Source organism: Tubulanus polymorphus, chromosome 9, assembly GCF_964204645.1.
Source record: "Tubulanus polymorphus chromosome 9, tnTubPoly1.2, whole genome shotgun sequence".
Lineage (NCBI taxonomy): Eukaryota > Metazoa > Nemertea > Palaeonemertea > Tubulaniformes > Tubulanidae > Tubulanus > Tubulanus polymorphus.
The window spans coordinates 16358368-16481795 of record NC_134033.1 but is presented as its reverse complement, the minus strand read 5'-3'; the positions used below and the strand labels follow the sequence as shown (position 1 = coordinate 16481795).

General features: G+C 39.6%; 12 protein-coding genes and 1 long non-coding RNA gene across 22 annotated transcripts in view; 6 read left to right on the top strand and 7 right to left on the bottom strand.

Annotated features, from left to right (window-relative positions):
* Nucleotides 1–4897: 4897 nt before the first annotated feature.
* LOC141911100 (uncharacterized) lies at nucleotides 4898–15278 on the bottom strand. The gene is made up of 4 exons (XR_012619972.1): nucleotides 14842–15278; nucleotides 12714–12811; nucleotides 6830–6930; nucleotides 4898–4999 (listed from the first exon to the last, which is right to left on the bottom strand). It is a non-coding gene; the product is annotated as an uncharacterized LOC141911100 (long non-coding RNA).
* An 8480-nt stretch (nucleotides 15279–23758) lies between these two features.
* LOC141911125 (monocarboxylate transporter 12-like) lies at nucleotides 23759–32801 on the bottom strand. Of its 3 annotated transcripts, none has more exons than XM_074802086.1 (6): nucleotides 32560–32801; nucleotides 29365–29496; nucleotides 28370–28513; nucleotides 27872–28015; nucleotides 26211–27392; nucleotides 23759–25557 (listed from the first exon to the last, which is right to left on the bottom strand). In XM_074802086.1, exons 2-6 carry the CDS (start codon nucleotides 29471–29473, stop codon nucleotides 25406–25408), a joined length of 1731 nt encoding a protein of 576 aa, XP_074658187.1. In that variant the 5' UTR covers nucleotides 29474–29496; nucleotides 32560–32801; the 3' UTR covers nucleotides 23759–25405. The 3 variants fall into 3 exon arrangements, with proteins under 3 accessions (XP_074658187.1, XP_074658189.1, XP_074658188.1); XM_074802088.1 differs by lacking the exon at nucleotides 32560–32801 and adding an exon at nucleotides 30595–30742; XM_074802087.1 differs by lacking the exon at nucleotides 32560–32801 and adding an exon at nucleotides 30128–30200.
* Nucleotides 32802–33845: 1044 nt separating this feature from the next.
* On the bottom strand, nucleotides 33846–39220 carry LOC141911026 (uncharacterized). Its single transcript, XM_074801972.1, has 2 exons — nucleotides 39145–39220; nucleotides 33846–36085 (listed from the first exon to the last, which is right to left on the bottom strand). Exons 1-2 carry the CDS (start codon nucleotides 39190–39192, stop codon nucleotides 35069–35071), a joined length of 1065 nt encoding a protein of 354 aa, XP_074658073.1. The 5' UTR covers nucleotides 39193–39220; the 3' UTR covers nucleotides 33846–35068.
* A 708-nt stretch (nucleotides 39221–39928) lies between these two features.
* On the bottom strand, nucleotides 39929–50598 carry LOC141911025 (deoxyribodipyrimidine photo-lyase-like). Its single transcript, XM_074801971.1, has 10 exons — nucleotides 50288–50598; nucleotides 48390–48670; nucleotides 47782–47919; nucleotides 46794–47122; nucleotides 46427–46585; nucleotides 45734–45932; nucleotides 44754–44906; nucleotides 43973–44094; nucleotides 43242–43401; nucleotides 39929–40706 (listed from the first exon to the last, which is right to left on the bottom strand). The coding sequence occupies exons 2-10, from the start codon at nucleotides 48511–48513 to the stop codon at nucleotides 40462–40464; spliced, it is 1629 nt and encodes a 542-aa protein (XP_074658072.1). The 5' UTR covers nucleotides 48514–48670; nucleotides 50288–50598; the 3' UTR covers nucleotides 39929–40461.
* A 4485-nt stretch (nucleotides 50599–55083) lies between these two features.
* Nucleotides 55084–56581, top strand: LOC141911043 (uncharacterized). The gene is made up of 3 exons (XM_074801991.1): nucleotides 55084–55268; nucleotides 55459–55664; nucleotides 55965–56581. The coding sequence occupies exons 1-3, from the start codon at nucleotides 55214–55216 to the stop codon at nucleotides 56271–56273; spliced, it is 570 nt and encodes a 189-aa protein (XP_074658092.1). The 5' UTR covers nucleotides 55084–55213; the 3' UTR covers nucleotides 56274–56581.
* A 698-nt stretch (nucleotides 56582–57279) lies between these two features.
* LOC141910681 (sphingomyelin phosphodiesterase-like) lies at nucleotides 57280–67359 on the bottom strand. Its single transcript, XM_074801392.1, has 14 exons — nucleotides 66928–67359; nucleotides 66037–66239; nucleotides 64775–65001; nucleotides 64477–64641; nucleotides 64025–64148; nucleotides 63403–63506; nucleotides 62627–62796; nucleotides 62101–62211; nucleotides 61829–61997; nucleotides 61502–61584; nucleotides 58335–58533; nucleotides 57763–57852; nucleotides 57575–57669; nucleotides 57280–57498 (listed from the first exon to the last, which is right to left on the bottom strand). Exons 1-14 carry the CDS (start codon nucleotides 66939–66941, stop codon nucleotides 57384–57386), a joined length of 1869 nt encoding a protein of 622 aa, XP_074657493.1. The 5' UTR covers nucleotides 66942–67359; the 3' UTR covers nucleotides 57280–57383.
* On the top strand, nucleotides 62177–79862 carry LOC141910682 (thioredoxin-like protein 1). 6 transcript variants are annotated; one of them, XM_074801399.1, is made up of 11 exons: nucleotides 67765–67924; nucleotides 68598–68694; nucleotides 68785–68932; nucleotides 70165–70243; nucleotides 70567–70671; nucleotides 71188–71203; nucleotides 74229–74820; nucleotides 75610–75768; nucleotides 75853–76004; nucleotides 76090–76247; nucleotides 76333–79862. In XM_074801399.1, exons 3-7 carry the CDS (start codon nucleotides 68814–68816, stop codon nucleotides 74243–74245), a joined length of 336 nt encoding a protein of 111 aa, XP_074657500.1. In that variant the 5' UTR covers nucleotides 67765–67924; nucleotides 68598–68694; nucleotides 68785–68813; the 3' UTR covers nucleotides 74246–74820; nucleotides 75610–75768; nucleotides 75853–76004; nucleotides 76090–76247; nucleotides 76333–79862. The 6 variants fall into 6 exon arrangements, with proteins under 6 accessions (XP_074657497.1, XP_074657499.1, XP_074657496.1 ...); XM_074801396.1 differs by lacking the exons at nucleotides 67765–67924; nucleotides 74229–74820; nucleotides 75610–75768; ... (1 more) ...; nucleotides 76090–76247; nucleotides 76333–79862 and adding exons at nucleotides 62177–62281; nucleotides 62483–62540; nucleotides 71711–72244; XM_074801398.1 differs by lacking the exons at nucleotides 74229–74820; nucleotides 75610–75768; nucleotides 75853–76004; nucleotides 76090–76247; nucleotides 76333–79862 and adding an exon at nucleotides 71711–72244 and having other exon boundaries at nucleotides 67755–67824; nucleotides 68812–68932.
* A 1358-nt stretch (nucleotides 79863–81220) lies between these two features.
* LOC141910785 (ankyrin repeat and MYND domain-containing protein 1-like) lies at nucleotides 81221–98959 on the top strand. Of its 3 annotated transcripts, XM_074801580.1 has the most exons (17): nucleotides 81221–81840; nucleotides 82709–82803; nucleotides 84044–84190; nucleotides 84897–85685; nucleotides 86346–86592; nucleotides 86990–87410; nucleotides 87911–88082; nucleotides 88571–88711; nucleotides 89403–89504; nucleotides 90760–90999; nucleotides 91291–91398; nucleotides 91969–92134; nucleotides 92211–92376; nucleotides 93946–94100; nucleotides 94505–94576; nucleotides 95466–95596; nucleotides 97400–98959. In XM_074801580.1, exons 1-17 carry the CDS (start codon nucleotides 81615–81617, stop codon nucleotides 97547–97549), a joined length of 3528 nt encoding a protein of 1175 aa, XP_074657681.1. In that variant the 5' UTR covers nucleotides 81221–81614; the 3' UTR covers nucleotides 97550–98959. The 3 variants fall into 3 exon arrangements, with proteins under 3 accessions (XP_074657681.1, XP_074657682.1, XP_074657684.1); XM_074801581.1 differs by lacking the exon at nucleotides 94505–94576; XM_074801583.1 differs by lacking the exon at nucleotides 95466–95596 and having other exon boundaries at nucleotides 97400–97539.
* A 1714-nt stretch (nucleotides 98960–100673) lies between these two features.
* On the top strand, nucleotides 100674–101772 carry LOC141910633 (uncharacterized). Its single transcript, XM_074801327.1, has 2 exons — nucleotides 100674–100898; nucleotides 100984–101772. Exons 1-2 carry the CDS (start codon nucleotides 100674–100676, stop codon nucleotides 101770–101772), a joined length of 1014 nt encoding a protein of 337 aa, XP_074657428.1.
* A 1059-nt stretch (nucleotides 101773–102831) lies between these two features.
* On the top strand, nucleotides 102832–106892 carry LOC141910632 (low choriolytic enzyme-like). The gene is made up of 8 exons (XM_074801326.1): nucleotides 102832–102930; nucleotides 103493–103520; nucleotides 103604–103668; nucleotides 104210–104279; nucleotides 104738–104864; nucleotides 105235–105413; nucleotides 106583–106676; nucleotides 106760–106892. The coding sequence occupies exons 1-8, from the start codon at nucleotides 102832–102834 to the stop codon at nucleotides 106881–106883; spliced, it is 786 nt and encodes a 261-aa protein (XP_074657427.1). The 3' UTR covers nucleotides 106884–106892.
* A 7720-nt stretch (nucleotides 106893–114612) lies between these two features.
* Nucleotides 114613–116197, bottom strand: LOC141911409 (uncharacterized). The gene is made up of 4 exons (XM_074802417.1): nucleotides 116064–116197; nucleotides 115883–115959; nucleotides 115353–115370; nucleotides 114613–115036 (listed from the first exon to the last, which is right to left on the bottom strand). Exons 2-4 carry the CDS (start codon nucleotides 115956–115958, stop codon nucleotides 114723–114725), a joined length of 408 nt encoding a protein of 135 aa, XP_074658518.1. The 5' UTR covers nucleotide 115959; nucleotides 116064–116197; the 3' UTR covers nucleotides 114613–114722.
* Nucleotides 116198–118384: 2187 nt separating this feature from the next.
* Nucleotides 118385–119914, top strand: LOC141911406 (uncharacterized). Its single transcript, XM_074802413.1, has 4 exons — nucleotides 118385–118482; nucleotides 118588–118664; nucleotides 119154–119171; nucleotides 119497–119914. The coding sequence occupies exons 1-4, from the start codon at nucleotides 118385–118387 to the stop codon at nucleotides 119802–119804; spliced, it is 501 nt and encodes a 166-aa protein (XP_074658514.1). The 3' UTR covers nucleotides 119805–119914.
* A 2127-nt stretch (nucleotides 119915–122041) lies between these two features.
* LOC141911407 (uncharacterized) overlaps nucleotides 122042–123428 on the bottom strand; it is a 1427-nt gene continuing 40 nt past the window's right edge. Inside the window, exons 1-4 of the mRNA XM_074802414.1 lie at nucleotides 123356–123428; nucleotides 123192–123265; nucleotides 122993–123010; nucleotides 122042–122510 (exon numbers count right to left, since the gene is read on the bottom strand). The exon at nucleotides 123356–123428 is cut by the window's right edge and continues 40 nt beyond it. Coding sequence (XP_074658515.1) covers nucleotides 122200–122510; nucleotides 122993–123010; nucleotides 123192–123265; nucleotides 123356–123428 — 476 coding nt within the window. The 3' untranslated portion in view covers nucleotides 122042–122199. The remainder of the gene's footprint in view (nucleotides 122511–122992; nucleotides 123011–123191; nucleotides 123266–123355) is intronic.

The window sequence follows — 123428 nt, the reverse complement described above, 5'->3', positions numbered from 1 at the left end:
TAATTAATACTTATACACTATAAAGCGCTTTATCTATAGTAGGAGTTGTTTCTATACATATCTCAAATAAACTGACTGCTGGTTTTGATAACTAATATTTATACACTATAAAAAAGCTTAATCTATAGTAGGAGTCGTTTCTATACTCATCTCAAATAAACTGACTTTAGTTTTTGATGACTAATAGACACAATGAAAAAGCTTACTCTATAGTAAGAGTTGTTTCTATACTCATCTTAAATAAACTGAGTATGGCTTTTTATAATTAATACTTATACACTATAAAAGGCTTTATCTATAGTAGGAGTTGTTTCTATACATATCTCAAATAAACTGACTGCTGGTTTTGATAACTAACATTTATGCACCATAAAAAGACTTAATCTATAGTAAGAGTCGTTTCTATACTCATCTAAAATAGACTGATTTTTGGTTTTTGATGACTAATTGACACAATAATGAGGCTTAATCTATAGTTGTAGTTGTTTCTATACTCATCTCAAATAAACTGACTTTAGTTTTTGATGACTAATAGACACAATAAAAAGCTTACTCTATAGTAGGAGTCGTTTCTATACTAATCTCAAATAAACTGACTTTAGTTTTTGATGACTAATAGACACAATAAAGAGGCTTAATCTATAGGAGTAGTTGTTTCTATACTCATCTCAAATAAACTGACTATGGCTTTTTATAATTAATACTTATACACTATAAAAAGGCTTTATCTATAGTATGAGTTGTTTCTATACATATCTCAAATAAACTGACTACTGGTTTTGATAACTAATATTTATACACTTTAAAAAAGCTTAATCTATTGTAAGAGTCGTTCCTATACTCATCTCAAATTGACTGATTTAGGTTTTTGATAATCAATACTTATACACCATAAAAAGGCTTAATCTATAGAAGAAATTGTTTCTATACTCATCACAAATAAACTGACTTTAGTTTTTGATGACTAATAGACACAATGAAAAAGCTTACATCTCAAATAAACTGACTGTTTTCGAAAAATTAATATTTATACACTATAAAAAAAGCTTAATCTATAGAAAGAGTCATTCCTATACTCATGTAAAATACACGGATTTGGTTTTTGATGACAAACTGTTATACACTATAAAAAGGCTTAATCTATAGTAGAAGTTGTTTCTATGCATATCTCAAATAAACTGACTGCTGGTTTTGATAACTAATATTTATACACTATAAAAAAGCTTAATCTATAGTAGGAGTCATTTCTATTCTCATCTCAAATAGACTGATTTTGGTTTTTGATAATTAATACTTATACACCATAAAAATACTTAATCCATAGTAGGAGTTGTTTCTATACTCATCTTAAATATACTGACTATGGCTTTTTATAATTAATACTTATACACTATTAAAAAGGCTTTATCTATAGTAGGAGTTGTTTCTATACATATCTCAAATAAACTGACTAGTGGTTATGATAACTAATATTTATACCCTTAAAAAAAAGCTTAATCTAAAGTAGGAGTCGTTTCTATACTCATCTAGAATAGACTTATTTTGGTTTTTGATAATTAATACTTATACACCATAAAAAGACTTAATCTATAGTAGGAGTTGTTTCTATACTCATCTTAAATAAACTGGCTGTTGGTTTTTGATAACTAATATTTATTCACTATAAAGATGCTTAATCTATAGTAGGAGTCATTTCTATACTCATCTCAAATAGACTGATTTTGGTTTTTGATAATTAATACTTATACACTAAAAGACTTAATCTATAGTAGGAGTTGTTTCTATACTCATCTCAAATAAACTGACTATGGCTTTTTATAATTAATACTTATACACTATAAAAGGCTTTATCTATAGTAGGAGTTGTTTCTATACATATCTCAAATAAACTGACTGCTGGTTTTGATAACTAATATTTATACACTATAAAAAAGCTTAATCTATAGTAGGAGTTGTTTCTATACTCATCTCAAATAGACTGATTTTGGTTTTTGATAATGAATACTTATACACCATAAAAAGACTTAATCTATAGTAGGAGTTGTTTCTATACTCATCTCAAATAGACTGATTTTGGTTTTTGATAATGAATACTTATACACCATAAAAAGACTTAATCTATAGTAGGAGTTGTTTCTATACTCATCTCAAATAGACTGATTTTGGTTTTTGATAATGAATACTTATACACCATAAAAAGACTCAATCTATAGTAGGAGTTGTTTCTATACTCATCTCAAATAAACTGAGTATGGCTTTTTATAATTAATACTTATACACTATAAAGCGCTTTATCTATAGTAGGAGTTGTTTCTATACATATCTCAAATAAACTGACTGCTGGTTTTGATAACTAATATTTATACACTATAAAAAAGCTTAATCTATAGTAGGAGTCGTTTCTATACTCATCTCAAATAAACTGACTTTAGTTTTTGATGACTAATAGACACAATGAAAAAGCTTACTCTATAGTAAGAGTTGTTTCTATACTCATCTTAAATAAACTGAGTATGGCTTTTTATAATTAATACTTATACACTATAAAAGGCTTTATCTATAGTAGGAGTTGTTTCTATACATATCTCAAATAAACTGACTGCTGGTTTTGATAACTAACATTTATGCACCATAAAAAGACTTAATCTATAGTAAGAGTCGTTTCTATACTCATCTAAAATAGACTGATTTTTGGTTTTTGATGACTAATTGACACAATAATGAGGCTTAATCTATAGTTGTAGTTGTTTCTATACTCATCTCAAATAAACTGACTTTAGTTTTTGATGACTAATAGACACAATAAAAAGCTTACTCTATAGTAGGAGTCGTTTCTATACTAATCTCAAATAAACTGACTTTAGTTTTTGATGACTAATAGACACAATAAAAAGCTTACTCTATAGTAGGAGTCGTTTCTATACTAATCTCAAATAAACTGACTTTAGTTTTTGATGACTAATAGACACAATAAAGAGGCTTAATCTATAGGAGTAGTTGTTTCTATACTCATCTCAAATAAACTGACTATGGCTTTTTATAATTAATACTTATACACTATAAAAAGGCTTTATCTAGAGTATGAGTTGTTTCTATACATATCTCAAATAAACTGACTACTGGTTATGATAACTAATATTTATACACTAAAAAAAAGCTTAATCTAAAGTAGGAGTCGTTTCTATACTCATCTAGAATAGACTTATTTTGGTTTTTGATAATTAATACTTATACACCATAAAAAGACTTAATCTATAGTAGGAGTTGTTTCTATACTCATCTTAAATAAAATGGCTGTTGGTTTTTGATAACTAATATTTATTCACTATAAAAATGCTTAATCTATAGTAGGAGTCATTTCTATACTCATCTCAAATAGACTGATTTTGGTTTTTGATAATTAATACTTATACACTAAAAGACTTAATCTATAGTAGGAGTTGTTTCTATACTCATCTCAAATAAACTGACTATGGCTTTTTATAATTAATACTTATACACTATAAAAGGCTTTATCTATAGTAGGAGTTGTTTCTATACATATCTCAAATAAACTGACTGCTGGTTTTGATAACTAATATTTATACACTATAAAAAAGCTTAATCTATAGTAGGAGTCATTTCTATACTCATCTCAAATAGACTGATTTTGGTTTTTGATAATGAATACTTATACACCATAAAAAGACTTAATCTATAGTAGGAGTTGTTTCTATACTCATCTCAAATAAACTGAGTATGGCTTTTTATAATTAATACTTATACACTATAAAGCGCTTTATCTATAGTAGGAGTTGTTTCTATACATATCTCAAATAAACTGACTGCTGGTTTTGATAACTAATATTTATACACTATAAAAAAGCTTAATCTATAGTAGGAGTCGTTTCTATACTCATCTCAAATAAACTGACTTTAGTTTTTGATGACTAATAGACACAATGAAAAAGCTTACTCTATAGTAAGAGTTGTTTCTATACTCATCTTAAATAAACTGAGTATGGCTTTTTATAATTAATACTTATACACTATAAAAGGCTTTATTTATAGTAGGAGTTGTTTCTATACATATCTCAAATAAACTGACTGCTGGTTTTGATAACTAACATTTATACACCATAAAAAGACTTAATCTATAGTAGGAGTCGTTTCTATACTCATCTCAAATAGACTGATTTTTGGTTTTTGATGACTAATAGACACAATAAAGAGGCTTAATCTATAGTAGGAGTTGTTTCTATACTCATCTCAAATAAACTGACTTTAGTTTTTGATGACTAATAGACACAATGAAAAAGCTTACTCTATAGTAGGAGTCGTTTCTATACGTATCTCAACTTGACTGACTTTGGTGTTTCATGGTTAATAATTATGCCCTATGAGAAAATTTCATTTTTATATACTCATCTCAAATGGTCTGAATTTGGTTTTTGGGGAGTAAAACATGAAACACTATACTGTGAAGTAGGGGTCAGTTGATTAATGATCATCTCAAAAGGACTGACTTTGTTTTAAATAGTAATATTCATGTTGAAATACTACACTTGGAATTATTTTATAGTAGGGGTCATTTTTATATACAATGTATACTCATACCAACTTTGGTTTTTGAAGAGTAATATTTCTATAGGAATACTTTACTGCCAGTCGTTCTAGATTAAGATACATAATTTATATAGAAATATTGAGAATCGTTATACGGAAGGGTTTAAATGTAGAAACAAAAGCCATGTATTTGACCGTTTTATGACTTAAAATCACCTGCTTAGCCCAGGCTCATGATAGCTGGTGAATCAGTGACAATCTTCTGGTCAAAAATGGGAAGTAGTACGTAAATGGTCGATATCCAATTGGTCAAAAAAACCGAGGGCTCAATAAGGATACTGTAATGACTTACCAATTTCTTTACTGACAACTTTTACTTCAAATTTACATCTTGAAAATAAAGACAAATCCTTTGCGCAAACTGTTCGTTTCGATCTCCACCTTGTTGTTCACTCTGAAAATAACCAAATTACTGATTAGGCACAGGCCTAAATGATAAGAATTTACAAAGATAACAAAGAAAATAACAAAATTGCATAGACTGGGGCATCAATATCCTAAATATAAAATGGACTGAATTTGCTGCTTGAAGATGCCTATTTATATAGAAAAACTATATTTACATTTATTCTATAAAAGGTGTCACCTTTATGTACTCATCACAAACAGACTGACTTAGGTATTTGAAGATACCATGACACGCTTTATTGTGAATTATTCTAGACGGAGGTTGTTTTTCTACAATCATCTCCTTTGAGATGACTGGTTCTCGAAGATTTATGTTTAACACTATTCTCTGAATCATATTATTCTAAGGGTCATTTTTATATAATCATCTCGATTAAACTGACTGTGGTTATTGGAAATAACATATATTGAGAATGACTATTCTGCGAGTCATTCTAGACAATGTGTCGTTGCATATTCTTCTCAAATAAAGTGACTCCGGTTATGGTAATTAATATTTGCACACCTTTACTGAGATTCAATCTATAGTAGGAGCCATTTTTATACTCATCTGAAATAGACTGACTTTGATTTTGAAGATAAATATTTATACACTATTCTGAAATTAATTCTATGGTAGAACACATCCTTATACTTATCTCAAATAGACTGACTTTGGTTTTTGGTGATTAATATTCGCACACTTTACTGAGATTCAATCTACAGGAGGAGTAGTTTTTATATTCATCTCAAATAGACTGTTTTCTTTAAAGATTGTAACTTATACACTATAATTGAATTCATTCTATGGAAGGACACATTCTTATACAACTTATCTTCTTATACTTATCTCAAATAGGTCTAGATTGACTTTGGTTTTTGATGATCAATATTTATACACTACAGCTACAGTTTAACTCAAATAGACTGGTTTTTTATGATTAATATTTATACAGAAGGAAAAAAGACAATCTATAGTAGGAGTCGTTTTTACACTTATTTCAAATAGACTGACTTTGGTTTTATAGATAAATATTTATACGCTATACTGAAATTAATTAATTCTATGGTTGGACACATTCTTATACTAATCTCAAATAGACTGTTTTTTTTTTAAGATTATAACTAATACACTATAATTGAATCCATTCCATGGTAGGACACATTCTTATACTTATATTAAAAAGGCCTAGATTGACTTTGGTTTTTGATGATCCATATTTATACACTATCAAAAGACTAAATCTATAGTAGGAGTCGTTTCTATACATATCTCAACTAGACTGAGTTTGGTATTTTATAGTTAATATTTATACACTATGAAAAAGGTCATTTTATATACTCATCTCAAATGGTCTGAATTTGGTTTCTGGAGAGTAAAACATGACACACTATACTGTGAAGTAGGGGTCAGTTGATTAATAATCATCTCAAAAGGACTGACTTGGTTTTAAATAGTAATATACATGTAGAAATACTACACTTGGAATTATTTTATAGTAGGGGTCATTTTTATATACAATGTATACTCATACCAACTTTGGTTTTTGAAGAGTAATATTTCTATAGGAATACTTTACTGCCAGTCGTTCTACATTAAGATACATAATTTATATAGAAATATTGTGAATCGTTATACGGAAGGGTTTATGTGTAGAAACAAAAGCCAGGGAATATGACCGTTTTATGACTTAAAATCACCTGCTTAGCCCAGGCTCATGATAGCTGGTGAATCGGTGACAATCTTCTGGTCAAAAATGAGAAGTAGTACGTAAATGGTCGATATCCAATTGGTCAAAAAAACCGAGGGCTCAATAAGGATACTGTAATGACTTACCAAATTTTTACTGACACCTTTTACTTCAAATTTACATCTTGAAAATAAAGACAAATCCTTTGCGCAAACTATTCGTTTCGATCTCCTCCTTGTTGTTCACTCTGAAAATAACCAAATTACTGATTAGGCACAGGCCTAAATGATAAGAATTTACAAAGATAACAAAGAAATTAACAAAATTGCATAGACTGGGGCATCAATGTCCTAAATATAAAATAGACTGAATTTGCTGCTTGAAGATACCTATTTATATAGAAATACTATATTTACATTTATTCTATACAAGGTGTCACCTTTATGTGCTCATCACAAACAGACTGACTTAGGTATTTGAAGATACCATGACACGCTTTATTGTGAATTATTCTACACGGAGGTTGTTTTTCTGCAATCATCTCCTTTGAGATGACTCTGGTTCTTGAAGATTTATGTTTAACACTATTCTCTGGATCATATTATTCTAAGGGTCATTTTTTATAATCATCTCAATTGAACTGTGGTTTTTGGTAATTAATATTCGCACACTTTACTGAGATTCAATCTAAGGAGTAGTTTTTATAGTACACTATAATTGAATTCATTCCATGCTAGGACACATTCTTATACTTATCCCAAATAGGTCTGGATTGACTTTGGTTTTTGATGATTGATACTTATACAGCATGAAAAAGACTTAATCTATAGTAGGAGTCGTTTTTACAATTATCTCAAATAGACTGACTTTGGTTTTAAAGATAAATATTTATACACAATACTGAAATTAATTAATTCTATGATTGGACACATTCTTATACTAATCTCAAATAAACTGTTTTTTAAAGATTATAACTTATACACTATAATTGAATCCATTCCATGGTAGGACACATTCTTATACTTATCTTATATAGGCCTAGATTGACTTTGGCTTTAGATAATTAACATTTATACAATATTAAAAAGACTAAGTCCATAGTAGGAGTCGTTTCTATACTCAACTCAAATAAACTGACTTTGGTTTTTGATGATTAATATTTATACACAATAAAAAGGCTTAATCGATAGTAGTAGTCGTTTCTATACTCATCTCAAATAAACTGATTTCGGTTTTTGATAACTAATATTTATACACTTTTTAAAAAAGCTTATTCTATAGTAGGAGTCGTTTCTATAATACCTAACTCAAATAAACCGATTTTGGTTTTTGATAACTAATATTTATTTATTCAGTTTAAACACTTCTCTAAAAGAAGGATTCGTTTCCATACTCATCTGAAATAAACTGTCTTTGGTTTTTGATAATTAGTATTCATACACTATACAAAAGACTTAATCTATGGAAGCAGTCGTTTCTATACTCATCTCAAATAAACTGACTGTTGGTTTTTGATAACTAATATTTATACACTATAAAAAACTTAATCTATAATAGGAGTCATTTCTATACTCATCTTACATAGACTGATTTTCGTTTTTGATGACTTAGGCCTATAGTTATACACTATAAAAAGGGTTAATCTATAGTAGGAGTTGTTTCTATACTCATCTCAAATAAACTGACTTTAGTTTTTGATAACTAATAGACACAATGAAAAAGCTTGCTCTATAGTAGGAGTCGTTTCTATACTAATCTCAAATAAACTGACTTTTGGTTTTTGATGACTAATAGACACAATAAAGAGGCTTAATCTATAGGAGTAGTTGTTTCTATTCTCATCTCAAATAAACTGACTGTTGGTTTTTGATAACTAATATTTATACCCTATAAAAAAGCTTAATCTATAATAGGAGTCGTATCTATAATCATCTCGCATAGACTGATTTTCGTTTTTGATGACTTAGGCCTATAGTTATACACTATAAAAAGCTTAATCTATAGTATGAGTTGTTTCTATACTCATGTCAAATACACTTATTTGGTTTTTTATGACAAATATTTATACACTATAAAAAGGCTTAATCTATAGTAGGAGTTGTTTCTATACTCATCTCAAATAAACTGACTTTAGTTTTTGATGACTAATAGACACAATAAAGAGGTTTAATCTATAGAAAGAATCGTTCCTATACTCATGTCAAATACACTGATTTGGTTCTTGATGACAAATAGTTAAACACTATAAAAAGGCTTAATCTATAGTAGTTGTTGTTTCTATACATATCTCAAATAAACTGACTGCTGGATTTGAAAACTAATATCTATTCACTATAAAAAAGCTTAATCTACAGTAGGAGTCATTTCTATACTCATCTCAAATAGACTGATATTGGTTTTTGATAATTCACGCTTATACACTATTAAAAGACTTAATCTATAGTAGGAGTTGTTTCTATACTCATCTAAAATAAACTGACTTTGGATTTCGATATCGAATACTTATATACTATAAAAATACCTAATCTATAGTAGGAGTTGTTTCTATACTCATCTCAAAAAAACTGACTATGGCTTTTTATTATTAATATTCAACACTATAATCAAGCTTAATCTATAGAAGGAGACGCTTCTATACTCATCTCAAATAAACTGACTTTTAGTTTTTGATGACTAATAGACACAATTAAGAGGCTTAATCTATAGTTGTAGTTGTTTCTATACTCATCTCAAATAAACTGACTTTAGTTTTTGATGACTAATAGACACAATGAAAAAGCTTACTCCATAGTAGGAGTCGTTTCTATACTAATCTCAAATAAACTGACTTATGGTTTTTTGATAGACACAATAAAGAGGCTTAATCTATAGGAGTAGTTGTTTCTATTATCATCTCAAATAAAATGACTGTTGGTTTTCGATAATTAATATTTATACACTATAAAAAAGCTTAATCTATAGAAAGAATCGTTCCTTTACTCATGTCAAATACACTGATTTGGTTTTTGATGACAAATAGTTATACACTATAAAAAGGCTTAATCTATAGCAGGAGTTGTTTCTATACATATCTCAAATACCGGTACGGTAAACTGACTGCTGGTTTTGATAACTAATATTTATTCACTATAAAAAAGCTTAATCTATAGTAGGAGTCATTTCTACACTCATCTCAAATAGACTGATTTTGGTTTTTGATAATTAATACTTATACACTATTAAAAGACTAACTCTATAGTAGGAGTCGCTTCTATACTCATCTCAAATAGACTGATTTTGGTTTTTGATAATTAATACTTATACACTATTAAAAGACTTACTCTATAGTAGGAGTCGTTTCTATACTAATCTCAAATAAACTGACCGTTGGTTTTCGATAATCAATATTTATACACTATAAAAAAGCTTAATCTATAGAAAGAGTCGTTTCTATACTCATGTAAAATACACTGAATTGGTTTTCGATGACAAATAGTTATACACTATAAAAAGGCTTAATCTATAGTAGGAGTTGTTTCTTTACATATCTCAAATAAACTGACTGCTGGTTTTGATAACTAATATTTATACACTATAAAAAAGCTTAATCTATAGTAGGAGTCGTTTCTATACTCATCTCAAATAGACTGATTTTGGTTTTTGATAATTAATACTTATACACTATTAAAAGACTTACTCTATAGTAGGAGTCGTTTCTATACTCATCTCAAATAGACTGATTTTGGTTTTTAATAATTAATACTTATACACTATTAAAAGACTTACTCTATAGTAGGAGTCGTTTCTATACTAATCTCAAATAAACTGACTGTTGGTTTTCGATAATCAATATTTATATGCTATAAAAAAGCTTAATCTATAGAAAGAGTCGTTTCTATACTCATGTAAAATACACTGATTAGGTTTTCGATGACAAATAGTTATACACTATAAAAAGGCTTAATCTATAGTAGGAGTTGTTTCTTTACATATCTCAAATAAACTGACTGCTGGTTTTGATAACTAATATTTATACACTATAAAAAAGCTTAATCTATAGTAGGAGTCGTTTCTATACTCATCTCAAATAGACTGATTTTGGTTTTCGATAATGAATACCTATACACTATTAAAAGACTTAATCTATAGTAGGAGTTGTTTCTATACTCATCTCAAATAAACTGACTGCTGGTTTTGATAACTAATATTTATACACTATAAAAAAGCTTAATCTATAGTAGGAGTCGTTTCTATACTCATCTCAAATAAACTGAGTATGGCTTTTTATAATTAATACTTATACACTATAAAGCGCTTTATCTATAGTAGGAGTTGTTTATATACATATCTCAAATAGACTGACTGTTGGTTTTTGATAACTAATATTTATACACTATAAAAAAGCTTAATCTATAGTAGGAGTCGTTTCTATACTCATCTCAAATAGACTGATTTTGGTTTTTGATAATTAATACTTATACACTATTAAAAGACTTACTCTATAGTAGGAGTCGTTTCTATACTAATCTCAAATAAACTGACTGTTGGTTTTCGATAATCAATATTTATATGCTATAAAAAAGCTTAATCTATAGAAAGAGTCGTTTCTATACTCATGTAAAATACACTGATTAGGTTTTCGATGACAAATAGTTATACACTATAAAAAGGCTTAATCTATAGTAGGAGTTGTTTCTTTACATATCTCAAATAAACTGACTGCTGGTTTTGATAACTAATATTTATACACTATAAAAAAGCTTAATCTATAGTAGGAGTCGTTTCTATACTCATCTCAAATAGACTGATTTTGGTTTTCGATAATGAATACTTATACACTATTAAAAGACTTAATCTATAGTAGGAGTTGTTTCTATACTCATCTCAAATAAACTGACTGCTGGTTTTGATAACTAATATTTATACACTATAAAAAAGCTTAATCTATAGTAGGAGTTGTTTCTATACTCATCTCAAATAAACTGAGTATGGCTTTTTATAATTAATACTTATACACTATAAAGCGCTTTATCTATAGTAGGAGTTGTTTATATACATATCTCAAATAGACTGACTGTTGGTTTTTGATAACTAATATTTATACACTACAAAAAAGCTTAATCTATAGTAGGAGTTCTTTCTAATCTCATTTCAAATAAACTGACTTTGGTTTTTTATAATTAATACTTATACACTCACAGGGGTTTGGCGATGGGCTTGAATTTTATTTCCGGGTTGTTGATAATCTCGCGAGAATGGCGCTAAATATGAACTGCGAATAAATTCAAAATATCACGGAAATACCTTGTGTTTATCTTGTTTATTTATACGCTATAAAGTTTCGATAAACAATTGGTTGTTAAGAATCATTATCAGACGGTCGTCACGCTTTACTATATAAAATCACAAGGGATGAAACACATGGCTAATTAGCATACCCAGGTCATTCATCCGATTTGAGAAAAAGCTATTTTTCCTTGACTTTGCACAATTGTCAATTATATTTCTGTAGTGCAAATAAAAATTCCTTCACAGGGGTTGGAGAATGGATAATGCTCTAATGAATGATTTGTATGAATATATGCTCAGTTGCACAAAGAGCCTTTCATCTGGAAACCATGTCATTTAAATTCGCTCCATTTGTTTAGTAATAGACTCAGCCTATGGCTGGCCTAAAAAAGACTTAATCTCGAAGGAGTCGCTTCTACACTCATCTCAAATAAACTGACTAATGGTTTTTGATAATTAATATTCAAACACTATAACTAGGGGTCCAGGGACACCATGTCCACTTAGAAAGTGGTTTCAATTGCTCAACTATCTAACAATTTCAATATTCAACACCCCCTGGTGACCATATTCAAAAACCAATTACCTCAAAACTCACCAATCATAGAACATGTCAGCAGCTACGATTTTGTAATCGATTGTGATAACAAAATAAGCCTCATTACCAATCTACTAGGCCTATGGAAATACTAGGAGTCATTTCTATACTAGTATAAAATGCGTATAACTAAAAAAAAACTTAAAGACTCAGTAACGACTTACCTATTTCATGGCTGACAACTTTCACGTCGAAATTGTGTTTTGGGAGAGGTGACAAGACCTTTTCCCTTCCGATCTTTTTGATCTCTTCATTGTTCATTCTGAAAATGTAAAAAAAATTGATTTAGCATAGGCGCCTTAATGATAACGATGGAAATTACAAAATTGCATAGAGCTTGATGATGGTCAATCATCATATAGGCCTACATGTAGGCCTACCAATATAGGCCGAAGTGCACAACATTGTTCATACAGAAGGAAATCAAATGAGACTTCCTCATAGTTACTTATCAAACTGCCAGAGCCATGAGAGCAGATACTGTGCTTAATTGAAACCATAATCTTAGAACATGTCACAAGCTTACAATTTAACAATTGATTGTGGAAACAAAATTGTGATCGAAATTCAACAGATGTCATTTTCAAGACTGATGACACTTAAGATGGTGGCCAATTGCACGATAATTGACTGATTGCAAAAGCGCTCTAGGCCTAATATGATCTCTTCTCAAAGAATATCCATTACGGTGCAGATTCTAATAAAAAATGCAAAACCACTAGGAAGCTGCTGTCTCAGCATTCAGAGCAAAATTGACCTTTTTGGGCAAATGACCACCACCACACATCCACTCGACTCAATTTGCCTTATGCTGATGGGCCTTGGGGGGATACAATTATCGCTGAAAGATTAAGACAAACGATGAATCGATTTCAACATTTGCCTTGAAAACATCAAAAATGTTTAAAAAGTGCTGATTTCAGTGAACAAAATGGCCACCAGTTGGCCATCTTGTTTCTGACCGTGCCAATTTTTTCGACTGAAGATGTATCTACGGTAGGCCTAGATGCATGTTGAATTTCAATTCCTAAACGATCAATTGAAACTTCTTCCAATTCTTAAATAGCTGGAGTCCAACTATTGACCCGCATAGGCCTAAGCACAAACGAAAACTTTAAGTGAACGCAATAAACTCAAGTCCAAGTGGTCTAAAAACTACTGAAAAGTGCGGATTTCGGCAAACAACAATGGCTGCCAGTCGCCCATCTTGAATATGATCGGGCCAGTTTTTAGGCTGCAGATGGTGTCGGTTCAACTCCGGATTAGGTCAATATAGTTATGTCATGGTGGGTTTTCTTTTATGAAGTGAGTGGTTCGGTTCCTGATTTTCGAACGATTCTGCTCCTCGACAATGTCTACAATCTAATTGTCGACCGATTCTACCTGTCGACCAATTCTACTGTCGACAATGTCTACAATCTGATTGTCGACCAATTCTAGCCTATCCGTCGACAATGTCTACAATCTGACTGTCGTCCGATTCTACTCATCGACAATGTCAACAATCCTGATTGACTGTTAATCAAATGATTGCAGACAGTGTTGACGAGTAGAATTGGTCGACAAATTTTGGCTGATTCTACTCATCGACATTGTCTACAATCCTGATTCTTACCAATTCTTCTCGTCGACACTCTCTGCAATCCTGACTGTAAATCAATTTCTGTGTGTAAGGCTGTGTGTGTGTGTGTGTGGATTAACCTTATAGGGTCTATAAAGTGGCTGGGATCGAGGGTCACCTACCTCCATCAGTTGATTTTCACAATCAGGGTTGTAAACATTGTCGACGAGTAGAATTGGTCGTCAATCAGGATTGTAGACATTTTCGTCGAGTACAATCAGTCACCAATCAGATTAATGAATAGACAAGAACGAACAGCCGACAAACAGGATTTTAGAACTAGGCCTAGGGCTAGGCCTATTTAAGATAGACTTGACTTCGACTGTATTTCGATGATTATGCCTACCCAGAAAATTAAGTGATAGGCCTATAGGTATCCCAAAAAGATCACTACCAATCGAAAACAAATAGACTTTAGGTTACAATAATGGGATCTGATACGGCAAGCAACATTGCGGCTTACTTGATAGCCGGTACCCACTCTCTCACTCTCTTCTCTACTTTACTAGATAGAATTAGATTGAGGATAATCTCTTCTTCTAACCAAAAAAGGCCTCGGCGAATTCGGCCCTAAATGGGGAATAATTGCTTTCTCAAGGTACCACGGACCACCGGTTCGGATGAAAGACGTTTTTACATTACATGAATAAGAAGAGACACTTCTAACCTACCTGCGATTAGGCCTACCAACGAAATTTAGCAAAATTCAAGGAGAACAGCTGCCGCCATTATCAACGGTTTGGTGATCAATTCAATTCAATTCACCGGCTCTGATTCGAGTTATCCGACTTCGTTCTTAGGTGCTACATTTTCTTCACACCGCTTTGTTGGAAAACGTAGATCGCTGTAGGGTAATTTAGCCGCTGAAAACTTTTTAGAACTGCGTGAGTGACAGCTTAATTTTAGAACTATTTTCATAGCGCATGACGACCTACTAGAGTAGTGCGCCGCCAAGTTCGAGATTCGGCCGCTAGAGGCACCACCGTACGATGCGATGTATATATTTTCGGTATGAAACTCGATTACGCGAACTACCCTAAAACGAATCTGCCATCTATCTTAAGATGATTTAAGTCAAAATCTGGTGCGCGTTCTTTTGGCTGACGCGCTATAAAAATCTGGCGCACAACAAAGGTTTTAAATTGAAAAATAGCGCGTATCTCGGAAATATGAAAGTATATATATATATATATATATATATATATATATATATATATATATATATATATATATATATATATATATATATATATATATATATATATATATATATATATATATATATATCATTATTATTATTTACAATTTCACGCAAGGCACCTATAGACGTATATATATATTATTTGAATTGGAAATTATAGAACAATTTAATTTACGAAATGGCCCGTTGTATATGCACGACCCGGTTTGTCTTATAGCTGTAAAAGCTGAACCAAGGTCGAGTGTTTCTCTATTGACCACATCTTAGCGATCGATATCTATCTAGATATCTATCTATATGTACTTATTCGATCATTATTCATAGATTTGAATCTAACGGAAAACAAGACAGAACTTCACGCGTCACTAATAAACCGACGCCTGTCCGGACTAATAGAGTTAAAGGATAGAATAAAATACCCGCTGTCTTCATCTCACACTAAATCATCGATTTCCCGAAGGCCAAGATTCTTACAGATGAATAAATTATAGAGTAGACTCCGCGCAAGTCAAATTCCGATCAACTCGGATAGTACCGTTCAGCTCGGATAGTACCGTTCAGCTCGGATAGTACCGTTCAGCTCGGATAGTACCGTTCAGCTCGGGTGTTTTATCAAATGATTTTTTTGACATTGTAAATATAGAAACTACAGCTACAGAACTATAACTGATAGGATTCAAACTAACGGAGGTTGGAGATCTTAGAGAAGAACTACAGAAAGAAACTCTGCCGCTTTTAGGATTCAAACTATCAATTGTCGGGATGGAGAGCTCGGAGAACTGCAGAAAGAAACTCTGTCACTGTCAGGATTCAAACTATCAATTGTCGGGATGGAGATCGGCTCGGAGAACTGCAGAAAGAAACTCCATCACTGTCAGGAGCCGAATCGATTAAAGTAGAAACTTTTACCGGTGCTCTCGGTCGAGTCAAAACAATCATACGATATATCTCCCATCTGATAGGTCATTCGTCTTTCATACCAAACACTCGTTAATTTAAACCAACTATTCATAAATAAAGTTTCGTTTAATCTGCTACAATTGAATTCTCGGGAGTCGCCGGCTTACAGTTTAATGATAACAACACTGAATACGGCTGGGATTCCGATAGGATCGTTATTTAATTACGGCAAGATTTTTTCACGATCGATTAGGGGATTGATACAGGCGACTAACGACCCATTTTACACACGGGTGGAATACCTTCGCCTAAACGTCATTTAGGATCGAAGCGGTTATGACTCAATGGTCTTACCGTCGTGACTCGTTGCCTAGAATATATCTGGGTTCGAATCCCACGTTTCTTTCTGATCATCAAACTGCATACATCCCACTATCCTATTTTTCTGGAGTAGAATATAGTAAAACGTGATTGAGATATTATGCGCTCCTTTATTTTTCTCGAGTCAAACGTAGTAAATTAATCTGTGCTATAGATCTCCATTCACCCATGGCGAAAGATAACGGATATGACTGACCTAGTAGTAACGGAATAGTAGGCCTTGTGTTGATTTATGCTTTCATGCGCGAATCGCTCATTAATATTTCACTATCATAAGTAGTAGCTGTAACTCGCGGAGAAGTTGCAATTCGTTTCCCAGATGGTTCTCTCTTGTGCAACATTCCACAACAACAACTCCTATACGATATATCAAGACAATTATCTCATACCGAGTTTACAATGATGTCTGATATATCTAACGCGATAGTGTCTCTAACACATTTTCCTATATAGCCCGCCGCCGCACGCGACATAACAGAACACATCGAAAACGGTACAGTAACCACACTCAAACGTAGTTAATGGATAATAAGATAGAAACCAACTATGTGAAAATTACAAGAATTTCAAAATCGAGAATTTATTTATTCAAAAAATTAGACACAACGTTTTGATCTCACACCTGACGATGATCTCTATAGGGCGAGATCGAAACGTCGTGTATTTTAGATTTTAGATTATTTGCATGAATTAATTCTCGATTTTAAAATTCGTTTAATTTGTACATTGTATTTGTAGATTGTCTATTGAACAAAAATAAGCTTAAGCTATTAGATTGGGGAAACTAAATCTAGTTTTTAAATCTAGACTGTGCACCGACGTGTGGCCCCAAAGAATCAACTTTAACTCGGAAATGGTTTGGACACGAAGGACATTTTTTTTCTGTAAGAACCGAATCACCGGGCTGGTGATGACGGGTCGATCGTAGTTTTAGTGTCGCGGAAAAACTCGAACGACCTCTCATTGGTATGTATGTTATGCAGGCATTACGCATTGTGTTCAGTCACCGTAAAATGAATAAAGCAAAAACAGATCTCCTCTGATATTCATTCATCACCGGGGATCACGAGTGTCCACTGTTTAAGAGGAGGAGAGAGAGAGAGAGCAGAGGCAGAGGCAGAGGCAGAGGCAGAGGCAGGGGCAGGGGCAGGGGCAGGGGCAGGGGCAGGGGCAGGGGCAGGGGCAGGGGCAGGGGCAGGGGCAGGGGCAGGGGCAGGGGCAGGGGCAGGGGCAGGGGCAGGGGCAGGGGCAGGGGCAGGGGCAGGGGCAGGGGCAGGGGCAGGGGCAGGGGCAGGGGCAGGGGCAGGGGCAGGGGCAGGGGCAGGGGCAGGGGCAGGGGCAGGGGCAGGGGCAGGGGCAGGGGCAGGGGCAGGGGCAGGGGCAGGGGCAGGGGCAGAGGCAGAGGCAGAGGCAGAGGCAGAGGCAGAGGCAGAGGCAGAGGCAGAGGCAGAGGCAGAGGCAGAGGCAGAGGCAGAGGCAGAGGCAGAGGAAGAGTGAAAGAGAGAGTCTGGGAATTAAGAAAAAGAAGAAAATGAGAGCAGAGAAAGAGGAGAGAGCAGAGCAAAAAGAGGGGTAGAGAGGGAGAGAGAAAGAAAGAAGAGGAGAGAGAGAGAGAGAAGAGGACGGTATAGAGGAGAGAAGAAGAGAGAGATGAGGGCAAGAGGTTGCCAGATCTCACGAGCAAACGAGAAAACAATCGTGGGGTTAGGGATGGGGGAGCATCGATCTCTCGCAAATGCAACTACAAGTCGATCGATCGGCAATTAGAAGAGCGTACCGCGGCAAGCGAGGTTCCAATAAAACATGGCCAACTTAACGTTATCTGATCGGGATCTGATCGATAACCGATTATCGATTGATTACCCGTATGAGTGTCTCTATCACGACTGGCGGCGGCGCGCGCGACTACCGTCTGGCAACCGGCCGCAAATTTCTAACAAATTCAGCAGACGAAACAAATCAAATAGATTTAGATCATCAACCACTTACCGGCGAATAGACGTGTGGACGTGTTGAGGTTACTAATTATAGAGATTACTAATTGACTAGTCTCTAATTTCTGTCAATCGTGTTCTTCACGTCCTGTGAATTACGGAAGTATCGAACTATCGCTGTAAAACGAGCAACACCGGCTGCGGCAGGTGAGCTGAAAATTTGTATAAATCCACTATATATCCTACTTAGAACAATGCGATTTGTGAACGCGGTTATTCCGGCAAACCGATGATGATACGAGCGTCGGGAATCCGAGGCGCAGTTTGCAATGGCGTCAGATTAAATCTAGAAACGATCGACGGCGGTCCCTCAACTCAACAACGCACACCACGCAACCAGAATGACGACGTGAACAAAAAAAATATCATCTGATTTAACTTACACTGGCACGCGAGGATGTTCCGTAAAAAAATAACTGAATTAGATTACGGCTTGGCGCGCGCGCGGCTCGTAAAAAATAATTGACGTGAATATTGTTCAGCTCCTTGTCGAGAAGTATTAGACCGCGCCTGATACTCGGTAGCGTTCGGATTTGCGATATTTCACACAGAGTTGAGAATCATTAAAAAGAAAGGGTTTTCCGACTATGTATTTTAGTGAAATTGTCCGATTTGAGAGCGGTTTTCCGAGTTGACGAGATAGGCTTAGAAAGAGTTAACCGTACAGTTTTGACCGGTACTCTGAGGAGTCGACTGTTTATTATTGAGCGGACCAGCGGCTGGATCTAGACCAATATCGTTGAATATACGATAATTTTCAGAGCTTTGCGCGAATCGTTGAGATCTTCAGGGGATTCAGAGGCCAATTGTGAAGGACTTTTCATATTTGATGTCCAAAACGGTGTCTGCGGGGCTTAATTTTTAAGAACTTGCGAAGTCCAAAAAAGGACACTGTGATGTCCAGAAAGGCAATATTAGGTGTACTCCTTCACTGAAATGCACCAATTATCTTTGTTGACATAATGAAAACGGGCACTAAAAGGATTTGATGGACTTGTACAAGTCTCATAAGTCCCCCTGAACTCGTTCCTGATCTGTTAACCTTGTGGGGCGGTTTGTACGCCGTTGAATGCGTTCAGAAAACTGCGCTACTGCTGCTGCTGCTGCTGCTGCTGTTGTTGTACTGCACGTGAAGAAAATAAAAAAATAAAACACCATTTCACAAAGTGTAATGTGTACATTGAATGTATTCACAAGTGGCGGTTAAGAAAGATTACAAGATGTTTGCGGAAAGATGGATGAATATTTGGTTAAGCGAGCGATCATCCGGAGAGTTAGTGCCGCTGCTCTGGAGGCGGTATTAGAAATCACGTTTCGTCTAATCTTGACGTATAGCCGTAACGGGCAAATAACGATAAATCTCGCGAGATTAAACGGGATTTTAGTGAAGAGTTTTATCGGCGACCTTGTCAATGTCGGAAGAGCTCGTCGGCGCGGGCGAGTTATTATCAATCACGCGACTTCCGGAGTTTATTGCTAGAACATGAAATTAATTACAACAAACGAGACCAAAGAAACCATAATAGCGATTACATTCAGGATAACTGTAGTTCCTCACTTGCCAGCGACTGCTCTCATTGCATGTGACCGAAACCGCCATATTGACAGTCATTCACATGACAGGTCTCCAAAATGTGTAAATGACCATTATCTTTTGTTGTAATGTCAAAGCTTGTAGTGTGAATGTATATAGCTTGCGCGTTTGCTGGTTAATGCACGCTATGTTATCACATCTTTATTTCGATTTTGATTTCTAAATCTTTATTCTCGCATTGTACTGTCTATTTTATCGTCAACAATCCGATGGTGCACTTTTATATATTACTAGGGAACAATAAAGATTGAGTGTATTTCTATCTATGCATGGCCAGTCCGTTCTTAACGGGCAAAAATGACGTCATGTGTAATTATGGGTCTATCATATTGTCGGCTGCTTCCTCCCTACTCCCAGTCCGGTGCTTCAGAGACAGTGGAACTTCGTTACAACAAAGGAAGGCTCCGATATTTGATAAGTTATTCGTGATAACAAACTGTGTCATTCCTCATTAGAAAATTGGGGTTTTATTTATTGTTATCGCATCTTAGAAACCTGGTGATTATCTGATAGATCTGCACGATTTGTTTTAGGATTTGTTTACATATAGTTTAAAAAATGGTGAAATCGAAGAAGGAACTCTTGTTAACTGAGTTAAAAGAAAGAGCAGTTAAGTCGAGTTCACCTGGCGCACTGTACCGTCTGTGTCTAATTACATACAAAACATTATCAACTTTCATTAAGTCTTTAAAAACTCGTCTCGGTAGTTTCTGCTGCTGCGAAAATAATTGGGCATCTTTCAGATAGAAAAAACCGTTTTATTTACTCCGCCGAATCACGCGTATCGCTCGTAAATATCACCCTTAACCGTAACCGGTTGTGAGAGGGCGCGCGTGACGAGAATCCGTTGAGTTTGAAATGAAGTTGCCTCGTGAATTTCGGCTCTTATAATTGGAGGCGTTTACCCTGGAGTTTTACCAAGACGACGTTTCATCGCGTCAATTACTTTTAAAGTGAAATTATGCCAAACAGAACTCGATAAATCTTTGTTTAAAAAACGGAATCGCAGTTTAAGACTTTAATCACAGCTTAAATTAGACAGTAACAAATTACGCGTAGTTACGCACACGTGATCATTTCAGTTGCAAAACGGTTTATGATAATGAGTGTTGTTCGAAATTTGAATTAAGAACCGTGTACATAATTATACGTTTACTAAATTGGACAAAATTGAAGCAGAACAACGCAAACAACTAAACGCTAAAAACTTTGAAGATCATTTTTACCCAGACTGACTGTCTAAAAAAACCCAGCAAATACAAAGCAAGACTTAACGACGTTTCTACTCAAAATGCTTAGAGCCAATAATTGCAAAATTGAAATGGTTTTTGCAAATGTCTCTAGCATTAGTCAGACGTCACTGTAACTCTCCTAGTTTTTTCTTCTAATAAATATGGTTTTTTTCCTCGCTCTCAGTTCTTTGTGAAGCTGAAAAAGAAACCGATTATGGCAACACAGGTTCGTATTGCGAAAGTAATATCATGAGTCCTGCCTTCCCATTAATGCTGTCTCCTTTTCGTCAAGACAGAGCTTGTACTAAAACCTGCTGCAAATTTGACACTGATCCTTGCGGAAATGAGCACCTTTTCGCCATATTCTTGAAAAAATATCTAAAACCGACGGACAGAACCACGCTGAACCGCAATACGGGATATCGACAAATCCTATATTCGTCTAGATCCTGAGCTTCTTATTTCCTTAGTCCAACCCTGCGGCAGTCCTAGTCAATAGTTTATATAGATACTGATAAAACTTGAGATGTCACGTAAATGACTAAGGATGAATATTGCGGGTCACAGTTTATTCACGATAAATGTAACAGGCTCTCCTCGTCAGCAAGCAGAAGCCCTGGTAAGCGAGGTTGGAATACGCACTTCTTGGCGATTATTATCTTATCACGATACTCCACGGGAGGGGGGTTAAGGGGTTCAGGGCTGCCTCGCAGATAGTTTTAGAGTTTATTTACAACCACTCGATAAAGAAGCACTTTCCACTCAAGTGTAAATTACGCGAATTACCCGACAATAAATCACTGTTATGGCAATGAATATTGTACTGCTTGACTGAGATCTCAGCCTGAGGCAGGTGCTAGCGTCAGAGGTCTCAGCCCGAGGCAGGTGCTAGCGTCAGAGGTCTCAGCCCGAGGCAGGTGCTAGCGTCAGAGGTCTCAGCCCGAGGCAGGTGCTAGCGTCAGAGGTCTCAGTCATACGTTCAATTCCTCAAAATGAAGATTTAATGCTTACGTATAAACTCAAATCTCATGGATTTACCAATTCTGTAGCCTGGACCCACTCTACTCTGCATCCCCTTAGCCTAGACCCGATGGGTACCCCTCAGCCTGGATTCTGAACTCTTCCAGGGGCGGATCCAGGGGGTTCTGGAATACCGTCGAGCATTGTCTGTGCCCCTTGGAGATACCCCTAAATCCATGGATTAGACGTAAATGTGCCCTCGTTTGGCATTTTTGGCGTTTAGTGCCCCCTGAAAACCGCAAGTTTGATGTGAATTGCCCTTTTTTTCCGTGAGTGCCCTTACACAATTCGGAAACCCCTCGAGATAGGGCCCTGGATCCGCCCCTTATTTTCATAGGGGCGGCTTATCTAGAAAATTTGAAAGTGGGGACCGAGAAGATAATAAAAGGTATTTCTCCGATTAAGCAGCCATGTCAAAATGTCCCTGGCTGGGCCCCACCCTCGAATTAAGATGTATACTTTGAAAACCACATCCGAAAGTCTACTTTCAAGGGTTGTCAGATTTGCAGGATTTTCAATGAAATGTGTCTCGATGAAAAGGGCCCCCAGGAGTCCTGATGCACCTTCACCAAGAACGTTAGTGTCTGATGTCCCACAGATGGGTACAAAGGGTCATAGAGCGATGGAAATCATTTGAGGATACTTCCACTTCCAGGACGGATGAACCACCCCTTGCTCGTCACCGCTATCCGTCAGCATTATGCAGCTGTTCCAAATAAACATTTTCTGCATCACAAAACCAAAAGCTTCGGCGGACATTCATTTCATTTCACTTGAACACAAAGATCTTTCGAGGTTTGAAGAGTGAAAAGTGTTTTACAACATGTTAAAAACGAATTTCATCCATCAGGAATTAAAATCAAATGTATGACGTTTCGAACTGTCACTAGAGATCATCGTCAGGATGAAATTCATTTTGATCTTTTAGTGCATATAGTGGGTTTTGAATTTATTATCTGGACCCTGGGTGAGAGCGTACAGGGCTATTCTATCATTCTGTGAAATCGAAATTTAGTTTCGTTAGAATGTTACGTCATTGGACGATATTGCAAATATAAGAAAATCGAAAGTGAAGTTTTTAAAGTTGATGTCGCACAGTCGTTTCGCTAGTGATATCGCCTCTGCACAGCGGGTATCGCGGGTATCGCGGGTATCGCGGGATCGATAGATTCTTCCATCGAGAAGAAATATAAAATGAGACAAAATAAAACAAACCTGATTCATTTTCAGTGAAAAAAATATAGTAGATTTTATGACTAAGGTTTTTTACCCGTTGCACAATTTCATCAAAGGATCAATAATTCTGGTCTGATACGCATATGAAATTCTGGTTAACAATGTAAGTATAGGTTTGATAACAATACTCATAATAATGTTATTCATTATTATTAAAATCAAGCAAATTAATCAATATTTAAAAGAACTATCAATATTGTCACAGAAGTCAACAATCAAAACAATTAAGATATTTAAGATATTTATCACCTGAGATGGTACAACATAGCTTTGTTAATGCAAGAATACATCACCGGTACAACATTATCACGTTTAAATGTTGGTCCCAAAAAGTTTGCGAACAACTGACGTACAATTTCTTATAGAACAGGTTCCACTGAAGTCAGACCCGCTCAACTAAAGATGTTCGTTGTATCTGATCCCAACCAACTCAGATAATATTCATTCAGTCAGACAGACAGAGATTTTCAACGGAAAAGCTCCGAGTTGAGTGACTAGAGTCTGTTCTAGCCTAGGTTCAACGTTTACAAGGACTAAACATGTTTACATTACCTGGCGTCATGGTACAAAATTCATTTGAGCGTACAATAATTTAACCCCTTCCCCGCCATAAACTGAACTCATATTTAGAACGTTATTTCATCCCACATTATGCTCGAATAAAAACTGATGCCATCAAAGCTTCTAGTTCAAAATACAGGACCCGGTTCTACAGTTCTATCGGTTAAGTTTTCCTCAAGGGTAAAACGTTGGTGATAAACCGATCGCAGAATCAAATTTAACCAACGACTATCCAGGGTTCTTACGGGTTTACCGATTTCATTTTCCATAAATTTTCCAAACCCGAATTATACATTTCATATACCCCGAGTGTTACACGAGGCCAACCTAGAACAGGCAATTATAGGCTCATTCAAATAATTAAATAAAAGCCGATTATCAATACCAAGCGACAAAGTGTTTTCATGAAGTTTGTTATCAAATGTGTAGTAAGAAATTTAGGCATACGGCCTAAAATTGAAAAGAGGAGAATCTTATGACGAGAGAAATCGCACGATAGATTCAGCCAAAAAATTAAACGCTCTATTGTGAAATGGTATATATTTCGAGCAGCATTTCAGCTAAATTTTATTAGCCATCATCAGACGAACTGTTGGGGTATTATTTGCTGTTATTTCGGCAGAATCTATAGTGGAATTTCTTTTGTTATTCATCTTACACGGATATTGTGTATATTCTCGACTCGGTAGAATTTTACTTCCCGACCATTTTCTGATTAACCATAACCGGCCGTACAGAAAAAAACAAAATTTCCAGAGCTTTTTCGGGGCCTGGGGAAATGAATTCCCATCTTCCAAAACTTTCAAATACCCGTAAGACCCTGGGGCTTGTTTCATAAAAATGATTAAGGCCTAAATCGATTTAAGATAAACTGAATTAATGTAGAAATTAAATCGATTTATGAGTTAAGCCTTTTTGTGAAACTGGGCCCTGGAGCCGGTTCCATAGTCGAGACTTAAATCAAAAGTGGTCTTAAATATTAAGACTGGTCTCAAGTTGATAGATTGGTTATAGATCTAAGACGGTCTTTGACTGGTCTTAAGTCTAAGCCATGACTATGGACCCGGCTCATGGACTATTGAACCAAGTCCAGGAGTCCATTTTTTCACCGTTGAATTAACAGCAAAAACGATTCTTGTTTTTGTTGAGTTGGCTTCGACGTTTCAGAGCGAAATGTTCACAGAATATCAGCAAACTGCCGGCGATCACGCTGAAACCACAAGTTCGAAACGTCCAATCGTAATTCCCCGTCGAATCGCGCAGAGCACCTGCAAATATTTAACAATTACAAAAATAAATGTCATTTTCCCGATTTTGGAACGTGTCATGAAGTACAGTCAACCCCCGATATACCGCTCATCGGTGCAGAACAATTTTGGCGATATAGAAAGTATGGCCGTTTATCGGGGGTGTTTTACTATGTATTTGTATAGAGATGTACATTGAGAACACCTGGCGGTAGGCGAGGGTGGTGGTAAATGGGAGGACAGTATATCGGGGGTTGACTGTATATAGAATAAAGGACCAAGCTACAGATTTGAGTCAAAATTACAGAAAAAGACCTTTATAACGAATTTGTCAGAGTTATATAGAATGATATTTTCGCCGAATTTGAGTTAGATTGAGCAAATTTGGCTGACTGATAGCCATATTGAATTTTAGAATATTCTGTATTGAATACGTCATCAGCTTTGTCAGGTAAATAGACAACTGACTGACTGATAGCCATATTGAATTTTAAAATATTCCACATTGAATATGTCTTTAGTCAGGTAAGCAGACAACTAGCTGACTGATAGCCATATTGAATTTCAAAATGTCCAATATTGAATATGTGATCAGCTTCGTCAGATAAATAGACAATTGGCTGACTGATATTTATAATGATTTTGGAAATATTAAATATCGATTTCAAACTGACCTAAAATGATTGGTTCACCGATATTTGTCATTCCATACAGTAGCAGTAATAAACCCCAGGCCTTGCAAACCATTTCCCGTCCGAGCAGATCCATCACAGACACGCCCATCATCGCTTGATTGACACCTCCGCAAACACCCAAAGATACCGCGTAGATTATATTAGTCTGAAAAGTCACCGCTAGGGGGCACAATACACCGCATAATCCGAGTAAAAATATGGCCGACGCCAGAATTCGATAGCGTTTTATTCTCATTCTGACGAACGGAAAATCGGCTAGAACGCCGATTATCAGACGCGAAAATATATCCATAGCACCCATAATCGATAACAGTAGCGCCCTCTGCATCTGAGGAATACCAAGGTCTTTCATTCGCGCCGGAAAAAATCGGAACTGGCCGACGTAACCGAAATTCTGCAACGTGCAACCGAGCGCCAACAATACGAACACGGGCGATTTAAACAACGAGAAATCGAATAAATTCGAGAGGAAGCTTTTAGTTTTCACGCGGCACGGGAGACACGAGAATTTAGCATCAACCGCCGCCGGGGCGCGGGCTGAGTCAGAGTCATTTAGGGTACCCACAGCTGGGACATTCGTGACCCGGCTGTCCGCAGTTGGGCCATCCGTAGCCCGTATATTCACAGTTGAAATCACTAAATCTTTATAACTCGAATAAATAAAAGTCTCGTGCTGTTTCCGATGCTGCTGCTGCTGCTGCTGCTGTTGCTGCTGCTGCTGATATAAATCATTATGACTCAGACTGACTCGTCTGCCGCGCAGCTGCCGTTTACTGCATCTGTATAAAATCTCGTCGTAAGACGTGTGGTACGATTCCTCTCTCGTAGCCTGCGAATCGCCGCGATTCTTTTCGCGACCGTTTACTCCGTCCGTCGACAATAAAGGCGCTGTGGTCGTCGTCATCGTCGTGGCGTGTCGATAATACGACGTCGGACGAAACAACGCGCCCGCGATACACATGTGCAGCATCAACGCGCCGATGACGATCAGCGCCCCCTTCAGGCTGTACGCGTCGATCAGAGCGGTGACCAGCGGCGGAAGTACGAACGCGCCGATTCCGCTTCCACTGACCGACACGGCGTTCGCGAGCGCCATTCGATCGTGGAAGTAATACGCGACCATGACGATACTCGGACCGTACGAGAAACTACAACCAATCCCTGAAAATCATAATCGAAATTTTACTGCCAGAAAGTTTTACTTTGTTACTACAAGCTTTTCAGGGATCTAAAGGCGTAATCTTCTTAGTGGTTGGTGTCGAAAGAAAGGCCGATCTAGTAAAATTGGAAGGCAGGGGTCGTGCAGAAGAAATGACAAAGGGGCATTTTTCAGATAAAGCAAGGCATCCTAGGCTTTTAGCGGGATTCCTACCCTCGGTGTTAGACATATTTGGAGAAATACATCCGTAAATTTGCGCTTTCCGAGAGGATGAGTGTCAAATTTACAGAGTTTAAAGATCTCCGCGTCGACGGGAAGGCAGGAGTCCTGACCCAAAAGAACAACCCCTGAATACATGCCGAGGTGAAGCCATGAGGTCGTACATAACGTAGGTCGTTCTAGCTTTGTGTACTTACTTCATGAACTTAACATATAGGAAACTGAAATAAATTCCGGACAACTTTCTAATCATGGAACTTACCAAAAACCAGGCCGATGGTAACGTATATATACTCGATACGGCTGGCGAACGAACTTAACACGAGAGCTAAACCCATTAGAACGCCCCCTATTATCACAATCCGGCGACTAGTAAAATGATCGCTTAAAGTCGTCCCGACGAGAGCTGAAAAAATAATGGAGAATCATTTAACAACGAGAATGCGTCTATGTCCACGTGATTACGCAAAATTCCCCGAGTGAATCTAGGTGAACTGATAAAGAAACACGTGGTCAATAGCATTATCTGAATTCTCCGAGTTTTCGAGGTTTTCGGTAAAATTTGTCAAATTCCCCAAGTTTTTTCCGATTTTTTTTCTGATTCCCCAAGTTTTCCAGTTTTCGATGTTTTTGGAAAATCTTGTCAAATTCCGCAGGTTTCCCAGGAATTTTTCCTAGATTTTTCTGATTCCCTGATTTTTCAGGTGGCGGTCACTCCGTTAACACGGGGCCCGATCTAGAGAATGGTGTATTAACTTACAGCCGAGGTTTAAACTGGTCATCATTATAGCAGCGATCCACGACGTTGTGGCAGACGTCAATTCAAATATCGATTGAAACTCGACGAATAAAATTCCAAACGATTTGTTGAAACCGACGACTAAAGCATGCATCGTAAAACTACCTACAACAATACAACATCAAAATCACCTTCAAATCATCTTATTAAAGTTATGGAACCTGGAACCTGTAACCCCTTAGGCTTGGAACCTGTAACCCCTCCAGCTTGGAACCTGTAACCCCTCCAGCTTGGAACCTGTAACCCCTCCAGCTTGGAACCTGTAACCCCCTCCAGCTTGGAACATGTAACCCCTCCAGCTTGGAACATGTAACCCCTCCAGCTTGGAACCTGTAACCCCCTCCAGCTTGGAACATGTAACCCCCTCCAGCTTGGAACATGTAACCCTCCAGCTTGGAACCAGTAACCCCTCCAGCTTGGAACCTGTAACCCCCTCCAGCTTGGAACATGTAACCCCCTCCAGCTTGGAACATGTAACCCCTCCAGCTTGGAACCAGTAACCCCTCCAGCTTGGAACCTGTAACCCCCTCCAGCTTGGAACATGTAACCCCTCCAGCTTGGAACCTGTAACCCCTCCAGCTTGGAACCTGTAACCCCTCCAGCTTGGAACCTGTAACCCCCTCCAGCTTGGAACCTGTAACCCCCTCCAGCTTGGAACCTGTAACCCCTCTTCAGCTTGGAACCTGTAACCCCTCCAACTTGGAACCTGTAACACTCTCTAGCTTTGAACCTGTAACCACTCCAGCTTGGAACCTGTAACCCCTCCAGCTTGGAACCTGTAACCCCCTTCAGCTTGGAACCCTTTTAGATATTAAACGCTGAAGTGTTTTTAAAATGAAGTGTTTTTGAAATGTCTCATGTTTCTCAGGTGAAGCACTGAACATATGTGAAGTGTGCAATGAGTGCAGATCAATACCAGATATCATCCGGAATTTGATATCTGTCTCTATACTCACCAACAACAATCAACCAAGCCCATCCTTTGTCATAAGGTATGCCATCTTTAGGCAAAGGAGGAAACTCCTTCGAATCGAGCTCCTCGCTTTCCTCCTCATTCGTAGACATCCTCACGACAGCTCAAGATGTTTCTATATAAATGAGAAGTTTTAAAAAGTTTATTCCGAAGAGAATCAAAATTCGACTAGAATAAAAAGTACAAATCAGTTTATTTCCAATGTTTTTACTTTTTAGTGAAAGTTTACTCTGAAGAATTGGATCCTGTATTTCACTGTCAGAGTTAACTCTAACTCAATACCGGGGCACTGGATCCTGAGTTCAGAGTTAACTCTAACTCAATACCGGGGCACTGGATCCGGAGTTTAGAGTTAACTCTAACTCAATACCGGGGCACTGGATCCTGAGTTTAGAGTTAACTCAAAATTCACAATCATGGAACTGGATCCTGAGTTCAGAGTTAACTATAACAGCACAATTGAGTACAGAAATAACTCTTAACTCATAACTATAAAATTGGATACAGAGTTCAGAGCTAACTCTAATTTACATCTGTGCAACTGGAACCTATACTTGACTTCACTGACAACAGAAACTTTGGGTAAATTCCATCCTCGTGTGTGTACATAAACTATGCCACCGTTTGGACTTTGATTTCGGTGACGAATTAGAATTGAATGAAATAGAATCAGTTTGATATTACATACAAACCAGCTTTACTGAAACATATCAGATTGCAACCCCCTACCCCCCCCCCCTACGTACTACGTCCTCAAACCAGCTAGAAAATCTGCGCATTATAATCCGGAGTGAATTCAATTTTCTTGCAAAATCTGGCCACCTGATTGAAATCATTATTATATCATACTCGATAACATTAACTAGGTTGTAATGATTTATGTCGCCGCGCGGCCTCCAGACTTTAAACATAGTCGTGTTTACATAAACTTTACATAGACTTATAAGAAATCAGCAGACCGATTCGAAAACCGTAATACGGCGCAGGTCGTAAAGTACGGGTTCAAATAATGCGAGTAGCAGCACGAGCTGACAAGTGAAATCTATACGACTTGTTTGTACAAGCTGTTCATTTCGTAAATGACATAAATGTAAAGGGTATTTATCCATAGTAATCGCTTGCTCTTTGTAAATATTCATTCCCTCTCTCCCCCTCCCTCTAAATCCGATCAAAGATCCGAATAATAGATGTTTTTTTTCTGAACGCCAGTCACCTTCGCGCGAGCAAAATAATGACGAATTGAATTATTCATTTCGATTAAATTTCCACTAGCGACACGATCGTAATTCCACTATTCCATGGGGTCTAATCCCGATACTTGACACAGCTTGCGACAAATCAAAGCTATACGCACTGATTCACCGAGGTCCCAGACACTAATTGTCACCTGCTTTAATACAACTCTACATTAAACAAGCACGCAGTAATATAAACGGTCGTATCCGCTGTGCTGCTGCGGTTTCGCTGCACCACTCTCTCTCTCTCTCTCTCTCTCTCTCTCTCTCTCTCTCTTCTCTCTCTCTCTCTCTCTCTCTCTCTCTCTCTCTCTCTCTCTCTCTCTCTCTCTCTCTCTCTCTCTCTCTCTCTCTCTCTCTCTCTCTCTCTCTCTCTCTCTCTCTCTCTCTCTCTCTCTCTCTCTCTCTCTCTCTCTCTCTCTCTCTCTCTCTCTCTCTCTCTCTCTCTCTCTCTCTCTCTCTCTCTCTCTCTCTCTCTCTCTCTCTCTCTCTCCTCTCTCTCTCTCTCTCTCTCTCTCTCTCTCTCTCTCTCTCTCTCTCTCTCTCTCTCTCTCTCTCTCTCTCTCTCTCTCTCTCTCTCTCTCTCTCTCTCTCTCTCTCTCTCTCTCTCTCTCTCTCTCTCTCTCTCTCCTCTCTCTCTCTCTCTCTCTCTCTCTCTCTCTCTCTCTCTCTCTCTCTCTCTCTCTCTCTCCTCTCTCTCTCTCTCTCTCTCTCTCTCTCTCTCTCTCTCTCTCTCTCTCTCTCTCTCTCTCTCTCTCTCTCTCTCTCTCTCTCTCTCTCTCTCTCTCTCTCTCTCTCTCTCTCCTCTCTCTCTCTCTCTCTCTCTCTCTCTCTCTCTCTCTCTCTCTCTTTTACTAAACCCTCTTCAATTTTCCACCGGAATTAGCCTATACCACTGGGCAATACGTAAAGCGTTGAATACTTCCACTTTTAAAATCACGTTTCATTCTTTCGTGCATTCCTTTATCCTTTTGAAGAATGTGCTTTTTGACATTGCGATGTACTGACTGAAGAAGGGGCCTTTCAACGCGCGTTTTTAGAGTTAATTCTTTTCGAAATATTCCTGAATGACACTGAATTCAAACATATATATTTCATTGAAAACAATGAACAGGTCTAAGGGTGGTGTAGTCAACATTTAGAATCAGACACTGTATCGATTTTCAAGCATTGAATATCATTACACTAAACAATGTAAAAACAATGCACAATTTCATAATGCACAATTGCATTCTGATATCTGGATTTTAAATTTCAGATTTTTTATTTAGAGAGAGCATAAAAATGTGAATACTCAATAATTCCAAATTAATGAGTTTGTATCATTTACCAGAACTGTAATAATAGTTTAATGATCAATGGCGGATCAAGAGTGGGACCCGAGAGGCCCGGGCCTCCTCCCCCCATTTCAAGATTTTCTCTGGGAGGAAATTTTCACAAACCTCAGGAACAGAAAGCAGATGTGTTGGAAGCAATTTATGATTGCCGCGACCGATTTTTGACAGGTTCTAATACGTTGCCGTGAATTTACTTCAATTTCATTTAAAACGTGGTATTAAAAGAATGTCATTCAGTAAATTGATGCTGTGGCTTCCCCCTGCGCGGGTCACAGTCAATCTCACTTAGAAAAAGTGTCAATTCAGAAAACAGCGTTCACTGACGTTGAGCATGCCATAAAAAGTGCAAAATTCACAGGGGCCTGACCCGGACAGTTTTTGACCCCAGTATCATATAGTATACAAAAATAAAGTTGTTTTTTTTTTGTACCAGGATACTGGGCCGGGGTCAAAGACGTCGTGTCCCGTCACTGACTGCGTCAGGCCCGGGCCCGCTGTTGCTGTGGCTGGTTGTGGGTCAGGTGTGTACTGTGTCTGTAGCCTGTACGTAGCCTGTGCCGTGGGCGTGGAAAAATTACACACACGAAAACGACGGTCATTACTTACCACCAGTTTGACGATACAGCAGCAGCTCTTTACAGAGAGCTTCACCAAGAATCTTAGTGTCTGATGTACCACAGTTGGTTACACTAGGATCGTAGAGCGACGGAGATCACTGGTGGAGACAACCACTGCCAGTGCTGGGTGAAACAGAGAGCGAGCTCATCCTGCAACTCCTGAAGATATCCAGTCCTGTTTGATCTGAATGTTCCCGTCGTCGCGATTTTATTCCTATTCGACCGACCCAAAACAATAACGAGGAAACCCGGAACTGAATATCAGCTGCTGTCGTACTCAGTTGTGGTTGTTTCGTAAACCTCAGAATCACGGAATCCTCGTTATGACGACACAGATGCGACCTACGGGTTATATCGTAGACTCGAGAATAGCAAAATTCCGTCAAGATGAAGCAGCCAACAACTAGGGGTTCGAATCCTGACATTTTGAGCCTAACGGCAGGATTCCGTTGGGCTCACTTACTGACAACGCAGAATTAAACACTCAGATCTAAAGGGTGGAGTTAGGATTTTCTGGAAGGTGGAGACCAGGGTAATGAAGGGCACAAAGGTAATCGCAAAGGGCATCCAGTCAGTAGTGAGCGCTAAGGTGTGAAACGAGCGAAGGGTGTGACTGGCGGCTTCCCGTGCCTGGAAAATTAAGCCGAAATGTTGGTGTTCTCCAAGGCTTTTTACGGCTGTCATGAGGGATGAAAATTCATATTTCTTTATCAAATGAAAAAGATTTCCTGAAAGTTGCGAGGGTACCTAAACATTTAGGAGCCGGGGACTAATTTCCCTGGACCCCAGATTAGCCCTTTGATCTGCGTTCGTTTTAACCACGCTGAGTAAAGATGCAAGTCAGTCGCCGTTCCTCCTGAATCATAAGGTGGATTCAAAGCAATCGCCGTGAACATCTTAAGAAAACTAACTAGGAAGTTTATTGACGCCTTGAAATCACATAAATATCGTTTAACATTGTCGATATTAAGTCATGATATGAAATACATAATATTTATGATCAAAAAGTTATTTTTGGACCGGCAACCGGTTTAGTGCATTCTATCGATGATGCCAGTGAACATCCTCTCACATCAAAATTAATCGAAAATGAAATTAGAAATATATGTTAATATACTAATTATATACAAACTTGTAATCATTGTTTTGAGAGGGCAAAATTGATGACGTACAGTGCACACAGAACCAATGCATATGGTAACGGTTTATACGGCATCCAAAAGATTCAGTCGGGTTCGAATCCTGGAATTACCGAGGCTACTGTGGCCCTGCAGGTCTATCCCCTACGTAACTGTGGTTTAGTTTCAGGATCTGATGTATTCACGGAGCTGAGCATCGATTCGTCCCTCCGATTTTAAGCTTAACAACAACGACAAGTAAAGCCCGATATATACGACTCAAGGAAACTCGGATACGGGCCATCCTTGCTTGCTCACAACAACACAAACCCTGGCCACAAAATCCTTCATTGGTCTATTACCACCCACCGCCCACGAAATCGTGGGCGGGCACCAGTCCATGCCGAACAGATCCGTTCGTCAGGAGACAAACAAACCCTGGCAAGTGAGGATACCAGTACGTCGTGTGCGTTGGACAAGGCGAGAAACACGGCGTTTCTGTGCGTTTCCCTGCGCACTGTGTGCGTTGAGCTTAAGGTAATTAAATAATCAAGGCACTGAGATCGATGGAAATTAAAACAAGTCATCCACAAATTAATCATTTGAAAATTTATTACACATTCCAAAACAAATCAATACTGTATCAACCAATAGACGCTGATTGTTGGACGCTACAAACGGTGGAGTTCTTACAATTGATGGGTAGGTAATTTGGTATCGACCCACACTAAGGAAGGTCGTCCGGTCTGGTGGTCAGCAGAGTCTGGAAGAAATGACTTTATCGAGAACGTCCTTTGGGGTCGGTTTGTGCCAACCATTTATCACGAGAAACAATGGGGCCGATGATTCCGGGCACTTAATACAGTACTAGGTACCTTAAAGCATTCCTCACTACTCGCCTTTGAGCGCTCGTGTTTAAAGCGTCCACTTGAACAAGGCGCATCAGTATATAGGCGCTAGGCTTTCGAATGAGGGAACGGTGGTAACCCTACATCAAAATACGCGCTTTTAGTTACTTACACTATAACGCTCTTAAAATACGTACGCTCTATTTTAAAAAATATAACACTGACTAGGTGGCACAAGCAAACCTACCAAGAACTAGGAAAAAGAAGCCATAAGGGCCTGGAAAACCTATACCAATCCGGCGATAGGTACATAAACTAGGTCCCCGCAAACCTATCGATTACATCGCTAGGTACAGAAACTAGGTCCCCGCAAACCTATCGATTACATCGCTAGGTACACAAACAAGGACCCCTACAAACCTATCGATTACATCGCTAGGTACACAAACAAGGACCCCGCAAACTACATCGCTAGGTTCACAAACAAGGACCCCGCAAACTACATCACTAGTTACATGAGCTATTTCTTTGATTATCCTGGTAACAATGCATCGACTCGCGTCGGAATCGATACATTTTTCGGAATTCCCATTAAATCCGGCGACCCGTAATACACTTGACGAAATATGCGCCCCAATGTGCTGTCCAACGTTTTGATATCCTCGGCGTTGTGGTCGTAATTATACCAGCGGTAGTACAAATGAACGGCGTAGTTTTGTGAATAGTTGAAAAACAGGCCCTGTTCGTACAGGTAGCGTCTGTTCTCCGGTCGCCAGTTGGGTCGGTGTAAACTGGTCTCTTCGACGTGCACGAGCGCCGGGTATTTTTCGGCTAAGATCGCCGGCAGCTGCACCGAATGATAGCCCCATACTTTATCGTCGAACGTCTGGTAATGTTTGTACCAGATCTTCAAGAATTTCGCCTGCCTGGTGCCGATGATGACGCCGTTGCAAAGCTTATCATCTTCCTCTTTGCCCAGAGTGGTGTTGAACTTGCGCAACGGCGCCATCGATTTCAGCACGATTATGTCCAAATCCGTGTAAATCCCGCCGTAGCGCAAAACGGTCTCTAAACGCACCAGATCCGACTGGTGTTCGGGCGTGCGGATTTGATTGCCGAAAATCTCGGCGGGCCCTTTGCGATAAATGGGATGCAGCACCGGAATTCGTTCCAACGCCTCGCGCCAGATCGGACCTCGCGGCATTATCTCGTACCACAGGTAAATCGCTTGCGGCTTGTTGTATTTGTACGCGCTGAGCATGCTGATCAGGTGGTGAAAACGAAACCGAAGTCTTTCAGGCCGCGTGTCGTACCAGGTGTAGTGCATGATGTTCGGCACGACGTAACCCGGCTCGACCTTGTGTTTCTTCACGTCGTAATCCACGTCATCCAGCAGCACGTCCTCGACGACGTCGTCCATCTCGACCGTCACGAAAATGCGCTGCAAACTTTGGCGGGTATTTCCGGTCAACAGGTGGTAAACGGTAACCAGCAATAGAATAACGGTTCCGATCTTCAGGCCTCGAATCACCAGCAATTTCCAAGCCATCTGAAAGTAAATGAAAGAGATAATGACGACCCTATTAATGATACACTTCTCCGTCCGATGGTAAAGATCATATAAAATCCTGCGTACTAATAATAAAGGGTTAGTTTCGTCCAGCCACAGGGACGGATCCAGGGGACAAACTTTGACAGAAGCACGAAGAAATGAAAAGGGCATATATACTGGAAAAAGGGCAAGTATCCGTGCAGCCATTGACTTTAACCACGGGCGTATAAACTAGATCTAGTTTATGCGTCCATGCTTTAACTAACTTTTGAGCAACCGACTCCAGAATTGATGATTATGATGTATAGATGTAGAGCTGTTACACGGTAGAACAATCCATCTGACCTGTGCATGTTTATTGCATTTGCAAAATAAATTGGCTTAACCCTCAATTTGACGAGTATTTAGAAGCTCCTCGTTTTTGCCCGCGGCGACTCGAAACTGTCAAGAGGTAAACTGTAAAGTGCCTTTCAAAAAAAGGCATTCGTCATTGACCACATGTGACAAGGCCACGATGCACGATATATAACCTTGTGTCAATGCGGTGACATATGTTCTCCCGAGATCGCCGAATGCCCATTTTAGTATTATACACACAGACCCCTGGTACTTACACCGTGATACGAACGCACATGATAATAAATTTTAGACCGCAGTTTGTATAGAATGCGCTTAAGAGGAATCTTAGACGGAATCATGTTGACATTGAGCGGTTCAATATGCAGTAATCAGGAGATCAACTGTAGTCCATTGCGCTGCTTCTACTGCTCCCGCTGCTGCTGCTGCTGCTGCTGCTGATGATGATGTTGTTGTTACAACTGCCATTCATTCCTGAATCGTCCACATGTAATCTCTCGCGCTGTTTTCCCATCGATGAAGCGGTCGCTGGGTGATGGATCATTCACGCAGGTATCCGCGCTATCCGGTTTTCAATGATTTCACGACGCGCACACCAGTCCACCGTACACCGAACGTATCACTCACTAACAGCCGCGCGCCACGGTGGTGCAGATGTTTTGTGTTGTGTTGAAGTAGCGAGATTTCGCATGTCTCTGTCGTCTGCTACACATACGGCGTTGTTGTTGTACTGCGGTTGTACTGCGTTACTGTGATGCGGCGTAATAGCCGGCTCGTAGTGTCAGCAGTTTTACCAACAACTCGGATGTACATGTATTGTAAATAGTTAATGTATACATATTTGTTACGATTTTATTGGCGCCCTCTTTAGACGTTACCGTACATAAATGATAACCTGGCTTAGTCACCACGAATCATCCTCCCCGGCAGGGATTCGAACCTGATGGCATCGAGATTGCCACCCTTTCGTGCCGAGGCTGATGCCATCAGGTTCGAATCCCTGCCGTGGGAGGATGCTACGAATCAGAGATGTTAAACAGTCACACAAAACGTCATCAAAACATGTGCATTGTAGTTTACAACCTGCAGTTAGAAGCAATTAACCCACTTTAATACTGTAACCTACGGATACGGTATCGATCCGCGATAGACTTAGCTGCGTGCTGCGTGTACTAGACACTCGGACCTGACGAGACTGTGATAATCAGTTCAGTCCCTTTTCACTCCAACGAGAATCTCCTCATAAACTCCGGGAGCGAAGGCTGAAAAATTGATACCTCGCTTCTCATTTCTGTTGAGTTTAGAAAAGATTTCCAGCGGAGAAATGAATTTTATAGCGGTTGCAAAATTGACCAGCGATCGATTATAGGAGAAACGGTACGGTTTTTTTCAGCCTAAACAGCCCACAAGTCGCGATATCATTACAGTTCATTCGCAAAAAGAAAACTAGTCGATTTCCTTCAAGAAACGAGTGAAAATTTGACTGGGAGAATTCATTGAAAATGAACTCATGCCCGTTATCAGGTGTTCAGTAACTACCGAAGTAATCGACATATCCCGGCGATGCAGCAATACATTAGGCGCGTTCACACGACGAAATTTAGACCGGTCTAAATTTGGTCCGGTCCCATTTAGAGCGGACCAAGCGTTCACACGGGCAAAAATACCGTTCCAAATTAGACCGGTCTAGTTTAGACCGGTCTAATTTGGAACGGTCTAATCCGAAAATCAAAAATTATCAGACAATATTTCTAATCGATTCAATACTTTGATACTCTGGATAATGTTTGAGCACTTACTTGTAAGCTTTCGCATACTACTTCATGCCTAATCATACTGATGACATCAATATTTCTAATAATCGTAATGATAAATAATGAATATGAACTTCGTCTATACGACTGATATGTAGTAGCATCGGCTGATGGGTAGTTTCGATTTTACACACGATTTGATATAATCTCGCAATACGGGTTTTTTAGTCAATTAAGAATTATGGGATGAGAGTTGACGACGATTTACGAAACAACGGATCTTTTATCATAAACGATAAAAGATGCCTATACTGAGAGAAAATGTTTAAAGCGGGGGTGGTGGGGGACGTGTGCTAGAAAAATAAAGGGCCTAACAAGATAACTATATAAATTGGTTCAAGGCGTTTTGGGGGACACATCGAGGACGGTTGGTTATGGGTGGGGTGTAATTCGTAACAAAATGAAATACATAACATCATCATCAGCCATATTGCTACTGATGTCTCCTCAGGACATTCGTGAACTATGTTTTCTATATTATCAGGGGCGGATCCAGTGGGTGAATTTGACTATTTACCTAGAAATTATTGTTCAATAATCTGGCAACTTGTCGACAGTGCAAAAAGAAGGGTTTGAAGAATAATTCTGAAAAAATGACTTTTTTGGTTGTATCCAAGGCATTTCGGACCTGTCGGGTAATACTAGTGATCGATCGCCTCTATAGATGAAACTTCTCAAAAAACAAAATCAACAAACTAGGGCGATCTCATAGGATCTCTAGTCACATTGACATGTAACGCTGTTTATATCTCCACATCAATCCCCCAACCCCTCCCCCTCCCCCACCCCCAACCCCTCCCCGTCCCCACCCCTCCCCGTCCCCAACCCCCACCCCAACCCCTCCCCGTCCAAGACGGTGCTAGTAGTATATACAAGTCTACATACCTTGTTGAATGTTGAAGGCAATACATGCGCACCAAGTCTCTCGTACATATCTATACGTGGTGGTTTTATGCATAATGTGTATTTCAAGCAAACATTAGATTTATAATGTGATTGATAACATATTTATCAACACGGATATGGTGCCGAGTATCACATGGCCGTGTGTGTAACGCGTGAGTTTCTTTCAAATTACAACAATTCTATGCGGGTGTCAACCGCGGCCACCATCGAATAGTCTTATATACAGTTCTTTGGGTAGTTTCGAGAAAAGTCGAAATGACGACGGAGCAACTAAACCGGGTGGAGGAGACAGTAAGTCTTCACACAACCGCTTTCGCTTGCACCTATAGGGGCATCTTCACCCGTCAAGGGATTCGAACCCACTACGCTAAAGCTGTGTACTTCGATTTAAAAAAGAAAATTCTGTAAATTAGACCGCCGAGCAAACAACTATATCTGTACTTCGATTTCCGATTTCCAAATCAAACCCCCTGTTTCGCTCCCGGCAGGTGTGGTGGGTCTGTAAGGGACACTCAATCAAAAAATCTAACGAAATTTACAAACCAAATAAACAACAGGGACTATCCCTATTTTAAGATAAAAAAAAGAAGCTGTTTGCTGGTGGAAGCGAGTTCGGGAGTGATACCGGACCCCTGGCAGGCGAGGATGATATAGGGGAAATTCACATAACAGCCGATTACACTGATAGTTGAATTGCCACAGACCGCCGAGTTCACACGGAAGAGAAAAAAATTGTAAAAAGTTAACTGTTTGATTTGTCTGCATTTATTTTCACAAATAAAAATCCACCAGCCCGTATACAAGATACAGAGTGCAACACTACTTACGTTGTTCCTATCATTAATCTATGAAAATAGACACCGATCTGGTCACAATGACGGTACCCGTTTATTAGTCACACCATAATCGCTATCATTAAATCCATTGCAAAAAAATTATTTCATACAATTTCACGATACAAAATAACGAATATCAATACAGTGTACAACGCCATATGAATGTGTATATCAATATCAAAAGTTAAATGCGTTCACAATTTAAAAGAAAAAAAAATTACAAAAATTTCTTTCCTGAGAAAACTGTCCTGAGTCGAATTACATCAGTAAATTCATACCTTATTTCTCATTTCTGCTGAGCTTTATAAAACTTAACCCGACTTTAAACTATCTACCCTGTGTACATTACTTAAAATAGAATCAGTGATCAGGCTAATGATAACAGACCCAGTGTCTATAGATATGAACTGACAAATAATACGAGTATTTCATTTTTAACGAGATTCCGACGATCTTCAGCTTATTTTGAGCGCTTCTTTTTGGTGACGAATTTATCCAGCGATCCCGGCGACGCGTCTGGCGCATCCGCCGAGGTTTTGCCCTTTTTTTTCTTGTACGGATAGGAAACGGCTTTGTATTTCCTGACGAATTCGGCCACGTCGAATTTACGTTTGCAACCGGCGTAGTTCATGTAGCGAATCTTACCGAACACGCTGCGTTCGGCCCAACCCTGATCGTGTATGCCGCATATAGACCAGGCACATCCTGAAATATAGATTAAGAGAAAATACACGACTCTGTTTGAGTCAATTCTGAATAAACATATCCTTAACATTTACAATTACCGTAGTTAACTCTGAGTCAAATCTTTACATAGAACTATGGACTGGGTCCAGTAGACTAACTACACATTATCAATGAGCAAAACCCACAGTTGACGATTACACCATTTAATTTACTGACAGATTCTAAATTTTGACTGAACTTCATCATCAGAGAAACCAAAATTTAGGTTAAATCATCAACTGTGGGATTTGTTCATTAACTCTGAATATTGAAGTTAATAACTAGTCATACGCCTTATTCTGTACCCGCCATCTTGGCGCCAAGTCGGGTGAATTTTAATAAACATCTTATGTTCCTTTTTGTATTTTTACGACAGTCACAACACGCTACCCCGATTGAGGACATATAACATATTTACAGCAGTCTTAAAGCTACAGAGTTCCCTGATTCTCAACTCAGTGAAATATTTACAGCAGTCTCAACGCGCTACCGAGTTCCCTGATTCTCAACTCGGTGAAATATTTACAGCAGTCTTAAAGCTACAGAGTTCCCTGATTCTCAACTCGGTGAAATATTTACAGCAGTCTTAAAGCTACAGAGTTCCCTGATTCTCAACTCGGTGAAATATTTACAGCAGTCTTAAAGCTACAGAGTTCCCTGATTCTCAACTCGGTGAAATATTTACAGCAGTCTCAACACGCTACCGAGTTCCCTGATTCTCAGCTCAGTGAAATATTTACAGCAGTCTCAACACGCTACCGAGTTCCCTGATTCTCAACTCAGTGAAATATTTACAGCAGTCTCAACACGCTACCGAGTTCCCTGATTCTCAACTCGGTGAAATATTTACAGCAGTCTTAAAGCTACAGAGTTCCCTGATTCTCAACTCAGTGAAATATTTACAGCAGTCTCAACGCTACCGAGTTCCCTAATTCTCAACTCGGTGAAATATTTACAGCAGTCTCAACATGCTACCGAGTTCCCTGATTCTCAACTCAGTGAAATATTTACAGCAGTCTGAACACGCTACCAAGTTCCCTGATTCTCAACTCGGTGAAATATTTACAGCAGTCTCAACGCTACCGAGTTCCCTGATTCTCAACTCAGTGAAATATTTACAGCAGTCTCAACACGCTACCGAGTTCCCTGATTCTCAACTCAGTGAAATATTTACAGCAGTCCCGACGCTACCGAGTTTCCTGATTCTCAACTCAGTGAAATATTTACAGCAGTCTCAACGCGCTACCGAGTTCCCTGATTCTCAACTCAGTGAAATATTTACAGCAGTCTCAACACGCTACCGAGTTCCCTGATTCTCAACTCGGTGAAATATTTACAGCAGTCCCGACGCTACCGAGTTCCCTGATTCTCAACTCAGTGAAATATTTACAGCAGTCCCGACGCTACCGAGTTCCCTGATTCTCAACTCAGTGAAATATTTACAGCAGTCTCAACGCGCTACCGAGTTCCCTGATTCTCAACTCGGTGAAATATTTACAGCAGTCTTAAAGCTACAGAGTTCCCTGATTCTCAACTCGGTGAAATATTTACAGCAGTCTTAAAGCTACAGAGTTCCCTGATTCTCAACTCGGTGAAATATTTACAGCAGTCTCAACACGCTACCGAGTTCCCTGATTCTCAGCTCAGTGAAATATTTACAGCAGTCTCAACACGCTACCGAGTTCCCTGATTCTCAACTCAGTGAAATATTTACAGCAGTCTCAACACGCTACCGAGTTCCCTGATTCTCAACTCGGTGAAATATTTACAGCAGTCTTAAAGCTACAGAGTTCCCTGATTCTCAACTCAGTGAAATATTTACAGCAGTCTCAACGCTACCGAGTTCCCTAATTCTCAACTCGGTGAAATATTTACAGCAGTCTCAACATGCTACCGAGTTCCCTGATTCTCAACTCAGTGAAATATTTACAGCAGTCTGAACACGCTACCAAGTTCCCTGATTCTCAACTCGGTGAAATATTTACAGCAGTCTCAACGCTACCGAGTTCCCTGATTCTCAACTCAGTGAAATATTTACAGCAGTCTCAACACGCTACCGAGTTCCCTGATTCTCAACTCAGTGAAATATTTACAGCAGTCCCGACGCTACCGAGTTTCCTGATTCTCAACTCAGTGAAATATTTACAGCAGTCTCAACGCGCTACCGAGTTCCCTGATTCTCAACTCAGTGAAATATTTACAGCAGTCTCAACACGCTACCGAGTTCCCTGATTCTCAACTCGGTGAAATATTTACAGCAGTCCCGACGCTACCGAGTTCCCTGATTCTCAACTCAGTGAAATATTTACAGCAGTCCCGACGCTACCGAGTTCCCTGATTCTCAACTCAGTGAAATATTTACAGCAGTCTCAACGCTACCGGGTTCCCTGATTCTCAATTCCGTTAGATATTTACAACTATCTCGACACTTAATGAGCAAGGCATAGTTCACTCTACCACATTTAGACCCCCCCTCCCCGAATGAAATAAACCGCGTTCAATTTTCATTCTTACCGACAAATCCATTTGGATCTCGGCCGTCCAGTTCATATCGATCGTTCAAATAAATGGCGGTCTCTAACGCTATCTTCGGGCTTTCGGTCCACTCTAAAATCTTCTTTGCCCAATACATCCTCAGAAACCCGTGCATTTTACCTTCTTTCACCATTTGCAACTAGAAAATGAAAATAACAAAAATTTTTTTTAGGCTTAACAAAAATGATACCTTGCTTCTCCGCAGCGGCCGGGTCATTTTTGTAAAATATGATAAAATTTATAAACAGTTCATTTCTATAGCGGCCGGGTCTGTTATGGTAAAATTGATCACGATTTTAAAAAAAGTAATGTATAGGGTAGATAGGCGGCCGGCCGGGTCAACATTTAAGCTCAGCAGAGCGGAGAAACAAGGTATCAATTTTTTTTGGCCTTAAGAGCAGCAGCAACTAAAATATGAGTTGAAGGCAAATTGAGTGGATCTAAAAGCTTCGACTTAAGATACACCATACACCACTGCAATATATCAGTATGGGGGTCATTCATTTATTACGCACACATTAGGGGAGGGGGAGAGGAGGGGAGGGGTCAGTGCAATTGCGCACTGTAATGCTTAATGTATATGAAGAAATGGCCGATTTTGCGTACAGAGGGGGGGGGGGGGTTTAAAAATTCAAATTTTATGTACATCGCACGGGGGTGTAAAGATTGATCGCCGAAAGGAGAGTGATTGGTTTTCTCGTCGTTTTTACCTGAGCTGCATTCCACAGGTCGTCGTGCGTTTTAGCCGTTTCTAATTCTTGTCTCGTGTATAAATACGGTCGTTCGTCTTTTTCATGCAGTTTCAACGATGTTTTCGCCCAATCGTACGCACCTATAAACATACAGCCATCACAGCAATAAGAAAATATGACAGCGGAATGACACTGTGGTTTAATCAAATCATAGTCGTACAGCCATCGCTTAGGTTTAAGACCAGTTTTAAAACATCTTAGTTCAACGGCCAATCAAACAACTTAAGACTATTGTGGAGATTTAAGACCTCTATGAGTTTAAGTCATGACTGTGCAACTGGGCTCTTCGGCCTGCGTCAAAAAATGGTAAAACCTAAGCGGTACTCCTGGGGCCAGTTGCTCAAAAGTTGGTTAGAGTTAACCAGTGGATAGTTGACATAGTGACAATTAAAAGTTCATTGTTACTATGGTATTTATCTGCCGGTTATCTTTAACCAACTTTTGAGCAACTGGCCCCTGGGTGTTTATCGTAATAGCACGCGCTAAAAATCCCTGATATGTATAAAATGAAACATACTCAGGACATTCTTCTACAGGTCGGGATCAAGTTTCCCAAGCTGTCAGTTCAGTTTCAGTTAAAACTAGTTCACTTCCACAGATTCATGACTTAAGGCCAAATTTCAATGAATAACTGTGGAACCAGGGGAGGATCTTGCCTTTTGGGAAGTGACAAATTGGCCTCTGGATCCGCCCCCGGGACCTGGATAGTTTGGATATTGCGGATACTGTGGAATCTTACCTTCGATGGAATCGTATTTCGGATTGTAATAACAGAAATTATCCGCCAACTCACGACGAATCACCGATTCCTCCACGTAAGCATCGACTGATTCTTTGAATCGACCGCGATACTGATTCACTTCCAGCACGCAACGTTGTACCGATATCTGACCTAAAACGGGTTCGAAACAAACACAGATTAAAAATACAGTCATTCCTGGATATAAGGAGTTCTGAAGGAGAAAATTTCAAGGAAGTGTCTGCATCACTTTCATTTGCCAGTTACAGTTGACTCCTCTTAAATCAGTACTGTTTACCTCAGTAAACCATCATTAATTTGGTGCTTTTGTTAGCAAATTCCTAACTTTTTTAATTCGGCAATCGCCTAATTGGGTAAAAATAAATCCTGATTCCAGCTGCACTGATTCAGGCATACAACTTCAACTACCTAGACAAAAATTTCCTCTTAAATCGGTACTGTTTATCTCGGTTAACCATCACCTTGGTGCTTTTGTTAGCAAATTCCTAACTTTTTTAATTCGGCAATCGCCTAATTGGGTAAAAATAAATCCTGATTCCAGCTGCACTGATTCAGGCATACAACTTCAACTACCTAGACAAAAATTTCCTCTTAAATCGGTACTGTTTATCTCGGTTAACCATCACCTTGGTGCTTTTGTTAGCAAATTCCTATCTTTAGGCTTTTAATCGCCTAATTGGGTAAAATAAATCCTGATTCCAACTGTACTGATTCAGGCATACAACTTCAACTACCTCTAGACAAAAATTTCTAATTGCCTATTTCTCAAAATTGAAAGAGTTTTAAGGAGTTTCAGGCATTCTATGCTCAAATCAAAGGAATTTCAATTGAAGCACCTTTAAAAGCATCTTCCGTTCAGGAGGAGCTTTTAAGGATCAAGGAGTCTTAGGGACCCCGTAAATGCAGGTCTTATCTCAACTAGTCCGGGTGGTGAAACTGAGACGATTGTTGCGACTTACCGAAGTGTATCCATGGCGATAGATTCGACAGCGCCTTTTTATTCGGATTATTTCGATCGGAGCCGAAATGTTTCAGTCTGATTTTACAGAACTCGTCGAGCGTACGCAACCCGTCGGTCGATCCGGGCACGGCCCAGTCAACCTCACCGACCGTACGGTCGACTTGTAAACCTGACTTCACCGAGTCCCAGTCAATCGGCTGAAATACAGAACGCGATTGAATGTTTATCGGGTACCAGTTGCACAGTCGTAGTTTAGATATAAGACTAGTCTAAGCTCATCTTAGTTCGATAGCCAATCCAACAATTTAAGACCAGTCTAAGGCAATTTGGGTTCTATAACCAATCCAACAATTCAAGACCAGTCTATGACTATTTTGGGTTCTATAGCCAATCTAACAACTTACCAAGACCAGTCTTAAGATTTTAGACCAGCTAAGAACTCAACTACTTGGCTTTAAGATACCGGGTAATTGAGTTTGAAGATAAATAGAAGGTCAGTTCAGAGTGATCAGCATTTTGAACGGTCAGGATGAGCGCCATCGCTCTCAATAACTGGTCCAGGACTCGGCACTAAGTAAGAATTAGCTGGTTTTGCAATTTTGAGCACTACACTAAGGAGGGAGAAGTGGACAATTCGTGATCCCCTTCTCTCTCCTTCCTTCCCCCCATAAGCAATGCCGAATTCACGCACCTCTGGTTTTGTATCGGCTGAATGAGGATGTTCGGCAACGGACGGGAACTGGGTCAGATATTCGCCGAGTTGGTCCTGTATTTTACGCCTGATAGTCCGCGCTCCGTATTCTAGTTTCGGAGACGCCTCCCAACACGGGACAACGTTATGAGCATCGACCTAACAAAGAATAAAACAACTAAAATCACAGAGTAAAACGTAATTGAACCATTGTGGAATTACGGTGCTCGCTACAACTAGGAAACTTTTGTGATCAGTTCAGAATTTAGTTCAGAAACCACTGGTGAAACGCTGAGCTTGTGTTATAAATATATTTGTGTTATATACATTCTGTATTTCAGTCGACAAGAGAATATCGATAACTCACCTGACAAAACGCGATATTTTTCGGTAACAATTTCGTGACGTCTTTCACCCACTGTTGCGGTTCTCGAAGCGGACTGAAATCGGTGATCACCGCTCCGATTTGGTTGTCGCGCACGAAATCGGGCAAAACGTCCTTCGCGTAGCCGTCCAACAGGTGAAACGAGATGTTCAATCGCCGACAGTCGCGTTCGATTTCGCGTAACCCGGACAACATGAACCCGTAATGACGAATCGTCGCTTCGAGGAACTTCGGCACCAAACAGAAACAAACGTGAAGCGGTAACTTCAGCTTCAACGCCAAACGCTGAGCGTACAATACCGCCCAATTATCTACAATACAATACCATACTAATCAGCCCAATTATCTACAATACAATACACCATTGATAAAACACTATATCTGTGTTGTGATGATAAAATAACTAATCCTACATTGATAATGAAAGACAAAATCCGAGAAATAATTTCTAGAGCCAGTAGTCTATTCGATGTCTCGACTATATTCTAATAGTCATCTTCGTTCATTATTCCTGAAGATTACTATTAGAATATAGTTGAAACGTCGAATAAACTACTGGCCCTAGAAATTCCTTTTCAGATTTTGTCTTTCATTATAATATTGTGGGAGTCTCGTTATTTCATCTAATACAAATCAGCCCAATCATCTACAACGCAAATCAGCCTAATCATCTACAACGCAATACAGCAAAATTATCTACAATACAATATGATACAATACAAATCAGCCCAATTATCTACAATACAATGACAATACCCACCCAACCTTCTCTAAAGCCTGTTGTAATTGACATCATAACATATCAATACGAAGTTCTAGTTCAGGACTGGGTGGGGTTCCACAGCGTTAGATCGAAATCAGACCCTAGCACGCTATTATACATTTGAAATTAACTTTTTTTCTTGAGTCGAACTCAACCAGCAACTGTGGAACTGTCGTCATTTGAAAAAAAGTTCAGCTGAAAACGTACCGTGAAGCCTTTGATCTCGAGCCATCCAATAGACGACGCCTCGACTCGCGTCCGGTATATCCTGAGCTTTAGACAGGACTCGAACTCTTTTTTTGTTGAACTTGAAATCGGCGATCGATTTTGCGAACTGACTTCGACCTGAGAGTAAAACACAAACATATCAGCGTACCGGAAAAGAATTCTAAGAGAACCACAATCGCGATTCTGAACCCAGTTCTGAAGTTGCGGGTTTACATTTGACTCTCAGAAATAAACAATGGAAATAAGTGTATTTCAGAAAGTCAAACTCAACCCAGAGCCTGCTGTTGCTCAACAGTTGGTTAAAGATAACCAGAGGCCAGTTGCACAGTCGTGACTTAAGTCCAAAAGTGGGCTTAAATCTTAAGACTGGTCTTAAGTTGTTCGATTGGCTGTAGATCTAAGTTGGCCTTAGACTGGTCTTAAGTCTAATCCATGACCATGCAACCGGCCCCAGCGGATAGATACCATCCATAGTAACGATGAACTTTTAATATTCACTATGTCAACTATCTACAGGTTAACTCTCAATCAGCTTTTGAGCAACTGCAGAGCCAGAATGGTGAAACCTATGATCGGATGATACTTACTCAATTCGAGTCTTTCGATTATATCTGTACCACCAGCAGCAGCAGCAGCAGCAGCAGCACCCGCAGCACCCGCAGTATTCGAAGAACCATCGTCAGTTTTCGCTTTCTTTTTAGGCGGGGGCATTATTGGTAGTCTAATTTGGACGCTGCCTAATCAAACGATGTTAGCTAAATCAGCTTTCTCGATTTGAGGCCGTTGATTCCGGACGGTCGGTGCTAGTTTAAACAGAAGGAACTCGAGTTTCACGGATCCACAGTTCTCTATTGGTTCAGATTCGAATCTAGAATTACAAGCACGAGAAAGGAAATAATTCTTGAATCAAATTCGACCCAAGAACTGTGAATCCGGACCCAGATTCGGTAAGCCTCTACCACGTCTATCTCTAAAAGCACCGTGCGACAGAACTACGACCTCGTAACCAGCTTCCATCTTTAGTGGGGTTAATGTGAATGAAAGTGTAACACTTTAATGCGGGTGTTCAGGCCTAAAGTGCGTTGTTTTAGTCGGAGGGGGTCTTCAGGTGTGTGCACGTAGGTTGGTTTAGAACTTGTTATCTGATGCGACAGAATAAAAAACAACCCTAGGCGCGGCCTTAATCAAAATATGCGCTGGTCGCCTGACAGAAACAGGCCACACCTAGGGTGAATATGGTTTAGGCCTACTAAAAACCTAGCTTTTGGTTAGTCCAAAAACTGGTCACCTGCTGTGTTAAAAGTCTCCCCCACCTAAGGTTAGCTCATTGCAACCCTAACCCTAGCTGGAGATTATCTGGAACTGGTGATAATGCAAATAGCCTTCCACCTAGGAGGCCTTCCACCTTCCACCTAACCCCAGCTTCTGATAAGTCTATAGAGCTGGTCAACTAATATAAACAGGCCACAGGGCCTACCGAGGGCAAACATGGTTAGGGCACTATGAGCCTTGCTTTTGGGTAGTCTAGAGATGATCACCTGACAGTCTATAAGTTAAGCTCACAAACAGGCAATGGCTGTATTTTTTTTCTGAAGGCCTCAACACGAGGTACAGGGAACCATGTATGGTTACAGGAATCAGTAAATGGAGCGCAACAGCTATGGTTACGGGAGTCCTGTTTGGGGTGCATGTAATAAGCTTATTGGGATTTGAATCAAACCAAAGGAACAATATCTAACCGTGGTCCAGTGCTTTACCCACTGAACCACAGTGAACACAACTACTGGCTTGATGAAATCTAATCTACGTATAACTGAACCTTACCCTAACCTTATTCATTCCAAGGCATGCAAGTGCGTATGGTATAGACTCCCGTAACTGTAGAGGGTCATCCTTATTACCGAGATGATGTATTTTACCGAGATCAACCGAGATGAAATTAAATATAACATATTTATTTATTCCTTATCGATTTTAACACTTAAAATCATGTTATATCAGTAATAAATACCTTATAGAGTCATATTTTACATTTTTTTTATTTAAAAAAATTTTGACTTCAAATACGTAAACTCGGTTAGGAATAAAATTTCATTGAATTTGATTGATCGACGATCTCATCTCGGTAAAGTTAAAAGTTATTTTTCTACAAAATATCCAACAAAATATGTAAAATATGACTCCAGCAGGCATTTATTATTGATATAATATGATTTCAATGGTTAAAATCAATATGGAATAAATAAATATGTTATATTTAATTTCATCTCGGTTCATCTCGGTAAAATACATCATCTCGGTAATAAGGATGACCGCTTGTAGGCACCCAGATCTAAATAGGACTAACCATCTAAATACCGTATATTAATTGCCAATCTCTCATTTAGGCCACTCCAATACAGAAACCAATTAGAGACAGTTTATTCTAATTGACGGAACTATTGGAATTTTGAGATGCTCCCTAACATATAATCTTGCTACCTACCTTAAAGTTTGTATATAGGCCTAACTAGACCGACTGACGACCCTTCTCTCTCTCTCTCTCTCTCTCCTCCACAAATCACATAAAAATCAATCCAGCCTATACAGTTTTAAAGTCGAGCATCAGCACTCCTCTCAACTTCTCGTCCCTGTTTTTTGTGGCTCCAGCAGATACGTGAATAATTTATAAAACCAGACACCAACGGTCAAATTATTTTCCGCTACAGCTAAAGTATTCACTCTAAAATCTCTCCTCTATCGCTTAATTTCCGCCTCAAAACAATGGTGAAACAATGCGACTATTTTCAAAATCAAGGGCGCAGCCATCTTGGATCAATTAAATCAAAACGAAGCTTTATTTATATATTGACCAATGGCTCTTCCTTTTTAACGAAACTACTCTTTGGATGAAAACTGAATAGCAATACGCCTAAAACGTGTCTGAAAACAGTTGGTTCTAATTTCATTGTATTGTTTACCGGCAAACTAGACTGGTTACCTGTTCCATTCAATTAAACTGGTTGCCGGTCTCTATTCTGACTTTAGACTGGTCGCCTGTCCACAGGTAGAGACCGGCAACCAGTCTATATTCTGACTGCGAATGCAGGTGGCGCAGAATTGGACAGGTGACCAGTCTACGATTCATTGTGAAGATAGGGACCGGTAACCAGTCTACCGACAAACCGCTTGCCACCGGAGCGTTCCCAGTAGAAACAACTCGCTTCCCCGCCGCCTGTGTACATTCAATTCAATTCAATTCTGTCACTATTCTTGATTGCGATAAAAAATTTTACTATAAAATATAAAGAAACAGAAAAAAGACAAGAGAAGTGGAAAATAGCCATACATAACAGCAATCGCTTCCGGTAACAGATAAATCATCCAACGGTAAAAATCCCCCCATCCAACGGTTAAATCCCCCCCATCCCCCGGTAAAATCCCCCATCCCCCGGTAAAATCCCCTTGATTAAAATCCCCCAAATTTGATTTCACCCCAATCAGTCTTGCCGGTTTAGACCTGTTGGAAGTTTGTTTGAATAGTTTGAAATGAATGAAGGATATCCGACACAGAAGTGGTTTAAGCGCAATATTGTTACTAGGAAATGAAAAATGGCATTAACTAAAAACCCTATAACAACTTTAAACTTAAACTGATTGATGTTGGAACCGAATATACATCCATGACAACAGAACGCGACGTAAAACATATATGAGCAATTATAATTAAATATCATCTTAAGATAATTGATCATAGGAAACATGAAAGTGTTTTTGTTGCTAGTTTTATAAATAAACACTTATTGGCTTGGTTTATAATCAAACCAAGCAATTAGTTTACTTTTCAAGAACCGAGGATTTCGGTGCTCGAATCAGTTTGGATCGGGAGATCTTTTTGGTTGCAACACCACACAAAGTAAAATTCTTGAATTTTACGAGATGAAGTTAGTTTTATCTATCTCCGCTCTCTGCTGCCTCGTCCTGAAGATAGAAGGTAAGATTAAAACTTTCAACTGTTTAATTCCTTTTTAAACTAGTAGTTGTAAAATTAACTGGTAATTTTAGAAATCATGGTAAGAGCAGTAAGGAGGCATCAACACTTATGAGTTGGGATTTCATGAAAAGTTAAGGACGTAATTGAAAATTAGTTTAATCTACTTCTAGATTTTGATTACACCAAAAAATGTGGGTTTGAGTCCGACGCGTAATTCGGACTCAGAGAGAGTAAAAATCGCATTTAAAATGTTTCGTTTCGGTTATGATAAGAGCACTATTACGAGTCGATTTGTGAAAGGAAATTCGTGAAAGTCCAACTGTCTCATGTTTTAAATCACGTTTAAAAACGTTTTATTTTAGAAACCTGTACAATTAGTGTTTTAATCTGCTTCTGTCTCATCTGTTTTAATAATGTGAAGTGCAATGATTATGTTTTATAGAAATGCGCTTTATAAGTAAATAAATTACTATTATTATTATTATCATTTATACTATTCGAGTACGATTCGGCTGTAAACGAAAACCTCAGTAATAATGGTGAATTTTAGAATCGCTCAGAGCGATCACGTTAATACACGAGATTCCGGGTAATACGACGTGGCCGCTCCCATTCATTGCTACGGTAAAAAAAAAGTTTAGTACGCGATAGTTCATTAATGAGTTCCCATAAATTTGAACTTTTTAAGATTTGAACTCGTCCGCATTATTTATGCTTCGTCTGGGCTATCTATTGTGTTGTGGCGCTGAACACACGTGCAATAAACTTCTTTATGGGGTGTCCTGTTAATATTTTAAGGTAATATAAAATCGTTTTTATAAAGCGGTTAATGCGAAATTCAGTTAGTACGATGATTTTTCAATTTACCGCAGACATCGTACTAACGAGGTTCCACTGTAGACTGTGCAGGTTAATTTCAGAGATTTCGCGGGGCATAGAAGCTTCATCTAGTAAATGTATTCACCCCAAAGGTTCGTCGGTTAAAGTACATCTAATCGACCTTCGAAGTACAACCAGTTTTTACGAAGTCTTTACCAGTTATTCATTTTTAAGAACGTTGAAGAGGTTTTATGAACCCAATCCTTAAATCACATACGTGTCTCTTTTTTGTTTACAGAAACTCGTTTTAGATCTCCAAAATGAAAAGTACATTTGAAAATGCATTTTTCTTCGAATCAAGCCATTAATAAATTTGAAACCTAGTTTGGAATCGAGATAAAAATTCGATTTTAATCGTTTAGAATTTTGTATATACAGCGGAACCTGGTTACGACGAACTTCACGGGACCAGAAAATCTCTCTGTTATAACCGATACTTCGTTGTATCCAGTATCAAATTTTCTTACTTGGGACGAAATTCTATATTTGTTATAACCAATGAATCATTGTATCTGAGTTCGTTATAACGAGGTTACACTGTACTCGGTTTTGAAATAATTACCCGTTCTCCACGCCTGAGTGTGGTTATTCTACCAAATCAAGCCATTATTTCTCAACATAATTTTACACAAAAACTCGTCTACAGATTACACTAATAAAAGTGTTTTATTCTGCTACCGTACGCGTTCTTGCTTATCTTCAGGTCCTGGTATTAACTGTAAAACTGGCCCCTGAATTAGGGTACTGAATAACTTTACTCTAAAACATGACTATATTTGATCAACACTTTATTGCGACACCCCTCGGGGTTGAGCATATTATGGCGGCGAATTACTTCCGGCCTTACTCAGTGACGACGTCTGGTTCAAGTTCAAGTTCAAATTTATTTAATGGAAAGCATGGCAGGCCGCATGTACAGAAATTGAGAGAAAAAACAAACAAACAAACAATAAAATTTACAATTTCTAAATAGGCACAATTAATAAAAGGAGAGAGAAATAGCTTTCTGTTGTGGCCTCTATCTATCTACAACAGCTCCGTCTAGCGGGACAAATTATTCAATTGAAATTCAGTTCAAATCAATGCAATTGATACTTTATTGATTGTTGAAACATTACATTCAGTGTTTTCACACTCCTCGTGGCTCATAGTTTTATCCGAAAATAATAAACTCAGAACAAAAACCTTTGAACCGTTTGATCTGTGTTGAAACATTACATTTTTCTCTTGGCAAGAACCATCTCTGAAGAATGGGCCTTACGATCCGTACAACGGAATCGTTAATGCAGAAAACCCGTGATCGCTGCCAGCCGTGTTCAACCTTTGTTTTCGCATTTACTGAATTTTCTTAAATGCAGAATTCTTTTCATTATAACGATGTCAGAAAGACCAAAATTTTACGACGTAGACGTTCATAGAAATGTGGAATTCATTTCATTTATGATGTCAGACAGACCAGTGTTTTACGACGCATTTAAGAAATATTAAATTCATCGTCAGGAAGACCCCAAGCCCTCGCTTAATACGTAAACACGCTTGAAACCTTATAGTTTGATGACATACACGGAATATTTATTTGGAATAAATTTTTTTTATCCGAAACATGCCCAAGCAGTGAACGGCTTTTCACGACGCTGGAACATGTTGATTTTTTTTGTGTTGACGGTAACGATCCAATGGCCGGTTCAATAGTCAGGATTCAAGTATAAGGCTGGACTGGTATCTTTTAGATTTGTTATTCCGTCAGATGGGCTGCTTAACAATAAGGCAATGACAATTCAAACAAAATTTGCTTCATTTTCAATTGATTTTCATCTAGATATTAAGCCTCCAGCGTTGAGACATGTCATTTCCCTATTTAGCGGAGGGGGGAATTTTGGTGCCCTTTTGCAAATATCAATGGTATATCCTATATAAAGAACCGCCCTTTTCGGGTTTCTCCGTGAGAAGGGACACTTTCCTAATGAAAAAGAACCTATAATATGAAGTGCCCGGGTACCTTAATAGATTATTTGAGAATCTATTACTTTCCATATACCACAAAAAAACATGAAAATTGTATCCAAATATCGATGAAATTCTTGACTCGAATTTTTTGTCACTGACTTTTTGAAGGGCACTTTGAAAACTTTAGGGGGTTCGTACCTTTGCCCAGAAAACATTCCCCCTCCCGGCACGGGCCTGGAGAAGCGTAGACAGGAACGTTATTGTCTCGTTATTTCAAGTTTCATTTTGTGTTTACTGTCGTGTTTGCCATTGCACCCTGTTAAACTCTGGGATTAAGAAAAAATCATGAAAAAAAAGATCCGACCGAACTGGTTCACGTGACGTAACTGAGCTATGGAACACATCAAACATATGCAGATGAAGTTTTGTAACCGCCCACTTTCGTTGCAGCAAAATGAAAACTGGTCCTGTTGCTACAATAAACAGTTCTAGTAACCAAGCAATGGATAGGTTAACTATTTAAGAACCGAGTATTCCGGTGTTCGAATCAGTTTGGTTCGTGAGATCTTTTGGTTGCAACACCACACAAAGTGAAGACTTGAATTCTACGAGATGAAGTTAGTTTTATGTATCTCCGCCCTCTGCTGCCTCGTTCTGATGGCGCAAGGTAAGATTAAAATTTAAAACTGATGATTTATTTTTCTATTTCAACTAGTTGAACAGAAACGACTCAAGTGTTTCTACAGTTGTGAGTTCGGTTTTGATTCAAAATCAACTACGTACGCAGGCTTATTGAAAATGAAGCGAATAAACTCGAATATGCTTTCCTGCATTCAATGTCAGTTATTTCATTTCAGGACAACGCGCGGGTTCTCCACTTTTAGTATACCAGTGTAAGGGCTCCGATAAGGCCAATGCTGCCCATAAAACACACGGGTATAAGGCATGCTTTGATGGACAACCGTCGATACACGAGGCAGCTCACGCCACCGAAGCCGGCTATATGAACTTGCTCGGTAGACCATGTGGTCTTGGTGCTGGTGGTGATCAACACGTAGCCGTAGTAAGTGATCTAAAATTACATTAAACTACACATTTTTACATGGACTTAGTCAAAATGAATGCAGATATCTATGGAACCAGGACTACAGGTTCCGTTTTCAGATCCGTTGCGTTGTTTTAACCCTCCTGTAGTAGCTTAGATCACCCAGTATCCCTCGTACTACAAGGATGATCTGTACCCTGGGATACTGGATGATTTAAGCTACAGTTCACACCCAAACTTCAAATACGAGCCCCTGTTTATGACGTATAATGTATGATGAATCTGACAACTATGAAATAATGTCTCTTATGATTGCAGATTATGAAAGGCAAGGCTAATGGTATCAATTACGTGCTACGAGACTGTGTAGAAGCCATGAAATGCGATGACGACGCTTACAAGTATAACGTGGCCGAGGCGAAGACAGGCTTCGAGAACGATATAAAAACCCACGCCTACGCCGTTCTAACAGGAGCAACGTCAGTCCCAGCAGCCTCTCAAGTAGCCACTGTAGAAACCCCCGTGTGTTGCGATGAGAGTGACTGGTGCAACAGCGCTACTGCGTCACGGATGTCCGTAGCGACGCTCGTCGTTACCTTAGCGGCGGCCGTAATCAGCAGAATTTAGGTTTTACTAGAATATTTCAGCGAATGACAAGTCTTAAAGTTATTTCTAATGTAGGACTTAAATATTAGTTTAAAAGTCAGACTTAGTTATGAAAGCAGGACTTAAGTTCTACTCCAATGTACTATAACATTTGTAGTTATCCATTTTTGTCGTTGTTTTTGTAACATTTTTTTCGTAGTTTTTGTTTTCGTGTAGCACCGGTACTTTTCCATTTTCAACGAATTTAAAGACTCACGTTAAGGTTAGTAAGGGTAAGGGTAGAAATTAGACCTCTGGACCCAGTTCCACAGTCGTGAGTTAAGATTTGACTCAGAGTCATTGAAAATGAACTAATTTTAACTAAGAGTTAACTCTAATTCACAACTGTGGAACTGGGTCCAGAATGATATATGATATAAGCCATTTTGGAACAATCGATTAGTATGAAATACGTGAGAAGAGGAGTCGTGATAACCGGGTATAGAATAAATACGAGATGGATAGTACTTTATAGATTAACTAGTTTATTCGATACACGAGCTCTCCTCTACTAGAGAATAGTGGATTCATCATTCACCCGTGATGAAACTTATAGCGAAAGTCAAATGAAATAAATAGTTAACATTTAAAGTACTACTCATCTCGTTGAAATATATGAATTATTACTAGAATATATATATTAACACTTGCTTCTGTAGTGTGAGATGTATTTGAATGAAATATCAAAATCTGATCTGGATAAATAGCGTACATCGTGCCACCTAGCGACTAGTTTATAAACTGTAGCAATGAAAATAAATTCAATGTTATAAACAAATCAGTGTTTGTGCATTTGTTCTACTGCCGTTTCTTTTACGACGATGGGAACGTTACTTATCCGCCAGGTGGAGCCAGTCAGACAATTATTGACGTTGCAGTTATAGTAAAAAGGTCAGATACCCCTGGATCAGTTTGGTAGACGAAACACGTAAATCGGATAATCGTTTGTATCGGATGAGTCAGTCAAAAAAATCCATAATTTGTCAAACGAAATTTATTTTTCCTTAATGATGTGATATGAAAGACATAATCAAACTATTTCTAAAAAAGATCATTGACCCAGTTCTCCGGCAATGGACGTCTCGAGGTTGCTTAGTTACAGAACGTTTGATCGTGTGACCGTCCAGTCTGTAAAGCACATAGCATGCTGTGTCGACAGGCGCTGCCCTCGCATCGAGCTGACGAATCCGAAGACTTCACGTAGTATCTGCAAAATGTGAAAAAAAAATTCGTGACTTTACACACGCTGGGATTCGAACCTGATCGGTGTTTTAAAACGTTACGTTTGGAATTTATTCCACGATTCGTCGTCCGTTTTCATTCGCTGCACGAGTTTATCCCAGTCACGTGGGTACAATGATGTCATACCGTAAGCGTCCTATAAAGAAGTAGTCGAGGACGAATATCGACATAAATCTAGAATTTGAATACGGTTAAAACATCGAATCCTCCATTTTGTAGCGACGCTTACCTTAGCTTTGTATTCGAGGACCCATTTAGGGTCGTTGGAGATATTCGCTTCAGTGATGTTCAATATATACGTTTCATGATCCAAAACATCCTGAAATGATGTAACGGACATTTTGGTTTTCTGATTCAGAAACACGAATTACGTACAGTTGTCGACCAAATTGGTAGAGCGTATCTGCCGGTGAAAACAACGCATCTGAATGGCTAGACGTATGGACTGGTGGCCGCTTAGCGGTGACCTGTCCACTCGTGAAATCTTGGGCGATGTAATATACCAATGAAGGGTCTGCGGCCAGGGTATGGGCTCGGCGAGAGGCAATCAAACCCTGGCAAGCGAGGATGAGTTAGACGTATCAACAGTAAACCTCGCCTTATGAAATCAATTTTCGACGTTCGTCTCAAACTCGGACTGAAACATCACATTTTGATGTTTCACCAACTTCATAAACGTATCTTCCGATCATTAACGCTGTCTTCACTAACCCCGGATCAATTTTTCCACCGGTCCCGGTTTGTCCGAGGTTAGGGCGAGGTTTACTGTAAATAAATGTTAGTTGGGTCATCGTTATTTACCTTTCGTATTGTATTATCCACGGTATAAATGCGATACCCGGAGTTAAGAGTATAATTAGGGGTCGCAGTAAAAGGGGTGATACTGGGCGATATAAAAACTATATTATTCGCTCGTCTGACGTCATTTTGATCGTAGAATATTTCGAATTCGTCTTTGTGCGTGTGACCGAAAAATTGACCGGCTACCGTGCCTTCATATCTGGAAATATAGGTAGGATATAGAGAGTGGTGCATGCAGGACATTTGTACAGGAATCTAAAGGTTCTCAGTTGTGCCAATAGAAGAACCCCGCAACCATTCTAAAATCTACCAGTATAGATAAACCCAGGGCCAGTTGCTCGAAAGGTGGCTTAGAGTTAACCATAGATAAGCCAATATATCCGTGTTGTGACGATACAGATATGAAGAGAATCCCACAATAATGACGAAAAATTCAGTGTTCTCGAGAATGACTGAGCTGGGTAAAGTCGAAACGTTGAATAAACTACACTAGTTCAAGGAATACAGTATTCCTGAAGATGACTATCAGGATATGGTCGAAACGTTGAATAAACTACACTAGCTCAAGGAATACAGTATTCCTGAAGATGACTATTAGGATATAGTCGAAACGTTGAATAAACTACACTAGCTCAAGGAATACAGTATTCCTAAAGATGACTTTCAGGAAAAAGTCGAAACGTTGAATAAACTACACTAGCTCAAGGAATACAATTTTCCTGAAGATGTGACTATTAGGATATAGTCGTTGAATGAACTACTAGCTCAAGGAATACAGTATTCCTGAAGATGACTATTAGGATATAGTCGAAACGTTGAATAAACTACACTAGCTCAAGGAATACAATTTTCCTGAAGATGTGACTATTAGGATATAGTCGTTGAATGAACTACTAGCTCAAGGAATACAGTATTCCTGAAGATGACTATTAGGATATAGTCGAAACGTCGAATAAACTACACTAGCTCAAGGAATACAGTATTCCTGAAGATGACTATTAGGATATAGTCGAAACGTTGAATAAACTACACTAGTTCAAGGAATACAGTATTCCTGAAGATGACTATTAGGATATAGTCGAAACGTTGAATAAACTACACTAGCTCAAGGAATACAGTATTCCTGAAGATGACTATTAGGATATGGTCGAAACGTTGAATAAACTACACTAGTTCAAGGAATACAGTTTTCCTGAAGATGTGACTATAATTAGGATGGTCGAGACTTTGAATGAACTATACAAGTTTAGGGAGACATTTTCGAACTTTATATTATTAATCATTGTTGTTTGATTCTCTTAATACTGTTGGGTTAGGGTTCATTTACCAGTGGACATAAGCCTCGATCGCTCGGAGACGATTTTGGCCCGTGCCTAATTTAGACAATCTATGATAATCAAATCATGGACTATGAATGGTTAAATGTGCATTTTGTCAAGTTAAAATGTGCATTTTGATTGTCCGTCAAAAAAGTGTAGCACACACTGTGTGAAAAACAAACTAATCATGAGGCTAAACAAAAATGATACCTTGTTTCTTCGCAGCGGGCTATTTTTTGTAAAATGTAATGGAATTTGTAATCAGCTCATTTCTATAGCGGCCGGGTCTGTTATGGTAAAATTGATCACCATTTTTAAAATAGTAATATACAGGGTAGATAGGCGGCCGGTCGGGTCAACTTTAAAGCTCAGTAGAGCGGAGAAACAAGGTATCGATTCTTTTAGTCTTAATTAAACATTTAAAACGAATATTCGTTTTATAGTCCACTGATATAACCTATCACCAAAACAAAACACAAAGCTAGATAGAGTGAGAGAGCGTGGGCTTCACGCATGCGCCTGTGTGAAGTTAATGCCGAATGCTGATTGGTTGAACGCGTGCGCTGACTATAATAGGTCACGTGGTGCGGTGCGGTGTCGTGACGTACCATGGCAGACGGCTGTCGATCGACGGTGTAAATACGATACCCTGGAAACAGCCGCGGTAACGTAGTCACACTTGGCGATATGTAAGCGATATTCAACGCTCGCGATTTATTCGACAAATCGTAGAATATCTCGAATTCATCGCGATGCGTGTGGCCGAAGAACTGAGCGCCGACGACGCTCTCGTATCTGAAAATGTGACGAGGTTTAGACATTTTCATGAAAATAAGGAGAGTCGTTAGAAGAGCTTTCGTTAACCTAATGTCGAAGCGGTAAAACGTTAAGACAAATACTACAGTAAACCTCGCCGCACCGGTGGTAAAATTAAACCTTGATAGGAAAATGCGTTGGCCAGTCAGAAAAAAACGATTTCGTTTGTTGTCTGAGTTAGATAAAAATTCCGAGTTGGCCTTATCTGAGTTTTATGGGTGAGGCTTACTGCAAAGCGTAGGGTTAATAAGATTTTATCAAAAGTGCGAGTTTTTGCTACTCGAATTTAGTAGGTTCGTTAGTTAAGGCTAGTTTTAACGAGCGGTTTCCAGCTGCCACTCGTGAAAACACAACCGAACCATTGGACCCGAGCTGGAAAACCCGGCAGCTGGAAAAAGCTACTGCAAAATTTCTCAGCTGGAAATTGCTGGCTTGAAACCTCTCGAAAAAAATGCTTAGCACAGCGGTTTCCAGCTCTGCCACCAAAAACGCTCGTGAAAACGGCCAAACTGCGGGAGCGGTTTCCAGCTACCAGCGGCAATTTCCAGCTATTGCATGCGAAAGCTTTTTTGTCCAGCGGCTGGAAACTGCTCGTAAAAACGCGTGCCGCTAGAATTGAAATTCGGTTATATGTTTTCTATATAAATAGAATTTCGAAGGTTGGCTAGATTTCAAACCGACCCACGAGCTTCCATTGTGATTCATATATTCAGTTCTTTATATCACAGAATGAATTCAACATTCATGATAATGTCTACACCGTAAAATATCGTTCTTTTATTTCTGATATCATAAATGACAAAGATACAACATTTTTATAGCAAGGAAATTTACTTAACGTGAAGGACGAATGAAATATTCTACCGAGTTGAGAATCAGGGAACTCGGTAGCGTTTGGACTGCTGTAGTTGCAGAGTTGAGAATCAGAAACTCGGTAGCGTTAGGACTGCTGTAGATGCACAGTTGAGATTCTATAATGTTCGAGTTGTATTTCGTTCGCTAACATTATTAAAGGTGAATTTATTCAAATACCTGTTTATGATGTTATAATAGTTCCAACTCCATGGTTTCATGCAATCCCACTTCCCATTCGGAATATGGCCTATGATATGAACCTACAGAATAAAACAACTACTTATACGTATTTTACTTTTACACAGATAATACACAGATCCAAAAGGTCAAGGTGACAATCTGTAATGCAGCTTTCGTGACAGGGATTTGAATCTATTGAACCCCTGCCGAGAGTTTGACGAAGCCATCAGGTTCGAATCCCTACCGAGGGAGGAACGTGGCAGCGTCTCACGATGCCATCAGGTTTGAATCCCCGCCGATGAAGGATGCACCGCTGTGAAATACCTTTTCGTGGTTATTCTCGGCGTGTTGCAATACATCGACTAACCACTGTAATTCTTGAGCCGGGTCTGTAGAATTCAGCAATAACCACCAGTTCTGATTGTTACAGTAATTCATGTTTAACGACACCACTCGTAATCCGGGTTTCACCAAAGCCGTATAATAACCACCGCTGAAAATAACTCAGAATTCAATGATAATCCAAGACTGTTTGGTGCTGTGAAAATCGGCATTTTTTCTGACTGATAGTTATGTAGCTAGAGGGTTAAACTTACTAGAGGATGGTTCGTCTGGTCGAATCAAGTAACCAATGACTCCAGCTTTGGTCGATTTCGCTGTACAACCATCGAATCGAGTTGTCCCCGGTTATAAACGGCGGAGGAAAACTGGAATGAGATAGTTACGCAGAGAGGTTAATGGCACGGGGGCTAGCACGGGGATTAAGTTCCACAATCGGTGAGTTAGAGTTAACCCAGAACTCAGGATCCAGTTCCACAGTTGTGAGTTAACACTGAACTCCAGGATCCAGAGGCCAGTAGTTCCACGGTCGTGAGTTAGTGATCACTCTGAGTTAAAATTAGTTAATTTCCAATGAGTTAATCTGAGTCAAAACTCAATTCACAGTTTTGAACTCAGGATCCAGTTATTTAATTCCAGTTACAAAGTTGTGAGCTAGAGTTAACTCTGAACTCAGGATCCAGTTCCACATTTTGAGGTAAGATAAGCTGTTAGAGCCGTTTAAGCCGTTAGAATATTGGGTCCTGGATCCAATCACACTTTCAACATGCCATTCCTACGTACCTGTTTACAGGTGCGCTCTCGTGGTTTCCTAAAGCCCCGTATATCGGTACTCCCGGGAAATATTTCAGGAACAGTTTCGTCAGTGTTTTGTATACGGCGATTTGTTGCGCACGAGTCTGGTTCCAGACGTTGTGAGAGGGCAGATCACCGGTCCAATAGATCATATCAAACTACGTAGAAAACACCACAAAACAAATACAAAAACCACCACAAAACAAATACATCGTCTCTATTGACGTAAGAGTTGTAGAGAAAAGGAGCCAGGGTCAACTCAAGACAGCTCTACACTACATGCCAGTGCTGTAAGAGCAGCCACCTTCGACTAGTTCGCCATCTAGCGGACAATTTAGTCAGTGGGTCAGTCACCTATGAGGTGCCTTCGCCAAAATCTAAAGGATTTCACTATCACTCCTCACGTGACTACATCACCGAGCTTGCGGTATATATGACATATACGGGTGGAAATTCACGAAGATTCGTCATCATTGATCGCCGTCGCACGTGCTTACGGCTTAGCTTTGTTCTATGACCGTGTACTGTGTGTTGACTGTGTGTCTTCCTTTGCGGGGTAGCCAACCGTGCCTGGTTATGGGGATGGGGCAGGGAGGGGGGGTAGTCTACACTGTGCTGTCGTTCAATGTATTTGGATACAATCTTGAAGCCCACTGCGTGTGGTCGTCCAATATGTTTGGACAAAATTATGAAGCCCACTGTGCGTGTGGTCGTCCAATATGTTTGGACAAAATTATGAATATTTATTTTCTTCGATTTCTTACTTTATCGGTTTTGTTAATGTGAGCGAACAGATTTTCGATCAATTGTATCGGCGAGTCGCACGATCCGGGATATCCCCACTTGCCAGCCACCGGTTTACCAGGAGCTTAAATACAAAACGGGACATTATATCACATGTTCCTGCATTGGAACTTTTGAAGTTTTCGTAGTCATTCCGAAATCCAAATGACGACTTTCACTTAGTAAATTGAATTTTAAATACATGTAAAATAGGAGACAACTTCAGTAGTGTGACGACTCAACAAAATTATGGCCTATTTAGTAAGTTGAAAATTGAAAAATACAAATTGAGACTCAAAATAGAGGTGACTTCCGTAATGTGACGATTCAAAATTATGGCTCACAGTTAGTAATGTATAAATTGGAAATAAGAATTGGGACTCGAAATACTGATGATCTCAGCTGGTAATGTGATAACACTTATCCACATGACGACCTACACTTAGTAAAGTAGATTAGAAATATTTAGATGTGGACTCACAAATAGTGATGACTTGGGTAATGTGTTAATATATCCGAAGACGGGTGAATTAAATGAGTTGAATGCAACTCTTATTCAAGAATTTCAGGGGTATTTATTCCTGTGTTGCAAGCAATACTTACGAGCCATTCCGTCCACTTCGTGGCAACAAAGTGGTTCTCCGCATTTCGCATTGCTGCCTATTTTATACAGAGGATCGTAATGTATATCAGCTAACTGTAGAATCCTCAATGTAGGTGAACCAGGCTTGAAAAATAGATATTTCGTGATTTTAGGGGTCATTTTAGCGAAATCATAACTTTTAGAGCCATTTTATTCGTGTTATAGATTTGAACGGACAGACCATGTTGCAGATTCAGCCACATAGGCCTATTTCATCAAAATATGCCCCTCACCCCCCCCCCCCCCCATTATCAAAAGATGCCCCAAGCAACGAGGCACCCACATATCTTATCAAAAGATGCCCCCTCCCCCAGTAGCGATGCACCAACATATTTTAAACGAAAGATGGCCCCAGTTGCGATGCACCCACATATTTTATCAAAAGATGCCCCATTTTCCCCATAAAGGTTACCTTTGGTGGAACTGGTGGACGAATCGGTGGTTTCGGTATGTTAGGTAAAGATACGTTCCACATGTCCATTGGATTGTAAGGTTTACCGCACGAATCGCCGACAACCAGTCCACACAACTCATCCGCGTCAAACACTAAATGCGACACAACGTATAAAACTTCGTTCTAGAAAAAAAAACCAAGAATTCCAAGAAGGAAAACATATCTAAACACTTTATGTAGACTCGCTAAGAATCCATATATAACGTCGCAGAGCACTGTGGATATGGGTGGAATATTCAGCTGCCGTTCCCCGTACCTGGAATTCTCTGATTACACTATCGCAAACGCGAGTATCTTCGATTTTGAGCACTTTACAGATACTGATCAGTCCTTCTATTAACTTCTCACGCGTCGGCTGCTGTTCGATTAGGGTCTTTACTGCTATCACCAGAAACCGACAGGTGGCGCAACTCATTGTCCCCACTTCCGTATTGCCACGTGTGTACCGAGACCAGATGACGCTCCATAAAGCTTTGGATACGGCTGCAAAATAAGTCGCCATCTTCAACAAATATAGTTATAAAATGCAGGGACAGATCCGCGGTCGACTTTTAAAATTCTTGTGTCATATCCGGGGGTATTTTTTGATCAGTGAAAAGGAAAGTCAATTTAAGAGGCGTATAAGAAATTAAGGCGACGCATTTGAACATTTGTTGATAAGCGAGGTACATTCTTTGCAGAGTTTCAGAGTGGAAAACTTGCCCTTATCCAACCAAAAGAGAGAAGTTTATAAGAAAGATTCCATTTGATATGCCGGTAGCAGTGGCGTTGTTGAGAATTTTAAGAATCTGTCCAAAATCGGCATTTGGCCGCAGCAATAAAACATTGCTTCCAACGCGCCCGGGTAAACGTTTTTAAGAGATCCCAATCAAATATGAGATAGGGGCAACTCACAATATTCGATGGTCTTGGACACAAGACCCTGGGGTGGGTTTCATAGATGTGGAAGAAAAAGAGTCCCTGGGAACATTCTGAAATTTGCCTGTTATAACCATGGTTTCTCATTGTAACTATGGTGGTTTTGTCACCCAGATTGAGGATTTACCCCTAGGGAAAACTTTGATACTCGGTCTATGAAACCGGGCCCAGGATTCTTACAGGTTATATAAATAGTTTTGGATGCAAAAAAATGATGTTTCGGTTATTCACGTCAAATATCATCCTCGCTTGCCAGGGTTTGATTGCCGCCCACTGGAGCTCACGCCAACACAAACCCCTGGCCGCAAACCCTTCATTGGTCTATTACATTGCCCCGCGATTTCTTGCGCGGACAGGTCCCCGCTCAGCGCCCACCAGTCTATATATCTAGCCAATCAGATGCGTGGTATTTGTAGAGCAAACGTCGTGCCTGCAAAAACGCATCTGACTGGCTTGATATATAGACTGGTGGGCGCTGAACGGGACCCCTGTGCGCCCAATTAAATATTTGCGGCCAGGGTTGTTATTGGTGTGAACTTCGGCGGACGGGCAATCCAAGACCTGGCAAGCGAGGATGGCCAAAGATATTTTTTGCCAAACCTCTCAGTTGTTGCCGGGCCACGTGACTGGTAGACGTCTGCTGTTCGGCGTCGCCATCGACGATCACGTGATCGCTCAAGCTGCGACTGGCGTCGAGGTACTGTTGTAGTAGCAAGTGACCGGCAGAGGCGCTGCGGTCGTAAAGCGGTAACGCGTCATGTGACACCAGTATCGCCAATAGAACCACCAGAACTGCGAAAAACCTAAAACAAGAAAACATGTTTGATAGTTGGGATTTCTGGGTATAGGTGTCGCAGGATTCCAGCCAGGGGTCAGTCAAGGTCGAGATCTAGGACAATCTATGTCATATCTAATACAAGTCTCTTAGTTTTGAGATCATCTTTGGACGCAAGCAATGAATAATGCCCAACTCAGTTTCATGAAAATGTCTAAGCTAAAAACTTAATAAATGATCAGTTTTCGCTACACTGGGTTACAGTAGCTTCATCGGGTGAGTATGCCTGACTAATCGGCTGTGTATTCTGGAACAAGCTGGTGTTTCTGGTATAAGCTGTTGTTTTTATGCTACATGTATTATGTACTCTTCTCCAATGTTTTGTCCTGTAAATTTGTCGCATGACTTATCCTATGTATAAATGTTATATACGGCGCAATAAATATAAGTTCAAGTTCAAGTGTATTCGATAAAGCTAGTATGCACTATAGTATGCCTAGCAATAAAGCGCGTGCTTTTGATAAAATCATTGTCTAGAGAGTGCATGATTAAATCGAGTTAACCTATTCATTGATTCGACGCCAGGAAGCACGACTCATCTACATACTATCTTGCATACACTAACACCATTCATTAGAGACAAGTGTTCTTCTTTTTTGAATGCGCGACCCAATTCATCGCGTCGTTTATTATACTGCGTAGAATTAACAACTTACTTGTTATAAACCATAGCGTTCCCTCGGCGCAGATATAGAGACCAGAAATACACTGCGAATCTAACTTAAAGCCGGTGATGAGTATTTAATAGGCCTAGTTCTGGTCGCGACAACAACACAACCACGCTATCATAGAGACTCATGTAATATCTGACACTAACAAAGACAAATAAAGTCCGAAATGTATCCTCGAAGTTAATAAGTTCATTCAACGTTTCGACTATATCAAAATCATCTTCATTTGAACTGATAACCTAATTGATTGAACCTATTTGATAGTTAGTCCAAGGACTCTCGATAACGGATTGACACCCGATCGATAGTGCACTCAGCCGAGTAACTTGTGACACTATTGTTTTTACGTATAACGCCGGCGCCGCGTGCTTAATTCGATAGTCGCTTTTCGCCAATAGCCCAGAAATAAAGAGCGTCACCTGATTGTGACAGTCACATGAATTTCGAAATGTGAAAAGCAGATCGAAGAATGGGTTTTTTTCTGATGGTTATTTGCACTACTCTTAGCTGTCGTCATGACTGTAAAAAACTGCCGTTTCGCGGTTGTATCGATAGCCCGGGACGCAACGGGGCCCGCGGGGCACAGAGGCCGCTCCCAAAAGGGTTCGGCACCGCAGCCCCAAGATGTCGTGTACTTTGTACCCCCACTGCTCACGATCTGTAATAATTTATTCTAGGAATTCGATATCAGATATTGGCGAGGTTAATACCAATTTTAGTGCTATGTTTGATAGAAAACCGAGATCAAATCCGTTTAGTAGCGAATAGTCCGCGCCCCGATGAATAGAGGATTCTACGTTCTGCCGCTGGGTGGTGCACCGGTCGAAAACTGCGGTAATCATTATTGCGAATCGGTAAATCGATCTGAAGCCGCGATGTCTGGTAATTTAAAAGTTTTAAACGATGATGCTGAATTTCAGGCTGAACTGAACAGCGCTGGTTCGAAAATGGTCGTCGTAGATTTGTTCGCAACCTGGTTAAAGTTAGTTGCCCGACAGACCGGGCCGGGCCACCAAAAAAATAACAAAGTGGCTATATTTACGGCGTCGTAAAGCGGTCGTGAATTCTACATTTACGACGGTTTTATATTGAATTTAGGATTATGGTCAAGAGAGGAGAGGATTAGTGTCAAGAGGGTGAGAAGAGGGTCCAGAGAGGGTTAGGGTTAGGGTAAGGGTCCGTTTTACCCCCGGGATAGGATTAGGGTAAGGTGAGGCTATATCTAGTTAAAACATTCGACCGAATCCCAGCGAGCTCGGTGATCTAGTGGTATGATGCTGCGCTAGTAATTTACTGGCCCGGGTTCGAGTCTCGCTCGATCCGCTCGATTTTCTCTAACTCTCCACACTTGCCTTGAATTTTCTAAGTCGCGCACCCTAGTGCGCATGCGCAACGTGATTAGCCAATCAGAATGAAACGTCGTAAATATAGCTAGTGTCATCCGTTAACGGCGTCGTAAAAATAGCCTGAGCGAAAAAATAAACAAAAATCCATTCCGATTTTTCCGTCAATCAATCGGTGGCTCTTTTGATAAACTATTTACAAATTGATTGAGAGGTCAAGAAAAACATATGCCTTATTTGCTATAACCTTAACCCTATCACTTAACCTCTGTGTACTAACGGATCTGTTTGTATTTGTTGATTTATCTGTAGGTGGCGCCCTTGTCATCGAATCGCTCCTGTCTTCGAAGGAGACGCCACCAAATATTCTAATGCCGTTTTTCTAAAAGTTGACGTCGATAAATTGACCGTAAGTCCATGAGAGACGGGTTCGTTTGTACTTAAAGCGTCCAAAAAACCCGTCGTATTCTGCTTTAATGATTTATTCGTCACTTTTTAGGAAGTGACGAATCGGTACAATATACAGCGATGCCGACCTACACCTTCTTCAAAAACAAGGTCAAAGTCGAAAGGAAAACATCAAGAAGCATTATCAAGAGCCAGGAGAAAGAGATGAAACAGTTCGTTAAAGATGTACGCCCCAGACGGTAAGAGACTCCAGCGTCTCTAAGACTCCTTGATTCCTTTAAACAGGGTCCCCATGTCTCCTTGATTCCTTTAAACAGGGTCCCCATGTCTCCTTAATTCCTTTAAACAGGGTCCCCATGTCTCCTTAATTCCTTTAAACAGGGTCCCCATGTCTCCTTGATTCCTTCAAAACTCCTTTAAAACTGAAAAAGCTGTTAAAAGGTGCTTGAAACTCCTTCAATTTTGAGAAATAGGAAATTTAGAAATTTTTGTAGTTGTACATTAGACTATGCCTGAATCTGTAAAGTTGGGACGAGGATTTTTCATTACCCAATTACTAGGTAGGCCAGATACTGAATTAGAAGCCAAGTTAAGGTAGTGCTGAGGATAAAACTTGCCTACAAAACACTGAATTAACGGCTTACTGAGATAAACAGTACCCATTTATGAGGAGTCTACAGTAATTGGGATTTGAAAGTGATACAGACACTTCCTCACAATTTGAAAGTTTCTGCCTTAAAACTCCTTACATTCAAATTCAAATTATTCAACTTAATTTTTCAGATGGAACTGCAGCAAAAAAGCTCCCTCCCTCCCTCCCTCCCTCCCTCCCTCCCTCCCTCCCTCCCTCCCTCCCTCCCTCCCTCCCTCCCTCCCTCCCTCCCTCCCTCCCTCCCTCCCTCCCTCCCTCCCTCCCTCCCTCCCTCCCTCCCTCCCTCCCTCCCTCCCTCCCTCCCTCCCTCCCTCCCTCCCTCCCTCCCTCCCTCCCTCCCTCCCTCCCTCCCTCCCTCCCTCCCTCCCTCCCTCCCTCCCTCCCTCCCTCCCTCCCTCCCTCCCTCCCTCCCTCCCTCCCTCCCTCCCTCCCTCCCTCCCTCCCTCCCTCCCTCCCTCCCTCCCTCCCTCCCTCCCTCCCTCCCTCCCTCCCTCCCTCCCTCCCTCCCTCCCTCCCTCCCTCCCTCCCTCCCTCCCTCCCTCCCTCCCTCCCTCCCTCCCTCCCTCCCTCCCTCCCTCCCTCCCTCCCTCCCTCCCTCCCTCCCTCCCTCCCTCCCTCCCTCCCTCCCTCCCTCCCTCCCTCCCTCCCTCCCTCCCTCCCTCCCTCCCTCCCTCCCTCCCTCCCTCCCTCCCTCCCTCCCTCCCTCCCTCCCTCCCTCCCTCCCTCCCTCCCTCCCTCCCTCCCTCTCTCTCTCTCTCTCTCTCTCTCTCTCTCTCTCTTTTCCTGAGTCTCTTTCATCTTGTTTCTTTTTGAACGCAGATTGACCGCGGATGATGTAAAAGAAGGAACTTTAATACCGCTACGATACGTCAAATTCAAAAATGTTTCCAGCAATTCGGTAAGAATGAAAATCATTTCATATTTCAATAGTTAAAACAGTTACAGTTCAAATTCGAAAAAAAAAAACAGAAAAATTACAGCAGCTTCGAAAGAGTTTGAAAAAAAACTGCCAATTCAATGAATTTCTATTAGTCTTTAGATGGAAGTTAAAGATTGATTCTCTAAGATTCTTTTAAGACTCTAGAAAAGGCTGATTTCAACACAATTTAGTTTTTCACCTGAAGCACAGTCTACTTGTCGTTGATTCAAAGATTTTTGGGGATTGTTGGAGACATTAGTTTTATTCGAGTTAATTATCCACGCATTATGTTAATTTTCCAGATATTCGTAAATGATAATCAAGGAGGTGAAGAGACAACCGTTATTAACTATTTAGGATCTATCGGTTCACCTGAGATGGCTACGACCATGTTCGACTTCAAACAAGTAAGTTTCAAATGCCGACGAAGGCGCCCGTCGTAAGATTGTTTTTTTCATCGCCCGGTGTAGATCGATTTAAAGATTGTTATTTTCAAGATCATTTCAAAAGATGATATTTTCGTTAACGGGTGAAGATTTTCATTTTCGTCGACCAGCGTAGATCAATTTTAAGATGTTATTTTCAAGATGATTTCGTCAGATGTTATTTCCTTATTTGGAATTTCAACCTGCATTGAGACAATGAATTCTGAGACATTTTCACCATCTGTAGAACTCTGTTTACAGTGGAACCTCGTTTGAACAATTTATCAGTTACTACAAAACTAAATTTCATTCCAGATAAGACAAAATCAATTATTTCCACACTTGATATAACGAATTATAACTAACAGATTTTCTGGTGCCCCGAAGTTCGTTGCAACGAGGTTCCGCTGTATAATTTTCAAGATTCTAAGAATGTTTTGCAGACTTTTCGACATCAATAATTAACCACTAAGAAATACTTTCTTTTTATTATTTCAGGTGACGGGAAAGAAAGGTGAGAGTCATTGAGGGCGAGGGTCAATATCGAACGTACATTATTTCACCAAGAGACAAAGATAAGAACTTAAGGCGCGTTCACACGACGAAATTGAGACCGGTCTAAATTTGGTCCGGACCAAGCATTCTCACGGGCAAAAATACCGTTCCAAATTAGACCGGTCTAGTTTAGACCGGGTTAATTTGGCACGGTCTAAAAGAGGGAACCAGGTCCGGACCAAATCTTGGACCGGTCTAAATATCCATGTGTGGACAGAAACTGGTACCAGGTCTGGTCTAAATTGTAATTCTAAATATCTGCGGCAGATGTCGCAACCTCTGCGGTAGAGTGTGAGTCCAGTTTATTAAGTTTTAAATGCTTTTATTAGCGTTTATGTAATTATTTTTTAAGTACTCTTTTTCCTCCCTATTCAATGGAAATGTTTGGAGCGTAATTCGTATTCGTTTATCGCGATCATCATCAGTTTTACTGCGGTGCTTTAAACCGTGTTTAAATGATACTTAGAGTTTCAGCATGATCGAATAAAATCGAATTCGCAAAAATGTCTAAACCTGACAGAGGATCGAATTGGTCAAATGAAGAATGCCTTGTCCTACTTGGAATCTGGTAGCAAGACTTCATCCAGACGCAATTAATTATTTAGCAGATGGCGACATCTTGTGGGCCCGGTGACAAGCGATTTTATCACCGCGTGTCAAAACGCCGTGTGAACGCTCACCAAAATTTGGTCCGGTCTAAATTTGGACCGGACCAGGTACGGACCCATTTAGACCGGTCTTACTAGTTGTCGTGTGAACGCGGCTTTAAGGGATTAATTTCACCAGAGACACATTACAACAGCAAGCGTATGAATTAGCATGAGGCAAATTGACAATTACTACTTTTATTGCATTGTGATTAATAAACTAAATATTATTATCATTTACTGAATGGTTTTTCTTTTGAGTTTATTTTTCTTCTATCAGAGGACCGGCATCAATGATGACATGATTTTTGTAGGCTAAGCAAAATTTAACACTTAATGCGGAAAAAGTGGCAAGTGGCCGTTTTTCACTTAGTGAATTGCATCATTGCCTAATCATGACTTTTCTGACTTATTACAACTAGTATCCTCATGGACAGACTGTCGACCCTGTACGCATGATTTGATACCGCCATACTCTGACCAAAATCAAAAATGGGATAAGAGTAAATTGGAACAAAAAACGAAATTCCAATATGGACTTTCCTAAATTTACATGATGATGTACCGTTTAATCCAGTATCAAAATTAAAGAAAACAATTTGTTTTTTTTTTAAATTATGAGTGGTAAGCATGAAGTATTTGGTAGAATTTCAGAGGATCGGCGCTCCAAGTAAATAAAAAAGCCTAATATGTCTCCCCTCAATATGAATCAAGTTTAAAAAAAAATGAACATCTGTCTGTTGATGGGATTCTGTGATAACAGTATGAATGATGATTACATGAATACACGGTATTAGTGGGTTTTCCCTCAATGACTCAAATAGACCGCCTAACTCGGCCTCGTGCATGCTGTGAGTTGTTAGCTCGGGGTGCATGAACTGTCCGTGACAAATAAACTAATTTCATTAGTAAATGTTTACGCGGTTTCTATGATATGAGGACCTGTGTTGGTGTGAATCTTAAACTGAAGAGCTATCGGTCGGTATAATCTATAAATTATTCTAGAATTTAAGAAAAAAAAAACAGGCCCGGCGGCTAATAAATTCGGAAGTAGCTGTTGGGAATCAAGTAATTTATTTCATGGCCTTATTAAAGTTCCTCCACTATATTGTTCAGCTGACTACTGGCGCGTATTCAACCCGGCGGTGGAACCTTTCATAATGTAAACCCATTCAACAATAAAGACACAATTGCGGTTTTTCAGAGTTGTTGATATCATTTATACGCGCTATTGAATTCGTCACCGGCTGACCACGGTGTACACAAGCATAGGCCATTCACCTCAGCTTACTCACACTGTGAACATGCTACCGTGGATTCTCCTCCTGGCGATTTTCGCTGCGCTCCCGCTCTTGCTCCTGTTCCTGCTTCCTGAGGAACGACGTCTTTATGTTTTATGTGTTACTGTTTGTCTCTGTGCTGTCCTGTACTGTTCCGTGTTTATTAATCCGTTCTATTTTTCAGCAATTAACCCGTTTTATTTTTCAGGGCCGATTTCTCTGTCGAATTTCAAAGTTTGCTGGAACAAAACTAATGTCCGAAAGCGTCAGCTCTCCTTCGCCGCTCATGTGTCGAGGATGTCAGACAAAGAGTCGGTCAGGAAATTCTGCCCTCTACACGCCCTCATACGGAACACGAAAACCAGGATGACGAGGCCTCACTGCCCCCACCTATCTACAAAGTGTGCTGAGTGATGTCAATGACGGGCATATTTGTGGGATTGCGCGGGATACAAATGGAGCGGTTATACTGGATTGTCACGCTACTAGCATTCATTGTGTCCTTGTGACCGCCCGGATGAGGGATGATTCTACTGTCACGCTCTTTGTTTCTGGTATTCTGAGTCGGCTGAGGGATGATTCTACTGTCACGCTCTTTGATTTCTAGTTTGAGTGCTAGTTTTCATTGTGTCCTTGTGACAACCCCGGTCAGTGGATGAAGTCTCTTGTCGGCTTGTGAGTGCTAGTTTCATTGTGTCCTTGTGACAACCTCGGTCAGTGGATGAAGTCTCTTGTCACGCTTTTGAGTGCTAGTTGAGATCCTGAATCTCAACCCGGTCAAGCTGGTTGCACTGCGCTATTTGTGTTTCGTGCAATTTTACAGGTGTGTCAGTTACTGACGTCGCCCAGTACATCCTGCAGTTAGATGGGGAATGTGGGGCGTTGTCATTCTGGTTTTCGCGTTCTGTGTGAGGGCGTGTAGAGGGCAGTATATTCCTGGCTGGCTCATTGTCTGGTGTTCTCGGCATGTGACCGGCGACGGAGAGCTGAAAAGCTTTCGAACATTAGTTTTGTTCCGTACCAGGTTTTCATCGCTCTTCTCTTTTTTTCATTTCAGGACTCCCAAGAAGTTGAAGAGGAAGATGCTAGAAGGCGACTACAGAAGATGCCGAAAAAAATACTGAACTCGGCAATCTTGAAAGTTAAGTTGATACCCACGTAAATTAGGATTAATGATGAAGAAATGTGTGACTACAAAATGTTTTTCTTTTTCTCAATTTCAGCTTCGACGAAACCCAAGAAGACAAAGAAGTACTTCGATTCCGAAAAAAATGATGTAAAATCGACCGACGATCACACAACTATATCTGTACTTCGATTTCAAAAAAAAAATTAGACAAAATTATCTTCAACCTTGTAAACTTTCGGACTACATGAAAAAAAAAGACCAAATATTGTAAAATTATCGAAAAAAAATGATGTAGAATCGACCGACGATCACACAACTATATCTGTTCTTCGATTCCCGCCTGTTTCGCTCCTGGCAGGTGTGTCACGATCGTAAGGGACACCAACTAAAAAAGTCGAACGAGAGCTCATCAACTAAGATCTGCCGATTAGAGAACAGTGCACAGAAGGGGCCAATTTGGATGAAACTCAACCAACCAACTTAGGAGATCCTCCGATAATGAACCCAGCCATCATAGAAGGTAATTTGATATTTGATACAAACTCGGAACATTTCAACCGATACTGACCCCAGCAAACTTGAAATGTAAGTTGATTTTTGGCGAACCGTAGGTTTGCCTATGCAAATGGTCTGAAGAAGCAGTTTTCATTGAAAATGAATAGAGTACCGGTGTTTCAACAAGGCATAAACATTGGCTGTTGAACCAATAGTGTTGATTTTTGGTGTCATTGTTTGGCTTATAATGAGTTCTCGAGCCCACAAAAATTTCATAGTGATCAAGTTATTTTTAGGGGACTTATTCTTGAAAAACACGTAAAAACCCTGCTTTTTAGCACTAAGTAATGGCACATTTTCATATATGAGAATTAGCATACTTGGAATTGAAATATATAAAAGTTCAATCCTTCCTGGAAGTGTTGCCGTTTTTTTTGCGACTCATCTCGATGTACTTTTCGACCTACGGGTCCTCACTTTATGAACCCCCAAAATTTTCTTGCTTCTATTTATCTGAGTTGACCTCGTTACCTGAGCTACATTGAATGTGATTGGCTGTTTGTTGGATATACCGGAAATTCCAGGAACTTCTGATGTAATTGGGAAACCCCATTGGGAAAACCCAATGTGGAACCTAAAACAAAATGGCGAGCATTTCATTCGACTAGGTATCGTATGTTCGCTTATAATTTGTTCGGTGTTACGAATATAACTTGAGTAGGCTATTCTAGGTATATTATTTATGGAAATTATTATGATAAATTCTAAATGAAATATTTTGTCATCACAGGATATCTTCTTTTAATCATTGCAGCTAAATTTCAACTATTAGAAGAAACCCAGCTTGAGATCAACTATATTCGTCAAAAATCGACCAATTTGAACAGCGAACAGATGAGGCCAACAGAATCTAACTCATTAACCAATCAACTAATAAGATAATCGCCGATAACGAACCCAGCAATCATAAAAGGTAACTTGATATACATGGAATTATTTCCATTAATTTTATTGAAATATTTTGTCATTACAGGATATCTACTTTTAATCATTGCAGCTAAATTTCAACTATAAGAAGAAACCCAGCTTGAGATCAACTACTCGTCCAAAATCGACCAACTTGAACGGTGCACAGCCTACTAGAATCGAACTCATAACCAACCAACTTAAGATGATCCACACCGATAACGAACCAAGCAATCATAAAAGGTAACTTGATATACATGAAATTATTATGATTAATTCTTAATGAAATATTTTGTCATTACAGGATATCTACTTTTAATCATTGCAGCTAAATTTCAACTATAAGAAGAAACCCAGCTGGAGATCAGCTACTCGTCCAAAATCGACCAACTTGAACAGCGAACAGATGAGGCCAACAGAATCGAACTCATTAACCCAACAACTTTAGATGATCCACACCGATAACAAACCCAGCAATCATAAAAGGTAACTTGATATACATGAAATTATTTCCATTGATTCTTATTGAAATATTTTGTCATTACAGGATATCTTCTTTTAATCATTGCAGCTAAATTTGAACTATAAGAAGAAGCCCAGCTTGAGATCATCTACTCATCAGAAAATCTACAAGTAGATGAATACTGATTGACCCATTTGCTGATGAAAACTGCAGAAGCCCAGATGAGAAGTTGAGGAGCCAGCAACGGATTAATCACTCAATGATGGATTCTTCTACAAACGGTGGTTGATTTCTATAGAATATTTTATCAGGAGCAGCAGAGACTATAGTGAATCTTATAAACACTGATTCAGCTACGGGATTATCTCATAAACACTGATTCAGGATAAGCACTGTTTTAAAAGCAGCAAAGACAATAGTGTATCTTATTAGGAGCAGCATAAACAATAGTGCATCTTATAAACACTGAGATCCAGGAGCGGCAAAGACAATAGCAGATTTCTGTATTAAAGTATTGATTTTTTTACTTATCACCCTTTTTCAAACCAGTCTGATATAGTGTTTTCAAGGAAATTATTTTATAATGTTTTATGCAATGTGAGAGTCTAATAAAAGCTAAGCTCCATTAATTCACGATATTGGTCTTCGATCCTTGGTTGATAGAGAAGTCAAGTTAGGTTAGTCACTAGGGGTAAATGGTCGCGTCGAGCGCCTTGTTTGAACTCGTAGGTCTGTTGAGTTAACTCCTAAACTGAGATATAGTTTCAACATGATATTGTGAGTTTAATCTTTTAACTTTACCATAGTTAAACATAGTCAACTATGGCTATTTGTCCGTGTAGGTATCACATAGTTAGGAAACATAGAACATAACGTTAGGCCAGTGTTGATGTACAAATATTAAGTATTCGCTGAATTGTAGATGCATTTATTTGATGGATATATATTTTCGAAGGCCCACTTTCACAATTGAATCGTGTGTGTCGATTTTCACATCGAGTTTTAACTTTGAGCCTCCATCAATCTGTTTGATGATCATTGCTACGTATTTGAAATCGAAAGCTTTATTTGAAAGGAGACCATTATTTACATTTGAGAGGTAAAGCTAGGAATAACAAGGCATAAAGTTATAGCTAGGACTAATTTTGAACGTTTTAACATTGTTTATAGCTGTTTGAACATTCGTTATTATAATGGGTAAATCCATATCACGAGATGGCTCTCGTGAATAATCACTTGGCTTCAAATTGGGTGTATAATGATTATCAAGGAGTGGCAGTGAATCGGTAGTGCTTTTCTAAAATGGGCCCAGAAACTTTACAGTGAAAAAATGCCTGCAGTTGTAAATAGAGGAGTATAAATAATACATAATACAAAATACAAGTACATACATAAATAGATAATATGTATATATAAAAAGATGAAATAATAAACAACAATACAAACAATGAACAAATTAATATTCTATTTACATGAAAAGGCATTTTTTCAAATATTTATCAACAAGGTTCTTCATTTATCGAACAACCTTCCCTAAGTATAGCGAAAACCCGAGATCTTTTCTGTTGTTATTCAAAGCATTCTATCAACTCAGTTATTGTAATGAACAAAACAAATAACCATAAACCTTAACTAAATCGAAAACATTTAAAAAAATAACTGATATGATAGAATGCTTTGAATAACTGTGATGAAAGATCGACCCGTCCTTTCAACTAGCCGCGCTCAATCACTGCTGTGACTGTTCATTGTTTTACATGTTCTAAAATCTGGTACATACATTTTACTTTTTAGAAAGAATTTACAACAGCTATAAACTTAAGTTATTGATGTTATTGATTAGTTACCGATTGTATAATTATGTTGAAGCTGCCAGGAAAAACGTCAGAATACTTAGTATTTAAGGTCTAGGTATTTGGACATCTTTAAGACAAGGCAAAGTTGGCAAAATTCTAGTTTTCTAGTAAAAGTAATGATTAGTTGATACTTAGAGTTCCAGAGTGAATCTGTATGTTCCATCTCTAGTTTTAATGCTCTATGTTGGAGACTGTTATTGTAATACAGTTCGCGTGTTTCGAAATTAGGAACTTGCAGGATGATTCCTCGGTTAAGATATTATTGTTGTGTGAATAAAACGATGTACATTTTCACCATTCGTGTTGAAACTTTTCAGTTGTTAAGTTTTATAGCAACAATTCCACTGTGGTGCTTTTCAGTGGTTGATAAAATCCTGATTGAATTAAGGCCCTGTCGAAAATAGCAGGAGCTTAGAATAGAAGGTCAGAGTTTCTTGATAGGCTAACTTGAGGATACAGTGCTAATTGGTCAAATGTCCTAGCTTTGTTTTGATTATCGGTTTAACCGCATCTATGTGGGGCCTGTAATATCTGGTTAAGAAGAATTTCTGATCTTTATACAGAGTTGTATTAATATCTACTATCAAGTCAAATAATATAAATTTTTAGAAGTTACTGGAGCTTCGTCAGTCAAACCATATTTATATGAAGATACTAGATTTGTTTTTAGATTATCACAAAGAAAAACCTTAATAATAGTTTGCAGGGTTCGATCTAAGGAATAAATGCCACTTGACCTTGGTGCAAGCATATATGTAATATCGCTTGCCCCCTCAAAAATCAACTTGATTGTATTCGAGAGCAGTCCAATTGTGACACATCATCCCTTGCATCGAGTGGGATAAAAGCTTTGAGACATAGATTTCACTATCCGGGTCGACGAGTGATTATGATAAGCTACATGTCCTAATGAAAATATACTTGTCCTGGGCTTAGATCGGACCCTGCTTTGTTTCAATTGTAACATTTGTGAAATAAGCCAGTTGATAATGTTTAAAGAAATCTCTTAAAGACGAGGAAAATTTGGCAATGTTTTTAGAATTTGGCAATGTTTTTAGTTTTCTTGTAATGATTAAGAATCAGTTAACCTTATGCTTTCCAGAGTGAGTGAATTTGTAGGCCTAATGTTTTTATTTTGAACCGTTTTGTTACGTGTATTGCTACTTTTTCACTGGTTCATAGAATACTATTTTTATTAAGGCCCTTATGGAAAATTTGATAAATGAGGATATGTGAACAGTATCAATTAGTAGATTGTGCCAGCTATACATGGACTCTAAAACCATGGTTTAACAATGTCTACTATATGGGTCCTGAGATATCTGCACAAGAAGCACTTCAAAAAGTTATTGAATCTAACTTAATTGTAGATATCAAGGCAATTAGTTATTAGTAATTGCCCTAGCTATATTCAAATTGACATTTGAACAATATTTATATACTCAATTTATCTTGTTGTATGCATAGAAGAGAATACCTCCAAAATACTTTGCATTAAATGTAACATTTGAGAAAATAACCAATTTGATAATGTCTGAAAACCTCTTAAAGACAAAGGTGGCAAAACTCTAGTTATCTTAAAATAATGTTAAAATGAAAATTAAATCAAAGACTGTTTAGTTAATCATAAGCTTTCCAGTTTGAATTTGTGGTTTTATCTCTGGTTTTAATGTTTTTATGTTGGAGAATTTTTTGAAATACAGGTCACGTTTTTGTAAATGACTGAGGCACTTCCCCGAGTACATAAATACCTGTCATTTAGGTATGATTGTTGTTGTGGGGGGGGGGGGGTAAAATGACACGTTCATGTGAATTGTTCATAAAACACTGATTTATTAAGGTCCTATCGAAAAAAGTTGAGCTTTTTCTTGATAAATGAGATGTTCTCAATCTCGATGTCATTTGAAAAGTTGACGATGATAGATTCATATTTCATGAAATATAACAAGTTTCGGTTATATTGACCTCATGAATTGTCAAATTCATAATCTTAGACTCGTCCAATTTTCGTTGGTTAATGGATCGATGTTTACAATTATTTGTGTATTTTTGTTATTGATGCAAATTGAATCAGCTGTAGTGGAAATGTATCGTAGATAAAGACTTCTAAATACCTTACATGTTAATTTGTTTTAAGTTAGTACAATCTCGTAATAGAAATGAAATTACTATCAAAATTTGAGAAAATAAGCTAAAAGTTAATAATTTGATATGTGAAAATAAAATGATGTAACATATGTAAATCAGATTGATTACTTGAAATCCTACGCTTTCCTGAGTATTCGGCCAGGTTTATCTCTGGTTTTAGTGCGGGGAGCCATGGACTCTTACAGTTTAGAGTCCATGGTTGTGGGCCATTTACGCTCTGTTTTAGAGTCTATGGTTGGACCCATGGACGTATAAACTCTCATTTATAGTTTATACGCCTATGGTGGTTGGACTAGTTGTTTTTGAAAGTCCACGTGTTTGAGGAGCTTACGTTATAATTCCTCGAGCACAAACCTGGCATTTTGTATAATTGTTGTATGAGAATAAATATGATTGATTTTGAAAGTTGTCATTCGTTGTTACAAGTGTTACTAAAACGAAGCACTACTAAAAACGATAACTATATGCACCCGAGAAAACCGACCAATTTACGTTCCGCCAGTGGTGGTACACAGAGCGGCCCAAGTGATGATTTCGAGTATCTTCGGACTTCTTTTTAGTCATGCATAGTTTTAATACCTCAAAAGTGCATAGGCCTACGTTTTAGTAGCGCATAGTTTTTAGTAACACCCCTATTTCTCTGCCAAGCTATAAAATTAACTGCTTCTCGCCCGTGAATCATTTTCACGAACCCAGGGCCACCTTCCGAGTTAGTCGACTATAGTCGAACTAAACGAATGAGAAGCGAATTTAGCTTCTGCAGATATCAACCGCCCTGAGGCGAATTTAATCTTCAGTTATCGGCAGGCGGACCGTGAAAAAAAAAAACGATGCGAATGTGTGGCGGATTGTTAGCCCAGTTACTGATTATAATTTCTAATGTCCGGTTACTGATTATAATCCAGTTACTGGTTATAGTGGAGGACAACTTAGGTCGCGTGCCACTGTTATGGCCGTTGCTAAGCGACTGATAGGAAGTTAAACGGCGTAAAATGGCCGCCGTTTGTTCCTACAAATAAAAAAACTGGATCGAAAATCAGGAACACAGCTTTTCACGGGGCTAACAACCCCCGCAAAATGTATCCGCGCCGAAAAAAACTAAACGGACTTAATACGAGTGAGTGAGAATATCGATTTATATCCAATAAACCGGAGAAATACGCGTTAAACGGGTCGTAAAATACTGACTTCCGCCGTAGAAAACTTCGGCCAGGAAACTCTTCACACGCTATTAATTGAAAATAATAGTATCGAATTTGTTGAAAAATCTAAATATAAATAATTTAGTTCACTCTTTCTATTCGGGAATAGAAAGTAAAGTGAAAAATATTCTTTTTTAAAAGAATCCGACATTTTCTTCGGGATATTAAATTTTGAAATCGAACGATGAAAGTGACACTGCGTTCAGATCACAGTCTACCGACGCTGAAATCGGCCGTAACTCGTCAGGATTTATCTTCGTCGTCGGAAAACGATGAAAAAACCTATAAAAGCGGAGCTACGTTTAAAGGTCGAATCGAGGACAATAAGAAAGTCGGATTGGGAGTTTTTGTTTGGCCGAATGGAGCTCAATATGAAGGAGAATTCATTTGTAATATTCGACACGGACATGGTAAATATGGACCAAGAAACCAATCAGTGCCCAGCTTTTTTGAGTGGCAGTTCTATTTCAAGCAAAGGGGCATTTTTTACCATGAAAAGGGGCACTAGGCTTCCTATTTAAAAATGACAGAACATCTTAAATATGAAGGGCCTAGTTAGGCTAACTGAATAAGTCATTTGAGAACGGATTACTTCTCATTACAAAAAGACCATCACAACTGTACGCAACTCTTGTTAACTGTACGCAAATTTCGGAAAAAAAATTTGACCCAAATTTTTTGACATCAGGACATTTTGAAAGGCACACATTTTTAGCGGGTTCGTATGCTAACCCTGAACTCCCTCGACACAAGCCTGAAAAGGACAGGGCAAGGGCTCGGTCTGGCTACACTGGGGCCCATAGTTGAAGTTTTGGGGTACCTTAATAATTGAATACTAATATTAGCTTAGATTATCCAATATTCCAGTATCTTTGAAAACAGAATTCCGCTGTCAGGTGTCTGGTCGAGTGAAGCCTAGATCTCGGTAGGCCTATTCAGAGGTGATAGCAAAACCCACAGATGACTTCTAATCTGACAGTTTTTGGAATTTTATCTGAACTCTAACGTCAAAGAAACAATGTATTTTGATCATACCCCTTAGAAAGAGTCTGAAATGTTGTAGCCTTATGTAATAGATTTCATTTTTGATCTTGTTGATTTTGTATATTAGTGGTTTTCAATCTTTTAGATCACTTTTAGGAGTAGGCCTACCCAACATAGGCCTACCCCAAATAGGTCTTGAACTAACCCGTAGGCTATAGTCTAACCGTGCCCCTAGAACCCGAGGTAATTAATTGTGGGGAATGATATCTAATTATTGTTCGATTGTCTCAAAAGGTAAACAGATTTGGGCTGATGGAGCCAGTTACGAAGGAAGATTCATCGAAGATTTACGAGATGGAATCGGTGAACATCACTGGTCGAACGGAGAGGTAATCAATAATTCAAGTCTCCTCCCCTCGTCGTTCCTCCTCCCCTCCTCCAGCAGAAGTCCCCTCCCCTTGTGGTTCCTCCCCCTCCTCCAGCAGGTCCCAGTGTAATCTCCACGCGGGGATTTTAAAAGGGCTGCATTCATTGTTAAGTGTATGAAATAGTGGCTGCTGATGGCTTTCGATCCCCTGGGAAACAGAAAATTTAAGCTTTTAATTCAATTTTGGTGGAATCTTCTATTTTTCACATTACATTGTATATTTCAAATCAATTATCAGCATTAATAGAATATTGACATCCGCTCAGGGAGGGTCAGTTATTTTATTTAAGGGGTGGATGTGAAAAGGAAAGGGGTGGCCACCCCTCTAAAACCTGTTGTGGAGAACACTGGCTCAGTCTGGTGTTGGATGCCTCCTGTGCTCCGGTGGGTGCCTCCTGTGCTCGGGTGGGTGCCTCCTATGCTCCTGCTTATAGTTTTGTAGTTACTGATCTGCGAGACATGAATCTATGAATAATTAATCAGACTATAATGAGTCCACTGTGTATATAGACAGATCGTGCAGAATTCCTCACCCTGATGTAGAGCCAGACGCCTATTACTGATAAATTACAATTTCAGTCTCTTAAAGGGGCAAAATCAACCGCGAGTGATTTTGTCATTAATTGTTGGCCATTTCTTGGGGATATTTGAAACTTGTGTACATGGATGGAATTAAAAATCGCCTCATTTTATTAACTAATTCCTTTCAAGCAGAGATTTTGTTTAATATTCAATTCAATAAGGCCTAGGGCCATTTTATTTCATTAGTAAGATTTATGTCGATGATTAAGAAAAGACTCTTCCCCGGCACTCAATACTGAAGTATAGCACGTATTGTGCAGTGTTTATTGTAGGCTATTCGTGACTAGCGTGACTAGTATGACTAGTGTGACTAGTAGCGTGACGTTCATTGATCGTTATAACATTCAAACAGCTAGATTTGTTATTACTCTAAACAAACTGATCACGTACGTCCGCCCGGTTATAAATTCAGCCGGATATAACTTGATTAAGGGTTGACCGACTTATATTTCTATCGCGTGTTCTTTTGGTTTAAAAAAAAATCAAACTTCATTTGAATTTCTAAATCTAGAGTCAAATTTAACGGCAGCTACCTAAAGGTTTTAGATCCAGAGATTAATTCAAAATCATATATAGAACTTTATGATCGGGAAATGATTTTTTCTATTTCTCATTTTCAGGAGTATGCCGGTCAGTTTTTTAGAGACCGTCGCCATGGACGCGGAACATATAAATGGCCGGATGGATCGGCGTTTTCCGGATTGTTTTATATGGATAAAAAGGAAGGTTACGGCATTTTTACTTACCCAGACGGCTCGCAGTTCGAGGTACGTATGGCATTCGTGCAGCCTTAGAAAATTAGAAATCATAGTTATTGTGTTCAGATTAGTCGTTGATACAAGGTTGGATCTTTATGGTGAAATTTGTCCATCTTAATGCAGCATCATGCAGCTTTAACTCTTCAAATTTTTGTTTGATCGATGCGAGTGAAAAAATGTGAAATATCCATGAAAATCATGAAAATATGTTTAAAAAAATGCGAGAAAAGTTTGCGCAAAAATATTCGCAAAATTCGAAATAGTGAAAAATCTGGGAAGAATTTATGGGAAAACAATGTGGAAAACCCTGCGTTATTGAGTGAAACCGACTTCTGACATTTTTGAAGTTTTGATTAAAACTTCATTGTCAGAGAAACCATCACGAACTGAGGGTTTTGCTCATTTACTCTGAGATCATTGTCAACCTACCAGTCACCTGTGAGTTCATCAATGCGAACCCCTGCCATAAGTAACAATTAGGCGGTTAGCGAATTAGAAACCAAGTTTAGATAGACTTAATGATGAAAATTTGCTTACAAATCCACCAAATTAATGGTTTACTTAAGATAAACAGAACCGATTTAGGAGTCTACAGAATTTGGGATATGAAAGTGATGCAGACACTTCCTCGTAATTTTGAATTTTCTCCTCAAAATCTTTAAAATCAATTTTATGAAACTGTTTGCCCTGATATTTTTCGGGACTGTATTTGTAGGGTTTATACCGCGCCGATGAGAGAGAAGGTCCCGGCGTTTTAACCTACACCGACGGCAAACAAGACGTCGGCTTGTGGCATCGCGAGCGTCTGCTGAAAATATGTACGCCGATAGAGGGCGCTTTTACGATGTCCGATCACGCGGAATTCGAGTACAATCCGGCGCACCACGTCGAGTACATCAAACCGGATATAGAGGGCGTTGAACACGAGGAATCGCGAGTAACCGGACGAAGCAGCCGGGTGCGAATCAACGACAACGTGCGACGTTTCGGCGACGTCTGCTCCGACGAAAACGAAAAGAATCTGCGTAAAATTCAATCGACGGGAATCGGCGTTGGAGGAATCTCGCGCGAATCGACTAGCGCTAGTATATTCAGCGAGACGTTGGATCCGCGCAGCGCGGCGATAGATCGGAAAATATTCGATACCGAATATTTCAAACAGAACACGATGAGCAGCGAGGATCTCGCAGCTGACGAGCAACAGCAGCAGCAGCAACAACCGGTTAAAATACTGAACAAAACGCCATCTTGTGTGGAAATTCAGAAACACGTATTAAAACACGACTCATTTTCGGGCGATTGCTCGTTCGATGTAGCGGCGATAATGAGAGGCGACCGGTCGGGGTTTAGCGGCGAGCGCGGTGCGATTGAACTCGCGTCCGAACAGTTGATTCAAGCGTCGATGAACGGTGATTTGACACTTGTGGCGGCCATTTTGAACGAACGTAAAGCGTTTGTTGATGTTGCCGATAAGAACGGGTTCACTTCGTTGATCGCAGCTTCTGTGAGTATTCTAGCAAGTTTAGAGGTCTTTCAGTTGATCTACACCGTAGTGCGGTGTATTAATCAGCGCTGGATTTTAGCTAACACATCGCGACGTATTGATATCATTAGTAATTAGTGTTTATCTTATTCATTCTATATTATTGAAAGATGGCAGCATCTGTTAAACATGTAAGTAACTAAAGATACCGGTACACCGCACTGCGATGTAGACTATAGTGGTATGCCTGTTCTTACTATGCACTGGGGTGGAGTTTTTGAAATATTTTCAAATTATTACCAGCTATCACCAGGTATTGATTAGACGGCACTGAAAGGGTGAAGCAGCTTAGAACTGGGTCCACAACTGTGGAACTGGATCCACAACTGTGGGACTGGGTCCAGAACTGTGAAACTGGGTCCAGAATTGTGAAACTGAGTCCAGAACTGTGGAACTGGGTCCAGAACTGTGGAACTGGGTCCAGAACTGTGGAACTGAGTCCAGAATTGTGAAACTGGGTCCAGTACTGTGGAACTGGGTCCAGAACTGTGGAACTGGGTCCAGAACTGTGGAACTGGGTCCGCAACTGTGGAACTGGGTCCAGAACTGTGGAACTGGGTCCAGAATTGTGAAACTGAGTCCAGAACTGTGGAACATGATTAGAAATGATGTGTGTTTCAGGTGAACTGGTTTAAGGACGTGATCAACTGTTTACTCGATCACGGAGCAGACGTCAATAAAATGACAGATGAAGGCATGTCGTCGTTGGCGACGTGCTGCGTGTTCTTTTATCCGATCGATCGATTCAAACAGAACATCGCCGAGACGACAATAGCAGACAACGCTCCGGAGGTCAAGGGCGAACACACCGACGTCAAGGGCATTATGAAGGAGACGCACGGTGATAAGAAATCGGAACGAAAAAAACGTAAATATTGCTTTTCAAAGAATTCAACGTGAAGTCAAATCCAAGATGGCCGCTTTATTCAAAATCCAAGAATGCCACTTAAATCAAATTCAATGGATTCGTTAATAAAAATCCAAGATGGATGCTTTGATGAAAATTAAACCAAAACCCAAGATGGCCGCTTTATTAGAAATCCAAGACGGTCATTTTAATCAGAATCCAAGATGGCTGCTTTAAACAGAATCCAAGATGGCCACTTAAATCTAAAATTCAAGATGACCGCTAATCAGAATCTAAGATGGTCGCTTAAATAACCTAAGCATGGCTGCTCTAATTTGTGTTTCTAAAACCAGGGATGATTTTATCAGTTGTCTCTATGGTAACCACAATGTCGTTTCGTTTCTATTGTTTCGCGTAGCTGCGAATTTGAAAAAGGCGTCGACGGTCGGCGGAAAAAAACTGAACGTAGAAACGAACAGAAAGAAAACCGAGCAGCCGGTCGCCGCGCCGACGCGGACCCTCGCGAGTTCTGAGGTCATAGATCCTCATCACGGTACCGGCGACAATACCGCGAGGGTAAAACTCAATACGACTCGCGAGCGTTCGACTTCGGACGAGGGTTCGGACGCGGGTCAGGACGTCGACGAATACCGTACGGATTTACTGACTCCGTTCAGCGACTTCGAATCGAACGTCTCCATGCGTAATTACTCGATCACGGTGACCAATCAGCTCGTGGAACGGTGCGCGACGACCTTGAGTCGTAACGAGTCGGTGATGGAACGATGTCAGGTCGGAGATGACGGTACCGCCAGACAGTTAGCCGTCAAAAAATCTGAGTAAGTTTCAATTTAAAAATGGTTTAAGACTAGGTTCCACAGTTCAGGATTCGGTTTCAGAACTATCGAACTGTGGATACACGGGAATTGGGTCCTATAGCCAGTTATAGCTTTGATTTGATACCAGTCCAAGTTTTATAATCAATCCATACAACTTAAGATCAGTCTAAGTTCATTTTTGTTCTATAACCAATCTAACATCATTAAAACCAGTCTAATACAATATTAGTTCCAGACAACCTTGTAGTTCTATAGCTTACCTAACAATTTAAGACCTGTGTTAGGACCATCTTAGTTCTATAGCCGATCTTACAGTCTTAGGTAACATAGCCAAGTCAAGCCAATCTAACAACATAAGATTAGTCTTTCAATTTACGATCCCTATTAGACTTCATACATCACTCAGCAACAGGGCCCGGAATTGTAAAATTAAGTATTAACATAAGCCACCATCTAAGAGTTGAAATGAATAAAGCTTTATTTGGTATTGTTTCTTGTAGGTATACTCTGATGGAAAGTACGATACAGTTATTATTACAGCGTGGAGCTGATCCTAATGCGGCGTCTGTCCCGATGCCTGCTCTGTTTTTCGCGGTTAAAGCTGCAGACGTCGAGATGGTGCGTCTGCTCCTGTTGAAAGGAGCTTCGACAGAATCTACACTCGCTAAAGAGGTATTCACCGGCCACAGTTCGACATGTATACAATTCCACACAGTTCCACGTGGACCCGGTTCCACAATTCAGGACAGTTCAGTTTAGTTAGTGTACTCTGGAATAGTCCCAAACTGTTGGGTCCAGTAGGCCTACTGTGGAACTGGCTCCAGAATTGTTGAACTGGATCCAGAACTGTGGATCTGGATCTAAGATTGTAAAACTGAATCCATTTCTATGGCTCAGGCCCCAGTTCCACAATTCTGGGTTAAGATTAGAAAATTAGCTCAACTTAATGTGACTTACAACCTATGGAATTGGTTCACGATAAACTGGGGCCGGTTCCAAAGTCATGGCTTAGACTTAAGACCAGTCTAAGATCAACTTTGTTCTATAGCCAATCTAACAACTTAAGACCAGTCTTAAAATTTAAGATCACTTTTGGACTTAAGTCACGACTGTGCAACTGGCCCCTGGTTTCTAATCGAACTGTTCGATCTGTTTTACAGAAAGGTGGTTTAGCTGCATTGCACATATCGTGCGCTCTACCGGGTGAAGAAGGAGTTCAGATCACACGTCTGCTGCTCGACGCTTTAGCGAATCCTGACGTCAGATCGGCGGAGGATGAAACATTTCTCAATAAACTACTCGTACGTAACCACGACACTTAGTTATTCATCTATCTATTATAGTGACATGTACATCATATATGAACATAGATAGAAGCTATAGTTTTAGTTCCCAGCCCTAATTTAGACTTATAAGTCACTTTATTCGAAATGATTACGTATTACAATGATTAGATAATGCCACAGTACGTATAAAGGATGGCCAAGTATGTTTCTGCAGAATTGATAGTGACAGACTTCAATTTAAAAGTGAAATAAACTTTTTTATCGCGCGGAGTTAAGAAAGTTGGAGAGAAAAATTTGATGACTAGACATACGTAATTCGTATTAATTGAAACTGTTTGTTAAGGTTTTCAAAAGTTGGGTCGATATCGTTAAATTTATTCCATAAAAGTCACGGCATCATCGGTTTACTTCAACCCAGGGACGTGGGAAGCATTTTTTGATCGCTGCGGCCAGTTGCTGATTTTTGACAGATTCTTATTTGTTGCTGCTGCGAATTGAATTGACATCAATTTCGTCAAAACGTGGTATTCAAAGGAAAAATCATTCAGTTAATTATTGCCGCAGCTATCGCAGTCGCTACAATTCCGACTCCACTGCAACCATTTTATGACTGATCTGTAGGGACCGTATTACTTCAACCAACTGCTGACTCTGGGGTACAGTTTTACGTGTTAAACTCAAATTGTTCCGTCACTCGCTCTTACAGTACGATGAATGGATTAAAGATCAGATCGATGATGTCAGTAGATCGATCTTAGGCGGACGGACGCCTTTACATATCGCTTGCGCGCGGGACGACGATTATGAGGTAAATATTTATGACTCTTTAACCCATTAGCACGCGAGCCTCGCCAGAACTCTTTTGAGCTGCCTGAATAATTTATTTACTAGTGTAATAAATGAATGTTTAGACGAATCTTTGAAGATAAATCAATTACTAGGATGAAAACCAAGAACCTCAGTATCATGGATCATATTTTTACTTCACGCTCTTGAATATCTTACTTTGTAATGAGCGTAAACTTTATTGGATATTCATCGACTACCAAAAGGCATTTGACACAATATGGAGAAACGCACTGATGACATTGAGCCTATTTTAACAGGAATAACCAGCAATATTTCGAGAGTGATACATGATATATATGACAACATAAAATGGAAGGTCTTTTTTAACCCATTACCGTTCAAGCCCTGCCCATATCCACCCTGCCTCTTACTCCTCAAGCTGCCCATATCCACCCTGCCTATTACTCCTCAAGCCCTGCCCATATCCACCCTGCCTATTACTCCTCAAGCTGCCCATATCCACCCTGCCTATTACTCCTCAAGCTGCCCATATCCACCCTGCCTATTACTCCTCAAGCCCTGCCCATATCCACCCTGCCTATTACTCCTCAAGCTGCCCATATCCACCCTGCCTCTTACTCCTCAAGCTGCCCATATCCACCCAGCCTATTACTCCTCAAGCTGCCCGAATCCACCCTGCCTATTACTCCTCGAGCCCTGCCCATATCCACCCTACCTATTACTCCTCGAGCTGCCCGAATCTTTTTACGTCTGCTGTACATAAACAGTTATAGTGGGATTCGAACCCGATAGCTTATGATAAACTAGACACCCGAGTCCTCACAATATCGTACAGAGCACCGTATCTGAGCGCTCACTTCTAATACAAGTAAGTCTGGATGAATTTCGGGTGGGGTGGGGGGGGGGGCAAAGGACACGATTTTGGTGGCCCACCTCATCAAATCTTACATCCATACGAAAGCCTTGACTATTTACTACAGAATAACACAAACTTATAATGCATGAAAATGAACAACAAATGAGCTATTCGCGATGAACTTTGATTTTCCCTTCAATTTTCTGTGGAGTAATAGACACTATATAGTGAAATTCCTGAGCGCCGATGGGTTAACCCTGCTGCCAGACTCATTTAAGTTGCAGCTTTAAGGGTGAAGCCAGACAAACAGAGCTGGCAGCTGTTTTGAAATTGTAATCTTTTGTAGCTTGAAAATGCAGATGATTTTGATCTAACACTTTCTACGTATTCACTACAGAAAGCTTGCCGCGTCGTACATCTATTGTTGGATCACCACGCCGACCCGAATCTACTGTGCAATGGTCACTCGCCGCTCTCGCTAGCCATCACCAGCGGTAACGACCTGGCGATAGACGAACTATTGTTGTACGGCGCGAATCCCAGTTTACGTTTGACTCACGGAATCGGAAGCGCTTTCTGCGTGGCGTCATCGACCGAGTACGAGCACAGACGACCGATCAGCAGTCGTCTAAATCTGGTCGGTAAATCAGGGAAAAGTCTTGGATATATGTTCAGATTGCCGGATCGCGCGTAAAATCAATCAGTTTACGTCTATGTCTTATGTATTTAACTACGTTAGTTGATCGGATTCTTAGCAGATCAAGTCAGGGAAATCAACGCGCATGTCTGGGAATAGTCGGGGGGAAAGCGCGTCAAATAAAAGTGGCCACCATGCTAAGTTTGAAATCCCGATTCGCGATTCGATGACGTATATGATATATGTATATTTCATGGATAAGAATGATTTGTGTTTTTATTTTTACGATAGATTGATAAGTTAGTGAAATCAGGCGCGAACGTTCTGGCTCCGATTCTGATCGGCCCGAAGAGAATTCCAGGAACTGCTGTCGATTACGCGTATTACATGTACAATCTCGTAAGTTGTAATTAATGTCGTTGTAAACAGTTCAGATTATTTCCGGTCTCGATAAATACCATCGAGAAAAACGCACGAATTATTAATCAAACAACTGTCCATCTTTTTTCAAATTAACTCTTAAGATGGGTGAAACGATTCCTTGGAACATAAGAAAATAAACAACAAAAACATTGTTATGGACTTTCGCTCTAGCCAAGTTCATTTTTGCTATTGCTATGACACAATTTCTTCCTTTGGTTGAAAATAACTCGTAATAGAGACTTAGTTTCTCTTCGGAACTTTCAAAATATTCAATACAGTTATTAAATCTTTGCTTTAATGAAATGTTTATGAATTTTGAATACTTAAACGCTAGCAGTTAAAAGTTACTGATGTTTAATTTTGATGATGGATTAAACAAGCACCGTCATGTTAATTTAGGAAAGTCATATTAAGCGTTTCGTTTCTTGTTTGAATTGATATTGTCGGTTTCTCTCAATGGAGTTATGATTGACTTGTTTGTGGTACAAATAAGTGGTTTGTGGCGCCATCTATAGGGTATAACCGGTTAGTGATTTTGTATTGTAGGATCGGCGAATAGCTCATATGCCGTACCACGCCCTCACTCCCGCGGAACGAGACACGTTCAACGATCGCAGACAATTGCTCGCTCACGTCGGCGCCATCTTGAGGGAAAAAGCCGTACTACGAGAGCGCTATAGACTGGAAATGGAAGAACTCGGCGGCATTAGAAGTAAGCTACTCGATCTTGGGAAAAACTCGAAATTTAAGATTGTTCGAAAATCAATTTCGTCCGTATTACATTTTAGGTCGCAGTCCGAGTCCGAGTTTTGTATATACCGGTACCGGAGCAGCGGTGCCCCCTGGTGGCGTCCGTCCACGGTCGACTAATAAAGGGGGCGTTAGTTTCAATGCGGTAACTCATGATAGTCGCGGCGGTCAAACAGCTCTACCAGATTCAACAGCTGATATCAGGTAGGCAGGAGGAACTGATATTGACAGTTTATGGGGTGGAGCTTATAATCCTTAGGGTGGGGCTTATAGTTTATGGGGCGTGGCTTATAGTTTGACAGGGGCGAGCTCATATGTAGATCAAGGGGCTTAGCTTATAGATGTCGGGGCTGAGTTAATAGTTTAACGAGCAGGTAGAACTGTTAATGTTAATTTTTGAATATTCGGCAGTAGAAACTGACGCATTGAATAAGAGATACATTCTATAGTTGAACAAGGTTTGCAGGTGAGGCAGTGGCAGATCCAGAGGGGGGCTTGGGGTTCGAATCGCCCTTTCTCTGATCAAGCGCCCTTTTGTAAATCCACATGATATAGGCTTTTTATCCCCTGTACTACTCTTGATCTAGTGTGCATGAAAATGTACCTAGATTTTCAAAATTTTTCTCGGGGATAAATTCAGACACCTCTGCAAGTGGCTCGTGCCTGTGGCGCTCTCCGGGACACCCATCATTGCGCTAGTAATATGAGGTGCACCCCTTTCTTCCAGTCTGGATCTGTCCCTGTGAGGTACACCGCACATAGGGAGAGGCACATTTAGGTTGGACCAATTCGGTGTATCTTGTTGAGTTCTAACCTCCAGGTGGCAGTGCCGTTAAATCGTGAAATTTAGGTTTGTTTTTTCGGAAACTTTTATATTCATCAGTAACGAGTCAAACATAAAACGGTGTTTGGTGCTTTTTGAACGCGACGCCGCCGTGTTTCTGGCTAAACTTAAACTGGACAACGAACGCCGCCTAGTGGCAAGGTTTGCTATTAGTAGCAGCGACCTCTAGTGATCTGTATAGAAACTACTAGTGGCTCCGTTTAGCTACCTTTGTAGAAACAAGTATTGGCTCCCTTTAGTGATCTGTATAGAAACTACTATATTGTCTAACGGTGGCTCAGTCTATTGTCTATTCAACGTGAATCATGGATATTGCTCTTACTTGTGAACAAGTTAATTGTTTTCTGTCACGTCATTTTTCTCGAGAATTCAATCAGTTTTCATTGTTATATTCCACTGATTCTCTTAAGCCTATAGCAGCATGCATCAATAGATAGCTCTCTAACAATTTCATATGTAATCTATTCGTGTTAGATTCTACTCGTCAAGTTTAACATATCGGCCTAATCGAAATCCAGTCCGATTGTTTTAACCCTTTTAGTGCGTCTACTTCGCAGTGCGGTGTATAAGTCGGTAAAACACTTAGCTAGTACACCGCATCGTGGTGTATTGATGTTATTATTAGTTTTTATCTCTAATGAAAGATGGCGGCGCCTTTCCAAAACGCTTAAGTATTAGTAAATAAAAATACACCGCACTGCGGTGTAGACACACTATAACGGTATACCAGTCATATCAGCGCAAATTGAAATATTAGTACGTCCTAACGATACATCGCACCGCGGTGTAGACGCACTATAGAGGTATACCTTTTATTCAAAACACCGGGGAAAAAATTATCTCCAACACTTTAGGGTACGTATTGATTAGTCAGCGGTTAAAGATGAAAGTAAATATGAATTTGATTGTTTGTGTTATTGTTGTTGTAGGCACCCGATATTGAAGTATTGCTATGAATGCGGAAGGTCTGTCGGAGTGAGATTAGCCGCGTGTACGCGCTGTAAAGAGGTGTATTATTGTAGTAAGGCTTGTAAACTGAAAGCGTGGAATACGAGACATAAAGAGGAATGTATTCGTATCGGAGGTACGTACGTGACAACCGACTTCACAGCAACTGCAGCCCCTTCTGTAGTGAAAGCTCATACTTTTAAATGAAATCTGTCTTAATGTTTTCTAAATGAATGCATGCGATTTTTACATTTTTGAATTCTTCACCTTTTTTTTGCGTTCGGACAAAATGTTCCGGAACCAGTTCCACCCGAGTTCGGGGTAAGATTTATTTGTGACTTTTTGGATCGATGAAAATGAACGAATTTAAGTAAATTCTCACTCCCGAGTCTGGTTTCGTTGAACCGTTTTAAGCTTAAAACCGTTTTCTTGAAACCGGATTCAGAACTGACCGTGGAACTGACGTCTGATCTTGAATTAGGATCGATTTGGATCATAAATTGCCGATACTGAGAGACTATTTAAACTTCTCCCATACAGAGTTTCGACCTCAGCTCAGTCCGGATTTGAGCGCTAAAAACAGTAAACGAGTAAATACCGAATCGGACGGCGGTAAGATGATTATAGACGACACCAGGTGTCGCTAGTGTAGTCGTATAGAATCCACGCTTATCATTCCCGTCGTTCAATAAACGCACACTCATCCCATTACTATAGCAACACTGGTTTTAACTATTGCCACAGTATGTTATTGTTTGAACTTGAAATTCTTGCTTTTTCACTCAAAACCAACACGAGCGTCCGCCGGCATACCCTTTATATGTACCTCCACCGAAGATTCACATAATCTAATTTTATTTAATCCCAAAAGCTGAAACTAATCCATGTATAGGCATATGACATGTCAATTGTATACCATAAAGTTATCCTAGACCCATGGATACAGTGGTTAAAATATGACTTGTATGACTCCTAAAAACATTTTCCCAGCTCCTAGAAATTCCCTTTTCCTCTGCCCTTTATAACATCTCAAATACAGGTTAAAATTTCAATTGTCTGATATGAATTTGACCGTAAACTTAATAAATGAAAACCCTTAGAAAAAACTTCTGCCCGTCCACCTCCCTCTTCCCTGTTTCTACTCCCTACCACCTCCCCTTCCCTGTTTCTACCCCTACCACCTCCCCTTCCCTGTTTCTGGCCCTTCCACCTCCTCTTCCCTGTTTCTACTCCCTACCACCTCCCCTTCCCTGTTTCTACCCCTACCACCTCCCCTTCCCTGTTTCTGGCCCTTCCACCTCCTCTTCCCTGTTTCTACTCCCTACCACCTCCCCTTCCCTGTTTCTACCCCTACCACCTCCCCTTCCCTGTTTCTGGCCCTTCCACCTCCCCTTACCTGTTTCTACTCCCTACCACCTCCCCTTCCCTGTTTCTGCCCCCTTGTTTCCTCTGCCAGCCTTTACTAATGCTAATCAGTGAGTGTGTGTGCTTGCTTATGTAGGTCGCAGTCCAAGTCCAGGAGGCACCCGTGGCAAGCGAGTAGACAGCCCGACGCCAACGACAAATCCTAATAAAAAGCTACCTGCAACTGTTAATAATCTAATGGGTGATCGTCAATCGAATAGAGTCAAGGTGAGAAGAGAGAGAGCAAGAGAGAGAGAGAGAGAGAGAGCGAGAGAGAGAGAGAGCGGGCGGGCGGGTGTGAGATTCCTCGGTCCACTTCTTCAGTTAGGATTTGACTTAATTAGAAACATCGAAAATTAACTAATTAATGTTCTAAATCCAAGTGGAAATGGATCCTGGAAGGCTCAAATTTTACTGGTCAAATAATGATTACTTCTAACGAGTGAAACCCACAGATTTAACCAGTTATTTTCTGATCGTTTCCAAGTATTGACTAAACTTGTCATCATCATCATCATCATCAGAGTCATCATCATCGTCAGAGTCATCATCATCAGTCTTCATCATCAGAGTCATCATCACCAGAGAAACCAAAAAGCGATGATGAAGTTAAGACAAAACTTGGAAACTGTCGGAAAATAAACTGCAAAATCATCAACCGTGGGTTTTGTTCATTAAATCTGAAATACTAAGATATTAATACCAGTCTCTACCAGTTTCTACCAGTCTCTACCAGTCGTGTATAACTCTGTATTTCTTACGTGTAATAATATTGAATCTAACGTATAGTTTTATGGTGATTACTTTAACAAAGTAGCCAGCGATCGTATCGTTATAGTAAGTATGTTAAACTGTTCGTGTGGTTTGAAGGTCGTCACCGTTAAGTATCTGTGTGTCATCTCCTCAATGAGGAACGATTTCTGTGTGGTTTGATTTTGTGTTCCGCCCATCACTAAAACCGACCTATACTTATGTCAATGTGTGCATCGTGTTTTGCAAATGTTATTTGAATTATTGTGATATGAGGAACGGGGTCCAGAACTGTGTAAATGGATCCAGTACTGTGTGACTGGATCCAGTACTGTGTGACTGGATCCAGTACTGTGTGACTGGAACCAGTACTGTGTGACTGGATTCTGAATTGTGGAACTATGTCCAGAATTGTGGAACTGGTTCCCGAACTGAGGAAGTGAATCCTGAACTGCGGAGTTCAGAAGTGTGGAACTGGAATGGTCCTGAGAGTAACTTTCTGTTAGCTCTTGGTGGCACAAATTGTTACCACTGGATATAAACAGCTGATATTTTGTCATTAGGAGGGAGATAGATGTTGGAATTGATAGCAAGTTTCGTCCATCAGCTCTTAAGCCGTTTGGCGGTACTGGGAGGAATTGTGCAAAAATTCAATCAATTTTTCCCCATTCTACTAATCAATGCTTGACCTAGTTTATCGATGGTGACATCACTGGGAAAGCCCTTCAAAAGGGCATCACTTGGAAAGCCCTTTAGAATGGCTTCCCGAGTGATTTCCTTATCAACTCAGTAGCTCAGTGAGATAAGGCGTGATGCTGTTGCGTCCACTATCAGTGCCGAGTGACAAGTGAGTTCGAGTCCTGCTGGCTGCTTACAGCGGGCAACACTTCAAAGGCCGTGGTCCCGTCGTGAGGTTAAAAGAATAATTCAATAGGGTTAGTTTCGGGAAACCAAGATCCAAGTGACGTAAAGCCAAAACAAACAAACAAACAAACAAAACAAAGAAGATAGTATTGATTATTCTACGATCTGCTATTGAGTCACAGAGAAAACCCATTACCATATACATATATATCATCAAAGGTGAACATAGTTACTACACAGAGTAACATAATTTCATCTTTATCAGCTGTTGATTGCTATTGCAATTCGAGAACAAATCGATTTTTGTCTTCAAAAGTAAAATGTATTCCCTACCCACGGTCCTTTATTAGAATTCAATCCTGAAAGTTTGATTTGTTTCGTTATTAATCAATTTTGTTCTGTTGTGTATTTCTGTAGGTGCCGTTTAAAGGTCGAAGTCGCAGCGCCGATCGCAAACGCACCGGCAACAATCTCTACAGCAACATCAATAATAAAACAGGAGGACCTCCATCGGCGCCGAATGAACTCAACACCAACCCAAATATGGACAATTACAGTTTCAATTAGATTAAAAAACTAGTTATGTTAATTAGAAGGTAAACTAATGGAGTGTTATTGTATTTGTAGAAAACAGGGTCGTTTTTAACTTGACGTAAAACTGATGCAGTTTTTTGGTTTATTCATGGAGTTGATGAGGGGAAATACTGACCTCTTGTCCCATTCTATTTGTAAATGCTCTTACGGTTAGTTGTGGTGAGGATTTTAAGCTGTTATATGTAATATTAAAGTCAGTTGCCATCATTGGGCCGATATGGTATCATAACAAATTCGGCATTATGATAGAAAAATTATATTTTCATCGAATTTAAGTCAGATTTGATAAATTTGTTCTCTGAAATGTGTTGGGCCCAAGAAGGACGGGCTTTAACTGTAGTTTATTGGAAGGACTTCGAAGGTTCTACGTAATTTTATCAAATCATGTTAAAGAAATTCGTCAAAAATAATATTTTTAAGATTTTGTAATTACTATATGTATTTTGTGTGAGATTAATTTGTTTTGTAAATATGTTTTCGTGGATCGAGTTCCACAGTTTGTTGTGAGTTTATTGCAATGTTTAGTGAAGTCAGAGTCACTTCGTGACCGTTAATTTGAACCTTTTATTGTTTAATTATTGTAAATGAACTAATTGCTACTCCATAGTGTCTAATTGAACTGTGATGCTGGGTTCAGAACTGGGTCTAGAACACTGTGGAACTGTATCCATAACTGTGGAACTGGATCCACAACTGTGGAACTGCATCCAGAATCTTGGAACTGAATCCATAACTGTGGAACTGGATCCAGAATCTTGGAACTGAATCCATAACTGTGGAACTGGATCCAGAATCTTGGAACTGGATCCACAACTGTGGAACTGGATCCAGAATCTTGGAACTGAATCCATAACTGTGGAACTGGATCCACTGGATCTGCGGTGAACTGAATCCAGAAATGTGGAACTGAATCCATAATTGTGGAAATGGATCCATTAATCTGTGGAACTGTTCTGTATAACTAAATTGTGATCAATGATAGATAACGTATCTTGGAATTCTTTGATTATCATGGGCCCGTGTTCTGGTAGGTTTCGGGCATGAGCCCACAGAAACAGGATCCACATGTTTATAAATTGTTAATAGATAATCTTTTAATCAATAAATGTAGCAACTTTCTGTGATAGAAATTAATGAATGATTTAAGAAATTTTCCCCGCGAAAAGAGACGAAAAGAGATTAATTGTGCTTGGCCTGCGTTCGTGGCAGTCTTAACTGAGATTTTTCCGTCCAAGAATTCACAATAAGTCATGTTTTTTTCCTAATATTTAAACTGCTGTAGTAATTGCTAGTATTATTAAGCTTTACGTGGATTTACTGACGATTTGTCCATGTATTTCTTTTCGTATTTTTCGAATTATGAATATTGTGAGCGTGTCGTTGAACGAATAATAAAAGCTATATTTTCGTAAAGAATGAATTTTCGTGATTTTTTTGCCTTTTAATCGAGGCGTGAGGATTTTGCTGTCACATATTTATACTTGACGTCACGTTATACTGGTGCTGTTGGACTCAAGTGCGGCATTCGACACGGCGGACCATGTTATCCTTCTCTACCACATGAGGGACATCTTAGTCCTTAATAGTACAGAGCTTGAATGGTTAAGATTGTATCTCAGTAATCATGCTTAACGCGATGGCAGCAGATCAACTTCTAAAATGCTTAGTAGTGGGCTTCCCCAGGGTTCAGTCTTGGGCCTGTTGGCTTCCAATTACTCACTTTCAAAAGTTTTACGGGGAAATGACGTCACAACGCCTTGCGCGTATAGTGAAGCGCAAGCGGCTACCAGGGGATAAACGACGGCCATTTGGTGGCTGATATGACGTAGGAACAATAAATGTGACGTTTGTCGCATGTCTAGTTTATTTCTCGTCCACATAACAGGACTCACCAATATAAATACACGTGTTCAATGATGCGTAAATCACAAGCTGCTTAATATATAAAGGACAATTCATGCTTGAAAGGTTGTACACAGAAATCCAGATTATAGTATTACAGTGTTCACTATTATAGTATTCACACAGCTCTCCCAGAAAATCCTTACCGCTTTTGGTTCAATTTCCTGGAAATAAATGATGAAGTCTTGATGCATATTGATTTCTAGAAAATTTACTGCATGTTAGTTTTCAGGCAATGAAATCATGAAGAATGGTGCAACGCCTTTATGTTTGATCTGCCTTGTCTCGTAAAGATGTGCCCTTTACTTTTGGGATTCACAGAGAAAGGCCGCCCTTTCTTGTTTTTTTTTCAGAATTGCTGGACGACTGAATGTACATTTTTTTCGTTTGAAATTATCGGTTTCGTATTGTAAAAATGTGCCATTCTCTACTTGTGGGATTCATAGATGACCAAATGTTCCCTTTTTACAATGGGGAAGAAAAAAATGAAAAAGGGCACGAGATTTTCGCGACGGAAGCACGTGCCTATACGGTGCTACCGTCTGCCGCGCCTGAAAATCTAAGCTTTGTGCAGAAACTATTAGACCCTGTACCCAAGATGTGGAAGTCTCCGTTTAGATCGATACATGGACTCTCCCTCAATATGGACACACCTGCCTGGTCTATAAAAGGTGTCCGATTGTGATTGATCGTGTAATCGAAAATATGACCAAACCTATCGATTGATGGAATTGATGTGATTGGTTTTGTGTGCAGCAGTGGGCCTGCTATATAATTATACGGTTTCAGATGTTACTCTCAACATCATATCGAAAACTCGCTATCCGACCCGAAGCCGAATTTCACAATCTCTAGATTATAATTATCACAGTTCGAATTCGGCGGAAGATCGAATTTCTTTGGAAATTGAAAGGGTGGCACCGTGAAGAGTCATTGGTCAGGGTTTAGGCCTATATATTGAAGTACCAACTCTGGCCGAAACGACTTCCAGAACAAAACGCACGATGGTTGCGGATGCTAGTTACTCAGTTACTCAACTTTAGCAGACTAAAGTCAAGTATCGCAAGAACTTTGCTTTTTTACTGCTGCTTCACTGAAGCTGAACTGAAACAATTGGAGAAACACGGTGTTGTACGCGTATCACTTAAAAGAATCAGTTTGACTTTCGAATTCAACGGAATTCTAATCGGCTAAAATGGCGGCAGCTTTACCAACGGGATCCATGCTCGCCAACGCGAACTTTTCGTTAGGAAACATCACGGGTGGTGGCGCTTTCGGCGGTGGCGGTTTCGGTAATATTTTTGCCGGCTTCGTCGACCCGGCTGCTTTTTTCGAATCGCTCGGGTACGGATTCCCGTGGCCGTACTTGTACATCGGCGACTATCCGACCGGGTTTTTTGGTGACGCCCTGGAAGGTCTGGTTGAACGTCATATCGCTGGCGATCATCATTCCGATCGGAATTCTGGGCAACTCGCTCACGTTTTTCATAATGACCTGTTCCCAGATGAAACGACACGCCTACAGCGTGTATCTCGCAGTTCTTGCCGTCACCGATCTGCTGAACGTGCTGATCAGACTTATTTTCTATCTAAACCTGCTCGGTGTATGGCTCGGTTACGGTTATATCGTTCGACCGTTCGTCGGGCCTTGGTCGTGCGCGGCGACGTCCTACGTGTATTACCTAGTAACGGCGCTCAGCAACTGGATGATTATCGTCGTGTCGGTCGACCGATTGGTGGCGCTAGTGTTCCCGTTGGCGTATCTACGGCTAGGCTCGAAATCGACGGCGAAGAAAATCATCGCCAGTATGTTTACCTTTACGATAATCATCTGGGCTTATCAGCTGATACCGGGCGTCGCTAATCATTACATAGCAGGTGCGTGTTTGGTGAAGTTAGCGACCGACTTCGCGAACGTGATCTTCACGACGATCGCTTTGAGTCACGGGTCGTTTTTAGTGATCGCGATCGTTAACGCGATCGTGATAAAGACGTTGCGCAAAAACTCGGCGTTCGGCAGCAACGACAAAAAGGCGCAGGCGACGAACCGCGTTACGAAATTATTTCTGGCGATTTCGATAACTTTTATGATTTGCGCGACACCTGGCGCCGTGTTGAGTACTGTTTACACGATTCGACCCGATTTGAAGATTGTAGGAGTGATTGCGGAGGTTATGCTGCTCGTCTGGGACGCCTCATATTCCATTAACTTCATTCTGTACGTGTTTACATCACCGGAAGTGCGAGAAATCGTCCTTAAGATGTTTTGCTGTTCCGGCGGCGGCGACAAATAAGTTATAGACATATTAGACTGCGCTTTAGCCTCCCGGATTATCACGTGTCCCGGACTCTGTTTAGCCCCCGGTGAGTCGATTATCTCAGATATTGCGTGCCCCGCCTGACGCCGATATATCAAACAAAAATGATACCCTTGTTTCTCCTAATCGGGCGGTTCACTCATGTAAAATTTGTGAAGTTGATATGATATGATATGATTCATTTAATTAGTCAATTCTTTTCTATAACTGCCGGGTCTTTTAATTTTACCTCGATCGCCGATTTTGAAAATAATTTATGTACATATGGTAGACGGGCGGCCGGCCGAGTCAACTTTTTAGCTCAGCCGAAGTGAGAAACAAGGTATAGATTTTCTTAGCCCTACGCATTATATCACTCCAATTGGACTGTGATAACGATCCCATCGACTGGTCCGGAGAATTTTGTGATAATTTATTGGTTCTCCCACGAGATTCGAGGCACGCGTGCAATTTTCTATGTATGAGTTTTGATAGTTCGGTTATTGATGTATCCTTTATATTCTATAGAATAATTTTCTCACGAATTTCTGTTTCTTATTTCAATATATAAATGTGTTTTAGGTTTGGGTCTTGTACGTAGTTTTTCACGAGGTTGAAATTCTCAACAATTTTCAAATCAAGTTTTCTTGCTGTCACATTTTGTAGACATAACTACGCGATGGGAATAAAGCACATAGACAATTGTAAATTATATTTCCCTTGTTGTTAGATAATGGATGTTTCAGTTCGGAGAAGGTAGTGCGTGGGGGCTTGACGGTGACCTTGAACTTGAACCAGAACAGAAAAACATATGAAAATGATATATCAACTCCGTTTTATGATAAAACAGCAACAGAAAATGATTGATAACAAAAGTCAAAACCAATTTTTCATGACAGCCATCAACACAATTTACATGTGAATCAGTTAAATCTGAATGTGAATGTGATATATCACTGTTTTTTTCTCGAAATCTTATCAATCCGAAAATCGAAAATGCACACATGCATCACAGGTATAAAGCGGCGCTGTTTCATCGTTCAGTCATACGCAAACATGGCGGCGTTTGTTATCGGAATTATCAACTGCGCGTTGTTCCTCGGAACTTCTGTAGCGGTTCCCAACAACGATGTTGATATAAAACAGCCGATTATGGTAAGAATATTAGTTACTATGTTCGTATGCAGTTTAGGTCTTTCGCAGCCTACTTGTCGAAAATTTCCTTTGAAAAGTAACGATGAAACGTTAGGTATATAATTATTTCAATTGCAAGGACGCGGCGCCTTCCAGGCCGCAACTACCATTTATCTTATTAAATCAATTAGATCACAATATCCGTGATAAAACGATATGAATAAAATCCCACAATAAATTAATTAATGATAAAATGTTTATTTAAAAAAATATGAGAAATATTTGCTTTTGGCAAGTCATTTTTGACTGAAGAAATGTGGTAGGAACCACCCGAAATATTTCTCCTATGTTTTTAGAATAAACATTTTATCATTAATTATTTTATTGTGGGATTTTATTAACATGTATCTTAATAAATGCGACCCCACTTTTTTGAATGAGATGTTTTCTCCTAACTCATTAACCGTACGACATAGATTAGAAGAGATCTAGAATTCAGTAGCCTTCAACAAGACACTCCTGTATCATCGCAAAGATGATGATAACCCTGACACGTTTTTGAATAAATAATCTGCATTTTCAGAGTGAAGTAGAATTCGAGGCTTACAAACGTGAGTTAAACGCTCGCTTTTACCTCGAAGATAAATAATTTTTGACATCAAACTTGTTTAAACCGTTTATATATTTCTTACAGAACAGCATCCCACGGAGTTTTCAGGTCTTTACCAAGGAGATATTGACATCAGCAATTTTGGATCCGTATGCATTTGATAATCTATATTATTGATATCTATTCCACGATGAACTCTGGTTTCCTAGGCTCGAACCCAGTACTTATTATTGATACCTACCCAAGTGTGATTACCCTAGGTCCGAACCTAATGCTTATTCCCGCTGATTCTGCATTGTCTTGGATATATGTTGTCCAAGAATCGAATCAGTTTTTACTGATACCGAATCCGAGTGGTCCTGAGATAATCGTTTCATGAATGATTGGCAAATGTTTGTTAAACCGAGATGTACGAGGAATATTCATTACGACATTATCGCCATCTATTAGAATTTCGCTGAACTACCAAATTTCTTGAAACGTCAATGGCAAAGATTTGCATTGAACTGTATTTTACATACGCCATCTATCGGAAATATAGTTATCAATATTTTTATGGTCAGACCAACCCAGATCCCAAGTTCGAAGCCTGTTATAAAACGAAATAGTATATTAGATAGTAACAGTAATTTAGTAAAGCCATGGGTTGAAATGCGAGCGTTCAACGCATCTTAGTTTTTTTTAACACAGTTTAGGAATTTACAACAAGGAGCGAGGAAATGGCCGAACAACACAGTTTACTTTGAAACAGAATTTTTCGGTATGTAATTTACGTAATTAAGTGAAACTAAAACTACGAGTGTCGTGAAACTGCGGGAATCTCATACATTATCACTGCTGAGTCCAAGCAGGTTGAGTCCTGTTGGTTGCATACAGTGCAATTGTATAGGCCTAATCACTGAGGCAAATTTCATGGCAGAACTATAAATGGAAAAACCCGGGTTAAAACAAAATAGAATTTAGCTTAGCATGAGGCTGCACATGAGGCTGCGCACTCGCGGTTAGTGTTGCATGTTCCTTAACATGTCAATCTCGTTCGAATCCCTGCTGGGGGAATGTAATCCCTTCGAGAGGTATCAAATATGGAAGTCTTGGGAAACTATGATCCAAACTATATAAAGCAAGATAAACAAATGACGTAAATCAAAAACATCTATGGAAGTTCTGGGCATCTTTTAGTGGTTGTGCAGGTCATATCATCTTTTGTTCTCGTTGAAGATCTCTCGGAAAGAGTTGAAATCTATAAAACCATGGATGAACTGACAGATGCTACAAGCGGCTGTATAAAGTTTAAAATCAAATCTAGCAATACGAAAAACTTCCTCAGTATCGGACCACATACACGGTACGTTTAGTCCAACACGTCTTAACCTTTTTTAGAGGAATAAAGCGTCTAGCAGAAAATTGGGTCAGTTGGTCAGTCACCTGTGAGGTGATCACATCCAAATCTATCGCATTTCATCGTAACGCCCCAGTGGACGAAGCAGGGGAATTTTAAGCGTACCATAAAAATCCATTACCGCGAAAATTTGGGTCGAACCCCAAAACAGTTAAATTTTTGTTTAATATCATTACATATCAAAATGCATTGAATACAGCATTTGAACAGCAGCGGTGGCAGCTGCTCGAGAGAGAAAGAGAGTCCGAAACGTCGCGTATATGCTCGAAAGAGACAGAGTTTAATTTGTTTGTGTTTTGTTTGGTGTTTTTTGTAGTTGTTTCTCGTCGGTTGGAATGGTCGGTGGCAGACAGTTAGTAGGATTGAGTTTTGCGTGTGTGAAACAACGTTATACGATAATGCACGAATTGTTACACGCGCTTGGATTCATTCACGAACAATCGCGTCCTGATAGGGAACAGTTCGTTAAAGTATTCTGGGAAAACGTAAAACCAGGTCAGTTTCATAATTCCCTTTCCTTTTTTACAATAGCAATAGTATAGAAAATCAGCAACAATTCATTTAGTACAGATAAGAGGAAGTCAATACAAAAAAGTGACACCGAAAGTCAATCGCAGCCAAAGGATCCGAACCCAGGACCTTCTATTATATTAATATCCTGCTTGCTTGTGACTAGACCTCTGGACCCAGATCCACTGTCGTGAGTTAGAGTTAGTTTTTTTCAATGAGTTAACTCGGAGTTGTATCTGAACTCAGAATTGTGGAACTGGACCCTGAACTGTTATGATTGGCAAAGTTCATAATTTTGTTAAAAAACAACTATGAATACCCTATGTTGGCCGATTCCCTTACTCTGGATTCGAATCCGGCCGACCTCCAAGTTCCCAACAGGGTACGCTAGAAAACTAGTTAGTAAATTATCTTGTCTACTCATAAATCAGTTTCACTGAGCACTGAACTAGTTTGTAAGTTTGTCTGGTCAGTGTGATGACTCGCTAAATACCACCCACTATCCTTGTGTATGGGATATCCCCGCCCTTATTGTGTTTGTGCAATCCTCTCCCTAATTCTCCATTGATGTCTGGGGTTGGTGTGGGCTCTCAGCTCTTTTTATCCGATATTAACATTCGCCCATTTCTCTAACCCATTCACTTAAAACGTTCGCCAATTCAATTTTACTCTGATATCTCATCTCTTCTCTAACTGCTCTTCCTTTTCTTTTCTATCTGTTAACTTTTTAGTGACGTGTACAGGTCCTTGACCACACATGGCTCGATGCTCACGGATTGTGACGCAGTCATACGGCGCCACAACATTTCACCGACCCATGTATGGAGTGCTTACGTACCTTCACACGTCACCATTCATAACATCCGTACTTTGGCCTCACCAGAGCTCACGGCCGAGCCATATGTGGGTTGCCCTACAATGACGCGTAGATATGTATTTCAAAATAACGATCTATAGTTTATATGTAATATAAGCATCCACGCAGATAGTCTGACAACAACGGCCACGAACTCCAGCTTGCGTAATTGTTACTCGTTTGCTGTAGCTTAACCGCTAAAAACTGAATGCCCAAAAATATATTCCCTGAAAGCCCAATACTATCACCCTCCTTTTAAAAGGACCCATGTATAGAAGAATATATGGATTTCTTGTAGAGGAGAGACACAATTTCGAGATAGTGCAAGCTGATACTCTGGGCACTCCGTACACGTATGGCTCATTGATGCACTACGGTGTATTCGCATTCAGGTAAAGTTCAACTGCGCATCAAAAAAGTTAAATCTATGATTTTGAATAATGCGAATTGTGGTGATTTAATTACTGTTTTTCAGTAAGAATCGTATATCGACAATCGTTCCTCGACAGAAAGATGTCGAAATCGGTCGTAACAAACTACATCCGATAGATGTCGAGCGAATCAAACGCTTGTACGGTTGTATGCCGAAATGTCAATAAAATCCTGGAAAATGACGAATTATAATTTTTTTCGGTTAGTTTCCTTTTTAAAGCTGAGATTGCCTTCATTTTTCTATTGGTCAGACATCAGGAAAAAAAGGCATACGCTGAAATTTTCCCCCACAATTTTGAAAAATCAGAGGCATCTACATCGACTCATTTTTCTAAAACAGGAATGGTTATGGTAATACGTGCCTTTTGGGCAATTTCCTCCACAAAATAAACACATTTTTGGAACTCGAAAAGTCCACGTCTTTCTTTATTAATGTGACGTCGGACCTGTCGCGCATATGGGGAAGTCACTGTTGAGGCTTTTTCGTTGTCCCTTTCTCCCTCGACTGGGATTCGAGCCCAATTATCGCCATCAAATTCGAACCCGTCTGTCGAGGGAGGATCTTTGCTTTATCGCCCGTTCAAATGCCGGCCTGGTGAAGCAGGTAACTGACAATGAGAATTCACAGTAAAACAAACTCAATTTTCTATGACTGATAGTTTATTCATTTATTTATTCAGAAGAAGAACTATAATTTGTTCATCACAATTATTCAATCAGACATATATAATATATGCACCATTCAAGATACATATTCAGTTAGTTTCGAGATGAACGAATGAATCCACGACCGATGAAGAAGGTTCAATCTAACCGAAGTTCTTGATTCGAACTGAAATGAGAATCGGTGAATTATGTTCATTATTCAGGCACGGATACATAATATACAAACAATTGTTAATGGAAGGCATATTTTCATTTAAAGAGGATACCGGAAAAATATAACTGGACTACTGTAAATATCTTGGGTTTAAACAACATCATATTGCGCCTGGTATAATGCAATTTGAAATCGAAATTCATCTACACTCATCACATCAATGAAAAGTACACAGCGGGACACCAAGACGAATTTACAATTATAAAACTTTTGCAGCGACTATGTCGCCATCTATACACTAATGCAGTCACTATTCTCGACAATGAACGATTTGCATATGTTAAGTTTTTCGGAAAAGATTTTCAACTAAGCGAGTTTGGACGAGGCGAGACAACGATACTTGAACGACATAACTACTATTTCAAGAAAAGTAACATATGAAGCAAGACTTTCTCCACGGTTCGCTGAGTCAAATGACGCCAGATTCAAGCATCAAGGAACTAGTTATCAAGCAGTAGAGATTATGCTTGGGCACCATGAGTAACGTTAACATACGTCATATTGGACGTCAAGTGGCCGTCAATTTCTAGTGGTTTTTAACTTCAATCAACCGCTTGCGCTTGACGGCCAGTATGACGCGCTTTGGCGTTGCGTGCATTAGGCCCTTACAACATTTATAATATGTATAATTAAAGAGTTCAAAATGTCAGAACTATAGGATCGACTCGTTAGTACTTACGTGCAATATTCAATAGATCTCTAGCAATGAAAGCTGCTTCCGCTGCTTTACCAACTAGAAAGACAAGTTATTGATGAGACAATGGAAGCAAGACCATTGACATATGTGTATACTTGTGAAATTTAGTCTCAGTTGTACATATTCTCATTTGTCACAAGAATTTGTCCTAGAATCCCTAATGACAAAAATCGGACAAAAGCTAGTAAACCTAATTGTGTTTTACTTGTTATGTTGTTATTGACAAAAACATACAGTTTTTAAAATTATGATAAAGCTAAATATAACAGACCCACAGTTTATTGCAGTTTACAAAATGACCTGGCGGATTAGGAGAAATAACGTATCATTTCCTGGCGTAATGTGGAAATTTCTGTTATTTGGGACGTACATTTTCACACAAGATAAGATGTATCCCCCCGAGCAGATACTCCCAACCTCAGTAGATACTCCTTCAAAGTGTAGACCCCCACCAGACCCTCCACCATTGAAGACCCGAACCTCGCCAGTAGAGACTCCCCCATTAAAGACCCCCATCCAACCAGTATCTTACCCCAAGGCAAACGTTTGCTTCGAGTGCTATCCGGATCGTCAGCTTTCTCCATTTCCTTGTAAACTTCTTCAACCAATTTGCTAAATTCCGCTGCTGCCGCTGCCGCTACCTCATCATCGTCTGTCGAAGGAGCGACTGGAGTAGGATTGTCTGCGGGAGGCGCGGCTGGAGAGGCTGGAGCAGATGAATCGCCTGCTGAGGCCGGAGCTGACGATATCAGTAGACAACCGACAACCAATACAGTGAACATTGCTTGAATATCTGCGCAGAAAACAAATTCATACATCAAACAGCATGTATATACAACCTTACCAGAAACAATAACTGACTCCACAAATCCCCAATGACATCAGTTAATTACACCCCGTAGATATTCACTTCCAAATAATTCCCAAAGAATCCCTCATCATCAACACTTTTTATGCACACTTTAAGAAAAGACGTCTGCCTACAAAGAACCCTACATACATCATCAAATTGTCACAATTCAAAATAACAAATTCAGCTAGAAAATCAAATCTAAGGACATTTGTAACGTACTAGGGAATCTTACCTTAATTCTCTGGAAGGGAATTGATATAAGTGCTTACCTTTCATTATGACTTGTTTACAAAATACTTAGCGTTGAAACTAGAAGATACAAAATATGAAAACAAAAGATAATGATTTCTATAGGAATCGACAAAATGACGAATACAGTTGATGATAGGAGAATTATCATGTAACATAAATGTTGTATATTTATGTACAAAGAACGTATGAAACATTCGTTATGTATCAATACCGCGGGGAATCAGTTTTACAAAGTTGTGTCACTAAGTTAAAACTCATTGAAAATGAACTAATTTCTACTTAAAATTACCTCTAACTCTCAACTACTCAGTTACTGGATTCAAGACACAATTTTCTATGACTGATAGTTTATTCATTTATTTATTCAGAAGAAGAACTATAATTTGTTCATCATAATTATTCAATCAGACATATATAATATATGCACCATTCAAGATACATATTTAGTTAGTTCCACTGTTTAAATTTGACTCAGAGATAAATCATTTTGGGAAAATGATACGATCCTTAGTGAAGAGTTAAATTAAACTCACACAACTGTGGAACTGGGTCCATGACTTCAACGTACGTACCTACCTCTACTGTCGCTGGTGACCGGTCAAACAAGACTGAAGCTGGTAATATTTCAGCGGCTCTTATGAATAGCGTCCCTGGTATCAGATGGTACTCCCTGCGTCACAGCATCCGTGGTTGGATGGTCCGGTTGATACGCATCACATTGTCTCTAGTTACGGATGGTTTCCAGATAACACATTGTTTGACAATTGCATACATTGTTTGACAGGTTTCGGGAATGGTTTGACGGGTTTCCAGTCGATGATTGTTCCAAGTGACTTATTAGTTTATTTCACGATGACTCGAATGGATTTTAGGCCCACATGTTACATTGAACTGTATGTAACCTATTTGTTAGTGTCTGTATGTGTGAATATTGTAAGGATGTTTAAATGATGAGATTTATGAGATACTTTGTGTTGAATTCTAGATTTTTATATTCTTTAGTTCTTAGCATTCCGATCGCCTATATTCCTCCATCGCGCGAAAGTTTTCTCTGTTGCTAAAATGGATTAAGACAAGTTAAGTTACAACTTGTTCAGCAACATTTAAACCTAAACTATTCCGACGACGATATAAAGGAGATGCTACAAACGGCCGTATAAAGTTCAAAATCAAAGAAATCTAGCAATGCTCAGTATTGGACCAACACTCCAGGTACGACACTTCTTCAACACGAACTAAGCCGACCAAGAAAATCAATAAACCGTGGAATTAGAATTCAACGGCAAACACGTTATTTTGGTTCCTGTATATAACCAAAGATAAAGATGAAGCAGCAGCGGCAGCGGCAGCGGCAGCAGCAGCGGGGGCGGCGGCAGCAGTGGCAGCAGCAGCTTCGCGGCTATATATAGATTTTTAATTTCTTGAGCAATAAATTTAGTTTTAATTAAATTTAAATTTAATCTTTTGAATCTTTGAATCTTGGGTTTAGAAATAATCATTTTTTTGAAGTATGGAATAAGGAATCAGTAAAATGTAGAGAAAAAGATACTACTGTAATAGGTAAACAAGTTTATTTGGGCTACGATGCACGAGTGGTGAGATCTCGAATAAACTAGTAAAGGGTTTTAAACCTTTATAGCAAAATATCCATCTTACGTTACACCAATTCAACACCAGGTTTTACCCGTCATTTGTAGTTGTGTCTCAACCCCAAAAAATGAAAGTGAGGTCAATCGCAGCCAAAGGCATCGAGCCCAGGAACTCCTATTGTCCTTGCTCGCTATTGTCTCAGGTAAAGAGTTCACAGCTAATAAAACAAACTCGTTTCTATATGACAGATAGTTGACGATATTTATTCAGAACAATAATTTGTTCATCACAATTAATGAAACATACATATACATATCATATGCAATATTCAAGATATTAGTTTCGAGATGAATGAATGGTCCACGGCCGATATGAAGACGGTTTAATCTAACCGAAGTTTTTGATTCGAACTGAAATGATAAAAATGACTTAAATAGATTGAAAGAGTTCAAATGAAAGGACTATATTGCGGATTCCCCTCGGTGACTTACAAGATAATTATTTCACAATTTCGACTTATTATGTCGAATGGCATTATCCCGTATGGCACCAAGGCACCTTGGCACCTTCCGTATGGCACCTTCCGTACTATATGTAGGATAGACTCGTTAGTACTTACGTGCAATACTGATTAGACTTCTGGCAATGTTAGCTGCTTGCACTAATTTACCAACATCTAGAAAGACAAATTATTGATGAGACAATAGTAGCAAGACCATGATTGACATATGTGTATACTTGTGATATTATATATTACTGTTATTATTACTATTATATTACTTGTGATACTATATTTTGTTTAGTCGCAGTTGTAAATTTTCTAATTTGTCGCAAGGATTTGTCCTAGAACACCTAATGACACAAATCGGTAAATCTGACAAAAGCTAGTTAACCTAATTGTGTTTACTTCAGTTGTTATTTACAAAACATACAGTTTTTTCAATATTTCAAAAGAAATACGAATATTATGTTTAGAATATGAAATATAGACGATATTTCCTTTCAACTTGCACTTGTGTTAATCATCTTTGGCTAATAAATTGATATTTAAAAAAAACCTCGCCCCACCAGTATCTTACTAAAAGGCAAACGTTTGCTTCGAGTGCTATCCGGATCGTCAGCTTTCTCCATCTCCTTGTAAACTTCTTCAACCAATTTACTAAATTCCGCCGCCGCCGCTGCCGCTACCTCATCATCGTCTGTCGAAGGAGCGACTGGAGTAGGATTGTCTGCGGGAGGCGCGGCTGGAGAGGCTGGAGCAGATGAATCGCCTGCTGAGGCCGGAGCTGATCTGACTATCGTCGATATCAGTATACAACCGACAACCATTACAGTGAACATTGCTCGAATATCTGTACAGAAAACAAATTCATACATAATAACCAACACTACAAACACTTCCAAAAAGATGACTTTACCAAATCCCTATGAATACTTCCAAAAAGGAGACTACCCCCATTAATCCCCCTATGACATCATCATCCCTATAAACACTTCCAAAAAGATGGCTGCCAACAAAAATCCAAAATCATCACAACCTCTTCAAGACACTTTCAGAAATTATGCCTGACTATTAAGAGCCCTAAAGGACACAAACCTAAGGACATTAGCGACGTCATTCGGGATCAGACTTGAAGGCTTTAGAAGGGAATTGTTAAGTATGCTCTTACCCTTCATGATTATGACTGGCTCTACAAAATACTTTGTGCTGTGACTAGAAAATAAAAAATATGACAAATAAACACAGAAAGTAAGATAACCAGGAATCGGTGAAATGAAGATGAGTCATTGATAGGAGAATTACACTTTTGTACAAAGAGCGTATGAAACAATTATTATATATCAATACCTCATGGAGTCAGTTCTACAGTTGTGAGTTCAGATCCGTCTCAGTATTAAAATCCATTGTAAATGAACTAATTTCAACCCAATAGTCAACAGATTTACCGTGAAGATTTCACTGGGAGATAACTCGTATTGAAATTGTACTAAATCCTAACTCGTAGTAATATCTAACTCACACAACTGTGGAACTGTGCGTACCTACCTCGCTGGTGACTGGTCAAACAAGACTTGAACTGGTAATATTTCAGCGACTCGTATGAATTAGAATCCCTGGTATCAGATGGTACTCTCCGCGTCACAGCATCCCTGGTTACAGATGGTACAGTTGATACTCATCACATTGTTTTGTAGTTACGGATGGTTTCCAGACAACACATTGTTTGACAATATTGCATACAAATTGTCGACGGGTTTCGGACATTGTGTGACGGGTTTCGGACATTGTGTGACGGGTTTCGGACATTGTCTGACGGGTTTCCAGTCAATGATTGTTCCACGTGACTTATTAAGCTTATTTCGTTCACAAGGCTTCGAATGGATTTTAGCCCCCGGTTGTGAAATTTAATCGTGTATAATGTGTGAATGAATATTGCTGACAGTTGAAATCATAAAATTCATTAGAGCTTGGTTGTATATGAATATTGTAGATAATCCCACGTACTGGTGTTGTATTCTACTTCAGTACGTGGGATGAGTGACCCAGTGACTGGGTTTTCCTGAAGATGAATATCAGAGTAAAGTCGAAACGTCGAATATACTGCTAGCTCTAGCAAACTTTTTCGGACTTTGTTTTTCGTCATTATTGTGGGATTTATTGTCACTCACTCCACTTAAATTCGCTATTGTTTTTGATAATTACCTCCTCTAGTTTGTTTTTTCTTCGTTTGTCTAGTTTGTAACTGATCTATGGTGATTCACACCTGATGAAGCTTCTAGTACAATAGTAGCGAAAGCTTGTGCGTCAAATAAAATAGTTAACTTATATTAATTACTACTCGTTTCGTTATTCATTCTGTTGTATGATGTTATACCCCTACGTAGTTTGTTTCATGCCTTATTACTTTACTTGTCTGTTTGTTCTTCTTAGCACTTCACTAAATATTCCTGAAGATGACTATAATTATGTTGCAGTTGAAGAAATTTAGAATTAATAAATCATTAGCTTTAAGGACAATTTTCGGAGATCATTTTTCTCGTTTTATCAGTGTGGAATTCTCTTTATATCATTTTAACGTTTCTCTGTAGCCGACAGAAATGGATCGGAGACAACACGTGATCGGAGGTTCATATCTAGTATTAAAGATTACAAAATTCGAGACTCTGAACTAACCCGCGATCGATAAAACACTATATCCGTGTTGTGATGATAATGTAACAAGAATCGCAGAATAAAGACGAAGAAATAAAGTCCGAAAATGTTTCCTTGAGCTAGTGGTTTAGTTAATTTCCTAGTTTGCTCCTCTTTGATCTGTTTATAGCTTGTAACTTTTTCTGTATCAATTCTCCCTCACGCACCGACCACTTCTATCAGGTTCATAGATAATGCTATTCAGGAATAGGCAGAGTGTCTCTGGCGAGAATTCCGTAATCGGTGGACACCGATCGAAACCTGGATTCCTGTTGTAGTGGGCGCTACTGCGGAAAGTACAAAAAAGTGTTTAAGCTACCTCTAATAAATCTGATGCAGATTTCTGTGATCACGTGTCTTACGAATGCAAATCAGCGGCTTAGACCTCGCCTCCCGGCGCATTACGAAAAAATAGACACAAAATATATTGATTGCTGGTCAGATAGTTTTATCGTGTTTATTCGCTCTCAATATTTTACGTTTTACAATTTAGAGTAAATCGAAAAATGAGATGATATTACATGCACGACTCTCAGGGTATTTATTTACCGAGAGCGTGACCCAGAGTTTTACAAGCAACCTGTTTCATCAGACAGTACCATCTTCCGCTTACCCAACCCCAGATACGTTTGTAGCGTGAGAATCGACAATGTCTGAAGGTTCTCTCGATACGGGCGCGGGCGTCACGTGCTCTCCAATCGTTCCAGTAACAGGTCATGGCTTTGTTGGTGTAGTAATGTTGCGAGATGCTGTCCAGAAGATTGGTACCAAGTTGGAGAGCTGCTTTGATGGCTTCGACGGCTATAGCTCCGGCGACCGGCCCACGTTTTTCTAATCTCTTTCCCGAGTCCTCCCCTGTAAATATGAAGTAGCCAGCTTAATACAGAGCCAGATGTTCAGTGGCTTAGACTCGAGACCCGTATAAGACTAACCAATAACTATAAACAATCTAACTTAAGCCTGGTCTTGAAATTTTTGCTCAAGTCACGACTGTTCAACTTGGTTCAAACCTAGTTAAAACCTTTCGATTTATTGGCCGTAAATCCTATAAGAGCATTTTAAATGTATGGATATTGAGTTGTATTTCTCATTTAGCCGAAAGGGGGGCCCTCGACAATTTACCGGTATATAATTCACACTTCTTCAGTCGAAACGAAGTATTTTTACTCACCAGTTTCGAGTTCGATGTCTGGAAATGGAAAAGAATATATATGATCGTACATACTATGATAACGATATGTACATAGTTTCAAAAAGCATCCATTTCTTAATACCGAAACAAAAAACTACCCCATTATGTATATGTAGGTTTTATTACGAAACTGCATATACGTTTCTGACTGTCTCAACCCTGCTATAAAAGACATTGATGTTGACCAGAGATGAAACGTTACCTTAGATGCGTAACAACATTTTAGCCTAGCCCTAAATCTTCATCGCATTCAAGTCATTCGGGTGAGTTTTCAGCCCTGGTTGCTATCGCGTTTGTTGAAGTTAACTAGTGAATAAGTGTTATAGTGACAATCGAAATTGCATTGTAACTAACCATCGTGGTATTTGTCCACCGGTAAACTCTAAACAACTTCGAGCAACTAGCCGCTGAGTATTCAAAAACCAACATATTGCGTAGGTTGCTCGATAACATGTATTTTAGAATTGATCCGTCCTAGATACTGTGTCTTCATGCATCATATCACTTACCATTACCCGGGTTATTTGCCTGAACGGCAACCAGTCCCAGAACCAGGAGCAGCGCGATGACTTTCAGCGAAACCATTCTGGAATTTAGAAAAATGCAATCGAGATGTTGATCGAATGAGCTAACGAATCCACTGCGAGTGGAGAGAAGAGACAATCGAGTGAGAATGAACAGAAATGTTACCTGTTTAACTGGACGAAGTCGGTGTTGAGGTTAACAACGATTCGAATGCATTTTAAAGCTCTGATTTTATAGCAATATCTCGTATTAGTGATCGTCGTTTATCAGTATAACTATTTATCAGTTTCAGACATGGATTTCCAGAATTTATAGCGGAAAATACAATCGTAAAATTTCGCTTTCGTTGTTGTCCCGACAGGTGTGTGACTGGTGGGCTTCTGTATGGGAAACACCACCTGCCTATAGAGACTTCAAATACACGATCTATCTAGGGGGGCATTGATCGCTGCAGATCGAATAATGCCCACAGCCCTTCGGCTGGCAAATGTGCCATTTACATAACATCCATGTTGACTTACTTAAAGTTATGGTATGTAGGCATGGAACCTCCTCCCCCGGCAGGGATTCGAACCTGATGGCATCGAGCGAAACCCTGCCACACGAGACCGAGTGCGCAGCTACACGCGCAGCTTAGATTATGTCATTATCAGCCAATCAGATATCCCGTTTTATTTTAGCCCGAGTTTTCCCATTTATAGTTCTTCCATGAAATTTACCTCAGCGATTATACAACGAGCAATCTGATTGGTGCCGCAAGTTTTCGTGCGCAGCCGGTCTGGTGTGGCAGGGGTTCGTACCGTGGCTGAGTCGATGCCATCAGGTTGGATGGGCATGGAAACGCATTTGCTAAACATTCAAATCATGGAGTCACTTTTCTTTATTCAACCCCGTTCAATGAAGACTTTTTTGCAATCCTTCAATAAAGTGTAAAATACCATCAAAACTGACTTCTAGGCCACACGCTGTGCTCTCATGTCGAGATTATAATCATTGTGATTATGATTATTATCATTATCATTATTTATTTTCTGATAGAATGAAAACACGTCATAATATAGTGACACATAAATGAAACAGTGACGGTATATTAGCATAACATATTGTTATGATACAGAATGTTAAAATAGACATCAGTTAAATGAATCTAAAGCCCCTACCTATTTCATTTCCGACAGATGCGACCAGTGGGCGCTTAAAGGATACCAAAATCAAGCCAACAAATTAGGGTTATCATTCATCACTGTCCAAAGATTAAAAAACATCTGGATTGAACGAATGAATTTGATAATAAACACATCTTATATAAAGATTAGTTCAAGATTCTATTTCCCGATGAAACAAATCAATACTGAAATAAAGTTAATAGGAGGAATGTACGTATCATTTTCAGGTTCAATAGATTCAGGTTCTATTTCTACGAGTTGAGAATCAGGGAACTCGGTAGCGTTGAGACTGCTGTAAATATTTCACTGAGTTGAGAATCAGGGAACTCGGTAGCGTGTTGGGACTGCTGTAAATATTTCACTGAGTTGAGAATCAGGGAACTCGGTAGCGTGTTGGGACTGCTGTAAATATTTCACTGAGTTGAGAATCAGGGAACTCGGTAGCGTGTTGGGACTGCTGTAAATATTCTACCGAGTTGAGAATCAGGGAACTCGGTAGCGTGTTGGGACTGCTGTAAATATTTCACCGAGTTGAGAATCAGGGAACTCGGTAGTGTTGGGAATATTTCACCGAGTTGAGAATCAGGGAACTCGGTAGTGTCGGGACTGCTGTAAATATTTCACTGAGTTGACAATCATAGAACTAGGTATTGTGTGTTGTGGCTCCTGGTGATATTTCAACAGGTCGCCAATCAGGGAAATCGGTAGCGTGTCGCGGGACTGCTTTACTAATATGATTTTAGACTGATATATGATGTAGACTGATAAATGATAGAAACAATATCGTATATGATTACTGACATATAGGTCACTGACGATAAAGATGAGGCTTTATTTCAAAACATAAATTCATATACTACGCAATATATTTCAGTTTCCAGGCGTCATATTGTGGCGGTCCCTCGAGGTCCTCGTTGTTTTCGTTTTCTGAAAGAAAAGTTTTGATCGAATTTCACGTAGCTCTGCAGACCCTCCCTCGATAAGCGTTAATTTTTACATCGACCCAAGGAAATTAAGCGTAGATTTACTTTTTTGTAATGGCGATTCTCGCATTTTCCGAATGCAAAATTGAGAGCGTTAACGATATGAAACGAGGGACCGTATGAAGATTTGCGAATTTAATTCAAATCGAAATATCTGAATATCCATGAAAAGTATATTTCCAATTTATCCAGTGGTTAACAAGTGGTTCCGTCATTAGCGATTAGGGTTTGAATTTCTAGTTCATAGGCAGGTGGTGTTTCAAAATTTTACGATTGTATTTCCGCTATAAATTCTGTGAAATCCATGTCTGAAACTGATAAATAGTTATACTGATAAATGACTCTCACTAATACGAGATATGGCTATAAAATCAGAGCTTTCAAATGCATTCGAATCGTTGTTAACCTCAACACCGACTTCGTCCAGCAAAACAGGTAACATTTCTGTACAATTCTCACTCGATTGTCTCTCCTCTCCACTCGCAGTGGATTTGTTAGCTCATTCGATCAGCATCTCGATTGCATTTTTCTAAATTCCAGAATGGTTTCGCTGAAAGTCATCGCGCTGCTCCTGGTTCTGGGACTGGTTGCCGTTCAGGCAAAAAGCTCGGGTAATGGTAAGTGATATGATGCATGCAGACACAGTATCTAGGACGAACAAATTCTTAAATACATGTTATCGAGCAACCTACGCAATATGTTGGTTTTTGAATACTCAGCGGCTAGTTGCTCGAACAAGTTGTTTAGAGTTTACCGGTGGACAAATACCATGATGGTTAGTTACAATGCAATTCCGATTGTCACTATAACACTTATTCACTAGTTCACCAGGTTTATAAACCTAGCTTAACGACTTGAATGCGATGAAGATTTGGGGTAAGGGTAAATGTTGCTATCTAAAAAGCAACGTTTCATCCCTGGATATACGGTCAACATCAATGTCTTTCATCCTTAATACAGGGTCGAGTAAACAGAGAAACGTATATACATTTACATAAGAGGCTAGTTTTTTGTTTCGGTATAATCGAGAAATAAACGCTTTTTGAAACTATGTATATCGATATCATAGTATGTACGATTATATATATATTTTTTTCCATTTCCAGACATCGAACTCGAAACTGGTGAGTAAAAATACTTCGTTTCGACTGCAGAAAGTGTGAATTATGTGCCAGTAAATCGCTGAGGCCGCCCTCTTTCGGCTAACTGAGTAATACAACTCATAATTCATACATTCAAAATGCTCTTATTGGATTTACGGTAAATAAATAGAAAGGTTTTGATTGAGGTTTGAACCAAGTAGAACAGTCCTGACCGGGGGCGAAAATGGGTCAAAATTGTGAGACTAGGATTAAGTTAGATTGGTAATAGTTATTGGTTAGTCTTAAACTAAAGTCTAAGCCACTGAACATCTGGCTCTGTATAAAGCTAGCTATTTCATAATTACAGGGGAGGACTCGGGAAAGAGAATAGAAAAACGCTACAAGGCGGCCATCGCAACTGAAGCCATCAAAGCAGCTCTCGCACTGGGTACGAATCTTCTGGACAGCATCTCGCAACATTACTACACCAACGAAGCCATGACCTGTTACTGGAACGATTGGAGAGCACGTGACGCCCGCGCCCGTATCGAGAGAACCTTTAGACATTGTCGATTCTCACGCTACAAACGTATCTGGGGTTGGGTAAGCGGAAGATGGTACTGTCTGATGAAACAGGTTGCCTGCAAAGCTCTGGGTCACGCTCTCGGCAAATAAATACCCTGAGAGTCGTGCATGTAATATCATCTCATTTTTCGATTTACTCTAAATTGTAAAACGTAAAATATTGAGAGCGAATAAACACGATAAAACTATCTGACCAGCAATCAATATATTTTGCGTTTAGTTATTGTCGTAATGCGCCGGGAGGCGAGGTCTAAGCCGCTGATTTGCATTCGTGAGGCACGTGATCACAGATATCTATACTTATCGATAAGACAATGCCTTTTTTGAAATTCAATTTCTGCAAATCAGACTTCAAATCACTAAACTACTCAGGCTAATTGATCATGAATTATCGCCCTTCCCCCTCTCTCTTGGTAAACCGTTGTTTTTTCACACGTGATTTCTGAATTATTGCCGTAATTTGATAAAGTGAATTCAGAATTGGCGCAGAGGCTCTTGCTGAGATGTAACTGATGATGAATTCAGAATTCTTCTCCTCACGGTTAGGCTCCCATGCTGGTTCTTCCACATCCTCGCTTGCCAGGGGTCTGGTATCACTCCCGAACTCGCTTCCACCAGCCCCCTGGCCTCACGAAGTGTGATTTCATAACTGGCGCTGTTGCGCATGACGTCATATATGGATTTGCGAAATACTTCCTTGTTCAGTAAAACGTTCGCTGATTGGTCAATTTAACGGGAAAACCAACAGAAGTCTACTGTCGGTTTGTTACAAGCGCTGTGATTGGTACGACCGGATTCTGGTCGGCTAGTAACGACTCCAACGACTCGTGAGGTCAAGGGGTTCGGCGAACAGCTTTAGCGTAGTGGGTTCGAATCCCTTGACGGGTGAAGATGGGTTCGGCATCTCAACAGAAGAAATCGACGCAGAATCGGTTGGCTGACTAAGTACGACTTTTCTTACCCACAAACTCAACTCTGAACTTCTGCGCCATTCTAACCCTAGATATTAAATTAAGGGTTCGAATCCCTTGACGGGTGAAGATGGTTCTTCCATATATGGCATATTCGGGGTAAAATTAATTTCCATGTTGAAACCGGGTATGATGCAGAAAATTCGTTGAGAAACGACCGTGATGCTTCTAGTCCCACGGTTTCGAGTGAAAATTAGTTCATTTTCAATAATAATAATTTATTTTCGTAAACCGGTTACGAGGTATCCAGTGCAAGCCAACAGGCTGTACATAAAATTAAGGCGCTGGAACCTGGGGAAATGAGTAAACTCTGAGTCAAATGTTAAACTCACAACTGTGTTACTGGATCCAGATCTTCAGCTGGGTTTGTAACGGTTTTTATATAAGCATATTCAATTTCAGATGAGGTCTTCTATATATACATTGCTAGTTTTATGCCTCACGAATCTGGTGGACGTCAGGAGAATATGATCATGTCTTAGTGAGAAGAGTTTCACTGTATTTGAACACACGAACAGACAATATTGACCAGCGCAGAATATCCTTATTCGTCCAGAGCATTACAAAAAAACAACATCATCTAACCCGCACGTTACCAACTCGGGATTTTAGACAAGCTCGGGTGAAAACGAAATCACGTCTCTAACTTCCCAACGTATCATCCTGGGCCCAGTTTCATGAAAAAAGTTTAAGCCTGAAACGGTTAGGTTTGAATTGTTGTCCTTATTGAAAACGTGATGTAACCAATGGCAATTATTCCAAAAATTTGAGTTTTTGTGAAACTGGGCCCTGTCCTATCCTTAACTCGCGGACTGATTTTTTCTGGTCATAGTTTGTACAAGAAAGGTGAGGTTTACGGAAATTTGAAGGCAGTGGACATTGACTTCTTTCCAGGTAAACACTCGTTATAAGATGCCATCATCAATATTATCTACATTACAATTATCACCATCAACAGTTTGATATCAATATAAAATATTTGAATTTATCACACTTGATTTTATGCTAATTATAAAACTAACTCATCACAAAATCATATTTTTGAAAGAGATCATCGAATTGTTTTTATTGGGGGCCATGTAAGTCTTCGATTAATAGACGACCAGATGTTCGAGAATATTTCAGAATTTTTCAATGACCTCGTCACGTTGCGCCAGAAAATCGGGACTAGAACCTAATAATCCTCGATGGTTCCTGGATTCCTCGATAAATACCGCGAGGTGGCGTTGTCACCGATGCGAGCCAGTGATTTCTTTAGTTTTTTCGAAGTTCCTCAAACGTTTTAGAATGAGAAGGAACAATACCTCAATCACCAGGATATAAACAGACCCTTATTGCACCGAAAAATGAATACACCCTAAAGACTGAGTTTCAATTTCATTTTCAATCACACCTAGATATAATTTGACACTTCAAAAATTCGAAATCGAAAAACAAATTGGTCGCGTGAAAAAGGTAAAACGAATCGTACGATCACTGAGCCTAACCGTGTATTGTGAGCACGACATCAGCGTTTATTTGCCGAGAGCGTGGCCCAGAGCCTTACAGGCAACTTGTTTCATCAGACAGTACCATTTTCCGCTTACCCAACCCCAGATACGTTTAGCTCGCGAGAATCGACAATGTCTGAAGGTTCTCTCGATACGGGCGCGGGCGTCACGTGCTCTCCAATCGTTCCAGTAACAGGTCATGGCTTCGTTGGTGTAGTAATGTTTCGAGATGCTGTCCAGAAGATTGGTACCCAGTGAGAGAGCTGCTTTGATGGCTTCAGTTGCTACTGCTGCCCCTCCGGCACGTTTTGACAATTGCATACCAGAATCTGCCTCTGTAAATAGAAAGTGTCCAATATTACAGACCAACGGCCTGTTTTATAGACTGGTGTCTACTTTTAACCCGGGGGTTAACTCGATTCATTTTCAATTCAGTTAACCCATAGATTATGGTTAATAACAGTCAATAAAACCGGTCCCAGTAGCGTCGCAACCGAGGCAGTTATTTTTGAGCCAAATTCCATGAAAAAAGCTCAAGCCTAAAAGGGTTAAGGCCAAATTGTTCCTGATGAGGAACAATTGATGGGGCCAGTTCTTAAAACGTTCCAATTCAAAGGGCGTGAATTTGATACGAGCATTTTAAAGTGAATGCTTGTGATTTCCCATGTCGGTGGAGATAAAACCTGAACCAAGAATCATAATCTCCTCGCAAAATCTCCACTAGCCGCGAGAAGGAGCCCTAGGCGGTTTCCCAGCTGATGATATACAATTCTGAAGTCGAAAAATACCATAAAATTGAATACTTTTTTACACTCACCAGTTTCGAGTTCAATTTCTAAAAATAGAAAAGCGTTATGGTACATGATATAAAAAGAAATTGTTAGTTTCAAAAAGCGTTTATATTAAAATTTTATGAAAATGAAAAACGATGCTCCTTTCATGCTTTACAACAAAACCGGACCAACGCTAAAAACTTGCTGATTCGCCAACCCCCTATAACACGTCTGTTAACTTACCGACTTCATTTGCCTGGACGACGGCAACAAATCCGACGAACACGAGGAGTGCGATGACTTTCAACGAAACCATTCTGAAATTCGATTTAGAATTATTTTGTCATTGAATAGTTTCATTATGAAGCGAACGACGCCACGGAGAAGAAGATTGTACTGAACATTACCTGTTTTGCTGGACGACCTCGGTGTTGAGGTTAACAACGATTCGAATGCATTTGAAAGCTCTGATTTTATAGC

Bases quoted from the DNA above. Each gene is read 5' to 3' on its own strand.
- LOC141911406 (XM_074802413.1), top strand. From the start codon at position 118,385: ATGACTCTCACTAATACGAGATATGGCTATAAAATCAGAGCTTTCAAA. The intron at 118,483-118,587 runs GTAACATTTCTG...TCTAAATTCCAG, and splicing joins GACTTCGTCCAGCAAAACAG to AATGGTTTCGCTGAAAGTCA.
- LOC141910681 (XM_074801392.1), bottom strand. The intron at 63,507-64,024 runs GTAAGTATTGCT...TTTGTATTTAAG, and splicing joins CGAAGTGGACGGAATGGCTC to CTCCTGGTAAACCGGTGGCT. The intron at 57,670-57,762 runs GTAAGCGTCGCT...ACTTCTTTATAG, and splicing joins TCCTCGAATACAAAGCTAAG to GACGCTTACGGTATGACATC.
- LOC141911409 (XM_074802417.1), bottom strand. From the start codon at position 115,958: ATGGTTTCGCTGAAAGTCATCGCGCTGCTCCTGGTTCTGGGACTGGTT.
- LOC141910682 (XM_074801396.1), top strand. From the start codon at position 68,814: ATGCCGACCTACACCTTCTTCAAAAACAAGGTCAAAGTCGAAAGGAAA. The intron at 68,933-70,164 runs GTAAGAGACTCC...TTTTGAACGCAG, and splicing joins AAAGATGTACGCCCCAGACG to ATTGACCGCGGATGATGTAA. The intron at 70,244-70,566 runs GTAAGAATGAAA...TTAATTTTCCAG, and splicing joins AAAATGTTTCCAGCAATTCG to ATATTCGTAAATGATAATCA.
- LOC141910633 (XM_074801327.1), top strand. From the start codon at position 100,674: ATGGCGGCAGCTTTACCAACGGGATCCATGCTCGCCAACGCGAACTTT. The intron at 100,899-100,983 runs GTTGAACGTCAT...ACCTGTTCCCAG, and splicing joins GTGACGCCCTGGAAGGTCTG to ATGAAACGACACGCCTACAG.
- LOC141910785 (XM_074801580.1), top strand. From the start codon at position 81,615: ATGAAAGTGACACTGCGTTCAGATCACAGTCTACCGACGCTGAAATCG. The intron at 89,505-90,759 runs GTAAATATTTAT...TATTCACTACAG, and splicing joins CGCGGGACGACGATTATGAG to AAAGCTTGCCGCGTCGTACA. The intron at 91,399-91,968 runs GTAAGTTGTAAT...TTTGTATTGTAG, and splicing joins CGTATTACATGTACAATCTC to GATCGGCGAATAGCTCATAT.
- LOC141911026 (XM_074801972.1), bottom strand. From the start codon at position 39,192: ATGTACGAGAGACTTGGTGCGCATGTATTGCCTTCAACATTCAACAAG. The intron at 36,086-39,144 runs GTATGTAGACTT...ATTTACTTTCAG, and splicing joins TGCCTTCAACATTCAACAAG to ATGGCTTGGAAATTGCTGGT.
- LOC141911125 (XM_074802086.1), bottom strand. From the start codon at position 29,473: ATGTCTACGAATGAGGAGGAAAGCGAGGAGCTCGATTCGAAGGAGTTT. The intron at 28,514-29,364 runs GTGAGTATAGAG...GTATTGTTGTAG, and splicing joins GGCTTGGTTGATTGTTGTTG to GTAGTTTTACGATGCATGCT. The intron at 28,016-28,369 runs GTAAGTTAATAC...TTATTTTTTCAG, and splicing joins GACCAGTTTAAACCTCGGCT to CTCTCGTCGGGACGACTTTA.
- LOC141911025 (XM_074801971.1), bottom strand. From the start codon at position 48,513: ATGCCCCCGCCTAAAAAGAAAGCGAAAACTGACGATGGTTCTTCGAAT. The intron at 44,907-45,733 runs GTAAGTCGCAAC...AACCCGTTTTAG, and splicing joins ATCGCCATGGATACACTTCG to GTCAGATATCGGTACAACGT. The intron at 44,095-44,753 runs GTAAGATTCCAC...GTATGTTTATAG, and splicing joins GAAATACGATTCCATCGAAG to GTGCGTACGATTGGGCGAAA.
- LOC141910632 (XM_074801326.1), top strand. From the start codon at position 102,832: ATGGCGGCGTTTGTTATCGGAATTATCAACTGCGCGTTGTTCCTCGGA. The intron at 102,931-103,492 runs GTAAGAATATTA...CTGCATTTTCAG, and splicing joins ATATAAAACAGCCGATTATG to AGTGAAGTAGAATTCGAGGC. The intron at 104,865-105,234 runs GTACGTTTAGTC...TGTTTTTTGTAG, and splicing joins AGTATCGGACCACATACACG to TTGTTTCTCGTCGGTTGGAA.
- LOC141911043 (XM_074801991.1), top strand. From the start codon at position 55,214: ATGAAGTTAGTTTTATGTATCTCCGCCCTCTGCTGCCTCGTTCTGATG. The intron at 55,269-55,458 runs GTAAGATTAAAA...ATTTCATTTCAG, and splicing joins CCTCGTTCTGATGGCGCAAG to GACAACGCGCGGGTTCTCCA. The intron at 55,665-55,964 runs GTAAGTGATCTA...TTATGATTGCAG, and splicing joins GTGATCAACACGTAGCCGTA to ATTATGAAAGGCAAGGCTAA.